Source organism: Muscardinus avellanarius (assembly GCF_963383645.1).
Source record: "Muscardinus avellanarius genome assembly, chromosome: 16".
NCBI classification, from domain to species: Eukaryota; Metazoa; Chordata; class Mammalia; order Rodentia; family Gliridae; genus Muscardinus; species Muscardinus avellanarius.
In genome coordinates, this window is record NC_137802.1 from 1,993,049 (window position 1) to 2,130,115 (window position 137,067).

A 137,067-nucleotide genomic window follows, 5' to 3' on the forward strand; every position below is an offset into this window, starting at 1 on the left:
TGTCGCGGTCTGAAAGTCGGGTTGAGCCGGGTGCCGTAGCGCACACCCGTGGTCCCAGTACTTGGTCAGAGACGGGGTTGTAGGTCTGAGGTCAGCAAAAGAGGGGCCGGGGTACAGTGCAGTGCTAGATGCCCCTGCACGTAATCCCCAGTACCCCGCGCACACACACTGAGGGTGTTACTAGGCATTGGCCCCAGGTGTGCTCTGCCACTGAGCTGCAACCCAGCCCTCTTATTTTGTTTTGAAGTGGACTCGCCAGGTCGCTGAGAGATCGCTGGTCTACGTGTGCTCCTCCGGCCTCGGCCTCCCAAGTACTGGATTGCAAGCACCCACCACCCGGCCAACTGAGGGCTTTTTAAAATCACTAAACTGAAGCCGGGCGTGGTGGCACAGGCTTGTCATCCCCGCGCTTGGGAGGCGGAGACAGGAGGATCGCGTAGGTTCGAAGCCAGCCTCAGCTACTTAGTGAGGCTCTCAGCAACTTAGTGAGACCGTTTCCAAATAAAATAGAAAAAGGTCTGGGAGTATAGCCTGGAGGTAGAAAGCCTCTGGGTTCCACCCCCAGTACCACCAATAAATAAAAAAGCAAAAACACTAAACTGAGGTGTTTTAGAACTCTGTGAAGTGACAGGCCGCGTGCGGCTGTCCTGTTGTCCCGGCCTCTGGAGTGGCGCCACATGGCCGAGCAGGAGGCCCTGTGGGCAGCGCGGTGGGCGGGGCCTGGCCTCCAGGTCTGGTGTCTCCTCTGAGCCCGTCCTGGGCAGCGCCACCGCGGGGACGTCGGGGTTGACAGGCATGCCTGGGTGGCCTGGGGTGGGAGCGCATGGGGACGTGAACGTGGCGGCCGTGACGGGCCTCTGCCTCTCCCGTGCAGAGCAGCAGCATGCCCTTGGACGAGCTGCTCGCGCTGTACGGCTACGAGGCGTCGGACCCCATCTCGGAGCGGGACAGCGAGGGCAGCGACACGGCCCCCCACCTCCCAGACATGACCCTGGACAAGGTGAGCCCGCCCCGGGAGCCAGTGGGGCGCAGAGTGAGGCTGGGCACGGCAACGTGGCGAGCGCTTAGAGCGGATGGGCCAGGCTGGGCACGGCAACGTGGCGAGCGCTTAGAGCGGATGGGCCGGTGGGCCTGGAGTAGGACAGCCCCGGGTTCTGTCGGTCCTCGGCAGCAAAAAAGGGCACCGTGTCCAGGGGCTACCAGGGCTGTCCCCGTGGAGTGGGAACGGGCCCAGCCACCTGCGACCCCTGCCCAGGCCTGGGGCTGTGCCGGTGGATGGAAGGCCCGGCCGGAGGCCATCCATCCTGAGAAAGCGTGGCCGGGAAGGGACGTAGAGCACCCGGAGATGAGCGGGGTCCTTACTGGGGAAGCTTAGAACCTCCCCGGTGGTGCCCGGGATCGCAGCACCTGGGCGGCTGAGGCAGGAGGCTCACAGCTTCCAGGCCAGCTCCAACAGCTTAGCAAGACCCTGTCTCCAAATGAAAACATTAAGGGCTGGGGTGTAGCTCGGAGGTAGAGTCCCCCAGTCCACTCCTCAGCATGAACCAGCGGCCCTCGGGAGCGGGCGCCGGCGTCTCCTCCGCGCCTGCCTGGCCCGGGCCGCTCGCTGCCCTCCCAGGGACCCGGGGCGGCGGTGGATTCGGAGGCGGCTGGGACGAAGCCAACTTCCTCCTTTTCTTTGCTTTCTTGTTAAAAGGAACAAATAGCGAAGGATTTGCTTTCAGGGGAAGAAGAGGAAGAGACCCAGTCCTCGGCCGACGACCTCACCCCGTCCGTCACCTCCCACGAGGCCTCCGACCTTTTCCCCGGCCAGAGTGGATGTGGGTGTCTCTGTCCCTACCCGTGGGGTGTGGGTCCCCGCTCTGCTTCCTCGGTGCCCATGTCCTGCTCTGGCGCGCTTACCCGGGGCCCCGGCCGTGTGCGGAATCCCGCTTAGGTGTGGTCTGCCTGGAGGTCGGGAACTACGGCCCAGCCCACTCGTCCCAGCCCGGGAGTTGAGACCACAGTGGTTCTGGTGTGAACAGAGGGTGCGTGCAGGGTCCATGGCAGCCCTGGGGTCCTGGGCCTGCCTGCCTCTGCGCCGGCCCTTCGTGGCAGGGAGAGCGGCCCTGCTTCGTGGGTGCTCTTGGTCCTGTGCTCAGGAAGGGGTCACAGTGTTTGGGGTGGGGCCGCGGGCAGGGAGCGGGAGAGCTGGGGTCAGGGCGCCAGTGCTCATTTGTCTCCCCACAGCCCGTTACCTGGCACGTGAAGACAAAGGGCCGGGTTCCTCCGCCTCCTCCGACACCGAGGAGGACGCCCTTCCCGCCAACAAGTGTAAGAAGGTGCGTGGTGGTGGTCTGGGGCGGCCACACACCCCAGGGGCTTCCCCCTCCACGCCCGCCTCCCCTGTGTCCTCGGAGCCAGGCCCCGCACAGGGCTGGCAGGCGCTTGCTGGGCACCTGAGCCGACCTTGCCTCCGCAGGAGATCATGGTGGGGCCTCAGTTCCAAGCGGACCTCAGCAGCCTGCGCCTGAGCCGGCATGGCGAGAAGAGTGAGTAGCCTGGCGGGGCGCCCCCAGCAGCGCGGCCACGGCTTGCCAGACAGCCGGCGCCATCAGGCAGGCGCCGCCCCAGGCAGCGGGGCATCTAGTGCACATTGGCATCCCAGCCGCGGCGAACACTTGGGTCTGGGACAGTGTGCCGTCCTCTGGCCCAGACCCGGTGGCACCCCACGCCCCCCGCAGACCCCTGCGCTGGCCACCCTTCCCCTCCGCTCCTCCCAGGCAGCACCTGTCAGGGACCCTCCTGGGGTCGAGGGCTGGGGCGTGGGGTGCACAGGAGGGGCCCCCGTGTGCCCTCGCCTGAGCGTGGACCCGGCCTCCAGCATGTCGCCCGCCCCCTCCTGGCCAGCTTCCTATGCAGGGCGGTCCAGGCTCCCACCCCGCGGCCTTGGCTCCTGGCCACCTCCGCGAGGCTCCGCCACACGGCCCTTGCCCCTCCTAGCGCGGTCCTGACCAGCTCGCCTGGGCTGTGGGGGCATGCCTGGTCCCAGCTGTGTCTCGGGCATGCGATGCCCGCGGAGAGCCAGGCCTCGCCCAGGGGCGGCCCCTGCGCGAGGTCCCCACCTGCCGAGGCCCTGCCCACCCCTCTGGCAGGCGGGGGCTTTTTCTTTTTTTGTCCCTGTGCATGGCGCTCACCAGCCGCTTGGACGCATTCCTGTCCAGCTGCTCAGGGCCTCCCCATGTCTAGCCCGGCTTCTGTCTGGTTTGTAGGGCGCTTGGGGTTTGGGGCGGGTGGTTCTGTCTGGTTGGGTTGGGTCTGTTTGTGTTTGGTGCCGCGGAGTGAATAGGGGCATTCTCTTTCTGAGCTCCAAGCCAGCCCTAATTTTTTTCTTTTCATTTTGAGGTAAGGTTTCAGTAAGTTACAGAGGGCTTCGCTAAGTGGCTGAGGCCGGCCACAAACCTGTGATCCTCCTGTCTCAGCCTCCTGAGCAGTAAGATCACAGGCATCCGTCACCACGCGTGGCTCCTTACTTTATATTTCGAAGCAGCCTGCCTAGGGTCACAGGTTCAAGACCAGCCTCAGCAACGTGGCGTGCCCTAAGAAATAAAAACTGGGCTGGGGGGTGTATCTCAGAGGTAGAATGCTCTGGGTTCAGTCCCCAGTGCCACAGCAGACACACAGCCTCCCTCCGTGCTGAGGCTGGTCTGAGCCTGAGATCCTCCCGCCTCAGTCTCCCAGGTGCTGGGGTCGCAGGTGTGCATCAGTGTGCCAGCTTGTTGGCATGTTTTGGGCTTTTTGTGTACTCGGGGCGCTCTACCTCCAGCCCGGGCCTCGCTCCGTTGCCCAGGCGGCCTGCAGCTTGCTGTCATTCTCTCGGCCTGCACCACCACGCCGGCTCATTTAGTAAACTTAGCAGGCCTTGCACATCGTGACTTTGCTAGACTATGGCTAGCAATACTTCGTAGGTTCTTTGTGGGGTTTGGGTTTTTGCATGGGAGGGTTAATTTCTAGAGGATTCTACTACCTCTGAGCTATATAACCCCAGCCCTTTTTTTTTATACTGGAGATTGAACCCAAAGGCATTCTACCTTTGAGCTACACCTCCAGCCCAACTTTTATTTTTACTTGGAAACAGTTTTGCTGAGTTGCTTGAGGCTGGCTTTGAACCGATGATCCTCCTGTCTCAGCCTCCCAAGTACTGGGGTGCCGGGGGCGCGCCCCTGCGCCCGCTCCCAGTCTGTCTTGTGTTCCTTTGGGATCGGCCGTGTTTCGAGGCGCTGCCGGCTCCGGCGTCCCCCGGCCCCTGAGCCCACGTGTCGGGCTCCCGCGGCGACTGACGCCCTTGATTGCTGGCGTGGCGTCTGCGCTCTCTCCCCTCTGTCCCTTGATCACACCTGCTGGGATTCGCAGGACCTTCCCACTCTCAATGGAGAACTCACTTTAGGCCTACTACTTCTCTACTGTCCAATTTCCATTTAATTGACTTTGACTTCCAGTTGCGTTTCAGTTAAATTCGTGGTTCTCCGGTTTCTCTTTTGACCCAGGGGTTAAGTAGGAGTGTTCCTTTAAATTCCAAACGTTGGGGTTTCTGGTTAGCCTTCTTAGCCAACGTCTACCGCGTCCCCGAGACCGGAGAGCGGATGCCTCGCGCCTGTGATGTGGGCGGCCCCGCGCCGTTCTCACCCGATGCTCCGGGCCGCGCGCTCCGGTGCTGCCAGCTGGGTGTCAGTTTCCCCTTTTGAGTTCCATCCTATCTCACCGTGCGTTGAAGCTTGTCCTGGGTGTGTGCACCAAGGTGGCTTTGCTCCCGGTGGACCGTGAGTGTCCCCGTCTCTAGGGACGCCCGCCGTCCACCATTAACACGGCCCGCCCCTCCACGTGGGCTCGCCTCCCCCTCTGCCCCTGGGTTCTGGCGTGAACGGTGCATACCTGGATGTGACTTTATTCAGCGTGGTGGTCTTTGTCTGGGTTTTGGCGTGCGCTGTGAACGGCGTGTACCTGGACGTGACTTTACTCGGCGTGGTGGTCTTTGTCTTCTAATAGGGTTTCTGGTCCATTTATATTTTTTGGTCACTCTTGATGAGCACAGTGAGTTGGCTCTGCCATCTTGCCAGTTGATTTTGTTTGTGTACTTTTCATGTCTTTTCCTCTTTTTTCTGTCTTTATTTTCTCACTTGGGGCTAGGGATTCACTCGGGCATTCCACCTCTGAGCCACACCCCTAGCTCTTTTTATTTATTTTATTTATTATTATTATTATTATTATTATTATTATTATTATTATTATTATTATTACTTATTGGTGGTACTGGGGTTCCTGGAAGTCCTTCTACCTCAGGGCTACATTCCCAGACCTATTATTATTATTTTTTAAACAGGGTCTCTTATGCCAACGCGGCTGGCTTCGAACCTGCGCGATCCTCCTGTCTCCGCCTCCCAAGCGCGGGGATGACAAGTGTGCGCCACCACGCCCGGCCTCTTTACTTTGTATTTCAAAGTAAGTCTCGCTGGGCTGGCGCACGCTTGTCATCCCTGCGCTTGGGAGGCGGAGACAGGAGGATCGCGCAGGTTCGAAGCCAGCCGTACTGGCTTAAGAGACCCTGTTTCCAAATAAAATATAAAATAGGTCTGGGAGTGTAGCCAGAGATAAAAGGGTTTCCAGGAACCCCAGTACCACCAAAAATTAATAATAATAATAATAATACAGCCTCTCTAAGTTGCTGAAGGTCTCACTGGTTTCTGAGGCTGGCCTGGAGCTGCTCCTCTGTTTCAGCCCGGGCCGCCGTGCCCACCTCCGTGTTCAGCCCTCCCGCCCCCTGGAGTGCTGCCGCGGTGTCACCTCCAGGCCGCGTTGTTAATACTAAATGTCAGGCCGGCGTCTTCCCGGTTCCTTTGAACTTGTACACCCCCCCCATCTCGCGTTTGTAAGAGCCCGCCCTTTTCTCTCCCTGGCGTTTTTGGGGGGGTCTGGAGATGGAACCCAGGGGCATTCGATCTCCGAGCTCCACCCCCAGCCCTATATTTTATTCTTTATTTTGAAACCGGGTCTCACTGAGTTGGGAGGGCCTCACTAAGCAGCCGAGGCTGGCCGCGAGCCGCGATCCTCCGGTCTCAGCCTCCCGAGTGCTGGGGTGCCGAGCATGCACCGCCTCGCCGGGCTTCCTCTGTGCCTTCTTACCTGTGCTGGTGCTTTGCGCTGGCCGCCTGCCAGGCCAGGCTGCCTGAAGCTGTCTCCTCCACAGACGGCCCTGCTCTCCCCGGTAGACCCTTGCCGGCGCAGACTGGAGTGTGGCGCGCAGGAGGCAGGTGGCTGCGCTCCCCAGCGTGTCCCTGGGCTGCTGGCGCTGGGCGGGGCCTCGCCGGGCCTGATGGCGCTGGCGGTGCTGGTCCGGAGCACTCCCTCCATGTGCCAGCGGTTTCGTTTTGTCAGCTTCTTTGGGCCCCATGGCCCTCCTGGAGCGTGGGGTGCTGGCCGAGCTCTCCCTCCCGGCTGGAGGCCACCTTCCCCTCCCCAGCCCGGAGCTGCTTCTCCCCACTCGGCTGTGCCTTGGCAGGACGGCTCCCGGGCAGGCGCCCCGGGATCCCCTCACGGCGGCCGGGTTCCCTCTGGCCGGGCCTGCCCCAGGCCGCAGCCTTAAGCCAGCGCCAGCTCACACACCCCAGCCTGGGCTCCCGCCGCCTCCTCCAGGAAGCCCCCAACACTGGGCCGGGTCACACCCCACTGGCCACCGGCCACCACCCCGGGTGCCCAGAGCCGCCCTGGGCCCAGACCACTTGGTGCCTTAAATTGCACAAGGCTCAGCGGCAGAGCCACTGGGGTCCACCCTGAGGCGCCGTGATGGCCGCCCGGCTCTCCCGTGCTTGACCGGGCCCTTCTCCCGCAGTCTATGAGAACGAGGACCAGCTGCTCTGGGCCCCCAGTGTCCTCCCGGAGCGGGAGGTGGAGGAGTTCCTGTACAGGGCGGCCAAGCGGAGGTGGCACGAGACGGCCGGCTCCCAGCTCCCGCAGGGGGAGGTGGTGACGGACAGCGAGCAGGTGGGCCGGCGCGCTGGAGGGCGAGGGGCGCGGCGGGGCCCGGCGCGGGACTGAGCGCGCGTGTCCGCAGGCGCTGTACGAGCTGGTGAAGTGCAATTTCAACGTGGAGGAGGCGCTGCGCAGGCTGAGGTTCAACGTGAAGGTGGTCCGAGGTGAGCGCCGCCCCGCACGCCCGCCCCGCGCCCCGCCCCGCGCGCAGCCGTGTGCCCTGCCACCCGCCCTGTGCCTTGCAGATGGGCTCTGCGCCTGGAGCGAGGAGGAGCGCAGGAACTTCGAGCACGGCTTCCGCGTGCACGGGAAGAACTTCCACCTGATCCAGGCCAACAAGGTGACCGCGCAGCCACGGCCCCGCCTCCCATGGGCGGGCTCAGCACCGCGCCCTGCGTGCCCACCCCCACCACGCGGGACTCGGCTCCGGTCCGGGGCACCAGTCCCTCTGCCTGGCAGCTGGCCTCGCTGCCTCGTGGTGGGCCCGCGAGCCCGGCCACCCCGGGACAGCCTGGGCCTGCTCCCCCGCACTGCACCTGGGTGTGACTCTGCCGTGGGCTCCCAGAACCCGCCGTGTCGGGCCCACTGGTGGCCATTCTGGAGCGGCGCTCGCACCAGTGTCCCTCTGCTGGGGGTGTCCTCTGCCCAGGGCTCTGTCCGTGGTGACAGGGGCTTGAGCCTGGCCGGTGTAGCAGCCCTGCCTAGGAGCGGGTCTGCGGCGTGGGTGGGGGCTTTCGTCATGCGTGCGGGTGCCCGGCCCTGGCCCGCTGTCCTGGGAGCCGAGGTGGACAGGGGCCGAGCGGCGTGCGTCCGTCCTGCAGGTGCGCACACGGTCGGTGGGCGAGTGCGTGGAGTACTACTACCTGTGGAAGAAGTCGGAGCGTTATGACTACTTCGCCCAGCAGACGCGGCTGGGCCGGAGGAAGTACGTCCCGTCTGGAACCACGTGCGTGCAGTACAGCCCTACAGTACCGTTGCCGGGCACCGCCTGCGGCCTGGGGTGGGCGCAGTAGGCTCTGGGCAGCTCCTCCGGGCAGGGCTGCCCCTCACAGTCCCCACTCTCCACAGGGACGCTGACCAGGACCTGGACAGCAGCGACCCCGACGGCCCTGCCCGCCCCCGCCCTGAGCGGGACACCCTGGCGGGGCTGCGCACAGGTGACTGGCCGGGGCTATGGGCGAGGGCGGGACGTCGGGGGCTGGCCGGCCCTGACCTGGCGGTGTGGCTGTGGGCGGGCCTGCAGGCTGGAGCCCCATGGCCTGGTGCCCCCGAGGGCCTGCTTGCCCCTGCTCTCCAGGCCCGGGGGGCACAGGGGCTTCCACAGCCCGCAGCATCCTGGGCCGTGACTGCCAGAGACCCAGCGAGGCCTCGGTGTGTCCTCCAGGCTCCTGGAGGTGCCAGCCTGAGCGCCCTGGGCTGGCCCTTCGCTCACGGATCTGCGCGTCTAGATGGGGGTCTTCGGCTCCAGCCCTGGGCTGTACGTGTGCCCAGGAGGTGCCCTGCTGCCTGGTCCCCTGGCCACCCTGGCGAAGGCCGCAGGGTCTAGGCTGCTGACTCCTGGCGCAGCGCGGCCGCTGACTCCTGGCACAGCGCCTCCGCTGCCTTCAGCCTGCGTGGCGGCCCGGGCGGCCTGGGGCGCGGCGGCTCTGACCCGCCCGCCGCCGGCGCTGCCGCTCCCTTTGGCCCGCAGTCTTAAGCATTGCTGCAGAGGTGTTTCCAAGCTGGCGGGCAGGGGCCCTGCACAGCTGCAGCCCGGAGCAGCTTGAGATGGAAGGAGTGCTGGGCCCCGCGCCGCCAGCCAGCCCCAGCAGCGACCTCTCCCCACAGAGCCACCCACCGCAGACTGCACAGCCAGCAGCCTCTGCGAGCCCGCAGCAGGCGCCGACCACCTCCCGTCCACAGAGCCGGGGCCCTGCCCCGCGCAGCAGCTGGAGAAGGCTCCCGCCGCGCCCCTGCCCACCGCCCCCACCGCCCCGGCCGTGTGCCCCCCGGTGCCGGGTGCCCTGGAGCCTGGCGCCAGCCCGAGGCTGGCCGTGGACTTGAGCCCGCCGGAGCAGCCGCCCCTCATCTCCAGCCACGTGGGCCTGGGCGAGGCCCCCGAGGCACCTGTGGCCCCCGCGCAGGTGGCCTTGTCGGTCGCCGAGTTCGGGCTCATTGGCATCGGGGACGTGAATCCCTTCCTGCCCAGCCACCCAGCGTGCCCGGCCCCCGGGCTGCACCCGGAACCCCTGTCACAGTGAGTGCCCCGCCTCCCACGCACTCCCAGGGCAGTGCCCTCGCCTGGTCCACAGCCGCTCCCGGCCCGATGCCCACCCTCTGACTTACCTTTGACTCAGTGCTACCTTCCTGTGGCTTAAAACCCACAAAGGACCTGATGTGGCGGCGTACACCTAGAGTCAGGTGCTTGGGAGGTCGAGGCAGGAGGATTGCAGGTCTGGGGCTAGCCTCAGTAACTTAATGAGACTCTCCGCAACCTAACAAGACCCATTTCAAAATAAAAACGGGCTGGGGGGTATGACCTGAAGGTAGAAAGCATATCTTGAGTTCAGTCTCAGGTACCACACACAAAAAAAGCTGGCGCGGTGGGTGGCGCACGCCAGTCATCCCAGGACGTGAGAGGCTGAGACAGGAGGATCGCGGTTCGAGGACAGCCTCAGCTACTTACTGAGGTCCCTTGCAACTCAGTGAGACCCGGTTTCAACATAAAAAATAGGGCTGGGGGTGTGTCTCGGAGGTAGGATGCCCTGGCCTCACCAAAAGAAGAGGGCCAGGCAGAAGCTGCTGGGGCCGCTGACCAGCCCCCTCTCTCCTGCAGATGCAACCTGATGACCTGCTGATCGCCGGCCACGGTGGGCGGAGGCCCGAGGGACTGGGCTGCCGGCCCGCCGTCAGTCTTCCTGGCCCTCCCGCTCGGCCCGGTGCCGCCGGCTCTGCCTGGTATCGGGAAGGGCACTACAGAGTGGCGGGCCGGCCCTCGCCCGTCACAGGGACTGCGCCGGGGCGCCAGCCCTCGGGACAGGGCAGACCAGCAGAGACCAGAGCAGACCAGTCCTTCATGGCCCCGCGGGGACACGGGCCTGGACGCCGCCCGCACCAGCAGCCCGCCGCCTCTGCCGTGACCAGCCCAGGGCTGGCGGGAGCTGCTGTTCGGTGCCAGCTCCCTGGGCGCAGGGCCATATACCTCGCTGTCCGGCCCGCCCGCCCGCGTCTCCACTTCAGGAAAAGCCGCACTTTATGCCCACCTGCCTCCGCCCGCCTGGCCCTGAGCATCGGGACCGCGCAGGCCCGGGCGGGCGTCAGAGGAGGGTGGCCTCCGCCCTTCGCTGGGCACCCCGAGGGCCGGCTCCAGCCCCACCACAGGCCTCGGGTCTCCTGGAGGTGGCCCAAGGACCTCGTTTATTTATGTTGGTGTTTACAGTCGGAGCGGGGTCCTCCGGCGGGCGGCGGGCAGCTCACCGCCCTGGCCTCGGCCCTCCCCGCCCCAAGGACCACACTGTGACGTGAAACTGCCTTCGCCCCTTTGCTGTTTTATTTATTAAACTTGATTTGAAGCCCAGGTGCTTCGTGGTGGATGTGGCAGGGACCACGGCCACCCTGGGGCCTCACACATCAGAGGGTCTGGGCCTGCGTCCTCCGCGCCCAGCGGGGGCATGGTGGGCGCGAGGCCGGGCTCCTGGAGGAGGGACGCCGGGCCCAGCAGGAAGGGCTGGGGCCAGGAGGCCTGCGTTTTCCATGGCTCCCTGCGGGCACTGGACAGATGACAGGGTCGGGAGCGTCCGCTGGGAGTCCACAGCCTGGACACGGAAGCTACGGCAGAGGAGGAGGATGGCGTGGGGCGCAGGAACCTGGAGTTCGGGCCGGCCCAGGAGTCCTGAGGCCAGCTTGTCCTGCGCCTGAGCCCAGTGTGCCCGCCTCCGCGGGGTGGTAGCCTCTGCGGGGTCGCCAGCCTCCGCAGGAGTTGACCGGCCGCGGCCTCCGCTGGCCCATGGAGAAGGCTGCTCCAAACACCCGCACCCCACTGCCGGGCACCTGCAGGAGCGCGTGCGGCTCCTCCGCGTCATCACAGCCTCGGGGCTCGCTCCGGCACTGAGACATCTTGTCGGGGTGGCCGCTGTCCACCTGCTCCCTACTAAAGGACGTCTTGTCCACACACTTTAGCTTTGAGAATAAGGCAGCAGGCCAACCATGGTGGGCACACTTGGAATCCCAGCATCTGGGAGGCTGAGACAAGCCGATCGCGGTTAGAGACCAGTCTCAGCTCCTTAGCGAGGCCCTCGGCAACTCAGTGAGACCCTGCTTCAAAATAAAGAATGAAAAACCGGGCTGGAGGTGTAGCTCAGAGGTAGAAGGCCCCTGGGTTCTATCCCCAGTACCAACCGGAGGGGGGGGGGGCAATATAAAGAGTCCATGTGTAGGCTTCTCTTTGGGTTTTTGTTTATTGGTACTGAAAAACTGAACACAGAGTTTCTACCTGAGAGCTACATACCACCCTTTTTATTTAAAGCAGTCTTCTTAAGTTACCAGGGTCTCTGAGGTGCCAAGGCTGACCTCAAACCTGTGATCCTCCTGTTTCAGCCTCCCAAGTGCTGGGATGGCAGACCACGCCCTGCTTAGGTTTTTTAGGTCGCGGTAAGGGTCACTAATTGCAGTTTCTTTGTGGTGCTAGGGATCAAAACCAGGCCTTACGTGAGCTGGGCAGGCGCTCTACCACAGGGCCACGTGCCCAGGTTCAGTTTTGTTTTGTTTGCAGGTCTGGGGGTGGAACCCCAGGGCATTCTACCTGCGAGCTCCACCCCCAGCCCTATTTTTTGTTCTTTATTTTGAAACAGGGTCTCACTGGGTTGCAGAGGGCCTCACTAAGTAGCTGAGGCTGGCTGCGAACCGCGATCCTCCTGACTCAGCCTCCCGAGTGCTGGGATGACAAGCGTGCGCCCCACGCCCGGCTTTAGCTGGGTTTTCTTATTTCTGCTTTCACGTGTCTTGGTACTAGGAACTGAACTCAGGCACGTTCTACCTCTGAGCTACCCTGAGACCTTTTTCTTTGAAACAGGGTCTTGCTATAGCTGAGGCTTCAAATCTGCCTCAGCCTCCCAAATACTGGAATTATAGGCGTGTACCACCACACTGAGAAAGATTCTGTTTCAAAACAAGACAGTGAGCCGGGCGTGGTGGCGCACGCTTGTAATCCCCGCGCTTGGGAGGCGGAGACAGGAGGATCGCGCGGGTTCGAAGCCAGCCGCGCGCGCTAGCTTAGGAGACCCTGTTTCCAAATAAAAATGTAAAAATAGGTCTGGGAGTGTAGCCCGGAGATAGAAGGGCTTCCAGGAACCCCAGTACCACCAAAAAAAAAAAAAAAAAACAAGACAGTGAAAGGGCTGGGCATGTAGCTCAGAGGCAGCACGCCCCTGGGATCCATTCTCTGTATTTCTGTATTAAAACGAAAATGGCCGGGCGTAGTGTGGTGCACGCTTGTCATCCCAGCGTTCAGGAGGCTGAGACGGGAGGATCGCCGTTCGCAGACAGCCTCAGCTACTTAGTGAAGCCTTCTGCAATTTAGTGAGGCTGAGTCTGAAAATATAGAATTAAAAAATAGGGCAGGGGGTGTAGCTCAGAGGTCAAATGCCCCTGAGTTCCATCCCCAGGCCCGCAAAAACTATAAATAAAATGGGGCTAGGTATGTAATTCAGAGGCCAAACCCCTGGGTTCAATCCCCAGCGCCCCAAAAAAAGAGCATGGAGCCCTGAGCCCCCTCGCTCTGGGAACAGCAGCCCGGAGTTGGTCTTGTCGCCGGGGGATGCGGGCAAGACCCCAGGCCCCGCATGTCTGCTATGGCGGGTGCGGGAGGCCTGGGTCCCAGCCTGTCTCTCCCCGGGGCTCCTGGCAGGCGCGTGTGGGAACTCCAAGGAGGAGACCCCCCAGGCGCACATGACCTCGGGTAAGGCTGTGGGAACCTTGACCCCGGTCCCAATTCTCATCCTAATCCTAATTTCTGCTGTCCCTACCAGGTTTTAATCCCGACTCTGCCCAGGGATTATAAGGACTGGCCCAAATCCCGGCCCCAGAGGAAGGAGAGGAGGGGGCACTCTCCGGCCTCCCTGCAGTAGCCTCCTGGGCCCCCAGCCCATGCTGCCTCCCTCGCAGCCCCCACCAGCAGGTCCCTCTGAGCAGCCCCCCGCCTGGCACACAGCCAACACTCAAAAGAGCCCCCCAAAGCCAGGCCTGGTGGCACATGGTTCCATCTCCAGCACCACACACAAACACACACCAAAAAAAAAAGAATAAAAAATAGGGCAAGGGGTATAGCTCAGAGGTCAGATGCCCCTGGGTTCCATTCCCAGAACCGCAAAAAAAGAGAGCCCCCATCTCCTCGACTTGGAGACAGTGCCTGCCTTCTCCCTGGCAGGAGGTGTGTGTGGGCATCTCGACTTCCCCGACGGCCCTGTCCTAAGGGCGCGGTAGCGAGGGCGTCCGACATTCAAGTCTCACTATGCCGGGCACTGGGGGGCTTTTCGCGTGCGTTGCAGGTCACCCTCATAGCCCTAATTCCACAAATCCTGCAAACATGAAGGAATCCATGAAGTAGGAGCCACCTGCCCATCCTGTGACAAGAACAGCCAGATCCGGGAATTCCTCAACTAAAGGGCTCTCAGTCAAGTGGGCCTGGTGGTGCACACTGCAATCCCAGCACTCGGGAGGGTGAGACGGGAGGATCGCGGTCCACGGACAGCCTCGGCTACTTAGGCCCTCTGCAACTCAGTGAGACCCTGTTTCAAAAATAAAGAATAAAAAATAGGGCAAAGGGTGTAGCTCGGAGGTCAAATGCCCTTGGGTTCCATCCCAGATCCCGCAAAAAAAAAAAAAAAAAAAGCCGGGCGTGGTGGCGCACGCTTGTAATCCCCGCGCTTGGGAGGCGGAGACAGGAGGATCGCGCAGGTTCGAGGCCAGCTGTGCTGGCTTAAGAGACCCTGTTTCCAAATAAAAATATAAAAAATAGATCTGGGAGTGTAGCCCAGAGGTAGAAGGGCTTCCAGGAACCCCAGTACCACCAAAAAAAAAAAAAGTGATCTAGAGTCAATCCACCATACCAAGACAGAAACAAAGATCAGACTCATAGAGGGTATTTGGAGTGAGTGAGTGTGTGTGTGTGTGTGTGTGTGTGTGTGTGTGTGTGTGTGTGTGTGTGTGGGGCCTCTCTGACCACGCAAGGACAGTTCTTCCTGGACTGCAAATCACGGGGTGCAGCCCTTGAGCGGCCGTGGAGCAGGACGTCCCTGGCCCTGATCTCTGGGACCTTCCCTCGCCCCCACGGGGCGGCCATGCTGCGCTCCCCCACACACTGCGCCTTCGCCTGGCACCGGCCTCACTCCCGGGAGCCCTCCGGGTGACCGCTGCCCGGCCCGGGAGTCTGTCCAGGCAGGAAGCAGAGCCAGGCGGCGCCCTCCTCCCCTGCAGACCCTCACCACGGTGGAGCCCGCTTGTAGCCTCTGCATTCGGGAGGCTGGGACAGGAGGATCGGTTCGTGGACAGCCTCAGCTTCTTAGGCCCTCTGCAACTCAGTGAGACCGTTTCCAAATAAAGAATAAAAAAATAAAAAATAGGGCTGGGGGTGCAGCTCAGGGGTAGAATGCCCCTGGGTTCCATCCCCAGTACCGCAAAACAAAACAAAAAAGCCCTGAGCCCACCCACCATCGTGGGGCTCCCGAGGTAGGGTTGCTGAGCTCGGCTTTGCAGTGAGGGGCAGCAGGACCGAGCACTTGTCGCATAAGGTCAAGGCGGGCATCGCTGGAGGCAGCACCCGACGCCTCCCTGATAGCCCCGGCCCGAAGGACCCCGCGTGGGTGCCGGGACACTGAACACGGGCCACCAGCCCCTCGGGACCCTGGCATGGGAGCCGCCCTCACGTCCCGACCTGCCGGTGCCCCCGCGATCTCAGGGTGCTTAGGGCAGCCTCGGCCCCACACTCAGGAGAGCGGGAGCGGAGGAACTGGACCCTGCTCCTGCCCGGGCGGGGCTCCAGCGTCCCCACACCTCTGGACTGGGCGCCCGGGGGCCCCGGCAGGCGCTTCCTGGCTCCGCAGGTGTGGGGTGTCCCAGACCAGCGCCCGGCCCGGGCGGCGGGAGGGCGCGTCCTGCGCGGGGGGCGCCCGGCCGCCCGGACCCCAGCTCGCGAACCCCGCCGCCGCCGCGCGGGGCCAGCGCCGCGGCCACGCCCGCCTCATTTACATACGCGCCACGCCCCGCGACGCCACGCCCACCCATAGCCGCGCCCCTTTCGTGCACGTCACGCCCTCCTGCTGTCACCACGCCCTTTCCTTCCTCGCCACGCCCCTTTCGGTGCAGCCACGCCCCTCCCCGTCGTGGCCACTCTTCTCATCCTTCCACGCCCTCCCATCGTGGCCACGCCTCCCGTCCTTCCACGCCCCGCCCCGTCCTGGCCACGCCTCCCACCCTCCCACGCCCCGCCCGTCCTGGCCACGCCTCCCGTCCTCCCACGCCCCGCCCCGTCGTAACCACGCCTCCCGTCCTCCCACGCCCCGCCCGTCCTGGCCACGCCTCCCGTCCTCCCACGCCCCGCCCCGTCGTGGCCCCGCCCCTGTCCCGCCCTCCCGCGCCGGGCGGCTCCGCGGCCATGTGACCCCCGGCCCGGGACGCGACGGGACGCGCAGGGACGCGCGGGGGTCGCGGGCGCCGCCCGGCGGGCGCCATGGAGCGGAGGTGGGTCTTCGTGCTGCTCGACGTGCTGTGCGTGCTGGTCGGTAAGAGCCGGGACGCGGTGGGCTCGGGGACACGCCCCCGGCCCGCGGCGGGCGGCGGGGAGGGCGGGCGGGGGTCCGCGGACTCGGCGTGGGGCCGCCCCGCCGCCGGCGCCCGCCCGAGGGGAGAACCGCGGCCGCGGGCTACGGCGCCCCGGGGGGGGGCGGGGGGGAACCTGCCCGGCCGGTTTGCGCGGGTGGGGGAAGGGCGCGGCCCGGGACGGGTGGGGAGGGGCGGGTCTGCAGCCAGCCCCGCCGGGCGGCTCGGGTCACCGGGGAGGCCAGCTCGCCCTCCAGGGCCTGGGGAGCCCCTCAGGGGCGCCCCGGTATCTCCACCGGACTCGGGTACCATTTCAGAGGCCTGAGATGTTTACTCTAAGATTTCTGTGGCCCGGACTGTACTGGGCCCCAATCGACTTGCAAAGGAGACACCCCCTCCCAGAGACTCCCCGCCTGCAGGCTGAGCCCCCACATCGTCCACCCCCTCCACTCAATGTGGAGGGAAGGCCTCTGGGGTTCAGCCCTTGGGGATGTGCAGGGAAGCCCTGACCCCTGCCCCGGCTCAGAGCCCGCGGGAGCCGCACCCCTCGCTCCAGGCTGCCTTCCTGCCTTCCCTGGGGCAAAGGGCGCCGTCCCTCCAGGGCACGGTAGGCCCGGCCCCTGGGGCAGCGCACCGCCATCCCCTGTGACTCACCCAGCATCCTGGCACCCTGAGCCCACAGGGCCCTAGACGGGAGAGAGGCAGAGCCAGGTGTGGTGGCGCAGGCTTGTAATCCCCGCACTTGGGAGGCTGAGACCAAGGATTGGAGGATCGCAGCTCAGCAAGCAGTGAGACTCTGCAACTTAACGAGATACTGTTTCAGAAATAAAAATAAAATAGGGCTGGGGGTGTAGCTCAGAGGTAGAATGCTCCTAAATTCAATCCCTAGTACCAAGAAAAATGTAAAGAAAGAAGGAGAAAGGCTTGAATACAGACATCTCAGAGCCAGGCGGGCATGGTGGCACTTGAGACTGAGACAGGAGGGTCACGAGTTCAAGGGCAGCCTCTACAGTTTAGCTAAGCCCTCAGCAACTTAGTGAAGCACTGCTTCAAATTAAAACAATAAGCTGTGTGTGGAGGTGCACATTTGTAATCCCAGCGCTTGGGAGGCTGAGACGGGAGAATCGCTGGTTTGAGGACAGTCTTAGCAACTTAGGGAGTTTATCTGTAACTTAGACCTTGTTTCAAAATACGTAGGGCTGGGGGTGTAACCCAGGGATAGAATGTTCCTTGGCTCAATCCCTAGCACCAAAAAAAATAATAATAATAATTTTTGCCGTGTACCCAGCAATTAAATAAAAAATAAAAAGAGCTGGCATGGTGGCACAGGCTTGTAATCCCAGTACTGGGGAGCCTGAGACAGGAGGATCGCAGGTTCGAAGCCAGCCTCAGCAACTTAGCAAGGCTTTCAGCAACCTAGTGAGACCCTGTTTCTAGATAAAATATAAAAATTGGCAGCTGGGCGTGGTGGTGCACGCTTGTAATCCCAGCATTGGGGAGGCTGAGACTGGAGGATCGCGGTTCACAGACAGCCTCAGTTACTTTAGTGAGGCCCTTTGCAACTTAGTGAGACCCTGTTTCAAAATAAAAATAGGGCTGGGGGTGTAGCCCAGAGATAGAATGCCCCTGAGTTCAATCTCCAGCACCAAAAAATAAATAAGATATATATGGCTGGGAAGCCCGGCGTGGTGGTACACCCTTGTAATCCCAGCCCTTGACAGGCTGAGACGGTAGGATCACAGGTTCGCCGCCAGTGTCAGCTACTTGGTGAGGCTCTCAGCAACTTAGACCCATTTTTAAGTAATAAATAGGAGCCGGGCGTGGTTGTCCTCCCAGCATTCGGGAGGCTGAGACAGGGGAGGCTGAGACAGGAGGATCGCGGTTCGCGGACAGCCTCAGTTCCGTAGTGAGACCCTCTGCAACTCAGTGAGACTCTGTTTCAAAATAAAGAATCAAAAATATCCTGGGGGTGTTTCTTGGAGGTCAAATGGTCAAATGCCCCTGGGTTCCATTCCTAGTACCACACCACACACACACACACACACACACACACACACACCCCGCTCCCGTGTGGCTCAGAGCTCCAGCTTCTCAGGGACGGGGACACGCGGCGTGGACATTCCCCCGGTGGCGGTGGCGGGTAGTCAGGAGGAAGCGGAGGAGAGGTGGGAAGAGGTCGGTGCGGGCTCTGGGTGGGGCAGCCGGAGGCCGTGAGGGAGGCCGAGCACGGAGGCTGGCGGAGAGGCCCGCGGCAGACGGCGCCTGGGTCCCGGGCACGTCTGCGGAGAAGAGCCACGCAGGGCGCCTGCCCCGGCTTTTGCAGCCGCTCTGCCCTTCGCCATCCTGACCGTGGTGAACGCCCCGTACAAGCGCGGCTTCTACTGTAACGACGACTCTATCCGGTATCCCTACCGCCCGGACACCATCACGCACGGGCTCATGGCCGGCGTCATCATCACGGCCACCGTCATCCTGGTAAGGCTGGGGGCGGGGGCTGCCCCGGAGGGGATGCAGGGAGGGAGGCGGGCGGCCAGGAAGTCCCCGCGCCGTCCAGGGGAGCCCCCGGTCAGCTCCCCCGGCGGCCCGCGCAGGTGTCCGCGGGAGAAGCCTACCTGGTGTACACAGACCGCCTCTACTCCCGCTCCGACTTCAACAACTACGTGGCGGCCGTCTACAAGGTGCTGGGCACCTTCCTGTTCGGGGCAGCCGTGAGCCAGTCTCTGACGGACCTGGCCAAGTACATGATCGGCCGCCTGCGTCCCAACTTCCTGGCCGTCTGCGACCCGGACTGGAGCCGGGTCAACTGCTCGGCGTACGTGCAGGTGGAGAGGGTGTGCCGGGGCAGCCCCGCCAACGTCACGGAGGCCAGGTGGGTGCCGTGTGCCTCCCTGGGCGGGGAGGGGCCCAGGAGGGGCCTGGGCCCCGCAGACCCCTGGAGGGGAGGGCTTCCCTCCCCCAGACACCCTCCCGCCGCTCCCGAGGTGTGGGCAGCAATTTCACGGGTTTTGTTTATCCGGGAGCGGACAGAGGACAGTGTGGCCCATGGGCTCGGGGCTTTTGGCCGGCTGGCAGCTTCTCTTCCGCTCAGCGCCCCCCCTTGCCGTCCCGGTGAGCTCCCGGTGAGGAATCGGCCCGCCGAGATCCCGCTCCTGCTCCCCGCAAGGGTCATCCACCCCAGCCAGGAGGGCTCCCACACCAGCACTGGGAGGCTGAGGCAGGGGGGGGGTCACAGGTTCAAGGCCAAGCTCAGCAACTTAGCCAGACCCTGTTTCAAAATTAAAAACAAAAGCCAGGCGAGGTGGCGCAGTTCCAGTGCTTGGGAGGCTGAGACCGGAGGATCGTGGCTCGCGGACAGCCTCAGCTACTTAGGCCCTCTGCAACTCAGCGAGACCCTGTTTCAAAAATAAAGAATAAAAAATAGGGCTGGGGCTGTAGCTCCAGTAGAATGCCCCTGGGTTCCATCCCCAGGGCGATGATAAATTAATTAGTTAATTAAAAGCCGGGAGGGATAAAAATAAAGGCCTTTGTGGTGGCGTACACTTGTAATCCCCGTCCTTAGGAGGCTGAGACAGGAGTATCGTGGGGTTGAGACGTGCCTCAGCAATCTAAGTTCCTGTTTCAAAATAAAAAGAAATCAATAAAATGAGCTGAGGGTGTAGCCTGGAATTAGAACACCCCTGGGTTCAATCGCCACTACCACCAAAAAAAAAAAAGGGGCGAGCCGGGGGTGTAGGTCGGTGGTAGAGCCTCCCTTGGTTTAATTCCCAGGACCGCAAGAAAAAAGAGAAAGAAGGGGAGGTTCTCGATGCCTAATCCCGGTCTGGGTATTACATGTCTGTGGCTCCCTTTGAGTTTACCAAAGTGCTTGGAGTTCTCTGGATTCCTGGCCGTGTGAATGAACGCCTTCTGTAAGCTTGGGGCGCTGCTTCTCTGCGGCTCCCTCTCCTGGACGCCCCCTGCAAGCGCCGGGCGGCTCACGGTGTCGGGCTTGTCGGGCTCTCCCTGTTCCTCTGTGGACGCAGTTGAAGCCATCCCTGGTCTTTCAACAATCCTCTGCCCCCTCCAGCCCTTTTCTTTTTTGTAGTGAGGATTAAACTTTCTACCTTTGAGCTACGCCCACAACTCTTTATATCTATTTACTTATTTACTTATTGTGGTCCTGGGGATTGAACTCAGGGGCATTCTACCTCCAAGCTACACTCCCAGCCCTATTTTATTCTTTATTTGGAAGCAGGGTCTCACTGAGTTGCAGAGGGTCTCACTAAGTAGCTGAGGCTGGCCGCGAACCCGGATCCTCCTGTCTCAGCCTCCCGAGTGCTGGGATGACAAGTGTGTGCCGCCACGCCCGGCTCTTATTTTTTATTCTTCATTTGGAAACAGGGTCTCACTGGGTTGAGGAGAGTCTCGCTACTTGCTGAGGCTGTCCTTGAACCTGCGATCCTCCTGTCTCAGCCTCCCCAGTGCTGGGATGACAGTCTCTGGCTTGTGAGCCCGGCCAGATTTCCTTAAATTACTGGAGCCAGAGAGCGCCTTGCCCTGTGGGCAGCCAGTGTCCCCTCAGGGACTGCGCCGGGCCTTCCTGCTCTCCTGGGCCCCAGGCAGCAGCTGCCGGGGGCCTGGTGTCAGGCGAGATGGAGGCCGGCCCCGCCTGGAGCGGGCGTGGCTCCCTGTGGGCTGGGCTGTCGGGCATGGCGGGGCCTGGACGGGTTAGAGGGCAGCCTGCTCAGCCTCCGCTCCCTCCTAGGTTGTCCTTCTACTCGGGACACTCCTCCTTCGGGATGTACACCATGATGTTCTTGGCGGTGAGCTCCTCTCCCTCCTCTCCCTGGCCAGGCCTGCCCCCCTCCCTGGGCCTCAGTTTCCCCAGTTGTGCCGTGAGCTGGGGTGGAGGCGGCCCCCTCCAGAGGGGCTGGCTGGTTTGATCGTATAAGCCCAGGCCCCAGGTCCCCTGAGCTGCGCTCCTGGCCTTAAAGCCCTGTCCAAGCCAGGTGCCAGTGGGGCACACCGGTCACCCCAGCACTTCGGAGGCCGAGACTGGAAGATCGCAGGTTAGATTACAATTTAATAAGACCCTGTTTCAGAATTTAAAAACCAGAGCCGGGCGTGGTGGCGCACGCTTGTCATCCCAGCATTCGGGAGGCTGAGACCTGGAAGATCGCGGTTCGCGGCCAGCCTCAGCTGCTTAGTGAGGCCCTCCGCAACTTAGTGAGACCCTGACTCAAAGAATAAGAAATAGGGCAGGAGGTGTAGCTCAGAGGTCAAATGCCCCTGGGTTCCATCCCAGACCCGCAAAAAAAAAAAAGAGAGAGAGAGAATTTAAAAATCAATAAAAAGGGGGGGGTGTAGCTTAGAGGTAGAATGCCCCGGGTTAAATCCCCAGCCACCCCCTCCAAAAAAACCCCAGGTCGTGGGCGGGTCCCTGCCCTGGGCTGACGGGCCGCCCCCTCCACCCCCAGCTGTACGTGCAGGCCCGGCTCTGCTGGAAGTGGGCCCGGCTGCTGCGCCCCACAGTCCAGTTCTTCCTGGTGGCCTTTGCCCTGTACGTGGGCTACACCCGCGTGTCTGACCACAAGCACCACTGGAGCGACGTCCTGACCGGCCTCCTGCAGGGGGCGCTGGTGGCCGGCCTCACGGTGAGTCCTGGGCCCCCAGGCCTGCCTCCGGGAGTCCAGGCCTTGCGGCCACCCCCCGACCTCCGACCTCGTCCCTCGCCCCCAGGTCCGCTATGTCTCCGACTTCTTCAAATCCCGGCCCCCGCCGCCCTGCCTGGAGGAGGAGGAGCTGGAGCGCAAACCCAGCCTGTCTCTGACCCTGACCCTTGGAGAGACCCAGGCCAACCACTACAACTACCCGGCCTCCTCCTCCTGACCGGGGACCCGCCCAGAGCAGAGCCCATGGCACCCGTGGGCCAGCCCGCCCGGCCCATCGTCCCCAGGACCCCTCGTTTCTTGGGGTTCTGCGGGGAGGGCCAAGCGCAGGGTGCAGGCCGCACCTGCTCGGCCTGGTGTCTCGGGGCTGGGGGCGGGTTCCTAGTAAAGCGGGGCCCGGAGCCCCTGTTCTGCTGCCTGGGGCAACTCGGGTGGTGCCCCCCATTCTCCCTGGGTCGTGGGGTCACCTGAACCCCGGCTCTGGCCTGCAGAGCCCTGGGCAGCTCCCCAGCCGCCCTCTGGCCGAGGCCTGCGGGCGGTCGTTCTCTGGGGCTGGAATCCCTGAGCGACCCCACGACATTCTGAGCGTCCCGTAAATCTCTTTTTAACCAACAATCCCTTTGCAGCAGTGACGCCTTCCCGCATCCGCAGATGTGTGGGGAGCGCCCGGCTCCTGGCCCCGGGTGGGGGGCGGCCCCGGCTGGACCCGCAGGTCCGGGAGCCCCGCGCCGGCCAGGGAGGAGCCCCGGTGCTGGGTGCCGTGGTCTCGGGCCGGGCAGGGGGCCGCAGAGGCGCCCCAGGCCCAGGGAGCTGGGTCTCCGCGACGCAGCAGAGGGGGCCGCCCGAGCCCGAGGAAGACACTGATGGGAACGGGTGTTAAGGGGAGTACTGAATAAACACTCGTGGCCAAAGAGCAGGTCGGCCAGGCGTTGTCCGTCCGCGCAGAAGGGTGCACAAAGCTGGGCCGGACGCGCGGCCTTTCTCCTTGGCCCCAGCCGGCCGCCCGTCCTCTCCCCTGGCCAGGGCCAGCCTCGGGCCAATCCACTGGATGCTTCTCCCAGGCCAGTCCTGTGGGGAGCCAAGCGCGAAGCCCGGCATGGCGCACGCTTGTCATCCCCGCGCTGGGGAGGCGGGGACGGGAGGATCGCATAGGGTAGAAGCCAGCCTCAGCTACGCAGTGAGGCTCTCGGCAACTCAGTGGGACGCTGCTTCCAAATAAAGTATAAAATAGGTCTGGGAGTGTAGCCTGGAGGTAGAAAAGCCCCTGGTTCCACCCCAGGACCACGAAAAAAAATAGTGAATCGCCAGCTGGGCATGGTGGCACATGCTTGGAATCCCAGTACTTGGGAGACAGGAGGACTAAGGTTTGCGGGCAACCCCAGCTACTTAGGCTCTCAGCAACCATTTTCTTTTCTTTCCTTTTTTTTTTGGCAGTACTGGGGATGGAACCCAGTGGCATTCTACTTCTGATCTGAGCTACAGTCCCAGTCCTATTTTTATTTTATTTATATATTTATTTGCAGATCTAGGGGTGGAACCCAGGGACATTTGACCTCCGAGCTATACCCCTGCCTTATTTTTTTTTTAATTTTTATTCTTTATTTGGAAACAGGGTCTCACTGAGTCGCAGAGGGCCTCACTAAGTCGCTGAGGCTGGCCGCGAACCGCGATCCTCCTGTCCCAGGCTCCCGAATGCTGGGATTCCAAGCATGTGCCCCCGCGCCAGGCTCCCGGCTCCTTTCTCTGGGAGACGGTCCTGGCTGCAGGGGGACCCGTGTGAAGATGACCTCAGTGCAGCGGTCTCGGGCTGACTCAGACCTTTGTCATCTCCGGGCCCAGAGGACACTGGGCTCTTGTTTCCATCGTAACAGGGCCTGTGGCAGGGCCGTCCTTGGTCCTCAGGGCTGTGACACCGCAGGGGGCTGTCAAACTTGAGCAAGGCACCACATGACCCCAGGTGGGGCTTTCTGTTTATTTCGTTTTGCTTATTTCTCAAGAACCATAATTTCGGCCAAGCCTGGTGGCACACACCTGTCATCCCAGTACACGGGAGGCCGAGACAGAAGGATCCTGGTTTGCACACAGCCTCAGCTACTTAGTGAGGCCCTCTGCAACTCAGGACCCGGTTTCAAAATAAAGAATAAAAGATCGGACTGGGGGTGTAGCTCGGAGGTCAAATGTCCCTGGGTTCCATCCCCAGACCCTTAAAAAAAAATAGGGCTGGGGGTGTAGCTCAAAGGTAGGATGTCCCTGGGGTTCCACCCCCAGTACCCCCACCAAAAAATAAAAGAGAATTGTGCGTAGGTCTTCCCTGGGAAACGGCAGTGAGCTTAAGCTGATCAGAGCAGATACCTCCTGCCTGCTGCACAGCCAAGAATAAGCATTTGGCTTGTGCTAATCTAATTAGGTGTCAGGAAAGGATTTTCATGCCACACATGGGCCAAGGGCTCCCTGCCCCCTTCCTTCTGTTAGAAATGATCAAAGCTAGCCGGGCGCGGTGGGCACGCATGTCATCCCAGCGCTTGGGAGGCTGAGGCAGGAGGATCGCGGCTGGCAGACGGCCTCAGCTCCTTAGGCCCTTTGCAACTCAGTGAGACCCTGTTTCAAAATAATTAAAAATAGGGCTGGGGGTGTAGCTCGGAGGTAGAATGCCCCTGAGTTCCATCCTCAGTACCGCAAAAAATAATAATAATAAAAGGAAGCTGAGCATATTGGCGCACGCTTATAATCCCCGCGCTTGGGAGGCCGAGACAGGAGGATCACGCGGGTTCGAAGCCAGCCTCAGCTACTGAGTGAGGCTCTCAGCAACTTAGTGAGACCCTGTTTCCAAATAAAATATAAAATAGGTCTGGGAGTGTAGTCCAGAGGTAGAAAGCCCCTGCGTTCCACCCCCAGTCCAACACACACACACACACACACACACACACACAATAATAATAAATGAACTAAAAAAAATAGGGCTGGGTTGTAGCTTGGAGATAGAATACCCCTGGGTTCCATCCTCAGTACCACAAAAATACACAACAGCTGGGCGTGGTAGCCCAGGCTTAATCCCAGTATTTTGGAGGCTGAGTTAAGAGGACAGCCTCGGCTACTTAGGCCCTCTGCAACTCAGTGAGACCCTGTTACAAAATAAAGAATAAAAAGCCGGGCGTGGTGGCGCACGCTTGCAATCCCCGCTTAGGCGCCTGAGACAGGAGGGTCACACAGGTTTGAAGCCAATCTCAGCTACTTAGTGAGGCTCTCAGCAACTTAGCGAGACCCTGTTTCCAAATAGAATAAAATATAAAATAGGTCTGGGAGTGTAGTCCAGAGGTAGAAGTCCCCTGGGTTCCAACCCCAGTACCACCAAAATAAATAAATTAAAAAATAGGGGTTGGGGTGAGGCTTGGAGGTAGAATGCCCCTGGGTTCCACCCCCAGTACTGAAAAAAAAAAAAAAAAAGAAAGAAATAGAAAAGAAAGGCCTCATGGCAAACACCTGTAATCCCAGTACTTGGGAGGCTGAGAAAGGGGAATCACAGTTTTGCGGCCAGCCTCAGTTACTTAGTGAGGCCCTTTACAACTCATTTCAAAATAAAGAGTAAAAAAAAATAGAGCCGGGTGTGGCGGCGCACGCTTGTTATCCCAGCATTTGGAAGGCTGAGACCATAGGATCACGGTTCGAGGACAGCCTCGGCTACTTAGGCCCTCTGCAACTCAGTGAGACCCTGTTTCAAAATAAAGAATAAAGCCGGGCGTGGTGGCGCACGCTTGCAATCCCCGCGCTTGGGAGGCAGAGACAGGAGGATCGCGCAGGTTCGAAGCCAGCCGCGCGCTGGTTTAGGAGACCCTGTTTCCAAATTAAAAAAAAAAAGTAAAAATAGGTCTGGGAGTGTAGCCCGGAGGTAGAAGGGCTTCCAGGAACCCCAGTACCACTAAAGAAAGAATAAAAAATTGGGCAGGGGGTGTAGGTCGGAGGTCAAATGCCCCTGGGTTCCATCCTCAGTACCAAAAAAAAAAGAAAAATAGTGCTGGGGCCAGGTGATAGGATGCACACTTGTAATCCCAGTACTTGGGAGGCCGAGACAGGAAGGATCCCAAGTTCCCCGCTACCCTCAGCTTAGACGCTTTCAAAATGAATGATAAATAGGGCTGGGGGTATAGCTGGGAGGTTGAATGCCCCTGGGTTCCATCCTCAGTACCACCAAAAAAAAAAACATTTATTTTGGTGCGTCTCAACCTGGGGGGCGGGGGCTTTGAAGCCTTTAGGTCGAGGAGTTCACGGAAGCCGCCGGCCCTGCGGAGGCTGGCTTGTGCACGTCGGTGCTGGGGTGCAGGGCGAAGTCTGCAGGCAGAGGGTGAGCTCGCCTGGGGGCCCCAGTGGGTGGCGCTGGTACATCTTGGCCAGCTCGTGGCGATTCGGTCCGGGGATGGAGCCCAGGGGCATTCGACCTCCAAGCTACAGCCCCTGCCCTATTTTTTATTCTTTATTTTGAAACCGGGTCTCACTGAGTTGCAGAGGGCCTCGCTAAGTAGCTGAGGCTGGCCTCGAACCGTGATCCTACGGTCTCAGCCTCCCGAGTGCTGGGGTGCCAGGCGTGCGCCCCACGCCCAGTTTACAGATTTTTTGCTGACGTGTATGCCAGGGGCCTGCTTTCCTGACCTTATTTTGTGGCCAGAAGCATACAGATACCGGGCGGATACTGGCTTATTTTCAAAAGGGCCTTCACGGATCGCAACCTTAGTAGTTGCGAGCCCCGAACACTAGGGGGCACGCGGCTACCCTGGACGTGGCGAACGCGGATATGTTGTTTCGCCTTGTGGGCGGGGCCTGGGGCTGGAGGCGGAGCCAGAGGAGCAGGACGAAGTGTGGGCGCGGCTGGAGTGGGGGTCTTCTGGGTGGCTTTGAGGCAGAAGGGAGTCTTGGAGCCCCGTAGGTGGCGGGCAGAGGGCCACTCCGCTCTCCTGCGCGGGTGGGTGGAGCTTACTGGTGGGCGGGGCCAGAGGAAGGGCGGGGCGGAGTCAGGTGTCTGGGGCGGGCGTGTGCAGGGGCCTGGCTCTCGGGAACCCGGCTGGAAGAGCGCTGAGCGCGCTGTGGGCGGGGCTGTGGGCGTGTCCTGTGGCGGCCCCGCCCACTCCAGGTTTGGGGGTGGAGCCGTCCGCTGACCTTCGGCGGGAGCCCGGGCTACGTGGGGCCGCCGGCGCTTCCAGCCGCCACCAAGAGGGCGCTGCGACGGGCAGGGGCTTTTGGAGAGCCGCGCAGGCTGTGGCCACGACGTGACGACAGTGGCTGGCTGAGACCAGGCCCCTGGACCGACAGACCCTCCGTCCCTTCGTGTCCCCTCGAGGCCACCCGCCCACCCCGTATTTCTCCAGGGACCAGGGAAAGATGAGGAGGAGGCGGGATAGGGAGCACTCCGCAGCGGACCCCGAGCCTCCCACAGGCCAGGCCCTGGCGCCCCCAAACGTGGCGGAGACGGTGCTCCGAGCCCCCGGCCCTGGGCTGGGCGGGAGGTCCTGAGAGCCCGGAGCTAGGTTCCGGCCTCGGCCCCCAAGAGGAGAAGCCTGGCGTGGCGGCGCACACTCGTCATCCCAGCATTTGGGAGGCTGAGTCAGGAGGGTCATAGTTCGAAGCCAGCCTCAGCTACTTAGTGAGACCCTTTGCAACTCAGTGAGACCCTGTTTCCAAATAGAGAATAAAAAATAAAAAATAGGACTGGGGGTGTGGCTCAGAGGTAGAATGCCCCTGGGTCTCATCCCCAGTACCGCAAAATAAATAAATAATAAACAAATAAAGAAAGGGTGGGTGGATGTCGTGGCGAGCCCTTGTGCACACGGGTCTGGAGAGGGCCCGGAGCGTGCGGAGTCGTGCCTGCGCCTTTGTGAGCAGAGGGGGACACATGACAGCGTCTGCACCCCCCGGGCGCGGTCAGGGTCTCTGCTGAGAGCCCGGGCACGGACCGGACCCCGGTCACCTGCGCCAAGGCCCCCCGTGTGCCCGCCTGGCTCCGGCACCTCAGGGCGGGACCTGCGAGCGCCTGACCATGAAGTGGGCATGAGGTCAGAGCTGGGGAATGTCCCAGCAGCTCAGAGGACCTGGGGTGTGGGCCCCGGGGCCGGGCAGGAGCGGACCCCCGGGAGGCCCACCCGGCCCCAGCCAGCCAGCCAGCCATGAGCGGTGGGCAGAGAGCCCTCAAGGGGCTGCTGGGCTGGGTCTGCAGCTGGACCAGGGCCTGGAGAGCCGGCTGCGGCCCCGGCCTGTGCGGTGGGGCGCCGTCGCCCCTGCCCGCCGAGGTCAGTAAAGGGGCAGGGGGCTGGGGAGGGCGGAGGGCGGGAAGGCGCGCACCCGGGGATGCTCTCAGGGCCGAAGGACTTCGGGCTGATGAGCCTCGGGGCCAAGCCGGGGTCACCTGCGCCGCCGGGGCCGCGCGCACCTGGGCCGGCAGGTGGTCTGGGGGGGCGGGGTCCGGCCGAGCCGCCGGGTCCCCGCCCGGGGAGCGGAAGCCGGGGCGGGGCCGGCTCGCCCCACTCCGCGGAGCGGCAGCCTGAGGCCGGCGGGCGGCGCCTTTCCTGCGGGGAGGGCCGGGCTGGTCACGTGCGCCCGACAGCTGGGGAGGGGGCGGCCGCCCGAGGGAGTGGGCCCGAGCCGGCGGCGCCCGAGGCAGCTGCAGCGCCGAGCCCCCGCCGCCCCTCGGGCCGCGGACGGCCCCACCATGTTCTCCAGGAAGAAGCGCGAGCTTATGAAAACGCCGTCCATCTCCAAAAAGAACCGCGCGGGCAGCCCCAGCCCGCAGCCCTCGGGGGTGAGTGCCCGCACGCGGGGTCGCCCAGGAGGCCCCCGGGCTGCGGCGCCGGGCAGGGGGTCTCGGGCTGGCCACCAGGGAGTGGGCAGGAGGCGCCCGGCCGGGGTCACGGGTAACTGTGACGCTGGGCCGGGGACCCCTAGGATGGTGGCGCCCGCCATTTGGGGTTCTGGGGGCCATTGGGGCCGGGGACCCCTAGGATGGTGGCGCCCGCCATTTGGGGTTCTGGGGGCCATTGGGGCCGGGGACCCCTAGGATGGTGGCGCCCGCCACTTGGGGTTCTGGGGGCCATAGGCGGATGGAAGGGAGGGCGGTGGCGGGCTTGGCTTTAAGGGCCCTGGGGTGGCAGGTCATGTAATGGGAGCCGGGGTCTGGGGGTGCGGCTGGCTCCAGGCCCTGGGGGTGCCTGCGAAGTTTGGGGACATCTGTCTACATGGCGTGGGGGTGTCCGCGAGACGCAGAAATGCCCCAGACCCTTCCGGTACAGGAGTCATCAGGGGTAGCCCTCCCAGAAAGCTCCCCCCCCCCAACCTGCAGGAGCGTGAGGGGCTACACGGGGGGCTGGGGACCCTTGGAGAGCTCCCCACCCCCACCAGGAAGTGGGGTTCCCCTCCCCCGCGGCGCGCCCCGGGCTGCGGTTTGGGCTGGGACCGTTGTTTCTGAAGGCTTCAGGAAAGAGGATGTTGGGTAACAGGTGGGAGGGGGGCACGGCCCCAAATCTCGCCCCCCCCCCGACCTCTGGCCTTTGACCTTTGTGGAGTCAGGCTCAAGAGTTTCCTGAGCCCCACTTCATTTCATTTCAGGGGGGAAACTGAGGCAGCATTGGGTGGGGGTGGGTCATCTTTTTTTTTTTTTTTCGCTACTGGAAGTGGAGCCCAGGGGCATTCTACCCCCGAGCTAGCCCTCGGCCCTATTTTTTATGCTTTATTTGGAAACAGGGTCTCAATGAGTTGCAGAGGGCCTCACTAAGTAGCTGAGGCTGGCCTCGAACCGGGATCCTCCGGCCTCAGCTTCCCGAACGCTGGGATGACGAGTGTGCGCCCATCTCTTTTACGTTTCCGCCCTCCCACACCCTCCAGGAACCTCCCAGGAGAGATGGGGTCGATGTGTCCCCTGGACCTGGCCTGGAGGCCCAGGCCATGTCGCCGAGCGCCAAGGCCAGCGGCACGCTCAAGCGACCCACCAGCCTGAGCCGCCATGCCAGCGCCGCCGGCTTCCCGCTCCCCGGCGGGGCCTCCTGGACACTGGGCCGGAGCTACCGCAGCCCCCTGTCGGCCAGTCCCGCTGAGGGGCCCAGCGAGGGGCCGGGGCCCGATGCCGTGGAGGACATCTCTAACCTGCTGGCCGATGTGGCCCGCTTTGCGGAGGGCCTCGAAAAACTCAAGGAGTGCGTGCTGCGGGAAGGTGAGCGCTGAGCGCCGCGGGGCGGGAGGGCGGAGCTGGACACAGGTACTGACCAGAGAGGGAAGAGGCCCGGTTAGCGGGGCAGGACTGTCTTCCAGTACTAGGGAAGCTGAGACCGGAGGATCGCAGGTCTGAGGCTAGCCTCAGAAAGTTAGCTGAGACTCTGTTTCTAAGTAAAACTAAACTGGGCGTGGTGGTGCAGGCTTATGATCCCAGCATTCGGGAGGCTGAGACAGGAGGATCGTGGTTCACAGACGGCCTCAGCTACTTGGTGAGGCCCTCTGCAACTCAGTGAGACGCTGCTTCAAAATAATCAAAAATAGGGCTGGGGGTGGAGCTCGGAGGTAGAATGCCCCTGGGTTCCATCCTCAGTATTGCAATAAACAGAAAAATAAATAAAAATAAACCAGGGCGGGGGCTGTGGCTCAGCAGTAGAACACCCCTGCGTTCAATCCTCAGTACCTAAAAATAAACCCAACTAAGGAAAAGAGCCCGGCTTGGTGGCGCACCTTGTAAACCCAATACTGGGGGGGCTGAGGTGGGGGATGGCAGGTTCAGAACCAGCCTCAGCTACCACTCAGGCCCTCTGCAACTCAGCGGGATCCTGTTTCCGAATAAGAAATAAAAGTGGGCCGGGCGTGGTGGCTCACATTTATAATCCCAGCATCTGGGAGGCTGAGACAGGAGGATCGCGGTTCGCGGCCAGCCTCAGCTACTTAGTGAGGCCCTCTGCAACTCAGTGAGACCCTGTTTCCAAATAAAGAATAAAAAATAGGGCTGGAGGTGGAGCTCGGAGGTAGAAGGCCCTGGGTTCCATCCCCAGTACCACAAAAAAAGGAAAATAAAAAAAGGGAAAGTGGGATGGGGGTATAACTTGGAGGAAGAAAGAAAGAAAGAAAGAAAGAAAGAAAGAAGAAAGAAAGAAAGAAAGAAAGAAAGAAAGAAAGAAAGAAAGAAAGAAAGAGCGTGACAACTTCAGGTTGGAGCATGGTGCGGGAGTCTGGTAAGCAGCAGGACGGAATGGCCGGGCGCAGGGACATGGCAATGGAGGGCACCTTCGAACGTGGGGCACGCGCTGTGCGGTCCTGGACCTTATCCCGAAGGCAGTGGGAGCCATAGAAGGTGTTAGAGGCGGGGACGATGGGGTCCGCGTGCACCGCGGAGGCGCGTGGCCTGGGGTGGCCTGGGGTGGCCGAGGCCCGGTGGGAGCCCACGCGGGCTGGGGCTGGGCGGTGGCGCGGGTTCCGTTTTCTCCCCCGCCGGCCCGGCTTCCTGCCCAGTTATTTCCATCTGCTTCCTCTGTGTCCCTGGCAGCCCTGGGCACCTCGAGCTGGCGGGCACAGCGCCGTCTTGGGGCCCCCCGTGGGAGCCGGGGTGCCAGGGCAGGCCTGGGCGCGGGGCGGGAGCGCAGCCCGGGTTATCTGGTCCCAGGGCGGAGGCCGGAGCTGGCTTCCTGGGGAAACCCTAATCTCAGTTCCTTTCCACCCTGCTGCTTCCTGGGAGGCCGGGCCGGGCGGGGCGCAGCCTCCAGGCCGGAGCCCCCTCTCTGCGGGGCGCCCGCCGGGGGCCGGGGGGGTCCGGGGGGCCTGGGCCGCCCCGCCCGCCGGCGCCCTGCCAGGCCTCAGGTGCCCGGTCTGCAAAATGGGGCTGCGGTCAGCGGATGGCCTCCGCGGGCACCTAGCAGTGTCACGGTGTCTGGCGTGGGGCTGGGGCGGGGAGGAGGGCTCAGGACCCCCCCCAACCATCGGGCAGCGGAGGTCAGGACTCCAGGGCTCAGCCGGGCGGGGAGAGCCCAGGACGCCCCCCAGCAAAGGCCCCGGGGGATGCGGGGCGGGGTTGCCCTTGGGGGCGGGGCCTCGGACAGAGGGGTTTTCCTGGGGGCGGGGCTGCCCTCCAGGCAGAGCCTGGGACCCCGGGGTTGCCCTAGGGGCGTGGCCGGGAGCGTGGGGCGTGGCCTCGGTGCGGGTGTGGCTCTTCTGAGGGCGGGGCTTGGAGTGCAGGGCTTTGTTGGGGGCGGGGCCGTCGTGTGGGCGTGGCTCCAGACCGGCCCCAGCCGGTTCGGCCACTAGCCGGCCACTGGAGACCCCGCTGCACGCCGGGTCCGCGCTCCTCCGTGTCCCGGCCGCCCGCGCCATGTGTATCTGCGGGACTGTGCACCCCGCGCTGGACGACGGCCCGGTGCGCTGCAGGGCCGGGCCCCGAGGTGAGGGGGCTGCGCGGACGCGGGGTCCCCGGCCTGGAGCACGTGGGCTCGGGAGCCGCCTCTGGCCGGCTGGGGACGCGCCGCCGCCGGGCTGGCCGCCGCAATGGCCGCTGCGAGCCCCTCGGCCCGGCCCTGCAGCCCCGAGGGCCGGAGCGAGCTGAGGGACTGTCCCGGGGAGGGGCGTGCCCTCCCGCTGACTCCCGCGTTCCTGAGCCCCTTCCCCCTTCCCCTTCGTGGAGGAGGGCCTGGGGTCTCCCCTGAGGTGGCGTGGGGTGGGGTCTTGGCGCAGGAAAGCGATGGGCCAGCTGGGCGTGGTGGCACACTGCTGTAATCCCCAGTATTTAGGAGGCTGAGACAGGAGGATCGCAGGTTCGCGGGCAGCCTCGGCTACTTAGGCCTTAGGCCCTCTGCAACTTAGTGAGGTCCTGTTTCAAAATAAATAAAAAATAGGGCAGGGGTGTTGAATGCCCCTGGGTTCCATCCCCAGACCCGAAAAAAAAAAAAGAAAAAAGAAAAAAAGGGCTGGGGGTGTAGCTTGGAGGCGGAATCCCCCTGCGTTTAATTCCTCCCCAAAAGAAAATTATTTCCCCTCCCGATTCTCCGTGCCTCGGTCTCACGGGGGTGCTGGGAGCGCCCGCCTCTGGCCCGGAGAGGGAGAAAGGGGGTTTCGTGGGGCGCCGCAGGGCAGGGAGCCGGCAGGGGAGGGCCAGGCGGGGTAAGCGGAGTGGTTTTCTGGAGGATTAGGACCCGGCTTCCGAGCGAAGGGATGGTCTCAGCCCAGGCTTAGCTTTTGCTGGCCTGGCCGGGAGCCCAGAGGTGGGCGGTGCGCACCCTCGGGCCGCCTCAGTTTCCCCCTCTGCGGCCCCCCCTTTCCCGGGGTCCGGCCCTCCCCGGCTCACGCCCCCTGCCCCTCAGAGCTCCTGGAGGCCCGCCGGCCGCTGGCCCACGAGTGCCTGGGGGAGGCCCTTCGCGTCATGCGCCAGGTCATCTCCAAGTACCCGCTGCTGAACACGGTGGAGACGCTCACGGCCGCCGGCACCCTCATTGCCAAGGTCAAAGGTCAGCCGGCCGGAGGGCCTGGGGGAGGGGCTGCACGGGAGTCTGACCAGCACAGCTGCCCCCCTGACGCCCCCCTCTCCGTCCCTCTCCCCAGCCTTCCACTATGAGTGTAAGAATGACTCAGACAAGATGGAGTTTGAGAAGGCCCTGGAGACCATCGCCGTGTCCTTCAGCAGCACGTGAGCCGGGGGCCCTGGGGGGCAGGGGCCAGGGGGGTGCGGCCCGGGCCTCCCGATGCTGACCGCCCGCCCCGCAGCGTGTCCGAGCTCCTCATGGGCGAAGTGGACAGCAGTACTCTCCTGGCGGTGCCCCCTGGAGACCCCAGCCAGGTGAGCGGAGGTGGGCGGAGGCCTGTGTCCAGGGGGTGCTGCGGGGCGCACCCGTGCCCCCTGGTCTCACTGCCGCCCCTCCCGCGCGCAGCCCATGGAGAACCTGTACGTGCCGGGGAGCGAGGGCCCTGCGCCGGAGGACTGCGAGGAGGGTGAGCGTCCCGGAGGGGGCGCACGGGGGGCGGGGGGGCTGGGGACGGGGCGGTGCAGGTGTGGTGTCCCCCGCAGGCGACCTGCCCCCCGAGGAGGTGGACGTCCTGCTGCAGCGCTGCGAAGGCGGGGTGGACGCGGCGCTGCAGTACGCCAAGAGCATGGCCAAGTACATGAAGGACCTCATCGGCTACCTGGAGAAGCGGAGCGCGCTGGGTGAGCGCTGGCCGGAGGGGCCTGGTCCTCACCTAGAGGGAGCCAGCGGGAGGGACGGCCGGGAGGGGAGCAGGATGCCGGCCTGGGGGCGGAGCCAGCCAGTGGAGGGCCACGCCCAGTTGAGTGTGATTGGCGTGGGCAGATCTCAGTGGGCGTGGCCAGGACAGGTGCAGATCTAAGGCTTGCTGGGGGCGGGGTCAGATGCAACTTGTGGGGCCCTAGCGATTGGGCGTGGCCAGAGCTTGGTGGGCGTGGTCAAGAAGGCAAATCCAAGTATTGCTGGGGGCGGGGTCAGATTCTGCAGTGTGTGTGGGGCCCTAGTGATTGGGCGTGGCCAGAGCACGGTGGGCGTGGTCCAGAAGGCAGATCTAAAGCATGCTGGGGGCGGGGTCAGATGCTGTAGTGTGTGGGGGGCCCTAGTGATTGGGCGTGGCCAGAGCACGGTGGGCGTGGTCCAGAAGGCAGATCTAAAGCATGCTGGGGGCGGAGTCAGATGCTGTAGTGTGTGGGGCCCTAGTGTGGTTGGGCGTGGCCAGAGTTTGGTGGGCGTGGCTGAGCAGGCGCAGATCTAAGGCTTGCTGGGGGCGGAGTCAGATGCTGCAGTGTGGGGCCCTAGTTGGTTGGGCGTGGCCAGAGCTTGGTGGGCACGTGACTATAGCAGCAAAGGCGGAGCTGAAACTTGCTGGGGCGGAGTCTAATGCTGCAGTGGGTGGGCCCCAGTATGATGGGCATGGCCAGAGCTTGCAGGGGCATGGTCATGCCAGTATAGGTCTGAGTCTGGACTGGGGGCGGAGTGAGATGTTGCAGTGGGTGGGACCTAATGTGATTGGGCACGGCCACGCAGGCGGGTGGGACCCTCGGGTGATTGAGCGTGGTCAGAGGTTGGCAGGGGGTATCCATGGCGGGTGCAGGTCTGATGGTTGCCGGGGATGGAGTAAGAGGTTGCAGTGGGCGAGGCCCGCGTGACTGGGTGTGTGTGGGGGGATCCTAGGTGGGCTGGGCGCGCCTTGCCCCCTGCCTTACCTACCCGGGACCTCATACCCTGCAGAAATGGAGTTTGCCAAAGGCCTTCAGAAGATCGTGCACAACTGCAGGCAGAGCATCATGCATGAGGTGCGGTCCCTGGTGCCGGGGGGGGGGGCCTCTAGGAGACCCCACGAGCCGGGGCTAAGGGTGGCTGAGGGACTGAGGGAGGCGGCGGCCCCTGTCCTCGGCACCCGGTGACAGCCCCCACCCACAGCCCCACATGCCGCTCCTGTCCATCTACTCGCTGGCCCTGGAGCAGGACCTGGAGTTCAGCCACGGCTTGGTGCAGGCGGTAGGCACGCTGCAGAGTCAGACCTTCGTGCAGGTGGGCTGCGACCCTCCAGGGCCGGCTGGGTAGGGGGGCGTCCCTGGGGCTCCCCACTGATGGTCCCTCTCGCCCCAGCCTCTGAACCTGCGGCGTCTGGAACACGAGAGGCGCCGGAAGGAGATCAAAGAGTCCTGGCATCGTGCACAGCGGAAGCTGGTAGGGACGTTGGCAGGGTGGATTCGGGCTGGGGCAACGGGGTGCAGTCGCGCAGGCGCAGAGCTACCGGGGCTGTCGCGCATGCGCCCTTGCCACTTACCCGGGCTGTCGCGCATGCGCCCTCATCACGCTCCCACATACACGTTCAGCCCGCTCAAGCTGGAAGAGGCTCTGGCCCTGTAACCCCAGCTGTGCACCCAGGACTCAGGTTCCTGGTGTGCGCTACTGACTTTTTAGGAAATGTAGAGAAAAGCCAGGCGTGGTGGCTCAAGCCTGTAATCTCAGGATTTGGAACACTGAGACAGGAGGATCGGAGGTTCGAGGCCGGTCTTAACTTTTTTTTGGGGGGGGGGTCTGGGGATGGAATCCAGGGGCATTTGACCTCCAAGCTACACCCCGTGCCCTATGTTTTATTCTTTATTGCGGAGGGCCTCACTAAGTAGCTGAGGCAATATGGGAACTGTGATCCTCCGGTCTCAGTCTCCCGAATGCTGGCAGTCTTAACATCTTAGCAAGACTGTTAGAAACCTAGCAAGACCCTGTTTCCAAATAAAAAATAAAGCCGGAGCTGGGCGTGGTGGCGCCCGCTTGTAATCCCAGCATTCGGGAGGCTGAGACAGGAAGATCATGGTTCCTGGACAGCCTCAGCTACTTAGTGAGGCCCTTTGCAATTCATTGAGACCCAGTTTCAAAATAAAGAATAGAAAATAGAGGTGGGAGGGTAGAATGCGCCTGGGTTCAATCCCCAGTACTGCAAAATAAGTAAGTAAATAAATAAAATTCAAACATAGGGCTGAGGATGTAGTTCAGAGGTACAATGTCCCTGGGTTCAATCTCAGTAATAAAAATAAAGTAGGGGGCTAAGCTGGGTGTGCTAGCGCATACATATAATCCCAGTACTTGAGGCTGAGACAGGAGGATCATAGGTTCAAGGACAGCCTCAGCAATTCAGTAAGGCTTACACACACACACACACACACACACACACACACACACACACACACACAGCAGGTCCCTGGGCTGAAGGGAAACAGGCTCAGATGAATGTTCCACATTCTTTTTCTTTTTTTTCCTTTTTGGTGGCGGTGCTGGGGTTCCTGGGAACCCTTCTACCTCTGGGCTACACACTCTCCCAGACCCATTTTTATTTTATTTTATTTTATTTTACTTTATTTTATTTTATTTTTTGGTGGCCCTGGGGATGAAGCCCAGGGGCCTTCTACCTCCGGGCTACACTCCCAGATGTATTTTATATTTTATTTGGAAACAGGGTCTCTTGAGCCAGCGAGGCTGGCTTCGAACCTGCGTGATGACAAGTGTGCGCCACCACGCCTGGCAAGGTTCCACATTCTTGAACCTTATTCTCTTCTCTTCTAGCTTTTTTGTTTTTTGTTGTTTTGCTTTTGCACAAATTGTATTTTATTTTATTTTTTTGGTGGTACCGGGGATGGAACCCAGGGCATTCTACCATCAAGCTGCACCCCAGGCCCTATTTTTTATTCTTTACTTTGAAACAGGGTCTCCCTGAGTCGCAAAGGGTCTGAGTAGCTGAGGCTGTCTGCACACCTGATCCTCCTGTCTCAGCCTCCCAAATGCTGAGATTACAAGTGTATGCTCACGCCCGGCCCTATTTTGTTTCTTATTTGAAAACAGGGTCCCACTAAGTTGCTGAGGGCCTTGCTAAGTTGCTGAGGTTGGCCTCAAACCTGTGATCCTCCTGTCTCAGCCTCCCAAGGGCTGGGATTGCAGGCCTGGGCCCCCGCGCCCGGCTCCCTGGTTCTTTTCTGTACATTCAGGCCGCTGGTGGCCTAGGCTGTGGGTGCTCCACCCCAGGCCCTCGGGGTTTGGAGCACTTCCTGACAACCTCAAGGTGTCTGGCTTCCTGTCTGGGTCCACTCCGCTTTCATCTTCAAGAGGGGAAGTAGCCGGGCGTGGTGGGGCCCCTCGCCATCCCAGCATTCGGGAGGCTAAGACAGGAGGATCATGGTTCACCAACAGCCTCAGCTACTTAGGCCCTCCGCAACTTAGTGAGACCTGTTTCAAAAATAAAGAATAAAGAATAGGGTAAGGGTTGTAGCTCAGAGGTCGAATGCCCCTGCTTTCCATCCCCAGACCCGCCAGAAAGCAAATAAATAAAATTGGGCCGAGAGTATAGCTCGGAGGTAGAATGTACCTGGGCTCAATCGCCAGTATCAAAATAAAGGGATAAATAAATAAATGGAAGGAAGCTTCGAAGGAAGGAAGAGAAAAAGAGAAAAAGAAAAAGGAGTGTCCATTCCTCAAAGGCTCCCCCTGCAGATGTCACCTGCGGGCTGCACTGTGGGCACCGCGGGGCAGAGGCGGGGAGGGTCCGCAGCCCCTCTGGGGGTCGAGGTCGGAGGGTCCCCTGCTTGTTCACCTGCAGCAAGAGGCGGAGTCCAACCTGCGCAAGGCCAAGCAGGGCTACGTCCAGCGCTGCGAGGACCACGACAAAGCCCGCTTCCTGGTGGCCAAGGCTGAGGAGGAGCAGGCGGGCGCCAGCCCCGGGGCAGGCAGCGCAGCCTCTAAGACCCTGGACAAGCGGCGGCGGCTGGAGGAGGAAGCCAAGAACAAGGTACGTGCCAGATGACGTCTCGTCATCCCAGGCCTTGGGAGGCCGAGACAGGAGGATCGCAGGTGCAAGGCCAGCCGGCAGCTTAACAAGACTGTTTGAAAACAAAGAGAAAAATGGAGCCAGAAGCTGGGGGCGGTGGCACACGCTTGTCATCCCAGCATTCGGGAGGCTGAGATGGGAGGACTGTGGTTCACGGACAGACTCAGCTACTTAGTGAGGCCCTCCGAAACCCAGTGAGACCCTGTTTCACAATAAAGAACGAAAAATAGGAGCCGGACGTGGTGGTGCACGCTCGTCATCCCCGCGCTTGGGAGGCTGAGACGGGAGGATCGCAGGTTCGAAGCCAGCCTCAGCTACTTAGTGAGGCTCTCGGCAACTTAGTGAGACCCTGTTTCCAAATAAAATATAAAAAAGGTCTGGGAGTACAGCCCGGAGGCAGAAAGCCCCTGGGTTCCATCCCCAGTACCACCAAAAAAAAAAAAAAGAAAAGAAAAGAAAAATAGGGTTGGGTATAGCTCGGAGGCAGAATTGCCCCTGGGTTCCATCCTCCTCCCCCTCAAAAAAAGAAAAAAAGCAAAGGACACCCCGGGGGCAGCCACTGCCCACGTGCCGAGTTCCCCACCCGGCCCGCGCCCAGCCCTGGCCGGCTCACCCCTCCCTGCTGCCCGCCCGCCGCAGGCCGAGGAAGCCATGGCCACCTACCGCACCTGCGTGGCGGACGCGAAGACGCAGAAGCAGGAGCTGGAGGACACCAAGGTGACGGCGCTGCGGCAGATCCAGGAGGTGATCCGGCAGAGCGACCAGACCATCAAGTCGGTGCGCGCCCCGCCGGGGCTCGGCGGGCTGGGCAGAGCCGGGCCGGCCGCCGCCCGTGACGCCGGCCGCGCCGTCCCTCCCGCAGGCCACCATCTCCTACTACCAGATGATGCACACGCAGACGGCGCCGCTGCCCGTGCACTTCCAGATGCTGTGTGAGAGCAGCAAGCTCTACGACCCGGGCCAGCAGTACGCCTGCCACGTGCGCCGGCTGCAGCGCGGCGAGGAGCCCGACGTGCGCTACGACTTCGAGCCCCACGTCTCCACCAGCGCCTGGTACCCAGCCGCCCGGCCGGCCCGGCCTGCAGCGCCCAGCCCGCGGCCGCGTCCCAACCCTCCCTCCTCTCCCTCCTCTCCCCAGGTCTCTGGTCACACGAGCCCGCAAAGGGAGCTTCAACGTGGGGGACGCGGCGGGGGCCGAGGAGGGCGGGCCCAGCGAGGGGACCCCGGCCAAGGAGCACAGAGGTGAGTTGCTGGCCGGCCGAGCCGGGCGCGGCCCGCTGCGGCCTCGCTCCAGACGCCCTCTCCCTCCGCAGGTGGCCGGGGGCACCAGGTGCACAAGTCGTGGCCCAGCTCCATCGCCGATCCAGACCCCGGCGCCGGCGCAGGTGAAGTCTGGGGTCCCCGGCTGCCGGGCTGGGGCCGCTGTCCCCTCGCTTGGGGGGCGTCTGACGGCCCTGTTTCCCGCTCAGGGGACTTTAAGAAGTTCGAGCGGACGTCGTCCAGCGGCACCATGTCGTCCAGCGAGGAGCTGGTGGACCAGGAGGGCAGTGCGGGGGGCTCCGCCTTCGAGCAGGGTGAGACCCCGGACCTGGGAGCTTGAGGGGCACAGGGGGCTGGGGTGGGGTCCGTGCACACAGCCCGTTCCCGGGACGCTGACCGCCGTCCCGTCTGCAGCCGACCTCGACAGCATGGCCCCCCCGCTGCCGGTGGCCGTGCCCAGCGGCCCCTTCCGCCACGTGGGGCTGTCCAAGGCGGCCCGTACCCACCGGCTCCGCAAGCTCCGCACGCCGGCCAAGTGCCGAGAGTGTAACACCTACGTGTACTTCCTAGGAGCGGAGTGTGAGGAGGTGTGTGGCCCGAGGCGGGGAAGCGAGGGCTCGCGGGATCTTCGGGGTTGAGGACAGGCCGTGCAAGGGCCTGGGGCTGGGACAGCAGAATCGAGGGGTGGGTAGAAGAGATTGGAGGGGCGGGCGCCAGCTCTGCCTCCCTCCCAGGAGGACAGCCGGCGGGGTCCTCAGACCCAGGGCGCTGGGGCAGCGGAGGGGGTGGCAGGGCCGGCCCGGGGCTGGACTCACTCCCCGCGGCCCCCAGTGCTGCCTGGCCTGCCACAAGAAGTGCCTGGAGACCCTGGCCATCCAGTGCGGCCACAAGAAGCTGCAGGGCCGGCTGCAGCTCTTCGGCCAGGACTTCGTTCGCGCCGCCCAGGGCAGCCCCGACGGCGTGCCCTTCATCGTCAAGAAGTGCGTGTGCGAGATCGAGAGGCGCGCCCTGCGGACCAAGGTGGGGCCCGCGGGGTTGGCGGGTTCGGGGATTGGCGGGGCTCCGGCGGGCCCAGGCTGACCGAGGCCCTGCAGGGCATCTACCGGGTCAACGGGGTCAAGACCCGCGTGGAGAAGCTGTGCCAGGCCTTCGAGACGGGCCAGGAGCTGGTGGAGCTGTCACAGGCCTCCCCGCACGACGTCAGCAACGTCCTCAAGCTCTACCTGCGCCAGGTGAGTGGGGCGGAGGTGGGGAAGGGCGGAGGCTGAGCCGGGGGCGTGGCCGGGCCGGGGTAGGCGGGGCTAGCGCGGAGGGGCGTGGCCGTCGGTTGTGGGAGGAGCTGCGAGCCGGGGGCGTGGGTGGAAGTACTTGCTGTTTGGTTGGGCGTGGCCAGACCTTGGAGGGGCGTGGCTATGTGGGTGCAGGGCTGGGCTGTGGGCGGGGTCATGCTGTGGTGGGTGGGGCCATAGTGCGCGTGGGCTGGTCAGAGGTTGGTGGGCGGGGCCTTAACCGGAAGGGCGGGACTATGCAGGTGCAGCTTAATGCTGAGCTGGGGTGGGGTCATATGCAGAGGTCGGGGGCGTGGCTATGCAGACACAGCCCTGGCTTGGGGGCGGAGTCAGATGCTGTAGCGGGTGTGGCCAGACGGGGCGTGGCTATGCAGACAGTCCTGTTTGGGGCGGGCTAAGAGTGGCGGGTGTGGCCAGAGGCTGGGGCGTGGCTATGGATTTAAGTCCTAGTGCTGGGCTGGGGGCGGAGTCAGATGCCTCTCCGCGTGTGGGCGTGGTCAGAGGCCGGTGGGCGTGGCTGGCAGGAGCAGGCTCCTGCAAGCTGGTGCCCCTAACCCTAACCCTAACCCTAACCCTGCAGCTGCCCGAGCCTCTCATCTCCTTCCGCCTGTACCACGAGCTCGTGGGGCTGGCCAAGGACAGTCTGAAGGCCGAGGCCGAGGCCCAGGCGGGGTCCCGGGCGCGGCCCGATGGGTCCGAGAGCGAGGCGGCCCTGGCGGCCATGGCAGGCCGCTTGCGGGAGCTGCTGCGGGACCTGGCGGCGGAGAACCGGGGCACCCTGCAGTACCTGCTGCGGCACCTGCGCAGGTAGGGCGCCGGCGGGCCGGGCGGGGCCGGGCCAGGCGGGGGTGCCCGCGAGGCCGCCGCCCACCGCGCCCCTCTGCCCCAGGATCGTGGAGGCGGAGCAGGAGAACAAGATGACGCCCGGCAACCTGGGCATCGTGTTCGGGCCCACGCTGCTGCGGCCGCGGCCCACCGACGCCACCGTCTCCCTGTCCTCGCTGGTGGACTACCCGCACCAGGCCCGCGTGGTGGAGGCGCTCATCGTCCACTACGGCCTGGTCTTTGGGGAGGATGAGGCTGAGGAGGTGAGGGTGTGGGCCGCCCGGGAAGCACACCCCCGGGGCGGGCCTTTGGTTTGGTGTACACGGCCCCAGAGGAGGTGCACGTTAGTGTTCAAGCCCTGGCGCGGAGCACCAGCAGGTGCAAAGGCCCTGTGGCCCCCTGCTCGGCTGTGGAAGCCCCATCCGGCCGACCTGCCCGCCACCGGGTCCACGTTACCTGAACGCTTGGTCTTACTGTCGTGCTCCAGTTGAACCTTCTAGAAGATGTAGTTGTCCTGTTTCTTAACCGCATCCCGCTTGTCAAACAGAGCTGGGGCGGCGTGCGCCCCGGCCCTCCCCAACTCCCTGTCTCCGCTGCAGGACGGGCCCCCCAGCCAGCGGGCCGAGGCGGTGGTCCAGATGCCCTTCCTGGAGGCAGGCCAGGGGGCTGCCTACGCCCTGCAGGAGGAGGCGGAGGATGGAGGCCAGGGTGAGTGGCCTCGGGGAGTCGGGCTTGTCCGGCAGACATCTTGGGCTGCTCGGATGCCGTGGTTACCCGTGGTTACCTACTCGCTGCCCGCGCGCTCGCCCCGATGTGTTGGTACGAGGGTTGGAGCCCAGGTGCATGTCCCCTCGGAGGCTAGCCCACCCGGAGTGTGACTTTTTGCAGGAGTTTTGTGTTTACCAGGGGTTGAGCCCAGGGGCGTTCTACCTCTGAGCTACATCTCCAGCCCTATCTTTTTAATTTTTAGTTTGAAACTGGGGCTCATTAGGTTGATGAAAGTCTCACCCCTTGCTGAGGCTGTCCTCAAACCTGCGATCCTCCGGTCTCAGCCTCCCAAGTACTAGGATTACAGGTGTGCACACCATGCTGGCAGGTATTTTAGTTTTAGTTTTTTTTTTTTTTTTTAAATACTAGGGCATTCTACCTCTGAGCCCTATGTTTTAGTCTTTTATTTATTTTTTATTTATATTTTTTGGTGGTGCTGGGGTTTCTGGAAGCCCTTCTACCTCTGGGCTACACTCCCAGACCTATTTTACAGTTTTATTTGGAAACAGGGTCTCCTAAGCCAGCGCACTGGCCTGGCTTTGAACCTGCGCGATCCTCCTTTCTCCCTCCCAAGTGCGGGGATTACGAGTGTGCGCCACCATGCCTGGCTAGTTTTTAATTTTGAAAGAGGGCCTCATTAAGTTTCTGAAGCTGGCCTCAAACTTGCAGTCCTCCTGTCTCCGCCTCCCAAAGGTGGACATGTAGCCGGGCGTGGTGGCTCATGCTTGTAATCCCAGTACTGGGAGGCTGAGACAGGAGGATCGCAGGTTCAAGGACAGCCTCAGCAACACATAGACCCTGTTTCAAAATAAAGAATAAAAATAGGGCTGAGGGTAGCTGGGAGGTAGAGTGTCCCTGGGTTCAATTCCCAGGAGCACCTACACACACACAAGCAAAAAGGTGGCCACCTCTGCAGGTGTGGAGGCCCGTGCGTGTAATCCCAGTACTTAGGAGGCCAGTCTTAGTACCTTAGGGCAGTTTAGCAAGATCCTATTTCAGATTTTAAAATGTATAAAGGGTAGCCGGGTGTGGTGGCACACACTTGTAATCCCAGTACTTGAGAGGCTGAGACAGGAGGATCCGGGTTCACAGCCAGCTTCAGCTACTTAGCAAGGCCCTCGCAACTCAGTGGGATCCTGTTTCAAAAATAAAAAAGCCGGCGTGGCGGGGCACGCTTGTCATCCCAGCATTCAGGAGGCTGAGACGGGAGGATCGCGGTTCGCGGCCAGCCTCGGCTACTCAGTGAGGCCCTCTGCAACTCAGTGAGACCCTGTTCCAAAATAAAGAATAAAAAATAAGGCAGAGGGTGTAGCTCGGAGGTTGAATGCGCCTGGGTTCCATCCCCAGACCCACGAAAGAAAAATAAAAAAATAAAAAAGTGTGTTGGAGGGGTAGCTCGGAGGTAAAACACCCTGGGGTCGATCTCCAGCACCACAGAAAATAGAATGGTCACCTGCAGAGGAGCCCGGGAGGAGCCAGGTGGGGACGCCCTCCCGTCCACGTGGGGCAGCCGGCCGGCCCTGGCCGTGGCCGCCCTCTTCGCTCACCGCCCGCCTGGCCTCCCCAGAATCCCGAGTGGCCTCCAACGACTCGGACTCGGAGCTGGAGGAGGCGTCCGACCCGCTGTCGTCGTCGGATGCCAGCGTCCTGCACCGCCTCAGCTTCCCGGGCGCGGACGAGGACCCCCGGAGCCGCAGCGGCAGCGAGGAGCAGCTGGGCGGCGACGAGGAGCCGGAGGACGGCCCGGCCTCCACCAGCCCGGCCTCCACCAGCCCGGCCTCCACCAGCCCGGCCAGCGGCGCGGCGCAGCGGCTGCCCGCCATGAGGCTGCAGGGCGGGCGCATCGCCGCGGGCTCCGGCCCGGAGAGGCAGCCCGAGTTCGTCTGAGCCGGGCCGGGGCCCCGGCCGGCCGGCCCGAGGCTTGGCCAAGGACCGGACTTGGAGGACCACGCTGGCTGCTCCCGCCCGGCCCCCGGGCCCTGCACGGCGGGTCCCAGGTGGAGCTGCCGACCTCGGCCCGGTGGGGTGCTGGTGCTGGAGCCAGAGCCGGGTGCTGAGGCGCCGCAGGGCCCCGGCCGGCTCCCGGCTTCCCCGGAGCTGGGTGAGGACGCCCGGAGTGTAGGTACGCGGGTGGCTCGCGGGCTTTATGTCAGTTCTTTGATACGCACTGTTTTGCTTAAAATAAAGGTTTTTGTTTTTATTTTTCTTATTTTTTTATTTTTTCGGGACTGGGGATGGAACCCAGGGGCATTCTACCTCCAAGCTACTCCCCCCAACCCTATTTTTCCTTCTTTTGAAACAAGGTCTCACTGAGTAGCTCAGGCTGGCCGCGAAGAGCGGTCCTCCCGTCTCAGCCCCCCGGTACTGGGGATGGAACCCGGGGCATTCTACCTCTGAGCTCCACCCTCGGCCCTATCTTTCTTTCCTTCTTTCTTTCCTTCTTTCTTTCTTTCTTTATTTATTTATTGGTGGTACTGGGGTTCCTGGAAACCCTTCTACTTCCGGGCTACACTCCCAGGCCTATTTTATACTTTTTTATTTGGAAACAGGGTCTCTCAAGCCAGCGCGGCTGGCTCCGAACCTGCGCGACCCTCCCGTCTGCGCCCCCCGAGCGCGGGGATGACGAGCGCGCCCACCGCGCCCGGCCGCCCCTTATATTCTGAAGAGAGCCTTGCGTAAGGCTGCTAAGTGACCCGCCAAATAGCAGAGTCTGGCCTCAAACCTGCACTCCTCCTGTCTCAGCCTTCTAAGCGCTGGGATCACAGACAAGCACCGCCGTGCCCCACTAAACAGTGTTAACCTAGCTCCGTGGTGTGGCCCTAAGGAAGGGGATTCGGTGAGTCCCAAGAGGCCTGCACGTCGCCCTCCCAGGTGAGGTAGTGAGCCCAGCAATCCTGGAGACAGACGCTCAGCCATCAGGTGAGCATTATGGGTAACTCAGGGCTCCGCTCTGCAGACTGTCCACGTGATGGACAGCTAGCCACGAGGTTCCCGTGCCAGCCCCACCGGAGAGTCAATACCTCAGCCAGGCACAGCGGCACACGCCTGCAATCCCAGCGACTCGCCAGGCTGAGGCAGGAAGATTGAGAATTTGCGGCCAGCATAGGCAACCTAACGAGTCGCTGTCTCAAAATAAAAGGGGCGGAGCATTTATCTCCAGAACAGAGTGAGCCGGGCGTGGTGGTGCACATCTGTAATCCCAGTACTTGGGAGGCCGAGACAGGAGGATCGCAGGGGTGAGGCCAGCCTTAGCAACTGTTTTTTTTTTTTTGGTACTGGGGATGGAACCCAGGGGCATTCTGTCTCCGAGCAGCCAGCCTCAGCCCTATTTTTTATTCTTTATTTTGCAACAGGGTCTCACTGAGTTGCGGATGTCCTCACTAAGTAGCTGAGGCTGGCCGCAAACCGAGATCCTCCTGTCTCAGCCTCCCGAATGCTGGGATGACAAGTGTGCGCCACCTCGTCAGGCTAGCAGCCGTAGCAACTTCGATCCTTAAGAATTTAGCAAGAACTTTTCAAATTAAAAAAAAAATAAAAGGGAGGTTGGGAGTGTAGCCCAGAGGTAGAATACTCCTGGGTTCAATCCAAAATACTGCAAAAGGAAAAAGAGTGCCTGTTGACCCAGTATTACAAATAAATTTAGAGGTTTGGTGGCACATGCCTGGAATCCCGGCGCTTGGGAACTGACATATACGGATTGCAGGTTTGAGGCCAGACTCGGCAATTTAGATCCAATACCCCTGGGTTCAATCCCCAGTACCAAAAAGAAAATAAATTTAGTATGTGTGTGTGTGTGTGGGGGGGGGTCTGGGGATGGAACCGAGGGGCCTCCTAGCTCTGGACTCCAACCACGGCCCTATTTTATTTTTCATTTGGAAATAGGGTCTCACTAAGCGACTGAGAGGGTCACGAAAGGCTGGCCTCGAACCTGCGATCCTCCTGTCTTCGCCTCCCAAGTAATAAAGTTACAGGTGTGCACCAGGCCAAGCTTAAATTTGTAATTTGGCTGGGCGGGGTGGCGCACGCTTGTAATCCCCGCGCTTGGGAGGCTGAGACAGGAGGATTGTGCAGGTTCAAAGCCAGCCTCAGCTACTTAGTGAGGCTCTCAGCAACTTAGTGAGACCCTGTTTCCAAATAAAATATAAAATAGGTCTGGGCCGGGCGTGGTGGCGCACACTTGTCATCCCAGCATTCGGGAGGCTGAGACAGGAGAATCGCGGTTCGCGGCCAGCCTCAGCTACTTAGTGAGGCCCTCTGCAACTCAGTGAGACCCGGTTTCAAAATAAAGAATAAAAAATAGGGCAGGGTGGTGTAGCTCGGAGGTCAAGTGCCCCTGGGTTCCATCTCCATACAGACCCTCAAAAAAATAAAATAGGTCTGGGAGTATAGCTTGGAGGTAGAAAGCCTCTGGGTTCCACCCCCCAGTACCACACACACACATTTTTTTGGAGGGGGTGGAGATTAAATCCAGAGCCCTTACACCCCAAGCCTGTGCTCTTCCTGCACACGCCCCCCTTTCCTAAGGTGTTGAGCCACAGGGGGAGTGGTCAGCCTCCCTGGGGGAGGCCACCCCCCTGTGGGCTTGCCCCTTAACTGAGGGGTGGGCGGCTCCTGGGCAATCCTAACCCAGGGCAGAGATCCTGGGCGGGAAGGAGGCGCTCTTCCTCATGGCAGGGGGATGGGTACGATTTCTGTTCCTTGGTGGTAACAGCTGGGGGGGCATCCCCTCCTGTAGAATAGCAGCCCCCAGCCCCCTACAGCCTGCCACGCACGGAGGAGCCGCAGGAACCAGGAGTCGCCCGGCGAGGCACCGTCTTTGGTAAGTGGACGCCTGGGCCCAGGGCCAGGCCTGGCATCGCGGGTCGCCTGTGGTGGGCTTGTGCCAGCGGTGAGCAGGAACAGGGGCCAAAACTCCACTGCCCGCCTGTTACTGAATCTGCGTGTGGGTCTGAGGATGGAGTCCAGGGGCATTCTACCTCTAAACTACACACCCTGCCCTTTTTTTGGGGGGTACTGGGGTGGAACCCATGGGCCTTCTACCTCCAGGTTATACTCCCAGACCTATTTTCTATTTTATTTGGAAACAGGGTCTAAGTTGCTGAGAGCCTCACTAAGTAGCCGAGGCTGGCCTCGAAGCTGCGCAATCCTCCTGTCTCAGCCTCCCGAGTGCAGGGATGACCAGCGTGCCCACCACGCCTGCCAGAAAGCATGTTTTGAATACCAGATTTAAGGATATCGGGGCTCTGACCCGGGTTGGAGTGGTACTACAAGCCTGCGCCACCACGCCGAGCTCCCTGCCCTACTTTTTATTCTTGATTTTGAAACCGGGTCTCACTGAGTTGCAGACGGCCTCACTAAGCAGCTGAGGCTGCCCACAAACCGTGCTCCTCCAGTCTCGGCCTCCCAAATGCTGGGATGACGAGCGTGCGCCACCACGCAGCTTCCAGAACTTTCTCATCCTCCTAACCCAAACCTGCCCCCAGCACTCAGCGTGGCCCGCGCCATCGTCCTGGGCTGTCTGGGTCCGACGCGGCCGCCGTGAGGGGACGACGTGCTGTCCCGGGTCTGCCTCGCCGCAGTGCGCCGCAGTGGTCTCGTTAGCCAGGTGGGTGGTGCAGGCCCGCCATCCCGGGACTTGGGAGGCTGAGACACGAGGAGCGCAGGTTTGAGACCAGCTTCAATAATTTAGTGAGCCCACTTAAGAAAAACAAATTTGGGGGTGTAGTTTAGAGAAAGACTTGGTGGCGTATACCTGTAATCCCAGCGCGGGAGGATCGCACAGGTTCAAAGCCAGCCTCAGCTACTTAGGCTCTCAGCAACTAAGGGCCCATTTCCGAATAAAATATAAAATAGGGCTGGAAGTGTAGCTCGGAGGTAGAAAAGTCCCTGGGTTCCACCCAGTACCACACACACACACACACAAGTGTAGCTCAGAGGTAGAATGCCCCTGGGTTCCATCCCCAGTACCACACAAAAAAATATTTAAATTTAATTAAATTAAAAAAAAAAGAAGAGGGTGGGACGGGAAGCAGAGGAGCAGGGCAGGCACACACACGTGGCGTGGCGCCTGCACGTGGACTCAGCCCACACGGGCCGAGCCGCCCCAGCTCAGAGTACAGCTGCCCCCAAGCCCCTTGTGACTCCACGGTTTTGAAAGAAGTAACTCCATTTACTCAAAATACCTTTAATTTTAGAACACAGCATTCTGCAAGAACTGAACACGCCCTCGCCTCTGCTCCTGGCTGCGTCGGGCGGCGGAGCCCAGGCCAGCAGCGGCCCCACCTTGGAGCCGGGGCTGTCACCTGCATCGGGCGGCGGCGCTGCCCCGGCCCCACCCCGGGACGAAGGAAGACAGCTGCTGCTCTCAGGACGCGGGCGGAGCAGGTGCGGCAGCCCCTGCGCGTCCCTCCGTCCATCTCCAGGGGCTGCGCAGGAGGAAGGAGGGATCCGTGAGCCGGGGGCAGCAGGTGTATGCACACCCGCGGGGCCGGCACCTCAGTGGCTCTGACCTCAAAGGCTGCCGCCCAACAGCCGCCAGGGCACAGGCCGGGGACCTGGATTGTGCTGGCCCAGCGCGGGGCACCTGCCAGGATGATGGAGCGCGAAGGGGAAGCCCTCCCGGCCCCCACGGGCCCCAGAAACCGGGCTCCTCTGGGCGTCCTGGTAGGCTCTGCTTTTGCCCACCAAGTGGGTGAGAGACCTAAGGGGGTGGGTGCGTGGCATGGCCGTGCTGTGGGTCAGGACCCTGGACTCCTGGGCTCGGCCTGGAGTGTGCAGGGCGGTGGCGGCGTGTGGGAATGTTGGAGGACTGCGGGCGGCCCGGGGGCTGGGCAGCAGAAAGCTTGTCTCAGGCCGAGACCCTCGGAATGTGTACCCAGAGCAGCCTGGGCCTCACCTGGGGGCGGCGGCTACTGCACCAGCCGGTAGGTGATGTACCTGCCCGCGGTCTCGCTGGGCCGGATGATCTTCACCACCTGCGGAGCGGAGCAGGCCGTCAGCGGGCTCAGCCGGAGGGTCTGGCTCTGAGGGGAGGGCTCAGCCCGCCCCAGCCTCAGGTCTGAGCAGCCGCCAGCAGGGGAATCCCACCTGCCCTCGCTTTATCCCAAAGTAGCGTGCCACGGGGTCTCCGGCCTGGATCCGGGGCAGCTGGTTCTCTCGGAGTTTGCTGGGAAGTGCGGTCAAGAAAAACCCAGGCTGGGCTGTCTGAGGGGGGCCTCAAGGAGCCGAGGGAGGGGCCCCCGGAGGAGCCCGGAAGGATACTACCGCGCCAGCAGCTCGGTCACCTCCTCCTTGGTCATGACCACGTGCTCGGGGACGAGCTGCGGGGAGGGACCAGCGGTCACCGCGGGCTCCGGGCGGGGAGGACCGCGCACGGGTGCTGGGCCCCGCCCGCCCGCCCGCGCCGGCCCACCTCGTGCTCCGTGATGTTGATGAGAAGCTCCTGCTGCAGGAACTGCTCCAGGATGTACTTGGGCGCCATGTCCACCAGAGACTGCAAGACACGCGACCTCAGGCTGGCAGGAACCTGCAGAGGCCCTGGTGCCAGGGCCACCACCCTGCTCCCCCCCAACACGGAGCCTCCCCGGCTCTCGGGGCTGGCGGGCCAACTGCCCCAAAAAGAGGCACCACCACACTCGGCTGCAAGCACCCGGCAGCCTGGCTCACGGCCTCCGCCGCCAGGAAGCCGCCTGGCCCAGTACATGGCAGGGCGAACCCCAGGGCCCCAGGCCGTGCTCCTCCCAAGAAAGGGCAGGACAGCCGCCATGGGCCGCACGCACCCACCCGGGTGGGCAACTCAGAGCCATGTCCCCAGCGGGCGGGACGTGGCAGGAAGGGAAAGCGAGGTGCGGGGAGACAGGCCCACCTGCTTGGCGGAGGGCGTCATGCCCTGCTGCACCACGATGAGGGCCCGCGTGATGTTCTCCTCCTGCATGCGCTGGCAGTACACCTTGATGGTCTTGATGCCCACCTTGGGCTCCTCTGCGGACACAGGAGGGTGATGCAGCCCCGTCCCCGCCCCGGGGCACCTGGGCTCTAGGCTGCAGACACCAGCTGCCCCCCACCCCGTCTCCCGCATGCGAGGCGAGGCCCGAGCACAGGATGCCGGGTGGGAAGGCTGCCTCAACCCACCGGGAGCCCAAGGGAGCCCTGCCCCGCCGGGTCCGTCCCCGCAGCCTGCGCCAGGTGCCAGGCAGTTCTGAGGTTTGTGAGACCCGGAATTGTTTTCATGCGGGTAGTACTGGGGATTGAAGCCGGGGCATTCTACCTCAGAGCTACAGCCCTCGCCCTGACTTTTTTATTCTGAAACAGGATCTTGCTGGGTTGTTGAGGGCCTGAGTTACTGAGGATGGTCTCGAACCTGCGATCCTCCTGCCTCAGCCTCCCTAGTACTGGGATAACAGGCGTGTACCAACACGGCCGGCTGGAGACCCAGGAAGGGGGACAGTGTGGGTGGCACTGCCCCTCACATGAATCATATGCTGACGTCCTGCCCACAGGACCTCAGAATGTGGCTGTAGAGAAAAGTCTTTCTTGGGCTTTTTGGGTTGGTTTTTTTGTTTGTTTGGTACTAGGGACTGAAACCAGGGGCATTCTAACTAAGCTGCTTCCCTATCCCTTGTTTATTTTTATTTTGAAACAACCAGTTCAACTAAGGGGAAAAAAAGGAAAGAAAGAAGAAAACAAGGTCTCATGAAGTTGCAAGCTGGCAGCCGGGTGCAGGCCGCACGCTTGTCATCCCAGCATTTGGAGGCTGAGACAGGAGGATTGTGCTTCACGGACAGCCTCAGCTACTTAGGCCCTCTGCCACTCAGTGAGACCCTGTTTCAAAATAAATAAAAAACAGAGCAGGGTGGGTAGCTCAGAGGTCGAATGCCCCTGGGTTCCATTCCAAACCCACAAAAATAAATAAAAAATAAAAAATAAATCGCAAGCTGGCCTTGAACCTAGTCTCAGCCTCCCAGGTGCGGGGGTTACAGGCGTGCGCCACCTTGCCTTGTGCGCCGAGGTCATTAAAGAGGTGACTACGATACAATAACATCACCCGGCACGGGGGAAGTGCGCGCCACCCCGGGAGGGCGGGAGAAGCACCCGCCCTGCCAGCCCTCTGCACCTTGGTGTGACCAGTGTCCGCTGTGCAGGCCACCTGCCTGAGGCTCTGTGATGGCAGCCCCAGCTGGCGAGCACAGGCTGGACCCTTAACCAGGTCCTGTCATGTCGCGGAGGGACAATGGCGGCCCACGGTCCCCCCGGGACCTGGAACTGAAGTCCGGACCTCGAACTCTGGGGAGCCCCGCGCCCCAGCCAGGTTCCGGAGCCGGGGCCGCGCCCTGGGGAGCAGGCGGTTCAGCACCAGGCTCTCCACAGACGCAGTGGCTACTTTCGCCAAACTGCCACCCCGAGGCCAGGCGTGGAGGCGCCTGCCCGCACCCAGAGTGTGGAAGGTCGAGACAGGACCACAGGCTCAAGGGCCTCAGCGACTCCTGAGGCCCTCTACAACTCAGCACCATCCCGTTTCAAAATAAAATAATGAAAGGACTAAAAACTAGGGCTGGGTGTGTAGCAGGAGGTACAATGCCCTGGGTTCCATCCCCAGTACTGCAAAAATAAATAAATAAATAAATAAATGGGGCCGGGTGCAAACTCGGTGGTGGAATGCCCCTGGGCTCAATCCTCAGTACTGCGAACATAAAAACCCAGCAGAGGAAGAGCTGAGAGCCGTGCGCGGAGCTTGGGGGCCGGTGGGGCGCCGAGCAGGTCCCGCGGCTCCCCCCGCCCTCCTCACCTGGGAAGAAAACAAACATCTGGTCGGTGGGGTCGTCGTTGTGGGCCACCAGCACCGTGAGGTCGGTGCGCCTCGGCCGCCCTTCACTTGGCTTGTCCCCGAACTGGGCCTTGAACTCCTCCAGCGTCTGGTCCAGCTCGTCCTGGGTCACCAGGTAGCCACGGTCGTGGCACAGCTGCGGGGAGGAAGAGGCCGGTGACCAGGGAGGAAGGCCCTCGATGAGCCACGGGCTGGCGGCGGCGGAGGCCCGGAGGCTGCAGCAGGCGGCCGAGCGTGCAGCGTGGCCCACACACCCGTGTGCGGCCAGATGCGCCCAGATGTGCAGAGGCTGCTCGGCCTGAACAAGGTCCCCAGCCTTGAGGATCTGGCTGGGAGGAAACGCAGCAGCTCGTGCCTTCAAGCACTCGCCCAGGACAGAAGCAGCTGCAACAGCACGTCACAGGCTGGGCCGCCGCCGCCGCGAGGGACTCCTCCCAGGGATGAAGCCCGACAAAGCCACAAGACACGGGCCGGCCTGGCGGGCGCGCTCGTCATCACCCCAGCATTCAGGAGGCCGAGACCGGAGGATCACGGTGCGCGGCCAACCTCAGCTACTTAGGCCCTCTGCAACTCAGTGAGACCCTGTTTCCAAATAAAGAATAAAAAAATAGGGCTGGGGGTGTCGCTTGGAGGTAGAATGCCCCTGGGTTCCATCCCCAGTACCACCAAAAAAAAAAAAAAAAAAAAAAAAAAAAAAAAATAGCGAGGAGGGGGAGTTGGAGTGGGCATGGTTATACAGGCTTGTAATCCCAGTACTTGGGAGGCCGAGACAGGCAGATCGCAGGTTCAAAGCCAGTCTGAGCAACTTAGCAAAGCTCTCAGCGACTTTTTAAGATCCTGTCCGAAGGTCTGAGGCCGGCCCTGGTAACATAGCAAGGCCATTTCAAAGAGAAAGGGGCGGGGCACAGCTCAGGTTGAATGCCCCTGGGATCAAGCTCCAGTTCGAACAACAACAAAAACCCCGTACATTCTTTTTCCCTTCTTTTTTGTGGCACAGAGGGTTGAACCCAGGGGCATCCTATCTCTAAGCTACACTCCCACCCTTTTTACCATTTTGAACATGGTCTAAACTGCCGAGGCTGTCCTCAAACCTGGCACCCACCTGCCTCAGACTCTCAAACAGAATTAGAGGCATGAACCACAATGCCAAGCTTCTTTTACTTTATTTTTGTGATACTGGGGGTTGAACCCAGGAACATTCTAACTTTGAGCAAACCCCAAGCCATATAATAGAATATATATAATTTTTTTTTGTTGTTGTTGTTGTACTGGGGGTGGAACCCAGAGGCTTTTCTACCTCCGGGCTATACTCCCAGATCAATTTTATATTTTATTTGGAAACAGGGTCTCACTAAGTTGCTGAGAGCCTCGCTAAGTAGCTGAGGCTGGCTTCGAACCTGTGCGATCCTCCTGTCTCCGCCTCCCAAGCGCGGGGATTACAAGCTTGACCCACCACACCCGGCAGCCCTTTATATATTTTGCTGTCTTTTTTTTTTTTAGTAATAGGAGTTGAACTCAGGGGCATTCTAACTCTGAGATACACTCCCAGCTCTATCTTACTTTTTTTGTTTTGTTTTTTGCGGTACTGGGACTGGAATCCAGGGTCATTCTAGCTCCGACCTACACCCTATCCCTATTTTTTAATGCTTTATTTTGAAACAGGGTCTCACTGAGTCCCAAAGGGCCTAAGTAGCTGACGCTCTCCGCGAACCACAATCTTCCTGTCTCAGCCTCCCAAATGCTGGGATAACGAGTGTGCGCCACCACACCTGGCTTCCATTTTACTTTTTATTTAGAAATGGGGGTCTCACTAAGTTACAGGGGGCCTCACAAACTGAGACTTGCCATGAACCTGTGACACCCCGGTCTCAGCCTCCCAAGGACTAAGACCACAAGGGTGCCACCATGCCGGGCCTATTTTTAATTTTTATTTTTTGGTTCTGAAACAAGGTCTCACTAGGTTGCTGAGAGTCCCAACTTCCGGAGGCTGTCCTCAAACCTGTGATCCTCCTGTCTCAGTCTTCCAAATACTGGGATTACAAGCCATGTGCTACCCTGCATTTTTGCAGTGTTAGCCTGATTCTTGTACCACTGGGCCACAACCCAGCCCCAAAACACTGGCTTCTGAGGCAGGAACCGGGATGCCTGACGACCATGTTTCCCGATGGAGGTCCCTCCAGGAAAACAGACCAATGGCCAGCCTCCCCCCCAACTGCCTCCATCTGCCCTCATACCCGGGACACCACCTCACGCCCCAACTTGGCCGCTGCTTCCCAAACATGACCCCAGCCTCAAGGGGTGACAACACTCCCTCCCCTCTGGGTGCAGAACGTGGCAGGCGGGGCTCGGGTGAGGCTCTGTCTGTGGTAAAGCATTTGCCTAGCAAGCAGGAGACTCGGTCCCATCGCTAGCACCGCGAACAAAATAAAGAGCCAGGCGTGGTGGTGGTGCCCGCTCGTAAGCCCAGCGTTTGGGAGGCTGAGACCGGAGGACCTGGGCTCGCAGCCCTCTGCCACTCAGTGAGACCCCATTTCAAAATGAAGAATGAAAAATCGGGCTGAGGGTGTAGCTCGGAGGTAGAATGCCCCTGGGTTCCATCTCCAGTATCGCAAAATTAAAATAATTTTTTGGTGCTACTGGGGGTGGAACCCAGCGGCTTTCCTACCTCCGGGCTCTACTCCCAGACCTTTTTTGTATTTTATTTGGAAACAGCGTCTCACTGAGTTGCTGAGAGCCTCGCTAAGTAGCTGAGGCTGGCTTCGAACCCGCGCGATCCTCCTGTCTCAGCCTCCCAAGCGCGCGGGGATGACAAGCGTGCTAAAAAATAAAAAGAATCTTTAAAAGGGCTAGGGGTGTAGCTCGGAGGCAGAACGCCCCTGGGTTCCACCCTCAATACCGCAAAAATAAAATAAAATAAAAACGGAAGGGCGAAGCGCGCAGGGGGACGCGCCCCGCCCCGGGTCACCGCTCCTCCTTCCTCTCCCGCGCCGGCCCTGCGGCTCTGCAAAGCACGGACGCCTGCGACCACCGGGCAGAGGCGGGGAGGGTGGCAGGGGCGGCGGTGGGAACGACGGCAGGAGAATAGGCGACGAGGCTGGGCGCCACGGGCCTCGTCCCCGCAGCAATGTCGGCGGCCCGAAAGCCCCCCGCCCGCCGCCGCCACCGCGCGCCCCGCTTACCTGCATGATAGTCTTGCGGATCTTCCAGAGCCGGTACGTCTCCTCCTCGTCGTCCATGGCGCCGCCACTGGTGCCCAACGCGCATGCGCGCCCAGCAGCCCCTGCGCGGAGCACGCCCGGAAGGACCCCCTAAGCCCCGCCCCGCGTGGGGCTGTCGGCGGCGATCGCCTGAACGCAGCGACGTCCGCAACCGGCACCGCCGAGGGCAGCCGTGCCTCCAGGGCCGGAGGTGATTGCGCGAGATCTGGAAGTTCTCGCGTGGCTTGGGCCGCAAGGCTTCTCGGGAGTGGTAGTTGATTGATACGATACCCCTTTCCCGCCTCGATCCAAGGAGCTTGCTGGGAAGCAGAGGCTGGCTCCTGGAGGCGGTCAGGAAGCCTAGTGGGCCTTCTTTTAATATTTATACATCGGAGCCGATGAATATTGAGTATTTTTGTATCAATATTTATGCATCAAAGAAACAAAAGTTTTATGCATTGAGCTATAGGAGGGGGGCCTCAGTTGGCCTCAAAGTCCATGTGCCCAGCCTCAATTTCCCTTTTTTTTCTTTCTTTTTTTTTTTGCGGTACAAGGGATGGAACCCAGGGGCATTCTATCTCCGAGCTACAGCCCCGGCCCTATTTTTTATTCTTTATTTTGAAACAGGGTCTCACTGAGTTGCAAAGGCCCTCACTAAGTAGCTGAGTCTGGCTGCGAACCCGTCCTTTGTCTCAGACCCCCAAATGCTGGGATTACAAGTATGCACCACCACGCCCGGCTTCCCATTTTGTGCAATATTAATAATGAGGTGTGCCTGATGTATAAGAAATAAATAGGTCTAGGTCAAGAGCTGAGCATGGTGGTTCACACTTTTAATCTTAGTACTTGGGAGGCTGAGACAGAAAGATCAGAAATAAAATCAGTCTGGGGGTGTAGCTCGGAGGTAGAATGCCTCAGGGTTCAATTGTCAGTACTACAAAAAAAAAGTAAAGAAATAGCTGGGCGTGGTGGCTACACTGGTAACACCATTCCTCGCGAGGCTGAGACTCGAAGACCTTGAGTTCAAGGACAGCTTGAGCAATAGTGAGACAAATCTCATCAACCTACCCTGTTTCAAAATAAAAATAAGATAGGTTTGGGAGTGTGGCTCGACCGTAGAATGCCCCTGGGTTCAGTCTTCAGTAACCAGAAAAGTAAAAATAAAAGGAAACAGGAAAAGAAAGGAAAAGTAAAATATAACTTTAATATAAAAAACCTGGCGCTAAGTACCTAAATCTTTACCGCCCAAACCAGTTCTCTTTCCCAGGCCCTGTCTCTCTCAAATTTCTGAGAAATCTGTAGATCCTAGAGTTAACTGAAAGACACCATAATCGCCCCATGCATTAACAAGACAGATATTTTATCTTGAGAAGCCTATAATTTATTACGCTCTCCACCTATCTATTAATCAGATAATAAAGACCTCGATCAGCCTGAGGACCCTAAGTGTGATCAAGCCACCAGGAACTACTGGATTGAGCCATCTTCCCTAGAGCCCACCAGGTCACCAGAAACTGCCTGGGGACCACCCGGCTGAGGTCAGCCTCACCCACCTCCTCTACCCACTTCTCCCGCAACGCCCCCATTAGAAAAGCGTCCTGCACGCTTCGAGAGGTCGCTGCCCTCTTGAGATGGCCGCCGGCTCTCCTGAATGTGCATCTCCGAAGGCTGCACCTGTCTGGGGCTCTGACTGCCACGTGCTAGAACTGTTTTCTGTTTTCGGTCACCTTAGCCAAACACCCGCTGATCCTGAGTTGATCCCGAGCTGTGAACCCATAATCGCCAAAATCCCTATTTTAGGGCCTGAACTGAGCATCTTGGGAAGAGTCTGGCTTCTGGCCCAGCCCCAGGGGCCTAGAACGTTCTCCCGCCTCTGCCGCCAGCCGGAGGATTCCCAGCCCCGTGCTGGGAGTAGGAGCACCACTCCAGATCCTCCATGTTACCCAGCCGAGACTTGCCTGGCCTCCGCTGCAGCCAGCCTGTCACTGAACACAGAAGTGTCGAAAGTTTATTCAGGAAGAAATAAACAGGAAGCAGGAGCCCCAGGTCTGAAATCAATCTCCCCAAAGATAAGGTTTAGGGGTACTTATGGGACAAAGACACAGGGTGGCTGGGGGTATGTGGACTGTGACCGGAGGGAGGGAAAAAGAGGTAGAGGGTAGTATCGCAGAGGACTCAACCTTTTTGCCACAGGCTGGGGTGAACCCCGGCGGCCCAGCACTTGCCTAGCACGTGCCAGTGAGACCCCGGGGTTCCTTCCCCAGTATTGCAGAAATCTCCAGGGTTCCATCTCCAGTGCCTCCAAAAAAAAATAAAATAAAAAGTAGGGATGGATGGGAGTGTAGCTAGGAGATAGACTGCCTCCAGGCCTCTCTAAGAAAAAGGCTGGGGTGTAGCAGAGGGAGACTGCCCCTAGGTGTGATCCCTCAATATCAGTAAATAGGCCTGACTGGTGACCCAGGTTTTAATCCCAGCATTGGGAGGCTGAGACCGGAGGATCACAATTTGCGGCCAGCCTCAGCTACTTAGTGAGGCCCTTTGCAACTCAGTGAGACTCTGTTTCAAAATAAAGAATAAAACATAGGGGTGGGGGTGTAGCTCGGAGGTAGAATGCCCCTGGGCTCCATCTCCAGTACCGCAAATAAATAATAAATAAATACCTCAAATTTAGCTGGGTATGGTGGGGCATGGGTGCAATCCCAGCACCTGAGAGTCTGAAACAGAAGGACTGCGGGTAAGCCAGGCGTGGTGGTGCACGCTTATAATCTCAGCATCTGGGAGGCTGAGACAGGAGGACCGAGGTTCGCGGCCAGCCTCAGCTACTTATTGAGGCCTTTTGCAATTCAGTGAGACCCTGTTTCAAAGTAAAGACTAAAAAATAGGGCAGGGGCTGTAGCTTGGAGGTAGAATGCCCTGGGTTCCATCCCCAGTACCACACACACACAAAAAAAAGGACTGGCAGGTTCAGAGCCACACTAGTGAGACCCTGTTTCAAAATAAAATATAAAATAGGCCTGAAGATGTACCCCAGAGGCAGAATACTCCTAGGATCAATCCCCAATACCAAAAAGAGGGCAGCCGGGCGTGGTGGCGCTCGCTCGTAATCCCCGCGCTTGGGAGGTGGAGACAGGAGGATCGAAGCCAGCCGTGCTGGCTTAGGAGACCCTGTTTCCAAATAAAAATATAAAATGGGTCTGGGAGCGTAGCCCGGAGGTAGAAGGGTTTCCAGGAACCCCAGTACCACCAAAAAAAAAAAAAAAAAAAAAGAGGGGAAAGGCGATGGAGGTCAAATTCCTCTGGGTTCAATCCAAGAAAGAAAGACAGGACACTCATGTGGTCTGAAGGTGGGATTTTGGCTCCGGAATGTCAAAGGTCACAGGTGGGGTACCGCACAGACCCATGGGAAGGGTCCCCGTGGTTTGAACTACTACTTTTTTAGTGTGTGTAGTATTGGGGATGGAACCCAGGGGCATTCTACCTGCGAGCTACACCCCCAGCCCTATTTTTTATTCTTTATTTTGAACCAGGGTCTCACTGAGTTGCAGAGGGCCTCACTAAGCAGCTGAGGCTGGCCGCGAACCGCGATCCTCCCTCTCAGCCTCCCGAATGCTGGGATGACAAGCGTGAGCCACCACGCCCTGCTGAACTACTTCTAAATTCCTAAAAAACAACCTAGTCATTCCCCAGCATCACGCCCTTTAACCCAGATATGATGTAATCAGTGACAAGGGAAAGGAGAGCCCATTGCTCAGCTGGGTGAACTTTAGAATTGATGATAAAAGCCGGGCTTGGTGGTGCAAACCTGTAATCCCTGCACTTGGGAGGCTGAGACGAAAGGATCCCAGGTTTGCAGCCAGCCTTAGCACTTAGCAAGACTGTGTTTCTAAACAAAGAAAAAAAAGGCTGGTGTTGTAGCTCAGAGGTAGACTGCCCCTAGGTTCAATCCCTCACCAAAAAATAAATAAATCGGGCGTGGTGGCACACCCTTGTAATCCCAGTACTTGGGAGGCTGAGACTGAAGGATCACAGGTTTGCAGCCAGCCTCAGCAACTTAGTGAGGGAGGCCTTGATTCCAAATGAAAAAATAAAAGCGGGGCTGGGGGTGTAACTTGGAGCTAGAACGACTATGGGGGGTTGGGGGTAAAGCCGGGCTCGGTGGGCACACTTGTCATCCCAGCATTCGGGAGGCTGAGACCGTAGGATTGCGGTTCACGGCCAGCCTCAGCTACATAGTGAGGTCTTCTGCAACTCAGTGAGATCCTGTTTCAAAAATAAAGAATAAAATATAGACCGGGCATGGTGGCGCACGCTTGTAATCCCCACGCTTGGGAGGCTGAGACAGGAGGATCGCACGGGTTCGAAGCCAGCCTCAGCTACTCAGCGAGGCTTCCAGCAACTTAGTGAGTCCCTGTTTCCAAACAAAATATATTAAATATATATATATGGCTGGAGGTGTAGTTTGGAGGTAGAATGCCCTTGGGTTCCAGCCCCAGCACCACACAAAATAAAGAACAACAGGTTTACCACACCCAGTGCCTGCAAGGTGTGGTGGTACATGCCTAGAATTCCAGTATTTGGAAGGCCAGGAGAGGAGGATTACAGGTTTGAGGCGAGATCCTGGTAGTTTAGCAAGAAAGACTCAGTTTCAAAGTTTAAATAAATGAGTTAGGCACGGTATTGTACATGTGTGTTATTCTAGTACTTGGGAAGCTTAGACAGGAGGACCGTAGGTTTGAGGACAGCCTCTGCTACTTAGTGAGGCCCTTTGCAATTCAGTAAGCCCCTGTTTCAAAATAAAGAATGAAAAACGGGGCTGGGGGTGTAACTCGGAGGTAGAGTGCCCCTGGGTTGAAACCATACACACATAAAGAAAAAAAGTGGGGGCTCAGAGTGTAGTTTGGAGGCCTGGAGGTAGAATATCTCTGGTTCAGTCACCAGTAACACATACACACACACACAAACAAAAGAAAATAAAACAGTGCTGGTATTTTGTAAGCATTCCTGAGATAAAGCCCGGGCTGCCAGATGTCCAGGAGGAGGTGTCTGGGCGGGGGAGAGGGAGCCAGGGCCAAAGGCCACTGGGCGGCCAAGTTGGACAAGTCCTGAGGCTTGAGCTGGGGATTAGCCAAGTGGACATCACTTGTGACCCAGAAAAAAAGGAGAAGCAGGGAGCCACGCCAAAACCTAACCAGGGCAGGATTATGGGGCGAAAGGAATGGTAGATGGGGCTGATCCTCAGAAGAACAGTGGCGGAGGGTTTGTTTTTGTAGCACTGGGGATTGAACCAGAGGCACTCGACCTCCGAGCCACACACCCAGCCCTATTTTTTTATTCTTTATTTTGAAACGAGGTGTCACTGAGTTGCACAGGGCCTCACTAAGTAGCTGAGGCTGAGGCTGTCCTGGAACAGCGATCCTCCTGTCTCAGCCTACAGAATGCTGGGATTACAAGTGTGCGCCACCATGCCCAGCAGCAGAGGGGTTTTATTTCTGTGTGTGTGTGTGTGTGTGTGTGTGTGTGTGTGTGTGTGTGTGAATGAGGATTGAACCCAGGAGCATTCTACCTCTGAGCTACAACTCCCACACCTATTTTCTTACTTACTTTGAGAAAGGGTCTCGGTAAATCCTTGAGGCTGGCCTTGACCCTGTGACCCTCTCGTCTCAGCTTCCCAAGTACTGAGATTACAGGCCTGTGTCTTCATGCCTGGCCAGATGGGGTTTTAAAATGGGAGAAAATGCCGGGCGTGGTGGCGCAGGCTTGTCATCCTGGCATTCAGGAGGCTGAGACAGGAGGATCCTGGTTTGAGGACACTCTCAGCTACTTAGTGAGGCCCTTTGAAACTCAGTGAGACCCTGTTTCAAAATAAAGAGTAAAAAATGGGCTGGGGTTGGGGCTCGGAGGTAGAATGCCCTGGGTCCATTCCCTAGTACCAAAAAAAAAAAAATAAATAAATAAATAAAACCTACTTTTATCCCCATAGTCAAAACTTTATTTAAAAATTTGAGCTGGGTGTGGTGGCGCACACCTGTAACCCCAGCATTCCGGAGGCAGAGACAGGAAGATCTCAGTTCATGGACAGCCTCAGCTACTTAGTGAGGCCCTCTGCAACTCAGTGAGACCCTGTTTCAAAATAAAGAATAAAAATTAAGGCTGGAGGTGTAGCTCGGAGGTAGAATGTCCCTGGGTTCCATCCTAAAAAAAAAAAAAAAAAAAAAAGTAGGTGAGGCTGACAGAAACCTGCAGTCCTCCTTTCTCAGCCTCCCAAGCGCTGGGATTACAAGCATGTGCCAACAGGCCTGGCTTATCAACAACCTTTACCCGGACATGTTTACTACAAAGTCAGATAAACAGCTCAAGCAGCTTGGGGGAGACTGCTGAGTCTCCCCCAAGGCTCTGATACCTCCTGGCCACACTGCTGCGTCACCCACGCAGCCCGCAGAGGGAAGGGGGCCACTTCCTGAGAAGGGAGGTGACCAGAGAGAGAACAGGCTCACCCTGCCAAGAGGCCTCCGAGAACCCTCCACTGCCCTGGAGGAAAACCTCAGACCTCGGGAACAGCCTTATGCAAGACAGGGATGGTGGCGCCCGGCCAGGAATGTCCTAGGTCATCTCTGGCAGGGTTGGGTCAGGGGCGGGAGGAGCCTCCTGGGGTCCCCTAAAGGACCCAGCCTCATCCTCACCTCCAACCCCCCTCTGCGGAAGTGGAAGGTCAGAGAAAGGGCCAGACTTAGGGTAACACACAGAGGTCCCCAGGTCAGCGGCCAGTCCCAGAGGGTGGACAGGCAGGCTGAGGAATTGTTTGACTGTGTTCCAGGACTGAGTAATCTTTCTGCATAGCTCGGGCCAAATGCCAAGTGCTGGAGACAGAGGAAAATAGCCAGGTGCAGTGTCCTGCACCTCCCCCTTCCAGCAGCCATTTTCCCTTCATTTATTCAGGTCCCAGAGGTGGGACTTCCGGGGTCAAATCTCACCTTCGGAACCATGGGCACTCACGGCACATGATGCTTGTGCAAACAGTAAAGGGACAAAGGATGCCTTAGAAGGCAGCCACCGCGCTCCCCAGCCCCGACTGACTTTGTTTACACCAAAGAGTTCGTGTGTGTGTGTGTGTGTGTGTGTATATGTGTGTGTGTGTGTGTGTGTGTGTGTTACTGGGGATTGAACCCAGGGACATTCTACCTCTGAGCTACACCCCCGGCCCGTTTTATTGTTTGAAAACAGGGTTTTGCTAGCCTCGGATCTCAGCCTCCTAAATACTCTGGGATTCCAGGCGTGTGCTGTTACATGATGCCCGCCCGGTTTCCAAACAGCCTTTTGGGAGGCGACCTTTTTGAGATTTCTTTTCGTACTAGGGACTGAACGACCAGGCATTCTACCTCCAAGCCACACCTCCAGCCCGGTTTAATTTACTCGGAAACAGGATCTCACTGGGTTGCTGGGGTCCTCCCTAAATCGCCGAGGCTGGCTTCGAACCTGCGAGCCTCCTGTCTCAGCCCCCCAAGTACCGGGGTTATTAACGTATGCCACCACGCCCGGCTCAATTTCCTGAGACTTCGGGCCCCCACCTCCAGCCGGGGGGTGGGGTAACTCCAGCGTCCTGGCAACCCGTCGCGCCACGGGCGACCGCGCGGGTAACTGTCCGCAACTCTAGCGGACTCCGGTTCCGCTCCGCCCCGCCCCGCCCTCGACGAGCATGCGCAGTTTCTGACACCAACAAACCCGCCCGCTCGGCCCCACCCCCGCCCGCCATTGGCTGACGCCGGCGCGCGTCTGCCGCCTCCGGGCGACCGACCAATGGGAGCGCGGCGGGGCGGGGCCGAGGGCGGGCAGGCGCGGCCCGCCAGCGCGTGTCCATTGGCCGGCTGGGCGAGGGGAGGAGCCGCCGGCTCTGGCCGCCGAGATGTTCCTGGGTCGCCTGAGTCGGCTGCTGAAGCCGGCGCTGCTGTGCGGGGCTCTGGCCGTGCCCGGCTTGGCGGGCACCATGGTGAGCGCCGCGCCGCCGCCCGTCCGCCGGGGCCGTTGGGGTGCGCGGGGTGGCCGCTGGGCGTCGGGTGGGGTCCGCGCCCCCACTGGCCCGCGCGGACGGGGGTCGCCCCGACTTGGCGGGCCGGGGTCCGGAGCCGGGATGGCGGCCGGGCCCGGCCGCGGCGTTGAGGACGGCGGGCGGGGCCGGCGTCGGGGCTCGGGCGAGCGGGCCGGGCCGGGCGGGCCGAGCCGGGCGGGGGCCCCGCCGCCCCCCGCGCTGCGTCACAGTCGGCGGCGCCGCCCCTGGGGCCTCCCGGCCTCGCGGGGCCCAGACGGGCGGCCATGGGCGGCTCGGCCGCGGGCGCCCCCTCTCGCTGCCGGCAGCGGGGCTGCTCCCCGGGCGGGCCGCGGCGCCCCGTGCCCCGGCGCCAGGCCCGCCGGGCCCACCGGGCCCACCGGCGCAGGGCATCCCGGCGGCGCCCGGCCAGCCCCCGCGGCCGCAGGACGGCGCGCCCTCCAGCCAGGGACTGCAGCCCCCGCTGCCCCGGGCAGGCGGCGCCGAGGATCGAGGACTGCGACAGCTGCGCGGACCTCCTGGACCTGGTGTGCGCCGCCGGAGACCCCGCCAGTGACCCCGCCAGTGACCCCGCCAGTGACCCCGCCAGTGTGCCACCTTCTGGGGGTCCCAGCCCCAAACATTTTTTTTTTTCCTTGGGTGTTTGGTAACTAGGAGTTGAATTTTAGGAGCATTCTACCCCCGAGCTACACCATCTAGACTCTTTTTTTTTTCCCCGGTACTGGGGATGGAACGCAGGGGCATTCTACCTCGGAGTTACACCCCTCCAGCCCTATTTTCGATCCTTTGTTTTATTTATTTATTTTACTTTATTTTTGTGGGTTCTGGGGGTGGAAGCCAGGGGCATTCAACCTCCAGGCTACACCCCCTGCCCTATTTTCTATTTATTTTGAAACCAGGTCTCACTGAGTTGCAGAGCCTCACTAAGTAGCTGAGGCTGTCTGCCAACTGCCATCCTCCGGTCTCAGCCTCCAGAATGCTGGGATTACAAGTGTGTGCCACCACGCCCAGCTTTATTTCTTGTTCTTTTTCTTTTGTGTGTGTGTGGTACTGGGGTTCCTGGAAGCCCTTCTACTTCCGGGCTACACTCCCAGACCTATTTTATATTTTTATTTGGAAACAGGGTCTCTTACGCCAGCGCGGCTGGCTTCGAACCCGCGCGATCCTCCTGTCTCAGCCTCCTTAATGCTGTGATTCTTTATTTTAAAACAGTGTCTCACTGGGCTGCAAACACTACTCAGGGCCTCACTGAGTAGTAGCTGAGGCTGTCCCTGAACCGCAATCCTCCCGTCTCAACCTCCCAAATGCTGGGATTACGAGCCTGCGCCACCGCACCCTGCGCCACCGCACCCGGCTCTAAAAACCTTTTCTGTGTTTTGTTTTGAAACAGGGTCTCGCTAGGTTTCTGAGAGTCTCACTACTTGCTGAGGCTGTTCTCAAACCTGCCGTCCTCCCGTCTCAGCCTCCCAAGCACTGGGATTACAATCTCGTGTCTTCAGGCCGGGCTCCAGCCTCTCTTCCGACCTCAGGGTTTCCTGTAGGCCTCCGCCGGCTCGCAGGAGGAGGAGCCGACCTTTTCCAAACCCCAGGGCCCAGGTTTCCTCTGAACCCGTTTGCCCGGGGTCCCTGCCGGCCCCGCGGCCGCTCAGCCCCCCTTACCTTGCAGTGTGCCTCCCGGGATGACTGGCGCTGCGCCCGCTCCATGCACGAGTTCTCAGCCAAGGACATCGATGGGCACATGGTGTGCCTGGATAAGTACAAGTGGGTGCCCGCCATGGAGGGGGCGTGTGTGCAGGGCACCTGGGAGGGGAGCCCTGACCTGGCCTGACCCCCCACCCCCAGGGGCTTCGTGTGCATCGTCACCAACGTCGCCTCCCAGTGAGGCAAAACCGAGGTGAACTATACTCAGCTTGTCGACCTGCACGCCCGATACGCTGAGTGCGGTTTACGCATCCTGGCCTTCCCCTGCAACCAGTTCGGGAGGCAGGTGGGTGTTGGCTGCCCCGGCGCCGGCGCGGGGCCGGGAAGGGGGAGCCGAGGCGCGGGAGCCAGGCGGGGCTGGGGTGCGCGCCCCCAACGCCCCCCGTTGCTGCTGCAGGAGCCAGGCAGTAACGAGGAGATCAAGCAGTTTGCTGCCGGCTACGACGTCAAGTTCGATATGTTCAGCAAGGTCTGTGTGAACGGGGACGACGCCCACCCGCTGTGGAAGTGGATGAAAGTCCAGCCCAAGGGGAAGGGCATGCTGGGAAAGTGAGTGGGGCCCTGGGGGGGAGGCGAAGGGCATGTTGGGAAAGTGGGGGGGGGGGTGGGAGGCCCCAGGGCCCCCGGCCGTGACTGATCCCTCTCCGCTCTGTTTTAGTGCCATCAAGTGGAATTTCACCAAGGTAAGGGCTGGTTGGGGTGGGAGAGGGGGCCCCGCCCGCCCTGGGCGCCCCTGGATGCTGACGCCTCTCCCGCCCGCCCGCAGTTCCTCATCGACAAGAACGGCTGCGTGGTGAAGCGGTACGGCCCCATGGAGGAGCCCCTGGTAGGTGCCTCTTGGGGAGCCCGCGCGTGGGGTGCCGGAGAGGCTGCGCCCTGACCCGCCTCTCCCCACAGGTCATAGAGAAGGACCTGCCCTGCTATCTCTAGCTCCACAAGCATGTGCCCCCACTGAGCCCCTGCCCACGTTCCTGGAGCCTTCTACCCGGCACCCATGACGGCCTGTCTGCAAACCAGCCCGCTGGTGGGACAGGCCCGAGAACCTGGCGTGCACCCGCCGGAGGAAGGTCCCGCGGCCCGTGGGCTCAGCTCAGTTCCTTGTGGAAATAAAACACAGAAATTCGGCAGCCTCGTGTCCTCCTGCCTGGGGTTCAGAGGGCCGGCGCCGGCCTGGGGGGGGGGGCAGCCTGCACTTCCCGGCAGATCTGGGTCGGCTGGTCACGGGCCTCGCTCATCCCTGAAGCCCAGAAGCCCAGCCCGCCGGGCGCGGGGGACGCTCCGGGAGGAGATGGTCCTCGTAAGTGGCTGCCCGTCCTGGCAAGGGTTTAGCCTGTGAGAAGCAGCTCTCCCTGGCCTGCGGGGCCTCTGTTTTCTCCAGTTCCTGGAAGTAGAGGTCCGAGTTGGGAGGTCAGGGCTGGGGGCACTGACTTGGGGTGCCCACACCTGCCCTTTGGGCCTCAACTGCCCCTTGGTGTGCTGGTGCTGTCTAGATGGTGTAGGTGGTCTTTTTTTTTTTTTTGGCGGTACTGGGGATGGAACCCAGGAGCTTTATACCTCAGAGCGACATCCCCAGCCCTTTTTTATTCTTTATTTTGAAACAGGGTCTGAGTTGTAAGGGCCTAAGTAGCTGAGGCTGGCTGCGAACCTGTGATCCTCCTGTCTCAGCCTCCCGAATGCTGGGATTCCAAGCGTGCGCCTCCATGCCCGGCCTTAGGTGGTCTATTATGAGCACTGGGCATGGGCCCTGGCCAGGAGGAAACAGTCAGTGCTAGGTGCCCTTGATAAGAAACTGACAGGACAGCTGAGCCCAGCTGCAGCCACTGCCCACCGGGTTGGGGATGGAACCCAGGAGCTTTCAACCTCCGAGCTACACCCCCTGCCCTATTTTGTATTCTTATTTTGAAACAAGGTCTCACTTAGTTGCACAGGGCCTCACTAAGTAGCTGAGGCTGTCCGCGAACTGGGATCCTCTGGTCTCAGCCTCCCTAGTGCTGGGATTATAAGCGTGCCCACCACGCCCGGCCTCCCACCCTCGTTGTGTACTGGGGGCTGAACCTGGGGGCATTTTACTCCCGGCTTCACCCCCAGTCAGGTTGTGGAGGGACCTCACTAAACGGCTGAGGCTGGCCTCCAACCTGCGGTCCGTGTCTGCCTCCTAAGTCCTGGGTTACACGCGTGTCACGATGCTGGATGCGTGGCCACGCCCCCTGCAATGCCCCAGGGAAGTTCAGCAGTGGTGGCTGGGGTCTGGAGGCCGAGCCCACCCTCGTTCCTCAGTTTCACGGGCTCCCATCCCGGGCAGCTGTGAGCCATGCTGTGGGGCGGGGGCCAGGCGCTGCCCAGGTCAGCACACACCGGCCCCAGGGCCACCGCGTGGGGCCAGGTGCCCGGAGGCGTAAGGGTGCGCGTCTTCTCCAGCCGAGCCCCACCTGTGCGCCAGGGCCAGTGGCTGGCCAGGCCTGGGGGAGCAGGGGCCTCTGCCCATCTGGCTCGTCGGTGCCACGCTGCCCCTGCACGCCAGCGTGGACTCGGGCCCACCCCCGAAGGTGGACGGATCAAGCAGCGATGGAAGTCGGCAAAAAGCACATGTATTTAAAAAAATCTCTTTACATATATACATTAGAATTCATTATAAATACACGTAGAAACCAGAAGGCCCACTGCCCGGATCCCAGGGCCTGGGAGGAGGGTGGGCAATAATTTAGGGGGGTTGCATATATTAACGGGGGTCTGCCCCGCGGAGCCCCCGAAGTCCTGGGGCCTGAGCACCGGGGTTTCCTGAGTTTCGGCTCTGGGGCCGGGCCGGCGGCCCTGGGAGAAGGCGGGCAGCCCGGGAGAGGGCCAGGGCGGCCTAGGAGTTGGGGAAGGGCGGGCTGAAGCGGATCACGCTCTGGCGCTCGCGGGCGGGCTCGGGCGCGGCGTGCAGGGAACGCAGCATGTCCTCCAACACCTCCTTGAAGTTGATGCCGCAGCCCTGGTGCGCCAGGTCGGCCGCGGGGTCCCGCGGGCCCAGCAGCGGCGCCAGGCCGAGGCCGGGGCCGGGCGGCGGCGCGGGGAGGCCGAGGCACGGGCCAGGTGGCGGGCTGCGGGTGAGGTCCATCACCGCGGGCGGCGGGCTGCGGGTGAGGTCCAGCAGCGCGGGCGGCGGGCGGCCCCTGCGCCTCACGTCGGCGTCCATGAGCCGCAGCTCCTGCAGCACGCGGCGCACGCAGGCCTCGGGGATCTTGACGCCTGCGGGCGGGCGGGAGGGTCAGCCCGCGCCGTGCCGCGCCCGGCGCCCGGCGCCCTGACCCGACTCACCCACTTGCTTCTTCTTGTCCTTTGTCTTGAGCCGCACGATCTGCAGGTAGCTGCTGCTGCTGACGTCGGCCATGACGGCGGCGATGCGGCCCCACACGCGCAGCAGCGCCCCGCACAGCATGTAGTGGTGGCGCAGCCGCAGGCCCTGGCCGCAGTCCTTGCCCTCCTGCACCAGGCGGCAGCGCTGGTTCCTGGGGCGGTGGGCGGTGGTGAGGGGGACCGGCCGCCATGCCTGCCCGCCCTCCCACCCTGGCCCAGCCCGCCCGCTCACCAGGCTGTGTGGCTGCAGTGGGTCAGTGAGAAGTCGTAGCTGCTCTCCCAGGCCTCCCGCGCCTCCTCAGCGCTCACCTGTGGACAGGGCGGTCAGCCTGGCCCGCGCTGTCCCCGCCCGCGCCCGCTGTCGCTACCCACCCGGTGGAACTTGCGGCGCAGGCCGTCCAGGGTCTCCAGCTGGCTCTGCCGGCCGATGTTGGGCTTGTACACGGTGAACTGCTTGCCGCGGCTCTGCTCCGCCAGGAGGCAGCTCGGCTTGTTGCCGCGGGCCTGCGAGGCGGGCAGTGAGCCGGTGCCCTGTGGTCCCCGGCCACAGCCTCCCGCCGCCCGCCGCCCGCCGCCCGCGAGCCCACCTTGTAGGAGAGGTAGAAGCCGTCGTGGGGGCCCGTCAGCTCCAGAGACTTGGCCAGCGCCTCCTCCCACCGCAGGCCGCGGTCCACGCTGATCTGCCAGGCAGGCGGGCGTTAGCGGGCGCGCAGGGGGCAGAGCCCGGGGCGGGCAGCTCCCCGCTCACCTTATAGAAGACCACCTGCCCGTCCTGCGGGTGCCCGGGGGCCAGAAACACCTGCTGGCTTTCCTCGTAGATCTCGTCGACGCCAGGGGCCAGGTCTGCGGAGACGACAGGGCAGGGTGGCAAGGGGCACCCGGGTGTGCCAGCCCTGTGCGCGCTCTGACACGGGGACCTCGCTGGACTGGTACTTGAGGCTGCCCAGCCCACGGGCGGGTTTTGCCCGGGTGAGCACAGTGGAGAAGACAGACGTGGGCGCCCACGTCACCTTGGGCCCAGCCAGCGTGCGCCGGGGCGCCCTGCTTGACAGCTGCCGCGCTTCTGAGCTAGGGTCAGCTAATCAAGTTCTCCTTCTGCGGGTCTGGGGCTGGAACCCAGGGCATCCGACCTCCGAGCTGCACCCCCCAGCCCTAGTTTTTCTTTATTTTGAAATGGTCTCACTGAGTTGCAAAGAGTCTCACTAAGCAGCTAAGGCTGTCCCCAAACCACGAACCTCCGGTCTCAGCCTCCCGAATGCTGGGATTACAAACGTGCACCCCCACGTGGGGCTTTTTTTTTTTTTTTGGTACTAGAGATTGAACTCAGGAGCATTCTACTTCTGAGTTACAACCTTAGCCCTTTTTATGTATTTCTAAGTTGTTGAGGCTAGCCTTGAACCTGCAATCTCAGCCTCCCAGGTACTGGAATTACAGGTATATATGCACCACAGTGCCCAGCTTCGGGGTTTTCATAAATAAAGTTTTATTGGCACATGGACCGACTGTTAGTAGCCATTGCTAAGAATGGTAGTGAATGTTAATTACAGAGACCACTAGCTCAGCAAAGCCGACACCCCCTGCTGGCTCTCTGGCTCTCATCAGAAAGGGTGTACGCCCCCGGGCTCGCAGCCCCCTCCTGTGGACTTGAGGAAGTCCAGGTGGCCGGGAGCGCGGGTGACCGGAAGCCACAGGCCATCAGGAGGGCCGCCCGCCGCGCTCACCCAGGATGCCCATGTCGTATCTGCCCTCCTTCTTGTCCATCTCGATGAGGTGGTCGAAGGTGTCGGAGAAGTACTGGAACAGCGCGTTCTGCTTGTGGACCTCCAGCCCCAGGATGCGGTTGAGGAACTTGGTGATGGAGCAGTCTGGGCGCAGTGGGGGCGTCTCAGGCTGGGCCGCCCCTCCTGCCCCTGCCTCCCCCCGCGCCTGGGGCTGGGGGCGCTCACCCTTCTCCATATCCAGGGAGCCGGACCGAGACTCCCGCCCTCCGATGCCGACAGACAGCAGGCCTTGCTTCATGTCTGCGGGGGGGGGGGGGGGCGGCGTGGCTGTGCTCAGACCCCAGGAGGCCCCAGCCCGCAGGCCCTGGCTCCCTCCCCACTGCCCTGGCCCACTTGGGGGGCTGGGGGCCCTCCCTGATGCTGGAACTGGGGGCTGGAGGCTTCTTGGGGGGTTTGGTTCCTTTCTTTCTTTTTTTTTTTTTTGGTATTTGGGAATGCCCCAGCCCTTTTCTATTATTTTTATTTATTTATTAGAAATAGGGATGGAACCCAGAAGCGTTCTACCTTAATGTTACGGTCCCAGCCCGAGGTTTTATTTTTATTTATTTTTAATTAATTTTTTTTGCGGTACTGGGGATTGAACCCAGGGGCATTCTACCTCCAAGCTATATACCCAGCCCTAAATATATATATTTATTTTTTGGGGGTACTGGGGATGGAACTATGGAACTCAGGGGCATTCTTCCTCTGAGCTATACCCCCAGCCCTATTTTTCATTCTTTATTTTGAAATGGAGTCTCACTGAGTTGCAGAGGACATCACTAAGTAGCTGAGGCTGTCCTTGAACCAAGCTCTTCCTGTCTCAGACTCCCAAATGCTGGGATGACAAGCGTGCGCCATCAAGCCCGGCTCTCATTCTTTGTTTTGAAACAGGGTCTCCCTAAGTTGTGGAGGGCCTCATTAAGTAGCTGAGGCTGGCCTCCTGTCTCAGCCTCCCAAGCACTGGATTACAAGTGTGCGCCACCACACCCGGCTTTATTTTTTATTTTGAAACAGGTCTTGCTAATGGCTGAGGCTGGCCTCACACCTCGTTTCAGCCTCCCACGCCCTGGGATTTCAGGCCTGCACCACTGCGCCCTGCTCTGGCCCTTTCATTCCTAGAGGAGTTCTGGGGAATAAGCCCAAACTCCACGCCCCGCCATCTGAGACGCTCTGGAGGCTGCTGGGGCGCACGGCTTCTTCGCCGTCCGCATTTCCCCCGGGCAGACACCTGTCCATAAAGCCAGCGCCTCGCCTGCGAGACCTGCCCTCCGCGGCCCGCCCTCCGCGCCCGCTCACCCCGAAAGAAGGCGGCGTCCCCCCCGGGGTAGCCGCGGGGCACCGGCACCTTGTCGTCGGTCTGGTTCAGGATGGCGGTGAGGACGCGGCCGAGGGCCCGGGCTCCGTACTGCGGGGGGAGCGTGAGTTGGGGGAGAGCCAGGTGGAGGCCGGCCTCCCGACCGGTGCTCCCCGGTACCTTGTTCTCGAAATTGTACTTGCTCAGGTCGCGGGACTCGGTGGCTCGGCGGTCTCCGTGGGTCAGGGCGCCCTGCGGTGGGCGGGCGGGGTCAGCAGGCCAGGCCCGCCCAGGCCCCGCCCACCGGGCCCCAGCCCCTAGACCCCGCCCACCCAGGTCATAGGCACGCCCCGCCCCGCCCACCCAGGTCCCAGCCCCTCGGGCTCCGCCCCTAGACCCCGCCCACCCAGGTCATAGCCCCACCCAAGCCCCAGCCCCTCGGCCCCGCCCCTCCAGGTCCTAGCCCCGCCCACCCAAGCCCCAGACCCTCGGCCCCGCCCCTCCAGGTCCTAGCCCCGCCCACCCAAGCCCCAGACCCTCGGCCCCGCCCCTCCAGGTCCCAGCCCCTCGGCCCCGCCCAGCCAATCTCGGCCCGCCCCGCCCCGCTCACCAGGCTCTCCAGCCGCTTGGCCACGATGGAGGCGAAGCGCCGCTCGCCGGCCAGCTCGGAGATGAGGAAGACGTACTCGGGCGCCGACACCTGGTTGGACCTGTGCGTGCGGCCTGCGGGCAGAGGGGCGCTCAGCGCGGCCCTGGGGGGGCTGCGGGGCCGGCACCTGGCTGGACCTGTGCGGCCTGCGGGCAGAGGGGCGCTCAGCGCGGCCCTGGGGGGGCTGCGGGGCCGACACCTGGCTGGACCTGTGCGGCCTGCGGGCAGAGGGGCGCTCAGCGCGGCCCTGGGGGGGCTGCGGGGCCGACACCTGGCTGGACCTGTGCGGCCTGCGGGCAGAGGGGCGCTCAGCGCGGCCCTGGGGGGGCTGCGGGGCCGACACCTGGCTGGACCTGTGCGGCCTGCGGGCAGAGGGGCGCTCAGCGCGGCCCTGGGGGGGCTGCGGGGCCGGCACCTGGCTGGACCTGTGCGGCCTGCGGGCAGAGGGGCGCTCAGCGCGGCCCTGGGGGGGCTGCGGGGCCGACACCTGGCTGGACCTGTGCGGCCTGCGGGCAGAGGGGCGCTCAGCGCGGCCCTGGGGGGGCTGCGGGGCCGACACCTGGCTGGACCTGTGCGGCCTGCGGGCAGAGGGGCGCTCAGCGCGGCCCTGGGGGGGCTGCGGGGCCGACACCTGGCTGGACCTGTGCGGCCTGCGGGCAGAGGGGCGCTCAGCGCGGCCCTGGGGGGGCTGCGGGGCCGGCACCTGGCTGGACCTGTGCGGCCTGCGGGCAGAGGGGCGCTCAGCGCGGCCCTGGGGGGGCTGCGGGGCCGGCACCTGGCTGGACCTGTGCGGCCTGCGGGCAGAGGGGCGCTCAGCGCGGCCCTGGGGGGGCTGCGGGGCCGGCACCTGGCTGGACCTGTGCGGCCTGCGGGCAGAGGGGCGCTCAGCGCGGCCCTGGGGGGGCTGCGGGGCCGACACCTGGCTGGACCTGTGCGGCCTGCGGGCAGAGGGGCGCTCAGCGCGGCCCTGGGGGGGCTGCGGGGCCGGCACCTGGCTGGACCTGTGCGGCCTGCGGGCAGAGGGGCGCTCAGCGCGGCCCTGGGGGGGCTGCGGGGCCGACACCTGGCTGGACCTGTGCGGCCTGCGGGCAGAGGGGCGCTCAGCGCGGCCCTGGGGGGCGGCGGGGCCGCGGGCTCACCGAACTGCTGGATGGCGCGGTCGGCGCTCCAGGGCAGCTCCAGGGTCATGTGCACGCGGCGCCGCTGGTTCTGGACGCGGCGGTCGGCCTGGAGGGACACGCCGGAGCTGGACGCTTCGGAGATGATGGCCACGAGCTGCGGGGCGGGCGGCGGTCAGCGGTCAGCGGTCAGCGCCGGTCGCGGGAGCAGGGCCCGCCCCGCGCGCAGCCCACCTTCTCGCCGCTCATGAAGCGCTGCTTCTCCTTGAGGTTCACGTGGTCGATGGACAGGCCCTGCTCGGCCCGCGACTCGAAGGCCACCGTCCCGTCGGGCCTGGACACGACGCGGCCTTTCCTGCCGGTCATCTGGGGCGGGACAGGCCCGAGGTCGGTGTCAGTGGCCCGGCCCGTCGGGTCCGTGGACACCGGCCGGGCAGGTGTCAGGGTGTTGGGGCTGGGGGCCCCCAGGGCAGCCTGCACCCAGGCTGCGTCCTGGGCTGGCCGGGCACGGAGTGGCCAGCAGGGGCCCAGAGCTCACCTCCGCCACGCGCTCGGGGCCCCCGAGCTGGTGGATGAGCTCGTCCAGGGTGTTGACGGGCAGCTCTCGGCCCAACGCCCGCACCTTGGCCAGCAGGTCCTGCTTCAGCCGGTCCACCCGCTCCAGGAGGGCGGGTCCCTGCAGGTCCCTCTGCGGGGGGCACAGGGCACCTGTGGAGCAGAGGGTCAGGGTGGGCCTGGCCAGCGGCAGGGGCAGCCGGAGGCGAGGCCCGCCGCACCGGGGCATTGCTCTCCCATGCCTACAAGACCTCACCGGGTCTAGGCTCAAACTGCCACCCTGAAGCCGAGAGGGTCTGCCTCTGATGGGCCATGTGGCCCTGAACTCACCCGGGCCTCAGTTTCCCTATCTGTAAAGTGGGCATACCAATCCAGGAGGCTGAGGCAGGAGGATTCAGAGTTCAAGGTCAGCCTTGGGGTTTAGGGGGGCCTTGGCAACTGGGAGTGTATCTCAGATGTACAACACCCCTGGGTTCAATCCCCAGTACCAGAGAAAGGAGCCGGGCGTGGTGGCGCACGCTTGTAATCCCAGTACTTGGGAGGCTAAGACAGGAGGATCGCAGGTTCAAAGCCAGCCTCAGCAGCTTAGTGAGACCGTTTCCAAATGAAATATAAAATAGGTTTGGAGTTTCCATCCCCAGTGCCCCCCCTACACACAAAATCCTGGTATTTGAGAGGCTTACATAGGAGGATTGTAGGTTCAAGGCCAGCCTCAGCAATTTAGGCCCACAGAGGTAGAAAGCCTCTGGGTTCAATTCTCAGTACAAAAAAAAAAAAAAAAAAAGCTGGGGTATATCTCAGTGGCAGCTCACTGCACTCCTGGGGTTCTAGCCCCAATATCACAAATTATAAACAGATAAAGTTGCCGGGCGTGGTGGCGCACACTTATAATCACAGTATTCGGGAGTCTGAGACCGGAGGATCGCGGTTCGCGGCCAGCCTCAGTGACTTAGTGCGGCCCTCTGCAACTCAGTGAAACTGTTTTAAAAAAAAAGAGTAAAAAATGGGCCTGGGGGTGTAGCTCGGAGGTCGAATGCCCCTGGGTTTCATCGCCAGTACTGAAAAAACAAAAACCAAAACCAGAGCGGGCACAACTGCAGTGCTACCCGAGGGGGCGGCAGGGCAGGCTGGCTGGCGCGGTGGCCGTGCCCAGCACCGGGAGCCCAGCCTCGGCGGGGTCCTAACCCTCACCTCGGTCATCCACGGGGGCTTCCACGATGACCACGTCGTCGTCCAGCAGGGACTCGGGCGAGGAGTTGAAGTCGCTGTCCAGGCCGGCGTCCGACTCGGTGCTGCTGTCGTCACTGATGCGGATCACGCCGGCCCCCTCGAGCGCCAGCCTGGGGGCCTTGGCACCCCGGCCCCGCGGCCGCCCTGCAGGGAGGGGCTGGGTCACGGAGGCGGGACGGAGGCGGCCAGAGAGATGCGGGGCGCCAAGCAGAGAAGGGGCGTCCTGGGGAGCCCTCCGTGGGCCGCGGCTCCGCCAGGGCTCTGCTGTCCAGTGCGGGCGGCCTGGGGACCTGTGCGAGCCCGGTCGCCTGGGTCCTCCTTCCTCGACGCCCGGGTAACCAAACTCGTCAGGGTGAGGTGGAACGGGGCGACATTGTTTTTACTACTACTACTACTACTACTACTACTACTACTACTACTATTATTATTATTATTATTTTGGTAGCAGGGATTGAACCCAGGGGCATTCTTTTCTTTTCTTTTTTCCTTCGCGACACTGGGGTGGAAGCTCCAAGTCCTTGGAGGCACTGTACCTCTGAGCTGCACCCCCAGCCATATTTTTATCTTTGTTTTATTTTTTTGGGGTGGTACTGGGGTTGAAACCCAGAGGCTTTCTACCTCCGGGCTATACTTCCAGACCTATTTTATATTTTATTTGGAAACAGGGTGTAAGTAGCTGAGGCTGGCTTTCAACCTGTGATTCTCCTGTCTCAGCCTCCCCAGCGGCATGCGCCACCACCCCTGGCTTTATTTTTATTTTTGAAACAGTATCTCACTAAGTTACTGAGACTCTCACTACTTGCTGAGGCTGTCCTTGAATCTGCGATCCTCCTGTCTCAGCCTCCAGAGTGCTGGGATTACAAGTGTGTGGCCCCATGCCTGGCTAAGGGGCACCTTTATTTTATTTTTTTATTTTTTGGTGGTACTGGGGTGGAACCCAGAGGCCTCCTACCTCCGGGCTATACTCCCAGAGCTATTTTCTATTTTATTTGGAAACAGGGTCTCACTAAGTTGCTGAGAGCCTCACTAAGCAGCGGAGGCTGGCTTCGAACCTGCGCGATCCTCCTGTCTCAGCCTCCCAAGCGCGGGGATTACAAGCGTGCGCCACCACGCCCGGCTAAGGGGCACCTTTAAAACCCACGGCCTCATCTTCCCACCCAGAGAAGCCTGGTGAGGCCCCTCAGGCACAGGAGTGCTCACAGGCACCCTGAAGGCTCCCCTCGAGGGACTGCGGGAAGGGGCCTGGGGACCCCCTGCCCTTCGGGCCCCCTGCAGGCCTGGCCGTGGGGGGCCAGGTCCTATGTCCAGGGTGGAACTCGCGGAGTCCCCTTGGCTTTAGCCGGGCTTCCTGCCATGAGCGGGGAGCGCACGCCTCCTCTGGCTGCGATGGCCACTTGGGGTCTGGGGGCGCTTTCTGGGGCCCAGCCCTGTCTGCCCAGCGGGCGTGGGGAGCTCTTCCACCTGAGGAGTGCGGGCTAGGAGGTGGCGCGGCGGCTGTACTTTTGCCAGTGGGCAGCCCTGGGCGGCTCCAGGTCAAGACCTCTTGCAGCCTGTGCCGGGCCCAGCGGGGAGGGGGCTGCCTGTCCCCTGAGCTTCCCTACGGGGGCAGCCCTGCGGAGCCACTGGACCAGCTCTGGCGAGGGCGGGGAGCGGGAAGGCCCTGCATCCTGGGCAGCCCGGCAGAAAGCAGAGGCAGTGGGCAGCGGCAGCAGAGGCAGAGGCGGGGCGCTTACGTCTCCTCTTACTGCCGGCTCCTCTGTCCCGCCTCCTTCTGGTTGAAGGAAAGTGCTTCTGAATTAGCGACAGGAAGACACCTCTGCAAGGAGAAGGAGGTCGTGCTTGGCCCTGCAGCTGTGGGGGACCGGGGCTGAGGATGGGCAGGGCCGGGCCCACTGCAGAAGACTGGCAGGCGTGGTGGCAGCCCGGGACGGGAGCCGGGTGAGGGAGGTGCTGGGGGAGCCCTGGGTGGGCGCAAAGCTAGGAGAGTGGCAGGGAGCCTGCCCGGGCGGGCTGAGGCCAGTCCTGACCCGGGCGGGCAGGCTGGAGGTTGTGGGGCCGTCCAGGAGGACCCCGCAGAGTTCTACAGAGGTGGCACGGCTACTTGGGGTCAGGCCTCTTCACACCTGAAGAGGGCTGGGGCCACCCAGGCTAGGTTTTTCTGGCATGAAATTAAAAAAAAACAAACCCAAATGCCGAGCTGGGCTTCTAGCTCTGGGGCTGGCGCCTGAGCACAGCCCCTGGCCCGGTCCTGCCCTGGGCTGCCGTGAGGGGAGCTACCCCCACCTGCTCCCCGAGTGTGCCCCGGGGGCGCTGTGCTACCCGCCTGTCCCCCTCACTCACTCGGCGGCCGACACGAAGCAGTCCAGGCGCCCCTCGTTCTCGTCCAGCACCTCCCGGGTCCGCGCCTCGCCCGTGGACTGCAGCCCGATGACCACGCACTGCGGCACAGGGGCCCTGAGCTGGCTCTGGGGGGCTGGCTCCTACCCGCACTCCGTCTCCTCCTGTGGGGCCCTGGCTGTCCCCCACCCCCGGCTTCGAGCTCAGCCTGCTGCCCCGTGGTCGTGGTCTCCATATATACCCCTTCTGCCCACCCTGCCTGACCCATCTGGCTGGGTGCCCGACGCAGACCTGGGTACCATGCCCTCACAGGGAGCACCCTAAGGTCCAGCCCTGTGGCCTGCTGCCTCTCCAGAGGACCAGGAGGAGGTGGCCTAGCTCGAGGCTCTGCGGGAGGAGAGACTGCGGGGATGGGGTGGCCCCTGGCCAGGCCACCGCCTGCCGGCGGACGCCGCCTGGCGTACCTTGTCTCGGGCCAGCTCCTCGCGGGCCAGCTCCACGAGCCGGCGCACCTTGGCCGCAATGCAAAGGTATTTGAAGAAGCGCTGGTGGGCCGACCAGAACTGGCCCCAAAGGGCCTTGCGTGACTCCAGGCCGATCCAGTCCGCTGCCTGCTGGAACACGTTCAGGGCCTCGGCCCACTGCAAGGACAAGAGGGCCGGCTGAGCACCCAGCTGCCCCCGCCAGCGAGCCCCAGCGAGGCCTCCCAGGCCAGACTCAGCAGCTTAGCAAGACCTTAGCGACGGGGCTGATGGCGCGCGCTGGGAATCCTAGGACTCGGGAGGCTGAGACAGGAGGATCGCAGGTTCGTGGCCAGCCTCAGCTACTTAGGCCCTGATTCAAAATAAAAAAACAGGGCTGGGGTGTAACTCAGAGGTAGAATGCCCCTGGGTTTAATACACAGTGCCAGAGGGAAAGAAAAAAAAAAAAAAAGAAATAGGGCCTCGTAAGTTGCTGAGGTTGAATTTGAACCTGCAATCCTTCTTTCTCAGTCCCCCCAAGTACTGAGATGAGAAGCGTGTGCCACCACGTTCAGTTCTCCACATTATTATTATTATTCCAGTACTGGGCATGGAACCCAGGGGATTTCTGCCTCCAAGCTACACCCCCAGCCCTAATTTTTATTCTTTATTTTGAAACAGGGTCTCACTGAGTGACAGAGGGCCTCACTAAGTAGCTGAGGCTGGCCGCGAACCCTGATCCTCCGGTCTCGGCCTCCCGAGTGCTGGGATGACAAGTGTGCACCACCACGCCCGGCTTCATCCACCTTTTTAAATTGTACATTTCAGTGGCATTCAATACACAGTCAGAGTTGGGCAACCACCATCTCCGTCTAGTATCAGGACGCTGCACCACCTCAAAAGAAACCCAGGAGCCGGGTATGGGGGTGCAGGCCTGTAACCCCAGCCTTTGGGAGGCTGAGACAGGAAGCTCAGAGGTTCATGGCCAGCCTCCGCAATTTAGGGAGGCCTTCAGAAACATAGTGAGACCTGTTTCTAAATAAAAAATAAGCCAGGCGTGGTGGCGCACACTTGTAATCCCAGTGCTTGGGAGGCTGAGACCGGAGGATCACGGTTCATGGCCAGCGTCGGCTACTTAGGCCCTTTGCAACTCAGTGAGACCCTGTTTCAAAAGAAAGAACAAAAAATAGGGCAGGGGGTGGAGCTCGGAGGTCGAATGCCCCTGGTTCAATCCGCAGTACACAAAATAAATAGATAAAAGCTGGGCGTGGTGGTGTGCGCCTGTAATCCCAGAATTTGAGACACCGAGACGGGAGGGGACAAGTTTAAGAGCAGCCTCGGCAACTTGCTGAGACCCTGTGGCCAAAAGATCAAAATGAAATAAGATAGTGCTGGGGGAGTAGCTTGGAGGTAGAGCGCCCCTGGGTTCCACCCCAGTGCCACAAAAATAAATAAATAAATAAATAAATAAATAAATAAATAAATTTAATTGGTCTGGGAGTGCAGCCTGGAGGAAGAAAGTCCTTGGGTTCCATTCCCAGTACCACACACACACACACAAAAGGAATAAAGAATAGGTTTGGGGGTGTAGCTCAGAAGTAGAATGCCCCTGTGTTCAATCCCTGGTACTGTAAAATGGAGGGAAAAAGAAAGTAAGTAAGTAAGAAAGGAAGGAAGGAAGGAACCAGGAACTCAAAGTTGGAAAGAAAAGAAAGAGGGGGGAATGCAGGCCTCCCAGGAGGGGTCTGGCACCTCCATGCCCACGGTGCCTTGGTCGCAGACGCCCCTCGACTCGGGGCAGGCTCCCCCGCGCAGCGAGGTCCCTGCGGCCGCCCCCCCCCGCCGACACCGGCTCACCAGCAGGGCCGCTCGGTTGTAGACGTGCTCGAAGGCGGGGGGCAGCGGGATCTCCTCGATACGGAAGGTGACCCCGGAGAAGCTGAGCTGGCGCGCGATGTACATGCCGCTGACCTTCATGTCCATGGCCACGATCTCCATGGCGCCCACGCCCCTGTGGACAGGTGCAGGTAAGCTCCCCCACTGCACAGCCACGGGGCGCTCGGACAGGATTCAGAGCCTATCTCTTTAGGTGTATGAGGAGATCGAACTCAGGGCCATTTTACCACCGAGCTACACTCCCAGCCTTTTTTTTTTTTTTTTTTTTAGTACTGGGGGTGGAACCCAGGGGCTTTCCTACCTCCAGGCTACACTCCCAGACCTTTTTTTATATTTTATTTGGAAACGGGGTCTCACTGAGTTGCTGAGAGCCTCACTAAGTAGCTGAGGCTTGCTTTGAACCTGTGCGGTCCTCCTGTCTCAGCCTCCCAAGCGCTGGGATTCCAAGTGTGCACCGCCATGCCTGGCACTCCCAACCCTTTTTATTTTTAATTTTGAAACAGGGTCTGAGTGGCTGGCAATCTCACTATGGTCTCACTGAGGGTGGCCTTGAACCTATGATCCTCCTGTGTCAGCCTCCCAAGTACTAGGCTTATAGGCATGTGCCACCACGCCCAGCTGTGAGTCATAGCTTAACTTTTTTGGGGCACTGGGGACTGAATCCAGGGGCATTCTACTTCTGAACTACATCCCCAGCCCTATTTTTATTTATTTACTTACTTATTTATTTATTTATTTTTGTGGGTCTGGGGATGGAGCCCAGGGTCATTCTACCTCTGAGCTACACCTCCTGCCCTGTTTTTTATTCTTTATTTTGAAAAAGGGCCTCACTAAGTAGCTGAGGCTGTCCAGGAACCGCGATCCTCCTGTCTCAGCCTCCCGAATGCTGGGATGACCAGCATGCACCCCCACGCCCAGCTATTTTGCAGGTGGACTGGGGTGCCCGCCAAGAGGCCTGGAGCGGCAGGCTGGACCCTTGCCCCCCACAGGCAGGGCCGGAGCCTCACCTCTTTTCGATGGTGTGCAGAAACTCCTCGAAGGTCCGGAAGGGCGTGCCCTCGCCCCAGATGCCCAGGCGGCTCATGTAGATCATATTGCGGGGCTCGGAGGCACCTGCGCGGGGTGTGGGCAGCAGGGCAGTCAGCGCCTTCGGACCCGGTCGGCCGGCGGCTGCTGCGTCTGCGCCCCTTGGAGGCCGGGTGGGGTTCTGGGGCCCAGGACATGACCCTAGGGTATCTGGGGTGGGGAGGAGGTGAAGGGGCCTGAGGCTCTTGGCAACTCCCTCAGGCCAGGGGGCAGCCACTGGGGCTGGCCAGAGTGACGGGCAAAGGAGAGGCCCTGCCGGGGAAGGTACGGCTGGTGGAGCCCGTCTTTGCCCGACGCGGCAGGGGTGGGCCGGGCGTGAGCAAGGGCTGTGAGCGCGTGCGGCGAGCCCACCTGTGGCGCTGGCGTAGACCACCCTGGCCAGGGGCAGCTTGTTCTGCAGGTCCAGGACGGCCTTGCCCATCTTGGTGGAGCTGGCGTTCTTGGCCTTGTGGCACTCGTCAAACACGATCTGGGGTGGCATGGGTTAAGGACTGTTCTGGAAGGATGGTGGGCAGCCCCAGCGTCAGATGCTCAAAAGCCACAGGAAGGGTGGTCTGACCAGGAGGGGGCTTTGGGTGTGAGGCCCGCCGCGCAGCTGCTGGGCAGCGTGTCCTGAAGGCTTTGGTAGGTTAAAAATGGCGTTGAGAGCCGGGCGTGGTGGCGCACGCTTGTCATCCCAGCATTTGGGAGGCTGAGACAGGAGGATCGCGGTTCGCGGCCAGCCTCAGCTAGTTAGCGAGGCCCTCTGCAACTCAGTGAGACCCGGTTTCAAAACAAAGAATAAAAAATAAGGTTGGGGGTGTAGTTCAGAGGTGGACTGGTCCTCAGGATGACCGCAAAATAAATAAATAAATAGAAAAGATAACAATGGCATGGTCATGGGCTCGGCAGCAAGCGGACAGGAGAGCTACTGGCCAGCTTCAGACCGTGTGGAGACACCGCAGCCCTGCAGGAGGTGGGAGGTGTCCAATCTGGGTTTCAGAGTGTGTGTGTGTGTGTGTGTGTGTGTGTGTGTGTGTGTGTAAGCGCGTGTGTACTGGGGATTAAGCTCAAAGACGTTTTGTTTGGACACAGAGTCTCGCTGGGCTATTGAGAGTCTCGCTGAGTTGCTGAAGCTGTCCTCGAACCTGCAATCCTCCTGTCTCGGCTCCCAAATACTGAGATTACAGGCCTGTGCGCCACCACGCCCAGCTTGGGTTTCCCTTTTTTTTTATTTTTTTTGGCACTGGGGGTGGAACTCAGGGGATTTCTATCTCCAGGCTATACTCCCAGACCTATTTTATACTTTATTTGGAAACAGGGTCTCACTGAGTTACTGAGAGCCTCACTAAGTAGCTGAGGCTGGCTTTGAACCTGCGCCATCCTCCTGTCTCGGCCTCCCAAGCGCGGGGATTTCAAGCGTGCGCCACCACGCCCGGCCTGGGTTTCACTTCTTGTACCTACTGGGAACCAAATGTGACCCCATGTTGGCTAGGCGTGGTGGCCATACCTATGGTCCCAGTGACTTAGGAGGTCAAGACAGGAGGTCACAAGTTTCAAGGCCAGCCTGGGCAACTCAGCAAAACCCTGCCTCAAAGAGAGTCGGGCTAGTGTGGCCCTGTTCCAACAAAAAGTAACAAGGGTTGGGGTACAGTCTAGAGGTAGAATGCCCCTGGGTTCAATCCCCAGTAACACACACACACACACACACACACACACACACACACACACACACACGCCAATGTGGTGGTATACATCTATAATCCTAGTGCTTGACAGGCTGAGACAGGAGGATCACAAGTTCAAGGATGGCCTCAGGAACTTAGGGAGACTTTCAACAACCTAGTAAGATCCTATTTCAAATCAAAAACATAAGGGCTGGGGCCTAGCATGGTGGCGCACGCCTGTAATCCCTGCGCTTGGGAGGCTGAGACAGGAGGATCGCACAAGTTCAAAGCCAGCCTCAGCTACTTAGTGAGGCTCTCAGCAACTTTGTGAGACCCCGTTTCCAAATAAAATATTTTTTAAAAGGGCTGAAGTATAGCCCAGAGGTAGAAAAGCCCCTGGGTTCCACCCCCAGTGCCACCAAAAAAAAAAGGGGGGGGCTGGGGTAAACCTGGGTGTGGTGGCACACACTTGTAATCCTAGTACTTGGGAAGCGGAGACAGGAGGATCCCAAGTTCCCCGGCCAGCCTCAGCTACTTAGTGAGGCCCTCTGCAACTTAGTGAGAGACTGTTTCAAAATAAAGAATAAAAAAATCAGTCTGGGGGTGTAGCTCAGAGGTAGAATGCCTCTGGGTCCCATCCCTAGTACCAAGTAAATATATAAATAGAAATAAAAAAGGGCTGGCAGTGTAGCTCGGGGTAGAGTGCTCGAGTGCTCCAGGTTCCTTCCTAGCACCATTAGAAAAAGAAGAAAGAGAGACACTCTAGGAGAACACGTGAAGAGGCTCTAGATCATTTTTTTTTTGGCAGTAGTGGGGATTGAACCCAGGAAAACTCTATACCCAAGCTACACCCCCAGCCATACACACACACACACACACACACACACACGAATTATTTATTTTACTTGAAACAGGGCCTCACTAAGTTGCATTGGGCCTCCCTTAGTGGCCGAGGCTGGCCGTGAACCTGCGACCCTCCTGTCTCAGCCTCCTGCGTACTGGGGTGACGCACGCGCCACCGCGCCCACCCGCTCTTGATATTCCAAGGAAAGGGTGAGTCATGGGCACTGTGCACATGCAGGCCGAGGAGAGGAAAGCCGGGCGTGGTGGGCACACTTGTCATCCCCGCACTTGGGAGGCTGAGACAGGGGATCACACAGGTTCGAAGCCAGCCTCAGCTACTTAGTGAGGTTCTTGGCAACTCGGTGAGACCCTGTTTCCAAATAAAGTATAAAATAGGTCTGGGAGTATAGCCTGGAGGTAGAAAGCCCCTGGGTTCCAACCCCAGTACCACCAAAAAAAAAAAAAAAAAAAAAAAAAAAATGAAAAGGCCGAGGAGAAGAAAACAGGAAAATCCAGCGAGTGAGCGGGACGAGCCACCGGCCGCGAGCCTGGCGCGGGCCCTTCTGCTGGCCCTGGCTGCAGAGCGGCCTCCGGCCACCGCACACTCTCCAGTGGCTCCCGGGCCCGCCTGGAAGCCCTGCACTGCTCTGTGCTTCCATGTGGAAGGGAAGGAGGGGCGCCCCGAGCGCCAGCCTCGGAGACAGTCACCCACTTCTGGGAACTTCCGAAGAGCCAAAGCCCCAAAGCCAAAAATCGGGGCTATTTATAACCCGGGCTGGAAGCCACAGGAAGGCCCCGGGAGGGCAGGCTGCGGAGCCGGTCACCACGGGGCGGGGGCGGAACCCAGAAAGCCGGCCTGGAGGTGGAAGCCTGGCGAGGGCAGCCAGTGGCAGCTGCTTGGGCCGGGGAGTCGGGGACCACGGGGCCACTGGGATGCGGTGAGAAGAGCCAGAGAAGCCTGGGGGTGTCGGGTCTGACCTGGTGGAAGACAAGGTCATGTAAAACCTCAAGGGAGCTGGTGGAGAGGAAAGCAAGGGACAAAAGGAAGGAGAGAAGGAAGAAGGAGCGGGTGGACACCTGTCATCCCAGTGACGTGGGAGGCTGAGGCACGAGGATCTAGGAATCTTGGCAAGACCCTGTCTCAAAATTAAAATAAAATAGGCCGGGCGTGGGGGCGCACGCCTGTCATCCCAGCATTCGGGAGGCTGAGACAGGAGGATCCCGGTTCAAGGTCAGCCTCAGCTACTACTTAGTGAGGCCCTGTGCAACCAGAGACCCTGTTTCCAAATAAAAAATAAAAACGAGGGCTGGGGGTGTAGCTCAGAGCAGAATGCCTCTGGTTCCATCCCTAGTACTGCAAAAATAAATAAATTAAATAAAATAGAATCCACAGTGGACACTGCCCACGGGCTCTCCCAGGACAGGTGGCATCCTGCCCGCACCAAGGAGCCTGGGACGGGGACGCTGCCCCCCACGCTGCCTCGTGGCAGCCCTGCCTGTGGGGTACGCAGTGGCCACAGCCCCAGTTGTGCGGTCACCCACCGCCCAGCTTGTCGGGGAGACCGGCTGTGGGGACAGGGTGAGGAGCCGCTCCGCAGGGTCCCCGCGGCCTCAGGATACCACGCCGTCGAAGGCCTCCCCGCACCACTGCAGGATCTGCCGCAGCCGTGTGCGGTGCTGCCCGCCTGCCTGGCTCTCCCCGATCAGGGCCGAGTAGGTGGCGAAGAGGACGCCCTCTGAGGTAGAGTTGTCGCCGTACTTGATCTGTGGGCACACGGGAGCAGGCGCTAGCACGCGGCAGGCCCCAGTGCGGCCCGGGGTGGGGACGCGGCCGGCTCACCTTGCTGAGCGCGTGCACGGCGATGCCAGGGGCCTCGATGTCCCGCAGGTCGCGCTCCGCGTCGTACTTGAGGTCGTTGGAGACGCTGAACCTGGAGGCGGGGCGCCGGCGGTCAGCGGTGGCCGGTGTGGCCCCGCACCCCGGCCGCCCGCCCGCCCGGCAGTGCTCACCACAGGGCCTTCTTCCGGCCGCGCAGGTAGTTCTCCACGATGATGCCCGCCACCGTGCGGCCCTTGCCCACGCCCGCCCCGTCGCCGATGAGGAAGCCTGCGCGCTGTCCGCTGGGCAGCAGGACCTCGTGTTGCTGCGGCCAGAGGGGGCGGTCAGGCCTGGGTGCCTGCCAGCCCCCCGGGCAGGGCAGGGCGGGGGTAGGGCATCACCTGGCAGGCGTAGGTGATGGCTTCCAGCTGCAGGGCAGACAGGGCCCCGCTGTCCGAGGTGGGCAGCGCCAGGGTATAGGTGATGTCTGGCGGGGGGACACTGGACAGGGTGCTGGTCTCCACCACACGGTCAGGGTGCTGCTTCCCGATCCTGGCTGCAGGGTCAGGGCCAGGTCAGGGAAGCTGTGGTCAACAGTGCAGGGCGGGGCCGGGAGGTCGCACCAACCCCGCAGGCAAGGCCCCACAAGACCCCCACGAGACCCCTATACAATCCCTCCAAGCCCCCACAAGACCCATATAGGCCGGTTCCGGTCCTTCCCCTGCACCGAACCTGGACTTTTTTTTTTTTTGGTATTGGGGATTGAACCCAGGGGCATTCTACCTCTGAACTACACTCCCAGCCCAATTTTATTTTTATTTGGAAATGGGGTCTTGCTAGGTTAATGAAAGTCTCACTACTTGCTGAGACTGCCCTCAAATCAGTGATCCTCCTGTCTCAGCCTCCCAAGTACTGAAATTACAGGTCTGTGACATCAGGCCTGGCTGGACTTTTTTTTGTGGTACTAGGGATGGAACCCAGGGCATTCTACTTCCAGGATACCCCTGCCCTATTTTTGTGTGTGTGTGTGGTACTGGGGATGGAACCCAGGGGCATCCTACCTCCGAGCTACACCCCCAGCCATATATATATATATATATATATATATATATATATATATACACACACATATATATATATATGTGTGTGTATATATATATATATATATATATATATTTTATTCTTTATTTTGAAACAGGGTCTCACTGAGTTGCTGAGGTCCTCACCAGTAGCTGAGGCTGTCCTTGAACCGCAATCCTCCTGTCTCAGCCTCCCAAATGCTGGGATTACAAGCGTACACCACTATGCCCGGCTCCTTATTTTATTTATTCATTTATTTTTGCGGGTCTGGGGATGGAATCCAGGGGCATTCGACCTCCGAGCTACACCCCAGCCCTATTTTTATTCTGTATTTTGAAACAGGGTCTCACTAAGTTGCAGAGGGCCTCACTAAGTAGCTGAGGCTGTCCGCGAGCTGCAACCCTCTGGCCTCAGCCTCCCTAATGCTGGGATTTCAAGCCTGGCTCCCGACTCCTCATTTTGAAACAGGGTCTCAGTAAATTGCCGAGGCTGACCTCCAACCTGCATCCTCCTGCCTCAGCCTCCTATGTACTAGGGTTATAGGAGACCGGCCCTGGTCTGAGGTGGTCGGGGGCTGTGCGGGGCGTCCCACGGTGGGAGGGAGGGCGTGTGGTGTCCTGTACCCCGCGGGGTACTCACACTTGGACGGCACGTAGTCGGCGTACGTCTCTGCGTGGCCCAGCTCCTCGGCCTCCTCCTCATCCTCGTCCTCGTCCTCGGGCTGGCTCTGCGACTGTGGAGTGGGAAGGGGGTCCTGGGCTGCCCTCTGGACCGGCCTCCCCGGGGTCCCACCCACTGCCAGCTCTTCCTCGACCTCCCCCAGGTGCTAGCTCTCCCAGCCTCCCTCACACACGCTCTTAGCGGCCTGAGCTTTCTCTGCGAGCGTAGGTGGTGGGGATTGAATCCAGGGGCACGCTGCCTCCGAGCCTTAATCCCAGCCTTTTCCCCCTGCAGTACTGGGGAAGGAACCCAGGGGCATTCTAGAGCCCCTGTGAGCTACACCCCCAGCCCTATTTTTTACTTCACTACTTTTTATTTTTTTATACAGGAGATGGAACCTGGGAGCTTTCTACCTCTGGGATATACTCCCAGATCTATTTTATATTTTTATTTGGAAACAGGGTCTCACTAAAGTGCTGAGAGCCTCACTAGGTCAAAATAAGAATCTGCCAAGATTTTAGGCTTGTGCCAGGGCCAATGGATGGCATAGGAGCCTGCCATGAAACAAGGCCACTACTGGGATCTCCGAGGCTGGGATAGGGGCCTGACAAGTGTTTAGGCTGAGGCTGGGGCCAGTGTCCAGCCTCAGAATCTGCCATAAGGCAAGGCCGGGGCTGTGTATTCTGAGGCTATGATTAGAGTGTGCCGTGGGGTGAGGCCAGTGCCAGGCCAATGGCCAGAATCGGAGCCTGCCATAAGGCAAGACGGGCTGGGACCCCGAAGCCAAGATAAGAGTGTGCCGAGGGGTTAGGCCAGTGCTGGGGCCAATGGCCGGCATCGGAGTATGCCATTAGTCAAGGCCGCTACTGTGATCTCCGAGCCTCACTAGGTAGCTGAGGCTGGCTTCGAACCCCTGCGATCCTCCTGTCTCCCAAATACTGGGATTATAAACGTGCCCCACTACGCCCGACCTTATTCTTTATTTTGAAACAGGGTCTCACTGAGTTGCAGAGGGCCTCGCTAAGTAGCTGAGGCTGGCCAAGAACCATGATCCTCCCGTCTCAGCCTCCCAAATGCTGGGATTACAAGCGTGCGCCACCACGCCCGGCTTTACTCTTTATTTTGAAACAGGGTCTCACTAAGTTGCAAAGGGCCTCGCTAAGTATTGGAGGCTGGCTGTGAACCTGTGATCCTCCTGTCTCAGCCTCCTGAATGCTGGGATGACAAGCGTGTGCCACCACGCCCAGCTATTTTTATTTATTTGGAAATAGGGTCTCGTTGAGTAGCTGAGGCTAGCCTCGAACCTGCAATTCTCTTGTCTCAGCCTCCCAAGCACTGGGACTACAGGTGTGCCCACCACGCCCTGCCCTACCTGAGCATCTGAAATCCCTTCCCTGGTCCCTGGGGAAGGGATGGGGCCCCCTGCCAGGCTCACCTGGTAGCTGAGGAGAAGCGGAGTGCTGGGGAGGGAGGTCACAGGGTCCTCGAGGCCCAAAAATGGCCCGGTGGGCAGGTACGGCTGGAGGGGAGAGCCAGACATGAGCTGAGGTTTCTGGGGTGGCCGGGCCTCTGCCACTCTGACCCTGGCGGGCGCTAGGGCCAATACACCGCCTCCTCCTGCTGCTGCTGCTGCTGCCTGGGGAAGGCACTCTGGTTTTTTTTTCTTTTTTGGTGGTAGGTACTGGGGTTGGAACCCAGGGGCATTCTACCCTTAAGCTATACTTATAGCTTGATTTATTTATTTACTTACTTATTTATTTGTAGTGCTGGGGATTGAACCCTGGGGCATTCTACCTCCGAGCTATACGCCCAGCCCTAGTTTTTATTATTTATTTTTTGAAGCAGGGTCTGAGTTGCAGAGGGCCTCACTAAGTAGCTGAGCCATTCGTGAACTGCGCTCCTCCTGTCTCAGCCTCCCAAATGCTGGGCTCACAAGCGTGCGCCACCACGCCCGGCTTTTATCATTGATTTTGAAAGAAGGTCTTGCTAAATTGCTGAAGGTCTCACTAAGTTGCTAAGGGGGGTGCGGTCTTGCTAAGTAACTGAGGCTGGCTTTGAACCTACGATCCTCCTATCTCAGCCTCCCAAGTACCGGGACAACAGGCTTGTGTCTCTGCACCCAGCAAGATGGTCCTAGTTTCTTTTTCTTTTTCTTTTGCGGTACTGAGGATGGAACCCAGGGGCATTCCACCTCCTACGCCCAGCCCTATTTTTTATTTTTATTTATTTATTTATTTATTTATTTATTTATTTATTTATTTATTTATTTTGGTGGTACTGGGGTTCCTGGAAGCCCTTCTGCCTCCGGGCTACACTCCCAGACCTATTTTTACATTTTTATTTGGAAACAGGGTCTCCTAAGCCAGCGCGCGCGGCTGGCTTCGAACATGCGCGATCCTCCTGTTTCCGCCTCCCAAGCGCGGGGATTACAAGTGTGCGCCACCACGCCCGGCTTATTTTTTATTTTGAAACAGGGTCTCACTGAGTTGCAGAGGTCCTCACTACGTAGCTGAGGCTGGCTGCAAACTGTGATCCTCCTGTCTCAGCCTCCCGAATGCTGGGATTATAAGCGTGCGCCACCATGCCTGGCAAAGATGTTCCTAGTTCTGATTAGCAATCCTCCAGGCCCTGGGCCCAGGAGGAGTGGCAGAACAGGACCCAGATAAGCCCTTCTGGGCTGGGGCCCAGAGCGTGACAGGCCCCGGCGGTGCACAGGAGAGCGGGGACGGGGGTGGAGCAGGACTGTCTCAACACGTTGGGCCGGGCCCTGTAGGCCGGGCTGCAGCACTCTCATTCCGGAGCAGCCTGGCCCCAGCCCTTGCGGCCAGTTAATATGCCATCTGGCGGCTGAGGGTCTGTCTGCACTCCCTGGACTTTGCCCTGGGGATGGGAGTCCCAAGCTTTCTCCAGGGGAGCAGGCTAGAACACTCTCACCCCGCGACCAGAGGAACAAACTGTCCCCAACCACACGAAAAAACATCATTGGGGCCCTGTATGGTGTGTGTGTGTGTGTGTGTGTGTGTTACCAGGGATTGGACCTGGAACATTCTACCTATGAGCTCCACCCCTCAGCCCTGTTTTATTTTTAAATTTTGAAACAGGGTCTCACTAAGTTGCTGAAGCTGGCCTTGAACCTGCGATCCTCCCGTGTTAGCTTCCCAAGTAAAGGGATTACAGGCATATGCCACCATGCCCAACTCCGGTGATTTTTTTTTTTTTTGGTATGTGTGTATGTGGTGCTGGGTAGTGAACCTAGGGGCATGTTATCTCTGAGCTAACCCTGAATCCTATTTTATTTTTTGTTTGGGAAAAGGGTCTAATTAAATTGCTAGGGATGGCCTCAAAACTGAAACCGTCCTCTCAGCCTCCTAAGTACTCTGACTATAAAGCGTGTACCATCACATCTGGCTCCAAAGATTTTTTTTGGGTGCTGAACCCAGTATTGAAGCCAGAAGCACTGTACCTCTGAACAACATACCCAGCGTGCACGCGCGCTCTCTCTCCCCCATAATGTGTATGTGTGTGTATATACATATATGTATATATATATATATATATATATATATATATATGTGTAATATATGTGTATATACATATGTTATTTTTTTTGCGGGTCTGGAAATGGAACCCAGAGGCATCTGACCTCCGAGCTACACCCCCTGCCCTATTTTTTATTCTTTTTTTTTGGTGGTCCTGGGGTGGAACCCAGAGGTTTTCTACCTCCGGGTTATACTCCCAGACCTATTTTCTATTTTATTTGGAAACAGGGTCTCACTAAGTTGCTGAGAGCCTCACTAAGTAGCTGAGGCTGGCTTCGAACCTGTGCGATCCTCCTGTCTCAGCCTCCCAAGCACAGGGATTACAAGCGTATGCCACCACGCCCGGCCTATTCTTTATTTTTGAAACAGGGTCTCACTGAGTTGCAGAGGGCCTCACTAAGTAGCTGAGGCCGTCTGCAAACCACAATCCTCTGGTCTCAGCCTCCAGAATGCTGGGATTATAAGCATGTGCCACCATGCCCAGCTATATATATTATTATTTTTTTGGCGGAGGTAGTACTGGTGTTCCTGGAAACCCTTCTACCTCTGGGCTACACCCCCAGACACCCATTTTTTATATTTTTATTTGGAAACAGGGTCTCTTAAGCCAGCGCGGCTGGCTTTGCACCTGCGGGATCCTCCTATCTCCGCCTCCCAAGCGCGGGGATTACAAGCGTGCGCCACCACGCCCGGCTATACATATATTATTTTTTTAACAATCTTACTAAGTTGCAGAGGCCCTCATGAAGTAGCTGAGACTGGCCGAGAATTTGCATCCTCTTGTCTCAGCCTCCCAAGTACTGTGATTCCAAGCATGTACCACCACACCCTACCCTAAATAATTTTTTGTGTGTGGTACTGAGGATTGAACCCAGGGGCATTCTACCTCTGAGCTCCAACCCCAGCCCTAATTTTTTATTCTTCATTTTGAAACAGGGTCTCACTAAGTTGCGGAGGGCCTCACTAAGTAGCTGAGGCTGGTCAAGAACCTGTGATTCTCTGGACTCAGCCTCCCAAGTACTGGGATTACAAGCATGAGTCACCACACCCGACTTTCCAAAGACTTCTGAAAGAGAGACCAGGCTGGGCGTGGCGGTGTGCATGCCTGTAATCCCATTTCTTGGAAAAGTGATTCAGGAGGATCCCAGGTTTGAGGTCAGTCTCGGAAACTTAGTGAGACCCTGTTCATCGAAATTAAAATAGGGTTGGGGAAGCCAGGCGTGGTGGCGCACGCTTGTCATCCCAGCATTGGGGAGGCTGAGTCAGGAGGATCGCGGTTCGTGGCCAGCCTCAGCTACTTAGTGAGGCCCTTTGCAACTCAGTGAGACCCTGATTCAAATTAAAGAATAAAAAATAGGGCTGGGGGTGGAGCTTGGAGGTCCAATGCCCCTGGGTTCCATCTCCAGTACTGCAAAAAATAAAATAAAATAGCTTTGGGGGGTACACTTGGAGGTAGACTGTCCCTGGGTTCGATTCCTAGTACTAAAAAAAAAAAAGAAAAAGAAAAAAATGAAAGAAAACTAGAAAGGAGAAAGGAAAATTGAGAGCCAGCTAGAGTCACGTCCAGGGAGGCTGTGCGTCCGTAAGCAATCCTCCTGCTGTTTTCTTTCTTTCTTTCTTTCTTTTTTTTAATTAACAGAAAGCCAAACAGTGGCGGCCTGGGTTCCTGGAAGGCTGAGTCACGTTCCGGGACAGACAGTGGGGCAACCGAGTGCTGGGTTTCGGCTGCCCTCACGCTCCCACTGCCGCCCAGCGGGCCCGGGGCGGGGTGGGCAGTGCCTGCTGGGCCCGAGAAGGGGCTTCCTGTCCCCTGGGCCCTGTGCCCGCCGGCGCCAGCTCTGCTGTGCGGCCAGACCCTGCGGGAGGTGTGGGCCGGGCCACCAGCCGCGGGCCTCCCCTGCGCTCATAACTTACAACCCCGAGTCTAGAAGGTTTGTTCTGGCAGAAGTCCCTGGAAAGAAAGGCCTGGCTGCGGTCCCCTCGGGAGCGCTGAACTTAGGGGCCAGCGGTTCTCTGGGGCGGCGCCCTGGGCACGGCAGGGTGTGAGCAGTGGAGGCCTGTGCCCACTGCCTGCCAGCGGCTCTCCCGGTTGTGATGGCCAGACATGACCTCAGACACTGCCCGGGGCTCCCTGGGGGGCTCCCTGGGGGAAGGATTAGTTCCCCAAACCACTTCTGGACCTGGTGAAGCTGTCTTTGGGGACGGGGCGGCTGTGACGCAGCACAGAACAGGGCGAGAAGGCGCCACAGATACTCAGGAGGAGGACGTGGCCGGGCTGGCGAGGCCTGGGCTGTGGGGAAGTGTCCCCGGCCCTTGGCCATGCGGGACCCTTGGCTGACGGCCTTCTCCGCGCCCCACTTGCGAGAGCAGACGCCCCGCGGGGACGCCGGGGGCACTGACCTTATCATGGGTAGACGGGGTGGTGCTCACGTCCCAGATGGTGGGCACCTGGCTGAGGCTGTCTGCTGGGAGGAAATCTGGCGTATCTGCAATGTCCGACAGGGAATCGATGGACGAGGAGAAGATGGAGGCGTTAGACAGGTCCTCGAGGTATGGAGAGTCCTGGAAGACAGGCTCAGGTGAGGCAGAGGCCAGGTGTGCACCGACGGGCAGACAATAAACCACACAGTCTATCACACGGTGGAATATTACTCAGCCATGGAAAGGAATGAGGCTTCGACACAGTACAACGTGGATGGACCTTGAGAACATGCTTGGTGAGAAGCCAGACACAAAGGCCACACAGCGTGTGATTCTGTGACATGGAGCGTCCAGAACAGGGGAATTCAGGGATGGGAATGGCGGTTAGGTGCTGGGGCGGAACAGGTGTGCGGCGACCGCTCATGGGGATGGAGTTTCCTACCGGGGGATGAAAATGCTCTAAAACCAACAGGGAGCCGGGCGTGGGGGCGCACGCTTGTAACCCCAGTACTTGGGAGGCTGAGACAGGAGGATCACGGTTCGAGGACAGCCTCGGCTACTTAGTGAGGCCCTCTGCAACTCACTGAGACCCTGTTTCAAAATAAAGAATGAAGCCGGGCGCGGTGGCCCATGCTTGTAATCCCAGCACTTGGGAGGCTGAGACGGGAGGATCACGCAGGTTCGAAGCCAGCCTCAGCTACTGAGTGAGGCTCTCAGCAACTTAGTGAGACCCTGTTTCCAAAAGAAATATAAAAAAGGTCTGGGAGTATAGCCCGGAGGTAGAAAGCCCCTGGGTTCCACCCCCAGTACCACACACACACACACAAAAATAAATAAATAAATAAATAAATAAATAAATAAATAAATAAATAAAATAAAATAAAAATAAAACCAACAGTGAGCCAGGCGTGGTGGCGCATGCTTGTAACCCCAGTACGTGGGAGGCTGAGACAGGAGGATCGCACAGGTTCGAAGCCAGCCTCAGCTACTTAGTGAGGCTCTCAGCAACTTAGTGAGACCCTGTTTCCAAATAAAATACAAAATAGGTCTGGAGTGTAGCCCGGAGGTAGAAAAAAAAAAAAAGAATGAAAAATAAGGCTGGGGTGGGTAGCTCAGAGGTAGCATGCCCCTGGGTTCCATCCCAGTACCACGTCTATGAATATGCCAATGCCACTGAGGAGCATTCTTTATTCTTTTGGTACCGGGGATCTTGAGCCCAGGGGTGTCGTACCTTCAAGCTAAGTCCTCGAGCCCTCCATTTTATTTGTGGTAGCAGGGACTGACTCAGGGGCGTTTCTACCTTCAACCTACACCCCCGGCCTGACTTTATTTCTTATTTGGAAATAGGGTCTCACTAGGTTGCTGAGAGCCTCGCTGAGTGGTTGAGGCCGGCTTCGCACGAGATCCTCCTGTCTCAGCCTCACAAGTGCTTTGATTACAAGAGTGTGCCAACCACACCTAGCTCAATGTACTCATTCAAAGCATGCAATTCAGCCCGGCGTGGCGGGCACGCTTGCGGTCCCCGCGCTGGGAGGCGGAGACGGGAGGATCGCGCAGGCTCGAAGCCAGCCTCAGCTACTGAGTGAGGCTCTCGGCAGCTTAGTGAGACCCTGTTTCCAAATAAAATAGAAGACAGGTCTGGGAGCATAGCCCAGAGGTAGAAAGCCTCTGGGTTCCACCCTACCACAACCAACCAACCAACAAATAAATAAATAAATAAATAAATAAATAAATAAATAAATAAATACAAACTAGAGCAGGGGGTGTAGCTTGGAGGTCAAATGGCCCTGGGTTCCATCCCCAGACCCACAACCACTAAATAAATAAATAAATAAATAACCTAAGTTCTAGCCGGGTATGGTGGGGCATGCCTGTCATCCCAGTACACAGGAGGCTGAGAAAGGAGGCGCGGAGGTCTGAGACCAACCTCAGCAACTTAGCCAGACTTTCCGCAAACTAAAAAGACCCTATTTCGAAACAAAAAATAAAAAAGGCTGGAGGTGTAGCTTGGAGGTAGAATGCCCCAGAATGTAACCCCGAGTACCCCAACCCCTCCAAACCCTAAGTCCTAGAAGATGGGGCCGGCAGTGGTGGTGGCGGGGCTGCTGCCGCCCCTCACTGGACCTGGCCGCCCAGCCCTGCCCAGGCAGCCAGCACCGCGGCCCACGTGGGACCTGCCCCCCCAGAGGCCCCTGGGTGCGCCCCCTGGGTCTGGCTGCCCTGCGGATCCTCCTCAGTTTGCAGGCAAGGAATCTGCTGGACCCCCCCATCTTCCCAACCCCTCCCGGGACAGAGCTGTGGGCGCAGGAGCCCTGCTGCACTCTTCCTGGGGCTCTGGGCGGCTGGCCGAGGGAGCGCGACCTGCGAGCCCCACGCACAGACCCCCGCTGCATCCTGAGGATGGAGGGGCCAGAGGCCCTGGGCCGTGGGCACGGGCTCCTTGGCGGGGCCGGTGTCCCTGCATGCCAAGGGCACGGGGGGATGGGGGACCCAGCCCCTGGGCACACCCGCTCTGCTGACAGCCTGCTGGAGACTGCTCCCTGCTCTGGGGTGGGGAGGGGCGAGTCCTGCTGGCTGTGCCCTGCTGAGCTGCCTGGGACCTCTGCTGGCCGCCTGGACCCATGGCTATCTGGCCCTCGGAGGCCTGTGTGAGGCTTGGGGAGGTTTGTGTAAAGCTCCAAGGCCTCGAGACGGTGGGGAGGAGTGGGAAGAGGTGCCCTCACTGTACTCTCACACCGGCCCAACAACTCGGTGGGCCATGAGGGTCCTGTCTGGGGAAACCGAGGCTCCCACGGATCACGGGACCCAGACCTTCTCTGGGACGATCCCCTCCCTGGGGGCTGAGGCCCTGGCCAGCATGGCGGCCTTAGCCCACGGGAGGAGCTGGTGCCCGGGAAGGCTGGCATGGCACAGGGGGCTGGCCCTGGTCCTCGGCTCTGCAGCACAGCGGGTGTGCCCAGGAGGTGGCGGAGCAAAGACGCCTTGCAGCAGGGGCCCAAGCAGCATCTGCTGGCTACATGGGCCTGTGTCCAGGCAGAAGGGGCCTCAATTACGCTGCCGCCCCTCCGACTGCGTGGAGAGTGGAGAGCAGGTCTGCGTCTGGCGCTGGGGGGGGGGGGGGTTCCTGGCTGAGCCTCTGTGACAGGCTGGAGCCGGGCAGGGCGCACACTTGTCATCCCAGTACTCGGGAGGCTGAGATAGGAGGACCCCAGTGAAGCCCTCTGCAACTTAGTGAGACTGTTTAAAAATGAAAAATAAAATTGGGCTGGGGGTGTGGCTGGGAGGTAGAATGCCACTAGGTTCAATCCCTAGTACTGCCAAAAAAACCAAAACAAAAACAAAAACAAAAAAAGAAAAAGGCGGTACAGACGGGCGTGGGGACAGTAGCTCCCAGGGAGCCCCCGCTTCGGGCCCGGGGTGGCGCGGCTCTACCAGGCCTGTGGGTCGCAGGGCGGAGCCCCCACGCCCCGATGTGGGCTGCATCGGGGACCCCCCCCCCCGGCCATGAGCATGGGGTGTAAAGGAGACCCGGCCCCCTCATCGGCAAGGGATGCCGCCAGGCAGCGGTGAGGGTCTGCTGAGAGCTCAGACCTGGCCTGGGACAGCAGAGGGGTCTCCTGCACCGCTCCGCCCGACCCTCCCGCCTGGCCCTGAGGAGCAGCCCCGGCGGCCCCAGTGAGGGGCCCTGACCAGACCCTCAGCACATCCAGGGACCCACGGACAAGAACATCTGTGTCCTGGCCGGAAGGAGTTGGGAGGGGGTGTGACAGCTGTTGTCACGAGGGTCCTGATGGGACGTGGGAGCGTGGAGGGGCCCGGGCGAGTGCGGGCTCCAGCAGTCAGTGACCTGGGAGCCGGTGGGGTGGGTGTGACCAGGACACTGGCAGGTCACCCTGGGCGCGAGGCAACACTCAGGCCTCGGATCTGAGGCTGTTCTAAAGACGAGTCCCCTGGAGGCCCTCACCCTCACCATCCATCCCCACCTGGAGCGGGGAGCATGAGATGGGGGCCCAGGGCACCCCAGGGCCGCTCACCACTGGCACCCGGCCCCGCATGTCAGGACCGACCGAGGCCAGCCCCAGGCGACCTCCACTCTGACCCACCGCAGCCTGGTCCACCTTTGCTGCCCCTCAGCCCTTCACCAACGCCCACCCACCCACCCAAGAGCGCAGCCCAGCCCCCGCCCAGCTCGCCTGGGGCCTCATCCCCAGCGTCTGCTCCCCTCCCCCAGACCCCCAAGCGGGCTGGCCACATCCAGCAGTGTGGGGGACCCTGACGGCCAGGTGTTTACACGCTATGGTCATGGCCTCAGGGGAGCCCCAGGCAGGGAGAGGGAGCCGGGCAGGTCCTGGCTCTGGGTCCCCAGGCCACAGCGGAAGATATCCAGGACAGTGGACACACCCCCTCTTGGCCCAGGGAGTGGAGCTCAGAAACAACCCCCCAAACAGGTGCTGCCCAACCCTCCAGGCTCCCGGGAAGCACCCAGGAAAGACAGGGACCCAGTGTTACCCATCCAGTCGGTCTCACCCAGGCCCACCCAGGGCCGGGGAGTCAACAGACACCCCACCAGGCCCCCCAGCCTTCTGCAGCTGGCCCCCGGGGCCAGGGGCCGGGGGGACACTCCCTCCTGTCCTGGACTCCCAGGGCAGGTCCTGCCCCGCCACAGCCCGGGGCTCAGCTCCCAGCCCCAGGAATCCCGGCAGATCCGCACCGGCTGCCAGAAAGGCAGAGGGGAGCCGGCAGCCGCCCAAGCCGCTGGTCTGGCACTCGGGAGCCTGCCGGCGGATCCTGCCCCGGGGCGGAGCGTTACCTTGTTGAGAGCCGCGAACTGCAGGCAGAAGCTCAGCTGGGACATGGCTGGGGAGAGCCGCGGGTCCTCGCGCATGACCGCGCGCGAGGGGCTGGCCCTGCAGCGCTCAGGCCGGCCGCATTTGCATGTTGGTTCAGTCCCCAGCCTCGCGCCTACTTCCTCTAAGGCCGGGGCTGACTTTCAGGAAATGATGCGGGCCTGGTAAGTCAGGGCAATTACTGGCAGAGCGAGGAGAATTACTGTACAGGGCGTACTCCAGCCACAGACGGGCTGTCAACATGCGGCCGGGCCGGGCACACCCTGCCAGCGCCAGCCTCTGGGGCCCAGGTGTGGGGCAAGCCAGGCGGGCACAGCCTCAGTTTCCCCGTGGCTGAGGCGCTGGGCTCTGCTCTGCCTACCCTCTGGCCTGGCAGGAGCCAGCTGCTACCCTGGGAGCGACGGAGAGGCTGGGCCCCAGGAGAAACAGACCCAGGCTGAGCCCCGCAGCCTCCAGGGAACAGCCCATCCCCCCTGGAGGTCTCGTCCCTGCCTCCGCTGGCACTGCCCCCCCCCCGCAGCCCTCCCCCTACAGGGGACTCCACAGGCCGTGGCCAGGTGCGGGCCCCTCCGAGGGGTCTCGCAGGCCGCTTGGCCCCTGCCCAGTTCTCCCTCCAGTGATGCCAGGGGGTCTGGAGCTCGCCCACAGGCTCCCACCCAGGGCAGAGCAGAGCCTGGGTGACCTGAGCCTGCAGGAGCCAGGGCGACCTGAGGGAGGGCGTCTGCTAGGGCAGACAGCGAGCTTTCAGGAGGTGGGCACTGTGCTGTGACCCTGGCCTATGGCCCAGGAGGTCACAGGGCTCCGGGCTGACTGGAGGGGGAGCGGACCAGGAGAGAGGCAGGCGGCACAAACGGGGTGGGATTAGTAGTGCCTGGACTCCTGGGGTGCTTGGACTGGCAGGACCGCCCCCAGGGCTCTGAAGGGGGACCAGGAAGCCCCGCCATCTTGTTGAAGCCCCAGGGGCGACTGGCTACACGGAGCCCCCTCCAACGCCCTGCCCCACCCCACCGGGCCCCCGAGAGCGGGCTGCACAGACCCACGTCCCCACCCCTCAGAAACTGGCAGCTCCTGCTCCTGCCCGCCCGCAAGCCAAAGGGGGCGACAGGAGCCCCAGCCCGCAGGCGGGGAGGGGGATGAGTGAATGAGGAGACACTCACCACCTCACACCGACCAGGCGGCCAGGCGGCCAGACTTGGCGAAGCCAAGTGCGGGTGAGGACGGGGGGCACGGGGCCGTACTCGGGCTCGGAGGGAGCGTGAACGGCGCGCTGGGCAGCTCTTCACGTGGTTTAACACAGAGCCAACGTTCACCCCGCAGCTGGACTCCCAGGGGTGGGCCCCAGACAGACAACGCGCCCGCCCACGCCAGCACGCGAGCGAGTGCGTGCCGCTGCGTGGCTCGTGGACATGCACGACGCAGCCTGGGCCGTGCTGGAATATTACTCAGCCATGAAAAGGGGCGAGGCTCGGACACACACTGCAGCACACGCGGGCAGACCCTGAGCACAGCGTGCTCAGCCCGAGAGCTGGACACAGCAGGCCTCACCGTGTGTAGCCCCCTGGGAGGAAACGCCCAGTGCAGGTGAGTCCAGAGACAGGAGGTGGACTCGCGGGGTCAGGGGCTGGGGAGTGGTGGGACGTGACCACTACTGAGAAGGGGGTGCTCTGGAGATGACGGAATGTTCTGGAACTAGAGGTGGGCACTGGGTAACTTTGTGCGTATACTATAAAAGTATACATTTATAATATGGTAAGCTGAGTGTGTGTGTGTGTGTGTGTGTGTGTGTGTGTGTGTGTGTGTGTGAGTGTTACTGGGATGGAACCCAGGGGCATTCTACCTCTGAGCTACTCCCCAACCCTATTTTTAGTCTTTATTTTGAAACAGGCCCTCGCTAAGCGCTGAGGCTGCCGTGGGCTGGGCCCGGGCCCAGGCCGAGGGCAGAGTCCGGCAGTCATTGGCACCCGGTGAGACCCGGGAGTGAGAAGGGCGAGCCAGGCCCGAGCAGAGTCCAGCCGGCAGGTGGGCGGGGGGCTCCGCCCCTGAGCCGGGGCCCTCAGCAGCCCCAGCCCGGTCCTGGGGTCCCAGTCACTGGGTCGCGTGGAATCAGCTGCAGCTCGCGCTGGGGGGCAGCACGAGTCTGGCCTGCGGCCCCCGACCCACCCGCCCTGGCTTCCTCCTCCCCTGACCCGTCCCTAGCAGCCTCTGCTGCGCTCGGCCTGCCCTGGGCCACAGTGGAGGAGGCAGGGCAGGGGTGGGCTGCCCCCCAGGGGTCTCGGGAGCTGAGGGTCAGAAGTGGCTCTGGTGGGCGGGCAGAAGGCAGGGGGGGGGCACCGCACGCCCCGGGGGCTGGAGGGAGGCGTCCCCGGGCCTCCTGGCCACGGCAGTGCCCCCCGGTTCCAAACCCTGCGCCTGGGGTCCTTATTTGGACCCGGAGTCGGTGCAGAAGCCACAGGGGGCTGGAGTGGGCCTCTGTCCAATGACAGGTGCCCTTAGGAGACGCAAGGACACAGACCCTCAGAGGAGACGGCCGTGTGACCTGGAGCTCCTGGACGCTGGGGGGGCGGGGAGGAGCCTCCGGACCCTCCAGAGGGGCGGGCCCTGGCACACCTGGACCTCAGGCCAGGGGATTTGGGGGGGTAGCACTAAGGATCCAGGGGGGCGTTCTACCTCTGAGCTATACCCTTGGCACTATTTCTTTCTTAATTTCTTTTTTTTTTTTTTTGGTGGTACTGGGGTTCCTGGAAGCCCTTCTACCTCCGGGCTACACTCCCAGACCTATTTTTACATTTTTATTTGGAAACAGGGTCTCCTAAGCCAGCGCGCGCGGCTGGCTTCGAACCTGCGCGATCCTCCTGTCTCTGCCTCCCGAGTGCGGGGATGACAAGCGTGCGCCACCACGCCCGGCCTACTATTTCATTTTTCATTTTTATTTTTTGCAGTCCTGGGGATGGAATCCAGGGGCTTTCTACCTCTAAGCTACACCCCAGCCCTATTTTTAAGTCTTTATTTTGAAACAGGGTGTCACTGAATTGCAAAGGGCCTCACTAAGTAGCTGAGGCTGTCTTCAAACTGAGATCCTCCGGTCTCAGTCTCCCCAATCCTTTTTTATTTTGAAACAGAACCTCACTGAGTTGCCCAGGGGTCTTGCTAAATTGCTGAGGCTGGCCTTGAACCTGCGCTCCTCCTGTCTCAACCTCCCAAGGGCTGGGATTCCAGGCGTGCACCACCACACTGGGTTCATTTGTATTTTAAGTCCCCTCGTCTGTGACGGCAGCCCCGGGACGCTCAGACACCTCCCCAGAAAGCTCTGCTTGGTGCCTTCGTGGCCTGGAGGGGCCCGGGGCCGGGCTGGCCTCTGCCGCAGCCAGGCCCTGGTTTGCTGCGTCCATCCCTGGCCCGCCGCTTTGCCCTGCGGTCTCTCCCTGGGGACCTGCTCGTGGGCCCTCCCGGTCCTCCCCGGCTCCCCAGAGACCCTCTTCCAGCACAGGCGTGGGCAGAGGCGGGTTGGCTCGACCTGTCCGGCCGGGGAACCGAGGGCCTTCCTGTAAGAAGAAATTCCTCTCCTGCGCAGCTCTCTCCGCTGCCGGTAACTGCGGGAGCTGGGCGCGGTGGGCCAGACCTCTGATGCCCCTGAAATACATTTGCAAGTAGTCGATGCCGCGGCGCAGCGGCGCAGGGAGCCCGGCGGCGGCACCTTCCTGAGTGTGAGCTCATCCCGGGCTTCCCAGCAGCCCCCGGCTGGCAGGCAGAGCGCGGTGGTTACCGGACAGGCGCCCTCCCGAGTCCAGCCACACGCGGGGACCTGGGGCCCTGCGGCGAGCTGACAGCTCCCGGGAGGCCGCCTGGCGGGGGGAGGAGGGCCGGGAGGAGTTGGGTCACTGAGGGCAGCGGCCACCTCCACAATGGGACCCACAGGACCTGCTGGGCCCAGGAGAGGCCCGGGAAGGTGCAGGGAGGGAGGGGCAGCCCTGGGCAGGCTCGGCACACTGGAGACAGGAGGGGCTGCGGGGCTGGAGCCTCGGTGCCACCGGTTCTAGACCCGATCTGAACCCGACACGTCCCCAGATGCTCCCACGTCAGATTCAGTCAAGTCCGCAACACGTGGGAACGAAAGACTCTGCCACTGACGGCAAGAATCATGGTGGCGCTGCTACCGAGCCCGCACCCAAGACACGTGAAGACAGGCGGAGCCTCGCACGCATGCTCACAGGATGCTCCTCGCCCTGGTGCTCACAACAGCCAGGACAGAAAGCGGAGTATTACGCAGTCACGAAGAGGAGCGAGGCTCTGACAGGTACTGCCGGGCTCCGTGAGAAAACCAGACACAGGGGTCACTCGGCGTGACTTCACTGTCAGGAAAGGTCCCGCGCGGGCGAATCCCGGGACAGGAAGTGGATTCGTGGGTGTCAGAGGCTGGGGCTGGGGGGTGACCGCTGATGGGGATGAGTTTTTTGTGGGATAATGAGAATGTTCTGGAATTAATGAGATGGTCACACGCTCTGTGAATTCAAGAAGAACCACGGAGCTGGGCACTTTGAAATGGTGGCTTTTCTGTGACATGAAACATATCTTATACAAAAACAAAAACAAAAAAAAGAATGAAAGCCAGGCCACATTCAGCACCCACGCACCTGCAACCCCGGGGGTCGTCCCCACCGGAGCCGACGAGCCGTTCCAGGTCACGGGCCGGGGGACCGGAGCCCGGGGCTTCTGCCAAACCGAGGACGGAAGGTTTAGTGGCCGAGCCAGGCCCTCCCTCCGAGGGGCAGGCAGCGCACGCACAGCGGGCTCGCAGGGCACAGCTGGACCGCCCTGAGCAGCTGGAGAGGAAGGGGGGATCCAGGCGCGACGAGGCACGGACGGAGTCCCTGCTGGCCTGTGGGATCGCTGGGGCAGCCCGGGCCACAGCACCATCTACCGTGACCCACGCGCCAAATGAGCCCCTGTGAGCCCCCGTGGGAGGGAAAGGTGAAACAATCAAACAGCGGGTCGGCCATCCCGCGGGAGGCCCGCGGACCGAGGCGGCAGGAAGGAAGAGGGCCGCCGCCACATCGGGCAACCTCGTGGTAAGATGGCGGCGGGGGCCCCACGGACTCCGTTCTACCTAGGAGGGCAAGGTCCACGTGGTCGGCGCGAGACCCGTCCTGTCAGGAGCCTCCGAAACCGGGACTGGGGATCGGGCCAGGGCCTCTGTCTGACCGTGAGGCGGCCCCAGGCGTGTGCGTGTGATGATCGGCTCTGTGCGGTCCTGGGGACGAGGGGCATTCGACCTCCGACCTCCAAGCTCCACCACCAGCCTTATTTTTTTTATTCTTTATTTTGAAACAGAGTCTTTCACTGAGTTGCAGAGGCCCTCACTAAGTAGCTGAGGCTGGCTATGAACTGCAGTCCTCCTATTTCAGCCTCCCAAATGCTGGGATGACAAGCGTGCGCCACCACGCCCGGATTCCTTATTTTTTTTGAAACAGGGTCTCCCTGGGTCGGTGAGCATCTCACCACTACTAGCTGAGGCTGTCCTTAAACCTGCGATCCTCCTGTCTCAGCCTCTCAAGTACTGGGATTACAAGTGCGAGCCCCCACGCCACGCTTAAAAATATCTTGAAACATGTTTTATCACAAAAACTCTGTGAGAGAGCAAACCTCGGGCTTCCAGATCTCAGCTTTTTAGAGAAGCCCTTCTGGGGACGCGTGCCCTGGTGCCTGGGCTGGGGCGGGCACAGGCAGCCGGTTCCTGCCCTGCCCGCCAGTGCAGGGCCAGGGGAGGGGCGCCGGGGTGTGTGAGTGGGGGGGGGGGTGCCAAGATAAACCATGGGCTTGGGGGCCACATGTCCACAGGACATGGGGAGGCACAGACCCCAGGGAATTGGTCCGTGCCCTGAAGGGAAATTCAGAAGATTCAGCAAATACAAAAATGGCCCCTCTTCCTCAGAGGTGTTAGAGTCCGTGGCTCACCTCCCGTCTCTTTTAGCTTTGGCTGCCAGGAAACTCAAGGTTCAAGTGCCATTAGCCAGCCATGGGGGCTGCAAGCCTGGAATCCCAGTGACTGGAGGCCGGAGCAGGAGGACTGCAAGTTTGAGGCCAGCCTGGGCAACCCAGTGAGATCCTGTTTCAAAATAAAAAAGCACTGGGGGTATGGCTTGGGGGTTGAGCACCCCTGGGGTTGATCCCCAGTGCGGGGGGTGGGGGGTTGCAAAACAAAACACAGAATACAAATACACACACACACAAGTCCTCCCACAGTCGGAGGTCAAGAGCCTGAAACAGATCTCTCTGGGCTCAGTCCTGAGGCCGGCTGGGCCGGGGCCTCGCAGAGGCCCAGGAAGAGCCCGTGCCCGCCTCATCCAGCTCCTGGCAGCCTCGGCCCGCGGCCCCGTGCTCCATCCCAGAGCCAGCAGCGCCCAGCGTCTCCCAGTCTCCTTGCCTTGATCTCGCGAGGACCCTGCGCTGACAGCTCCTCCGTCTCCCTGTCTGCAGTGCTGGGGATGGGCTCGTGTGTGCCGGGCGAGGACTGTACCCCGGGCTATGGCCCCTCCCGCTCCTTCTCCTAGACCCCTCTGCAGCACGTACAGAGCTGGAAGGAGCAGCGGCCTCCGTGTGCGGCCAGGCCAGGCTCAGGTCTGAACTCCCTCCGGCAGCGCAGCGGGGGAGCGCGCGGCCCGGCCCCCAGGGAGGCTGAGAGGCGGCGTGGATCCCTGCCCTGGCCCGCCAAGGCCTCATCTGCAGCAGGTGCGGCTGCTTTGACAGGGACACCTGGGTCCCGCCTGCCCGGCCGAGGCTGGCTGGGGGGACAGGGATGGGAGGAGGACAGGGTGGTCCTGCCTTCCTCCAGGGGTCACGCGGGCACTGCTCAAGCGGCGGCGGATGTGTGCCAGGGAGTGAACCACCCGCTCTGCTCGAGCAGGGGAGCGCCACAGCCGCCAGCGGCCGGGAGACAACCTCGTGAAGGCGGCGAGTGCAGGCGCGCCCTGGCTCTTCCTGCGCGGCCAGGAAGACGCTGCCTCCCAGCGCACCTCCCACGGACCTGGCTGCTCGCGGCTGCTGCCCGCAGCGGTCTGTGCAGACCAGCTGCTGTTCTCCAAGAACGAGCCAGGCCTCCCTGTTCCCGGCTCCCACGGCGAGCCCCAGCTGCCGGGCCAGGCCAAGGTCATGGGGTCCCCAGCGGTTCTTACCTGCAGAAGGTCTCCACTCTTTGGCAGGAAGCTCGGGGTGCTGGCCACGGGGCTGGAGCTGGCGTCCGGGCAGGGGGGGTTGCCAAGGACGGAGGTAATATTAAAGAACTCGCTGGAAAAGAGGCAGAAGGTCGGTGAGCGCTGCCCGCTGGGACGCCGGGTCACGCGGGGCCCCCCTCCTATGGACCGGGGGCTCTGACCCTCCCGGCCCGCTGCCCCACGTGCAGGTGGTGGACTTGGAACCTGGCTCGGCGGCCATGTGGCGCCAAGTGGACCGTCCCGGCCAGCCCCTCCTGCACCAGCCCTTCCAGCACCCCACTCCAGAGCCCCCGGGCCGTCACTGTCGGCCGCCCTGCCCTGTCACCTGGAGCTGGGGACGGGAGGAGAGGGGAGGAGCCAGGCCCAGCCAAGCCGAGGCGAAGCCCCTCACCAGTGCCCGGCCCCTGGGTCCCCAGCCTCTGCTCTCGCCTGGGGGTAGTTTATATATAAGAGCTGACTTCAGAGCGCCCACCCCATGCCGGGTGTGCATGCCCCGATAACCTCCTACTGACACTCCCAAACCCCGCTCGGCCACTGACCTCTGGGCCCTGGCCTGCCCTCCCCAGGCCCCTCGCCCCCTCCACCTCTACCTCTACCTTCCCCGGGGCTGGTTCTCACCAGTATGGACCCCAGCTGGTTACACCCGGGACTCGGGAAAAGCCAGGCCAGCAGCCCCCGAGCACCAAGGCCAGCCCCAGGTACAGAGCTGGTCCAGGCCACGAGCTCAGGCCACGATCCGACAGGACGTTAGGGTCCTCAGGACTGACTGAGACGTGCGTGTGTGTGTGTGTGTGTGTGTGTGTGTGTGTGTGTGTGTGTGTAAGGGCACTAGTGGTTGAGCCTAGGGGCATTCTACTCTGAGCTGTACTGCTAGCCCTCTTTTAATCAATTATCTTATTTGGGGGAACTAGAAATGGAACCCAGGAGCACTCTACCTCCGAGCTGTACCCCCAGCCCTTTTTACTTTTTCTTTTGGTGGTACTGGGATGAAACCCAGGGGCACTATACCTCTGAGCGACACCCCCAGCCCTACTTTTTTGGTCTTTTTATTTTTGAAACAGGGCCTCACTGAGTTGTGAAAGGCCTCGCTAAGTAGCTGAGGCTGTCCGCGAACCGCGATCCTCCTGTGTCAGCCTCCGGAAGGCTAAGATTACAAGTGTGCGCCACACGCCCGGCTTACGTTTTATTTTGAAACAGGTCTAAGTCTCTGAGGGCCTTGCTAAATTGCTGAGGCTGGCCTCAAACCTGTGATCCTCCTGTCTCAGCCTCCCAAGTACTGGGATTATAGGCATGCGCCCCACGCCCGGCTCATCTTTTTATTTTGAATGGTTTCACTAGGTTGCTGAGGGCCCCACTTCGTCGTGGTTGGTCTCAGCCTGGATCCTCCGGGCTCAGCCTCCTAAGCACTGGGATTCCGGGCACAAGCTCTAATTATTTTTGTTTTTTGGTTTTTGTGGGTCTGGGGATGGAACCTAGGGGCATTCGACCTCTGAGCTACACCCCTGCCATGTATATGTATGTGTATATATATATATATATATATATATATATTTTTTTTTTTTTTTTTTTTTTTTTTTTAATTTTGAGACAGGGTCTCACTGAGTTGCAGAGGGCCTCACTAAGTAGCTGAGGCTGTCCACAAACCGCGATCCTCCAGTCTCAGCCTCTCGAGCTGGGATCCAAGCGTGCGCCACCACGCCCGGCTCTAATTCTAATTCTAACCCAGGGTCTGGGAAGCAGTGCTGGCCTGAGGGAGGGCGCAGGGACGGGCGTGGAGAAGACACTTACTGGCTCTCGCTGGAGAAGGGCGGACATGGCGCCTGCGGGCAGCGGCTCCACCAGGCGTAGGGGCAGTGTAGAAGCGAGTTCTGAAACACAGAGAAGGCGCGGTCAGCGCGGGCCGCCACCGTCCCAGCAGGAGGCCGGAGCGTCCAGGCGCTTGGCCTATGCTCCCCTGCTGGGTCATCAGGCGGTGGCTTCGTCTGGCAGTGCCTCAGTTTCCCTATCGACCAGAAAGAACCCACCTGAGTGTGATGACCCACATGGTGAGTGGTGGCCCAGACCCTGGCCGGCCTGGAGCCGAGCGCATGCACACTGGAGCTCTGCCCGCCACGGCCCAGAATCTGCCTGCCTGCCTGCCTTTCTTTCTTTCTTTCTTTCTTTCTTTCTTTCTTTCTTTCTTTCTTTCTTTCTTTCTTTCTTTCTTTTCTTCCTTCCTTCCTTCCCCTCTCTCTCTCCTCCTCCCTCTCTCCCTCCCCCCTCCCTCTCTCTCTCTTTTTCTCTTTCTTCTGTGGTACCTGAAATTGAACCCAGGGGCATCCTACCTTTGAGCTCTATTTATTTATTTGAAACAGTGTCTATTTGTCTACCTCCAACCTACACCCTCAGCCCTATTTTTTATTCTTTATTTGGAAACAGGGTCTCACTGAGTTGCAAAGAGCCTCACTAAGTAGCTGAGGCTGTCCTCGAAACAACAGCCTCCTGTCTTGGCCTCCCAAATGTTGGGATTACAAGTGTGTGCCACCACACCTGGCTTAATTTTTATTTTGAAACAGGGTCTTACTGAGTTGCAAAGGGCCTAAATAGCTGAGGCTGTCCATGAAACATGATCCTCCTGTCTCAGCCTCCCAAATGCTGGGATTACAAGCATGTGCCACCATGCCTGGCTAAGGGGTATTCTACTTCTGATATACACCCCTAACCTAATTTTATATTTATTTATTCATTAATTTATTTTATTAAGGTACCGGAGATGGAACCCAGGGGTACTCTACCTCCAAGCTACACTCCAGCCCTATTTTTTTTTTTTTTTTTTGAGGGTATTACATGGGCATTCGACCTCTGAGCTACACTGCCTGGCTATTTTTTTTTTATTCTTTATTTTGAGACAGGATCTCACTAAGTTGTGGAAGGCCTCACTAAGTAGCTGAGGCTGTCTGCCACAAACTGCAATCCTCTGGTCTCAGCCTCCTAAATGCTGGGATTACAAATGTGCGCCACCATGCCTGGCTCTCAGCCCTACTTTTTATTATTATTACCTTTTTTTTTTTTTTTTTGGCAGTACTGGGGATAGAACCCAGGAGTATTCAACCTTTGATCTAGAGCCCCAGCCCTATTTTTTCTTTATTTTGAAACAGGGTCTTACTGAGTTGCAAAGGGCCTCACTAAGTAGTAGCCGAGGCTGTCTGCAAACTCTGATCCTCCTGTCTCAGCCTCCCAAATGCTGGGGTTACGAGCGTGCACCACCATGCCTGGAGCTATCTTTTATTCTTTATTTAGAAACAGGGTCTCTCTGAGTTACGGAGATCCTTACTAAGTAGCTGAGGCTGGCTGCGAACCACGATCCTCCTGTCTCAGCCTCCCGACTGCTGGGATTACAAGTGTGCGCCGCCATGCCCGGCAGGGGGGCATGGTTTTGTTTATGACTGCGGAGCCTGGCAGTCACGCCAGGTACCAGAAGCCCTTCCTGGGCCGCCTGGTGAGACTCTGGACAGCTTCCCAGGCTTAGCTGCCCCCACCCTTCCAGAGACTCATGACCTGGGAAGGGGCCTGGGGGCAGCAGCACCCCATCTTCAGACTTGTGCAGGAGGGAAGATCGGCCCTGATGTGGGCCTCCAGATCAGGGCTCCTCTATGGCTCTGGCAGCCCAGGTGCGTTCAGCGGCAGGGCCTCCGTCCTGGGCCTCCAGTCTGTCATGGGTTGTAAAGTACATTTAGCTCAATAAAGAGGACGCCAGGCGAGACGGCACATGCCTGTCATCCCAGTACTCGGGAGGCTGAAGCGGGAGGATCACAGGTTCCAGGATAGCTTCAGCAATGTAGTGAGACTCTCATCAACCTAGCCAGATCCTATTTCAAAATAAGAATGAAGCCAGGTGTGATGGTGAGCACTTGGAATCCCAGCATTCGGGAGGCCGAGACAGGAGGATCGCGGTTCGCGGCCAGCCTCAGCTACTACTTAGTGAGGCCTCCGCAACTCAGTGAGACCCTGTTAAAAAAAAAATAGGGCTGAGGGTATACCTTGGAGGTAGAATGCTCCTGGGTTCCATCCCCAGTACCACAATTAGTTAATTAATTAGAGCTGGGGTGTAGCTTAGAGGGGAATCCTCAGTACCATAAAAAATACATAAATAAGCCGGGCACAGTGGCGCACACCTGCAATGCCAGCACTTGGGAGGCTGAGACAGGAGGATCGCGGGGTTTTTTTTTTTTTTTTTTTTTTGGTGGTACTGGGATTCCTGGAAACCCTTCTACCTCCAGGCTATACTCCCAGACCTATTTTATATTTTTATTTGGAAACAGGGTCTCTTAAGCCAGCACGGCTGGCTTCGAACCTGCACGATCCTCCTGTTTCCGCCTCCCAAGCGCGGGGATTACAAGTGTGCGCCACCGCGCCTGGCCTAGGATCGCAGTTTCGTGGCCAGCCCCAGCCACTTATTGCTCCTCTGCAACTAGTGAAACCCTGTTTCAAAATTAAGAATAAAAAATAGGGCTGGGGTATAGCTTAGAGGTAGAATGCCCCTGGGTTCAGCCCCTAGTTCTGTTATATATATACACACACAAATATAATATCATAAAAATTAAAAATGGAGCTGGGGGTTAGCTCACAGGGAAAATGCCTCTGGGTTCGGTTGCCAGTATGACAAAATGAATGAATGAATGAACGAACTAGGGAGGGGGTGGAAAAGCTAGGTGCGTGTCATCTCAGTACTTGGGAGGCTGAGCCAGGATACCAGGATTGAGGCCAACCTCAGCAATTTAGCAAGACTCAGCAACCTAGAGAGACCCTGTTTCCAAAAAAAAAAAAAAATAATAATAATAATAATAATAGAGCTGGAGGTGTCGCTCAGAGGTAGGACGCCCCTGGGTTCCATCATCAGTATCTAACACACACACACACACGCCCCACAACCCCAAAGACCAGGTGGCTCGCAGGCTGCTGGCCCCAGCGCTCTACTGAGGATTCCCCTTTGGAAGCCTCAGGAAGGAAGTGGGCTGCCGCCATGACCCGGGCTGCGTCTCCTTGGCAACCTCACCCTTCCCGGGGCCTGGCAGGCCGCCCTTCCCCAGCCAGACACAGGCTTCGTGACGCAGAACATCCCGGGCCAGGCCACTGGCTGTGCCCCATGGGCTCTGGAGTGAACTAGAGTAAGCGCCTCGGTGCACAGGTGCCCCCGGCGCCCGTGAAGGCAGAGGTGGGAGCCCGAAGCCCCGCACCTCTCACACCTGTGTGGGCAGGGCTCCGGGAGCCCGGGCCGTGCAGCTCTGGGCGGCGGAAGGGTGCCTGGGAGGCACCATGGCTGAGCCGCTAATGGCGGCTGGGCATGGCTAGCCAATCAGGCCTTTCCTTGGGCTTCTCCACTGGGAGCCGGGGTGGCTCTGCCTTTAGAGGACAGGCCCCGGTACACAACCTATCCAGAGAGGCCAGCTCACCCTGGCTGGCCAATCAGAGCTCCGCTGAAAACTTTCCATGGAAGCTGGGCGTGGCAGCACCTGCTTGTAATCCTGACATTTGGGAGGCTGAGATAGGATGCCACTGGGTTCCATCCTCAGTCACACACACACACACACACACACACACACACACACACACTCCATCAGTAGTCTCTGGGGTTCCATGCTTGTTTGTTTGTTTACTGCAGTCCTGGGGATGGCACCCAGGGCATTCTACCTCCGAGCTACGCCCCCAGCCCTAATTTTAATTCTTCATTTTGAAACAGGGTCTCGCTGAGTTGCACAGGGCCTCACTAAGTAGCTGAGGCTGTCTGTGAACCTGCGATCCTCCTGTCAAGCTCCCAAGTGAGTGCCACCACACCCAGCCTTTATTTTTTGTTTTAAGACAGGGTCTTGCTGAGTTGCTCAGGCCAGCCTCAAACTTGTCGTCCTCCTGCGTCGGCCGCCTGGGTCGCTGGGTGACGGGGTGTGCCCTACGCCCTCTGACTCCAGTCCCGCCATCAGCGCTTCCTGGGCCACCTCTGCGCTGCCAGCACTCTGACCCAGGAATCCGATTTCGGAAACACACCCCAGGGACTAATCCAGGAGGAGAAAAAAAACACCCGGCAGGACTATTTATAGTGGAGGAAAATTGGACTCTCCCCAAAGGCCCAACAATAGGGAAATAATTAAGCAAATTATGGGTGTGGGGACAAGGAATCCTTGGAAGCGGAAGTGTCAGAGTGATGGCTGGGCCCCCACCCGGCGCAGGGGTGGGGGCTGCCGCTCTCCCACTGGAAGGAGCAGAGTCGGCGGGACACAGCCACCCTGCGGCCCCGCTGCGGCTGCCAGGGACAGATACTCCACTCGGTGAGAGACTTAGCTGCGTCTGCCCCGCAACCTGTGGCTTGTGCGCAGCTCCAGGCCCCAGGTCCCGCGGGCGGGCGGAGCCGGGTAAACCCTGAGCTCGGGTTGGCAGCCGCGCTTCTGGCCCGCGGTGGACCTGCACCTCCACGCGCCCAGGGCTCATTCCCAGGCCTGTCCCTCCTGCTGCCGCCTGCCTCCTGCGCCCCTGTCCTGCTCGCCGCAGCTGGAGGAAGCAGCGGGTGTTTTGCCCAAGCGCAGGTCCCAAGGCTGCCCGGGTCGGAGGCGCCGTCCTGTCTCTGCTGCAGGCCCCGCCATGGCGTGAGTGTGGCTGGGAGGCCTCAGCAGCACACGGCCACCGTTCCTCCCTGGGCCTCCCAGCGGCTCTGGGCCTGGCTTCCCAAGAGGCCGCAGGTGCCAAGGAGACAGGAGGAGGCGAGGCCAGGGCCCTGGGGGCTTGTTACTTATACAACAGTCCTCAATACTTGGAAGCAAAGGTATCATTTAGAGCCGGGCGTGGTGTGCATGCCTGAAATCCCAGCATTTGGGAGGCTGAGACTGGAGGATGGCAGGCTGGAGGACAGCCTCAGCAAGTAGTGTGAGGCTCATCAATCTAGCCACACCATATTTTAAAATAAAAATAGAGCCGAGTGAGCATGGTGGTACACGCTCACTCTGGGAGGTTGAGACGGGAGGATCATGGTTCACAGACAGCCTCGGCTACTTAGGATGGGGTGTAGCTTGGAGGTAGAATACCTCTGGGTTCCATCCCCAGTACTGCAAAAAAAAAAAGCACCGCAGGTCTGAGGCTCACCTGGGCAAATAAAAAGGGCCAGGGGCGTAGTTCAGCGGGCACACTTGGCTGGCACGAGGCCCTGGGCTCTTTGCCCAGCACGTGGGTGGCAGGGGACACTTGAGGTCAGGGAGCTAAGACCCTGCAGGACGCGGGATCCCTTGAGGACCCTCCTGCTGAGTTGGGGCGGAGGTCACCCTCCCTTCTCCGTCCACACGGGACCCTCCGCAGGCCCCAAGGGGAAGCTGTGCCAGGCTCTGCGCAGCGAAGGTCGAAGTCAAGGCCGCTGCCCGGCTGTCCTGGGCAGCGGCCGAGGCCGAGGGGCGAGGATTCGGAGGACTTCTGTCGGAGTGCTCACCTGCGCTGGGGCCGGGCTGCACAGCACGCTGCCCACCGGTGGGGGCTGGTGCTGAGGGTACTCCCCGTCCATGGCGGGCCCCACTGCGAGCATCGGGCGGCAGGCAGGGGCGCGGGTTCTCGGCTGGGCGGCAGGCGGGGCCGCCTATCTGGGCCTCTGGCTCCTCCGTGGCGGCGGCATCACGTCCTGTGGAGAGAGACAGGGACGTCCTGAGATGGTCCTAAAACGGACTGTGGCGTTCACCAGTGGGGCTGAGGGGACAGAAGGCCCCTCCTCCAGCACACCCACCAGGATGCGGATTCTAGGTACCTCCTCCGGTGTCCCCAGGCCCAGAGCCTACTGACCGGTGACTGACGTGGGCCCCTGGGCTGCCCCCGACACCCACCCAGTTGTGAGTGGGGAGGGCCGCAGGAGACACCTGGCACGGACCCTCAGCTGCCGCCCAAGGCTGGGCCACAGGGTGTTGCGGGCCGAGCAGGCTGGGAGGAGCCCCTGACCTGGTTTTGGGGTCAGGACACACTAGTGCCCTGCACTCGTGTTCCCACACTGTCCACGACAATGCTGCCCCCAACCAGGAGCCTGCTGAGGCCACTGCACCCCCAGCAGGAGACAGCAGGGACCCCAGGCTGGCGCTGCGAGGCAGACGGCCCAGATCTGTGGCCGGCACGGGAGGCAGGAAGGGGAGGCGCGGCCACGCTCCTGGCCAAGCCCTGGAGGAGAAATCCTTGGGACTTCCAGTAATCGCCGTCCAGCCACACGCACGCGGAGGCTTGTGCAATCCCGCGGGGGAGGGGCGAGCTCCAGGGGCAGAGACAGGCAGCAAGGAGCGGGGTCGGGTGAGGCTGTCAGGGACAGACGGCTGCCTAGCTGGGCCACTGGCGGGCCTTTATGAAGACCCGGGCCTGCACCCCACTTCTGGAGGTGACACCCTGAGGGCATGCACTCCACTGGGCCTTGGTCTGACCGTCTGGAAGTGGGATGTTAAGGGGGCACTCCAGGGGCCAGGCTCTGGTTGCTGCCCCGTGGTGCCCCTTCCAGGAAGAGGGGCCGCGTCCACGCTAGTCTAGGGGACAGACGTTCCGGGGAAAGCGGGTCTCAGGGTGCTGGCTGTGCCCTGCCCGGGGGTCACTACCACCCCTCTGCACACCTGGGGGTGGGGTACATACTGGCTCTGAGCCCTTGGTCCTGGCTTAGAGGGCAGGTGGACCTGCTGTGTTGTACCTGGGGGACGCAGGAGCAGGCCAAACCCCGCTCTGCCTGACTCCCTCCTGGTTCCCACGGTCGGCCCAGCAGCTTTTCCTTCTGTGGTCCCTGCACCCTGCCCTACGCTGACCCCCAAGGTCCCATGGACACCAGATCTGGGGTGCCCCAGAAGGATCAGGACCTGGGAGAGCCAGGGGCCAGCAGCACATTTTTTTTTTTTTTTTTTTTTTTTTTTTTGCGGTACTAGGGACGGAACCCAGGGGCATTCTACCTCCAAGCTCCGCCCCCAGCCCTATTTCTTATTCTTTATTTTGAAACTGGGTCTCACTGAGTTACAAAGGGCCTCACTAAGTAGCTGAGACCTGCGATCCTCCCGTCTCAGCCTCCCAAGTACTGAGATTAGAACCGTGCGCCGCCACGCCGGGCTCAGAAGCAGGTTCTTTAGGAGAAAGTGCCCTTGTTGCCTACAGGAAGGACTTCAGACGTGGCTGGGGAGGTCACAACCGGGAGGCACACGACCTGGAGGCCCCGGAAGGCTTCTCTGACCCAACAGGGCCTTCAGAGCTGGACCAGGACCAGGCAGGGGAACAACAGCGCCATACGAGGTGGCAGTCGCTGGGCATCACAAACCAGAGTAGGGCTGAAACAGGAGGAGGAGGACGCCAGACGTTTGCACAACACAGCCAGCCCCCGGGAGACCGCCTGGGGCCTCCTCAAAGCTTAAACTCAGTCGCCAAGGGACCCAGCAATTCTACTCCGAGGCACGGACCCAAGAAAAACAAAAGCAGGTCTCTGGAAATGGGTACGCGAATGCTCGGGGCAGTCCGGCTCACGGCAGCTGAGGCGGAAACGCCTCGCACCTGGAAGATGACCAGGGCGACAAGGCACGGCCCACACGTGTGCTGGAATATCACACAGCGGCGAAAAAGAGCCAGGCTCACGCTGACACACACCGCAATGGGCAGGGCCTCGAGGGCATCGGCGGAGAAAGCCAGACTCCGAGGACACACGGAGAGCGTCTCCGTCGGCAGGGAACGTCCAGCAGAGGTGATCAGAAGCACGAGTGGATTCAGGGGCGCCAGGGAGGGGCCACGCGGCGGGGCCACGCCCACCCACAGCGGTCTCCACCTCAGAGAACGCCGCCCCTCCTCAGGCCCACCAGTGCAGCCCCCACTCCACTGGCCCCTGAACACAGCGCTGCCTCAGTCCCCCGGCCCACTGCCCCCCGGCACCCCGCGGTGTCTCTACCCCACCCAGGCCCTCCCGGGGGCCGAGCGCAAGCCGCTGTTTCTCTCCACAGCTCCTGGCTCGGTGACCCTGCACCCTCTTGTCCTCTTCTCCCCAACCCTTGGCCACCTACTTGGGGGTACTAGGAATTGAATCCAGGGTGTTCTACCTCTAGGATATACCCTCAGTCGTTTTTATTTTTTAATTTTTGCAGTGTGGGGATGGGATCCAAGGATAGTCTACTTCTGAGCCACACTCCCAGCTCTGGTTTTTGGGTTTTTTGGGGATTTTTTTGGTGGTACTGGGGGTAGAAACCAGTGCTTTTCTACCTCTGGGCTATACTCCCAGACCTATGTTATACTTTATTTGGAAACAGGGTCTCACTAAGTTGCCGAGAGCTTCACTCAGTAGCTGAGGCTGGCTTCGAACCTGTGCGATCCTCCTGTCTCAGCCTCCCAAGCGCTGGAATTATGAGCATGTGCTACCACGCCCAGCCCCCAGCCCTAGGTTTTATTCTTTATTTTGAAACAGGGTCTCACTGAGTTGCAGAGGGCCTCGCTAAGTAGTAGCTGAGGCTGGCCGCACACTTCGATCCTCCTGTCTCAGCCTCCCAAGTGCTGGGATTGTAATCCCTCCCGTACCCAGCGCTGGCTACCTCTTTCTGCCGCTCCAGTGACCATGCCTTGTGCCTGGAGTGCCTCTAGGTCCCCAGGATAAACCCCGGCGGGGCACCAGGCAGGGTCTCAGAGCACGCAAGTGTGTTTCAGACCAGCTTGTGTGCAGGCGCGGCCTCCATCACAAAAACCTGCGTCAGCCTCCACACCAGCCCTGGTCCGCGGCCTGGAGGTTATTTTCAGGTGCTCGTCTCATGCCCGGAGGGGTCCAGGCAGCCCCCGGCTCCCACGCGGGGCGAGGCATCACCTCACAATCTCTGGCAGAGCAGGTGAGCGGCCCCATGGGACAGTGGCTGGGGAGGGGGAGGTACCTCCCTCACTCCTGAGCCCTGTGGCCTTCAGCACGGGCCTCCAACACACGACTCGGTAGCTCGGCCTCCCACACCTCCCAGACCTGGGGCCTGGCAGAGGCCCCAAGAGACAGAAGCCACCATACCCACAGCAGTCCCTCATACTTGTGCAAGGCTGTGGCCATCGGGGGCTCGGAGTCCCATTCAAGAGGGGGTGGGGGAGGCAGAGGAAGCAGGAGCCCCAAGCGCCTGCCGCGCGGCCCTGCACCCCACTTCCCTGCACCCCAGCCAGGCCCTTCTGCACATGCAGCACATTCTCACCACCACCACCCCCGTCACCCACCGCACGGCGACGGCACCGCGCTCTGACCAGGACACGGAGGCCCCGGGTGAAAGAGCCGAAGCCGTGCTCAGCGGCATGAGCTCGGCGCAGCCTCGTGACAGGCCTGGCCGTCATCCCTCACCACAGGTCGCCTTCTCTGTGGCCCCCAGTGTGGACGAGGTGGCCAAGCCCCAGATCTGCTGCTTGCGGGGTGCAGCTTGAGCGCGTTCCAGGGCCCAGACCGGGACTGCAAGCGGCTCGGGGAGCGCGTACGCCATGGGTCCTGTGTGCGCGGCCCAGGGCTCACCTCTCGGCCGCGGCCCGCTGGCCTCCGCAGAAGGCTCAGCCACCTCGGGCAGGTCGCCTGCCACTGGAGGCTCCCAGGCTTCCAGAGCCCAAGTGAGCAGCCCCGGGATCCCAGCACCGACAGAGGGAGAGGCCAGAGATTTCACAAGGCTCTGCCGATGTGGGGCAGAGAGCCCGCGGAATCCGGACGCCTGGCCAGGCCCCAACTTGGCCTGCCGGGCCCGTCTGGTGTGGCAGGGCCTCGGGGACCCAGGCCATGGAGACACAGAGGCCGGCCAGGGCCAGGGAGCCCCTCCTCTGCACGGCGGGGGTTCAAGGAAGGCCTCCTGAGCGGCGCATCTGCTCCTGGATTGACGTAGTCCACCAGAGACCGCCTGGAGCCCTGGAGGTGGGGTGGCAGACGCTGAAGGGGGCCCAATGGAGAGATGGGGGGGATGCCGGCGAGGGCCGGGGTGGGACCCTGTCTCAGGATGTGGCACCCACGAGACCTAACTGCAACGGCAAGGCCCTCCCGGCCAGGACGCCCACGAGTCCTCCTAGACCTGAGCAGAGGCCCCGAAACGCTCCCGCGCGACGTGACTTCTCTTACACAGCTGCCCGAGACCAGAGACCCTGGCCTGGCCTGACCTGAGACGGACTGGCTGCGCACCTGGGCCCCGCAAGGCCCACATCAGCTATGCCCAGCTGCTCTGGGTCCCGAGCCCATGGGGGCAGCCCGCTGGCCTCTCTGCCCACAGGAGAGAGAATTCCCAGCATTCCTTGGGACACACTTGGCTTTATTCCCAGACCTCAGGAGGACAACGCCAGTCACCACGTGCCTCTGGGCCTACTCGGAGGCCTGCCCATCTCCCCTGGGCGAAGCCTTGCCTAGGCAGCGGCCTGGGCTGTGGTGGAAACTTAAGAGTTAACAAATGCCCCCTGAAAGGCCCAGGGAGAGGCCCAGAGGCCCCACAGGGAGTAGCCACAGGGTAGGACCCGCCAAGTCCCTGTCCCTAGGCCCAGGGTCTCCTTTCCACCCGGTTGAAAGGTTGAAACCATTTTTCACAACAATAAGTCTTTGGAAAACACTGGAGTGAACCAGAGACCCCAGGGGGCCACTGGCCCTGGACAGCCTCTTCCTGGGTGGGCAGGCCCCAAGGGCAACCCAGGGCCTTATCCACGCCAGGCTGTCCTCTACCACTGAGCTACACTCCAGCCCTTTTTATTTTAATTTTAATTTTTTGCTGGTATTGGGGATGGAAGCCAGGGGCATTCTACCTCTGAGCTACACTCCCAGCCCTAATTTTTATTCTTTATTTTGAAACAGGGTCTTGCTTAGTTGCAAAGGGCCTCACTAAATAGATGAGGTTGTCTACAAACTGCGATCCTCCTGTCTCAGATTCCCACATGCTGGGATTACAAGCATGTGCCACCATGCCCAGCTTCGTGTATGTGTGTGTGTGTGTGTGTGTGTGTGTGTGTGTGTGTGTGTTACTCAGGGTGGAACCCAGGGGCTTCAGGAGCTTTTCTACTTCCCAGTTATACTCTCAGACCTATTTTATATTTTATTTGGAAACAGGCTCTCACTAAGTTGCTGAGAGCCTCACTAAGTAGCTGAGGCTGGCTTCAAACCTGTGTGATCCTCCTGTCTCAGCCTCCCAAGTGCTGGGATTAAAAGTGTGCGCCACCATGCCCGGTTTGCAGACAGCCTCAGCTACTTAGTGAGGCCCTCTGCAACTTAGACTCCGCTTCAAAATAAAGAATAAAGCCAGGTGTGGTGGCGCACGCTTGTAATCCTGTGCTTGGGAGGTGGAGACAGGAGGATCGTGTGGGTTCAAAGCCAGCCTCTCTGGCTTAAGAGACCCTGTTTCCAAATAAAATATAAAATAGGTCTGGGAGTATAGCCCAGAGGTAGAAAGGTTCCATCCCCAGTACCACAAATAAATAAATAAATAAATAAATAAATAAATAAATAGAGCCGGGCGTGGTGGCACACACTTGCAATCCCAGCATTTGAGAGGCTGAGACCGGAGAATCGCGGTTCACAGACAGCCTCAGCTACTTAGTGAGGCCCTCCGCAACTCAGTGAGACCCGGTTTCAAAATAAAAAAAATAAAAAATAGGGCCGGGGGTGTGGCGCAGAGGTCGAATGCCCCAGGGGTTCCATCTCCAGATTGAAAAAAAAAGAATAAAAAATAGGGCTAGGAGTGTAGCTGGGAGGTAGAATGCTCCTGGGTTCCATCCCCAGACCCACAAAATAAATAAATAAATAAATAAATAAATAAATAAAGGGCTCAGGTTGTAGCTCAGAGGTAGAACACCCCAGGGTTCCATCCTCAACATGAATAAATGACTGGCTGGCTGCCCAGAGGCACAGTCCCGTCTACTGAGCCACCTGCACCTTCACATCATGAATACAGCTGTGACTCCCCCTCCTGGGCCACGCTTTAATGTGGCGTCATAGCGTAACCTTCTTTACGTCTTTGCTAGAAAAAACTTTTTTCGGGTGCTCATGTTTGGGCCGGGGTGGGGCTGAGCACGCACAATGCCCTGGATTCCATCACCAGTACCAAAAAAAGAAAAGATAAAAACGCCGGCCTGGGGGAGGGAACGGGCTGGGGATTGGGGAAGGGCTAAATTAGGGATGTGTGTCATCTGCATGCTTCTACCCCGTTATGACTACAATGCACCAATAAAAAAAATTAAAAAACAACAACGCCGGGCTTGGTGGCACACGTCGGTAAGCCCAGTACTTGGGAGGCTAACACAGGAGATGGCAGGCTCAAAGCCAGCCTCAGCAACACAGGCCCTCGGCAACTTAGAGACCTCAATTCCAAATAAAAAATAAAAATAGGGCTGGGGAGGTAGAATGCCCCTGGGTTCAGTCCGTAGCTCCACACACACAAAATGGGCGAGCAGCAAGGCAAGCTGAAAGCCGGGTGTGGTGGCGCACGCTTGTCATTCCCGCGCCTGAGACAGGAGGATCGCGCAGGTTCGAAGCCAGCCTCAGCTACTTAGTGAGGCTCTCAGCAACTCAGTGAGACCCTGTTTCCAAGTAAAATATAAAATAGGTCTGGGAGTATAGCCTGAAGGGAGAAAGCCCCTGGGTTTTGTTCCCAGTACCAAAAAAAAAAAAACCAAAAAAACAAACAAACAAACAAAAAACCAGCAAAGTTTGCTCAAGGTTATTATCAGGGGAATCTTGCAGGGAGTACCTCCGCCTGGCCACACCTGCAGGGCAGAGCCTCCCCATCCTGGGGCTGGGGCTCTCTGCAGGCTCATAAAAGAATCCTCAGGTCACACTGGAATCCACTGTCTCCTGCCCCAGGGTCACAGGAGCCTGCCCCGCAACCCAGGATGAGGTGTGACAGGTCCAAGTTGAGGTTCACAGCCTCACTGGAATGGAGCTCATGGGGTTCAGGCCACACAGGGGTCGCAGAGTGGACAGCTCTGCACCCCTGCAAGGTCAGCTGCTCCGGTACCCCACCCCCGGCAGACTTCTGGGATATCGTGACTGTCTGAATCCCCGAGATGGGAGCAGAGATGGGCCTTTTGAGAACAGTTTTTTATTCTTAAAATACTGTAAGACCTGGTATGGTGGTGCACGCTTGTCATCCCAGCACTTGGGAGGCTGAGACCGGAGGATCACGGTTCGCGGCCAGCCTCAGCTATTTAGTGAGGCCCTCGGCAACTCAGTGAGACCTTGTTTCAAACTTCAAGTGAAAAGGGGTCGTAGTGCGGAGGTAGAGTGTCCCTGGGTTCAATCCCCACTACCAAAAATAAACCATCAACGTTGCCTAGCGTTTTGTGTCTGGACTCCTGTCGGGCACCACGAAACAGAGAAACCTTAATTATAGCACACCTGGTGGCTGAGCTGGGAAAGTCCTGAGCCAAGTACTCCAGATGGCTAGTAATGGTGTCGCCAAGAAGCATCTGACAGCACAAACACACACGTGTGCACACACACGCGTGCACACACACACACATGAAAAACTGGGGAAGTGACCCCGCGCCCTCAGTGCCCGTGTCCTGCTGGCGCCCGGTGGGGAAGCACTATGCCAAGTACCTTTGTGTCATTTCTTTTTTACGATAACACATGAATCTGTGACTATTTCAAAAATAAGGTTAATTTAGCCGGCCATAGTGGTGTACAACAGGAAAGTAGTCAGCCGGGCGTGGCGGCGCACGCTTGTCATCCCAGCATTCGGGAGGCTGAGGCAGGAGGGTCGCGGTTCGCGGCCAGCCTCAGCTACTTAGCGAGGCCCTTCACAACTCGGCGAGACCCTGTTTCAAAAATAGAAAGTCTGAAAACCAGGGCTGGGGGAGGAGCTCGGAGGTACAGTGCCCCTGGGTTCCATCCCCCGTACCACACACAAAAAAAATCGCCAATCGGATTGTACTGTAAAAGTACATCAGAAAATAAAAGGCCGAGCAGACAGCCCGCCGGCGTGCCCGCGCCCTTCTGTGCAGAAGTAAATTTCCTTGCTGCGTTACTTTGGATTTCGAGTTTCTACTTGCAGCTCCCTCAACACCATTTCTGACACCTGGGGGCTCGTCTAGGGTCCCCGCCATCCAGATGGATAACACGGGCTCCCCACTCGGGCCGGACGCGTCCTACTGCCTCTGCCGTAGCCCCGAGTGCTGGGGCAACCCGCCAGGCCCCTAACTGGCCGATATCTGGTGGTAAAGGCCTCTGGGCCGCAGGAAGGGGCCACAGCAAACACCCAGAGACCAGGTGACTGCAGGAACCAAGGTAAGGAACACCGCGGGAGGTGGCGGAGAGTATCCCCATCCTCACTCCGGATGAGGCTGGCTGGGTCATCCGAAGGCTGTGTGAGTGTGACAGAGACACGTCTACGAAAAGCATCTTTTTTTTTTTTATACAGTACTGTGGATGGATCCCTGGGGTACTCTACCTCCGAGCTACACCCCAGCTCTATTTTTTATTCTTTATTTTGAACCAGGGTCTCACTGAGCCGCAGAGGGCCTCGCTGAGTAGCTGAGGCTGGCCGCGAACTTGTGTTCCTCCTGCCTCACTCCCCAAGTACTGGGATGACAGGTCCCAGGCACCACCCGTCTGAGACAAGAATCTTGGGAGTGCTAGGGACTGCTGATAAGGAGGGAGGCCTCAGACACTCAGTCAGCTGTGCAGAAAGGGGAGCAAGCAGAGCAGGGGAAATTCAATCAAAAAAAGAAAAACAGAGATAAGATTCCCTCAGACTAACTGGGCGTGGTGGCGCACGCTTGTCATCCCAGCACTGGGGAGGCGGAGACAGGAGGATCGCGGTTCACGGCCAGCCTCAGCTACTTAGTGAGGCCCTCTGCAACTCAGTGAGACCCTGTTTCAAAATAAAGAATAAAAAAATAGGGCTGAGCCGGGCGTGGTGGTGCACGCTTGTAATCACAGCATTCGCTTGTAATCACAGCATTCGGGAGGCTGAGACAGGAGGATGGCGGTTCGCGCACAGCCTCGGTAACTTAATGAGGCCCTTTGCAACTCAGTGAGACCCTGTTTCAAAGTAAAGAATAAAAAAACGCAGGGGCCGGGAGGAATCTCAGTGTCAAAGCACCTGCTTTGCAGCTCTGGTGCTCTGGGTTAGATCCCCGGTTCCAAACGACAAAAAAAAAAAAAAAAAACCTTTAAAAAAGAAAAAAAAAAGCCGGGCGTGGTGGCACACACTTGTAATCCCCACGCTTGGGAGGCCGAGACAGGAGGATCGCGCAGGTTCGAAGCCAGCCTCAGCTACTGAGTGAGGCTCTCAGCAACTTAGTGAGACCCTGTTTCCAAATAAAATATAAAATAGGTGTGGGAGTGTAGCCCAGAGGTAGAAAGCCCCTGGGTTCCATCTTCAGCACCGCAAAAAATAAATAAATAAATAAATAAATAAATAAATAAAGGGCTGAGGGTATAGCTCAGAGGTAGAATGCCCTTGGGTTCAATTCCCAGTATCACAAAAATAAATGAGGCTGACCTGACAGAATGGGGGTGCCTCGGGAGGTCAGCAGGAGACGCGTGTCGCCAGCCTCGCCCCAGCACGTGGCGCGGGGTTGGGGCCCCTCTGCCCCACCCGGTGAGAGGAAGCCTCCCCTGGTGAGGGAGCCGGCCTGACCAACACCAGGCACGGTGCCTCCAAGCCAGCCACGCCGCCAGCATCTCTGACTGCCGAGCCCCTCGGAGGTCAGGAGCCATGGCGCGGTGCGGCCAAGGAGCCCCTGCCTGCCCCACACAGCCTGCGGGCCAGGCTTCCTTCCTGGCCTCTCTGTGTCCCCGGAGGCCCAGCACGGCCTCGGGAAGGACTCTGTCCTCACGGAAGGGCACGGCCCGGCCCAGACTCGGTGTCTAGGGAACCGGGCACAGGGCCCGGGGCCAGGCCTCCCAAGGGCACCTCGGGGCCCACGCACACCAACCAACAGGAGCCGGGCGCGCTAGCGGTGGGCCTGTCCTCCCCACTCCCTACGCTGCTGCCCCTCGCTCCAAAGTGCCGGGAAGGGGGGGATAAGCCGGGCATGGTGGCGCACGCTCGTCATCCCAGCACTCGGGAGGCTGAGACCGGAGGATCGCGGTTTGTGGCCAGTCTCGGCTACTTAGCGAGGCCCTCTGCAACTTAGGGAGACCCTGTTTCAAAATAAAGAATAAAAAAGAGGGCAGGAGGTGTAGCTCGGTAGGCGAATGCCCCTGGGTTCCATCCCTAAACCGGCAAAAAACAACAACAACAAAAACAACAAAAAAAACAACCAACGAACCCACCAACAGAACACAAAGTGCCGGGGCGGGGTTCTGGGCCTTCTCCCCGCACAGGGAGATCAGGGACATCAAGAGGCCCCTGCTTGCTCCTCCTCCTTTCCCCCCAGATCTGGGGATGTTTCTTTTTTCTTTTTGCAGTACTGGAGTGGCTGAGGCTGGCTGAGAATCTGCCAACCTCTTGTCTCAGCCTCCTGAGTACTGGTATTACAAGCACATGCCACTGCACGCTAGCTAAAGAAATTTCTTCTTCATTTTTTTTTTTTTTTTTTTTTTTGTGTGTGTGTGGTACCAGGGATTGAACCCGGGGGTATTCTACCTCCAAGCTATACCCCCTGCCCTATTTTTTCTTTTCTTTTTTTTTTTTTTTTTGCAGGTCTGGGGATGGAAACCAGGGGCATTCGACCTCTGAACTACACCCCCCAGCCCTATATTTTATTCTTTATTTTGAAACTAAGTCTCACTAAGTTGCAGAGGGCCTCGCTAAGTACCCGAGGTTGGCCTGGAACCTGTGATCCTCCTGTCTCAGCCTCCCAAATCCTGGGATTACAAGTGTGTGCCACCACACCCAGCTCCTTTTTAATTTTATTTATTTATTATTTATTTATTTATTTATTTATTTATTTATTTATTTTTGCGGGTCTGGGGATGGAGCTCAGAGGCATTTGACCTCCAAGCTACACCCCCTGCCCTATTTTCTATTCTTTATTTTGAAACCGGGTCTCACTGAGTTGCAGAGGGCCTCACTAAGTAGCTGAGGTTGTCTGCGAACTGCGATCCTCCGGTCTCAGCCTCCCGAATGCTGGGATTACAAGCGTGTGCCACCACGCCTGGCTCCTTTTTACTTTTTTATTTTGAGACAAGGTGTCCAGGCCGACCTCAAACTTGCAGTTCTCCTGCCTCAGCCTCCTGAGTAGCTGAGATGACAGGGTGTACCACTGTGCTTACGTTCCAACCCCATTTTACATACAAGGATTTACAGGCGGGGTGGCGCGCGCCTGTAATCCCAGTACTTGGGAGGCCGGGACAGGAGGATCGCAGGTTCATGGGAAGCCTCGGCAATTTAGCAAAGCCCTAAACAAATTAGTGAGGCCTGTTTCAAAATAAAATAGGGCCGGGGGCATAGCTCAGAGGTACAACATTCCTGAGTTCAATTCCCAGTACCAACAAAGAAAAAAGAAAAGAAAAGGAAAAACCTGAGGTTCCCATGTGAGCTGGGAACAGAGCCCCATCTCTAATCCTAAGGGCCCCAGGCTCAGCCTGTCTTGAGGGGCCAAACTTCTAACCCCCAAAGCCCGTCCGTCAACTACATGAGGCAGAGCCCTGCGGGTGAAGAATCGAAGAGATAAAACAGACCCTCAACCCCAGGACCCCACACCCAACACACAGGGGAGGGGAGCCCCACTCGACGCTGTCCTCTCTGACCCCAGCCCCCGTGCATCTGGGTCAGGGCCTCGGCTCAGGTGCAGGGAAGAAGGACCCCCGTGGCCTGGGACAGGGGGTAGAGCTGGTGTCCAGGCAACTGCTCTGTGCTGGGGACACACGGCCAGGATCAGACCCACAGCGCACAGGGCTTGGCCACGCAGCGGCAGGAGACTGGTGCGAGATGGTGAGGGTTTGGACGGCTGGTCCTTGTGGAGGGGCGAGGACAGGGAGGGTGAGGGAGGGGCTGGGACGACAAGTGTCCCCACAACTTGTGTCCACCAGCACCTGTGCAACCTCTCCTGGAGGGGGGTCTTTGCAGGTTGCTGGTCAGGGTGAGGCCCTATGGGGGGGGGTCTGTGTCCACTGCACACACCTGGGGGCGGGACTTGCAGTCTAAGGGCCCAGCTAACTTGCCGAAGTTCCACTCTTGAGCCAAGGATCCTCCTGTCTCAGCCTTCCAAGTACTGGGATTAAAAGCGTAGGCCACCAGGCTGTGCTAACCTCAACCTCGTGTTCTGAATGCCCACGGGGTGCTGTGATGGCAGCTCGGGCACTCCCGGGAGAGGAGCGAAGCCCTGACCGTGACCCTGGCTGACGGCCACCTGGGCCCAAATGGGCCCCAGTGCCGTGACCGTGGGCTTCCACAGTCCCCAGGGGGCGCCCAGAGCCCAACAGCTCTGGGGTCCTGATGCCCGCTGGGACGCCCCAGCCCCCACCCCTCCCAGGCAGGGCACAGCAGGTGGGCGGGTGCGTTTAGCACCAGGATGGGGTGGCGCGGTGAGGGTCACGGGGATCCAGGGGTCCGGGGCACCAGTTTGCTTCTTGAATTTCCGGTTCTGCCCTTGGTGCCTGGGGAGGCAGCCCGGGTGTGGCTCACCTCGGCGGGGAGGGGTGCCCGGTGCCCCGTGCCTGCCGCCTGCCCTGGCCACGCCGTGGGTCTCCACTGCCAGAGGTGCTGCGGAACCAGGGCCACACGGTCATCACGGCTGCCACGGCCCTTTCCTGGGGGCACTTGAGGGGCCGCCACGTACCCTGATTTCCAGCGGAATTCCCCACCCATGCCTTGCAGAAGCCTGCCAGGGGAAGAGGGCTGGCACCCACAGACCAGAGGAATGTTCTCAAGAGCAGGGAAGAACCCAGGGGCAGCCGGGCTTCTGGGGAAAACCTCTCCTCCTGCCCAGACATGAGGCCTCTCATCCAGGCCTGGGCTGAGGGACGGCAGGGTGGGGGTCCAAACGGTCCAGGAGGGCGGGAAGGCCCAGTATGGAGACCACCAGTCTTCAGCAGGGCTGCCAGCCCCAAGGCAGCAGGGACACACTGTCCAGAAGGTGCAGAACTCACACCTGTCATCCCAATACCTGGGAGGCGGAGACAGGAGGATCTCAGGTGTGAGGCCAGCCCCACACCTGTTTCAAAAGACTGTTTCAAATAATAATAATAATAATAATAATAATAATAATAATAATAATGCAAGCCAGGCATGGTGGGCACGCTTGTAATCCCTGTGCTTGGGAGGCAGAGACAGGAGGATTGCGCAGGTTCAAAGCCAGCCTTGCTGGCTTAAGAGACCCTGTTTCCAAATAAAAATATAAAAAATAGGTGTCTGGGAGTGTAGCCCGGAGGTAGAAGGGTTTCCAGGAACCCCAGTACCATCAAAAAATAAAAAATAAAAATAAAAAATAGGGCTGGGGGTATAACTCGGAGGTAGAGGCCCCTGGGTTCAATCCCCAGTACTGTCAAATAAATAAATGAAACAGGGCTGGGGGTATAGCTCAGAGGTAGAAGTCCCCTGAGTTCCATCCCCATTACACACACACACACAAAAAAAAACCCAAACAAACTATAAAATAGGGCTGAGGGTATAGCTCAGAGGTAGAATGCTCCTGGGTTCAAACCCCAGCACTTCTTAAATAAATAAATAAATAAATAAATAAAAAATAGAGCTGAGGGTGTAGTTGGAGGTAGAATGCCACTGGGTTTAATCTCTAGTACTAAAAGAGAAAAAAAAAAAAACAAAAAACGGAATAATACAGTGCCCTGACGCTAACCAGGCGCTCGGCAGGCAGGTAGCCAGCGTGCCCCAGGCTGGCCACTCCGATGGGACCCTCAGCCCAGCCTGGTGTGGCCGGCATGAGGCTCGGGGAGCCCCGGGGAGTGGAGAGTGAGCAGGAGGCTGGTAACCTAGGCCCCTTGCCAGGGCCAAGCCAAGGATGGGGTGCGCTCGGCGCCGTACACTGGCAGATACTGACGCCATTAGGAAGAAACCCATAGCTCAGAAACAAGAACCAGATGCCAGCCCCAACGGTACATGGGTTGGGGGTCACCAGTGAATAAACTCGCAGGCAGAAGGGAGGCCCTTGGAAGCCAGGCAGGAGGATCGCAAGTTGTCGACAACCCCGTTGTTGTAACACAGAAAGGACTAGGTGTAGCTTAGTGGTGAAGCGTCCGGGGGTTCAATCCCTTGTACCACAAAAGAAAGCAAGCAGAACAGGGTAGGGAGGCCGCAGGCCGGCATGCCGCAAGCTGTGGGGGCCGGGGCCGGGGCCGCCCTCGCTCGCCCTGGCCTGCGTGGTGAGGAGCAGGCTCAGGAGCCGGTCTGTGTCCCCTTGTCCCCTTGGCACTCTGGACCCGACTTGCTGGTCCTTTGAAAGGCAGGTGCCCTTGTCTGTGAGGTCTGTGCGGAGGGCTGCCTCTGCCGCCTCAAGCTTGCTGCTGGCCACACCCGATGGCAGAGTCCCCCTTGCTGGGGCCGCTCACGGCGGGCGGCCCTGGTGGGCGTCCTGCGGTGGTGACCACGGTGCTCAGGCTGCCGCCGGCCCTGGCACCAAGAACATCACGAGGGCGTTTCTTCCCGTTTGTCACAGCACGAAGGGCATCAGGTGTTCCCAAGGGAGGGGGCTCAGCCATGGCTGCAGGCCGGCGTTACCAAACAGGCGCGGCGGGAGGCGCCCTGGCTCCTCCTGGCAACGCCAACACCAGATGCCAATGGCACCTCTGGGGCCGGTGCCCAGCAGAGGGCCCTGGTGTGTGCCCGCCCACGGAGCCTGGATCTGTTTTCTCGTTCCACCAGGAGGTGCAATCACAAAGCTCACAGTCAGCCCCCAGGGAGCCTGGAAGGTGAACTAAGGTGCGGTGGCCTGCCCCCAACCCCGCAGGGAACCACAGGACGTGGTATTTATGTCACACTGACCCCCACCTTCAGAACCAGCAGGGCGAGCCCTTCCGTGCTTCCGGTCTCTCCCACCTCCAGGTCAACAGAGGTCTCTGCTGCTAAGGAAGGGCCCAAGGGACACAGCCGCCAGGACACTCCAGGGTAACCTAGTGCAGACCCTCGACCCCATCGGCGAGCCCCTTACCCCGGGAGCCTCCATAGCCACAGGGATTCAGACAGGGCCATCTGGAGCCCACGCCAGGACCCATGCACGGCCCGGTGCCGGCTCTGCCCAGGCTGCACCGGCTGGACCACCCGCACCAGGTCAAGCTGTGCAAGTGACCAGCAGGGCTGCGAGGTCCAGCCGCCGCCCGCGCAGTGAGGGGTCCTGAGGGCACCGTCCCACTCCCCCCAGCATCCTCCACCCCCTCCTCTGGGGACAACCCACCCTGCCCTGCCCTCTGGATGGTGCGGAAGGAAGCGAGGCAGACGGGCTGGCACGGCCCCACTGGAGGGGACCGCCAGCGAGCCTTCAGGCACAGGAATGCGGCCCAGGGTTTCCAGATCAGCTGGTTTTTCAAGAGAAACCACAGGTCTGGGTTTGGGGGTGGCAGCCCCTGCTTGCTCAAAGTGGGCAAGCCAGGCAGCCGCTGCTAGCCGCCTCTGGTATGATCCAGGATACCCCCAGTGCCACCCCTCTGACACCCCAAAACACCCTGGCCTACTCACCTGTGCCCCAGCCACTCTAACAGGTCTCTTCGCCCCCATGCTGCCAGCGCTAGGCGAAGCCTCACCCCAGGCCAGGGTGGCCAGGGCGTCAGACACCCACTTCCCTGCTGCTGGGACACGGCCCATCCCTCGTCCAGAGAACACTCGGTCACACGGCGGCAGCCCTGACAAGCACGCTGCCTTCTGCCCACGCCCCTCCCTGGCCCAGCACCCCAAGAGCCAGCCATTCCCATGGACGGGGCCCTGGTCTTCACGCCCTGCTCTGCTCCGCCCGGACCAGTGACTAGGGCCCGGGGTCATCTTGTGGCAGGGGCAGTCACAGCCCGCCTCAGTTTACCTGAGGTGTGTGGGTAGGGAGGAAGAGCAGCGGGGGTGGCCGGCCGCCGGCAGGGACTTTCTCTTTGACCTGTCAGAGTGTGCAGCCGCCCCACCCCAGTGGGGGTGAGTCAGGGTCATAAAAGTTTCCCGCCCACTGCAGACCCTTGCTGGTCGGAGTCCACGCTCGGACCCTGGCAGGGGCGGGGACTCCCAGGAAAGGCGAGTGGCTGGCGACTCTCGCCGCCTTCCTTCCGGAATCGGCCTCACTTTCCGATTCCAGCGGCTCCTGGATCAAAGGCTAAGATGGCCTCTTTCGGTTTCACTTAGGGAACTGTTCTGGCTCAGGAAGGGACCCCCGGTCTTCCCGGCTCCATCCCCAGCCAGGATTCCAAGTCCCCCAGGACTGCTCCCCACAGGACGCCCCCCCAGGCCCCCAAGGCAGGGCAGTGTTGGAGGAGAGGGCTGGGGCCAGGGGCCGGTGGGGGGGGTGACCTCCACCCCTGCCCTCCTCCTGGGGCCCAGAACGAGGCTCCCACCAGCTGTCCGGTTCCTGGTGTGAGCGGGCTGCAGGGCTGGGCCCTGTGGCCACAGCACCTGGGTTTCCGGAGAGCTGGACAGCTGGACGGGACTTGCCTCAGGAGTCCACAGCTCACTGGGTCTTAGGACATTCTGAGTTGTCAAGCCATCCCCTCTGTCTCGTTCCAGGAAATCCCATCACCCCAGCAGGAAGCCTGCCCCTCGGCAGGCTCCCAGCTCCTGGCACACAGGAGGTCAGGGCTGTGGACTCACCTGCTGGGGACATTTCCTGTCTGAGGAGTCACACACCGTCTGTGGCCTTTTGCCGCTGACTTCTCACTGAGCCTGACATCCCCCCCCCCGTCCCTCCACGAGGCAGTAGGTAAACAACCAGTCCCATCTCCCCAAAGCACAGACAGAGGAGCACCCTAGAAACAGGCGCAGGCCCCATCTGGCCCCCCACGACACCGGAGAGGTCACCCAGAGAGTGACAGTCACCACCAACCTAGGGAAGTCTGCCTTCGGCCCAAGCGCCCTCGTTTGCAGGTGCAGGTCCCCAGCGGGTGGGGGCATCCTAGCGCTAGAGCTGGCAGGGCGCCCACACAGCCACAGGGCCAGGCGGGCAGGGCCTGCGACCCCACCCTCAGCCGACACCCAGCTCTGGCCATCCCCAGCCGTCCCCACGCGCCATCTGACCACACGGCCCTCAGCTTTGGAAAAAATGACTGCTACGAGCCTGTCCGCAACGTATCCCACGCCACGCGCCTCGGGCATCACGCATATCTCTCTCTCTCTCTCTCTCTCTCTCTCTCTCTCTGCATGGCTGACCAGGCACAAGTACCTACACACACACTCTCGCGCAAGTCCCCACACGCACAGACCCTGGCGCTGTGCTATGCCATGGGCACCTCCCCCGTGCACCCTGGGCCAACCTCCAGAGTGTTTGCGATTTTAGATCAGGTTACACCCCCAGAAAGGGGGAAGAAGCCGACCCCACCCCTGGGGAGGCTTCCCGGGGACCAAGCCCCATCCACACAGTCACCTCTTTATTCCTTGCCCTCTGGCCCTGCCAGCACTTCCTGTCGCCCTGCACCCTGCGGGAGGGGTGTCTGTGACACTGCTGGAACTCAGCCCAAGACTGGGCGGTCACGTGCGGGGATGGGGAGCCTTGACGCCGGCCAGGCAGTCTCTGTGGGCCTCAGTTTCCCCACCAGGCCTGAGGGCAGGGACTGGTCCGTGATCACGCGACTGGAGAACACACAAGACAGCACCTCCCCCTGACACACCTGGGTGCCCCCAGCCCAGCTTCAGAGCCACGAGACTCCCCATGAAGTACAGCCCCTTGTCTGGCCCGGGGCTCCCCTCCCCACTGTCTGCCGGGACTTCCAGCTCCAGGCAGGTGTAAGCTGAGCCCAGGTCTGCTGGGATCTCCAGAGAAAAACAAAAGTGCCCTCCACAGGTGTCTCAAATCACACCCTAGGGGCTGGTGGGCCTGTCCCCTCCTATAAAAGGGGGCTCTAGGACACCCCCTGCCTTCCTCCCCGCCCCCATCCGCTAGAGCCCAGGGCCAGCCTTCTCTGAAAGGTCTCCCAAAATGCCCGCAGCGACTTCCCACATCTCGGGGGCCTTCCCCACCCCGGAAAATCCAGGGCCTGGATAAGCAGGAAGCCTGTGAGAAGAAAGGGTGGGGACACCAGGGAAGCCTTCTTGGGCCCCAGGCCCCCCAGGCTGAAGCCAGTCCCCAGCAGGTGTCCCCAGCAACACAGCCCCCTGGCCGGAGGCATGGGGCCAGGGAAGAGCGCTTTCACTCCTGGAAGACCCTGCCCCTCGGGAGTCCTCTGCCATCTCCAAGGCTGTGACAGGCAGGCCTCGGGCCCTACCCCGGAGCCCTCAGGAAGCTCCATGGTCCTCGCCATGCCAAGCTCTGGGCACTGAGGGACACCAACGCCCCTTCCCACACTGGAAAACTCTCACGGCCCCCTCAAACTGCCAGCCAGCGTCACGGCGGGCCGGCCGCAAAGCTGAGCACCAGGGCCACACAGTGTACACACTCGGACTCTTCTCCCAGGAAGGACCCTACAGGTCCCTAGGTCCCTGGTGACTGGGTGGCTCTCCGCCACTGGCTCCCTGACCCCAGGCCAGTCTCGGTTGGTCCCCTCCCCCGGCACTGCCAGCCTCAGTCCCAGGACTTAAGCGTGGGAGAAGGGATCTATAAAGTAGGGACCCACCTGGCAGGCCTCCCGTGCCCTGTCCACCCACACACTGCTCCTTGTTTGCCTCACAATCTCTGTCTACCGCCTTTCCAGGGCCAGGAGTTTCTTTTTCTTTTCTTTTCTTTCTTTCTTTTCTTTCTTTTTTTTTTTTTTTTTGCAGTACTGGAGATGGAACCTAGGGGCATTCTACTTCTGAGAAACAACACCCCCAACCCTACTTTTTATTCTCTTATTTTTTGCGGTACTGGGGATGAAACCCAGGGGCATTCGACCTCCGAGCTACACCCCCTGCCCTATTTTTTATTCTTTATTTCGAAATAGGGTCTCACTAAGCTACAGACAGCCTCACTAAGTAGCTGAGGGTGTCTGTGAACCCCTCCTGTCTCAGCCTCCCCAATGCTGGAATTACAAGCGGGCACCACCACGCCCAGCTCCTATTTTATCTTGAAACAGGGTCTCAGTAAGTTGTGGAGGGTCTCATTAAGTAGCTGAGACTGACCTCAACCCTGCGATCCTCCTGTCACTGCCTCCCAAGTACTGGGATTACAAATGTGGGCCACCACACTCAACCCCCAGTTTCAGTGCCACTCAGATCACATCATGACCCCACACACTGAGCCTGTTCTCAGGGCTGGTTAGCCCCCACCCAAACCAGGGGACCCACTCAGGAAAATCCAGGGAACCTGGGTGTCCCTGCCCCTACCGGAGGACAGAGAACTTTAAGGAGAGATGTGGCAGGACCGGGGCCGGAGAGGACCCAAGTCACCGAGGTCAGAGATCGCAGGATGGGAGGGATCAGGACCCACCCCGGGGCGGGTGTCAGGGTCACACGGTGCCCAGGGTTTGGGGAGTCACAAGAAAAGAGGGGTCAGGATGTCAGAGGAAAAGCAGAATCGGGGTCACCGGCGGCTCCATGATCACGGAGGAGTCCGGGTCGAGAAATCACCAAAAAAGGAAAGTCCGGGGAGTGAACGAGGAGTGCGGGACAGGGATTCACAGAGAAACGCGGGGAAATATTAAGGGGCGGCAGTAAAGGTTGGGGTCAAAGTTCGCGGCTGAAGGGGGGGGGGGTCTCGGCGGAGGGCAGGTCAGGGTTCACTCGCAAGAGGGTCCCGGCGAAGGGCGGGCCCAGGGCCCAGGCGGAGGGCGGGGGTCGCGGCGGAGGGCGGGGTCGGAGTTCACGCCGGGGGCGGGGGTCGCGGCGGAGGGCGGGGCCAGAGCGCGCCGAGGGCGGGGGTCGCGGCGGAGGGCGGGGCCAGAGCGTGCGGGAGGCGGGGCCGGGCGGAGGTCGCCGCCGCTCAGGCCCGCGCCCCGCGACCCCGGGGCCGCCGCCCGCGTCCCCGAAACCCCGGCCCGGGGGCGCCGTGCCCGCGAGGAACCGAGGTACGCGCGGCCCGGGCGGGGTCGCGGCGGGCCTGGGGCGGGGGTCGCGGCAGGACGCCTCACCTCGGACCCGGGTGCGGCCGGCCGCGGAGCCTGCGGCGCCTCAGTTTCTCCGAGCCTCTTGGCTGCCGCCGCTCACTTCCGGGTTTGAGGCGCCATCTTGGGGACCCGCGCACTTCCGGTCACGCCGCGGGGCGTGTCTGGGGGCGTGGTCTCTTGTGGGCGGGGCCAGGGCTGCGGGTGCGAATCGCACGCGGCGGCCTCGGAGGCCCCAGCTTGCCGCCCAGCCTCGTCCTGCCTCAGTTTCCTTCCCCGCGACCAGAGGACGAGCTGGATCCTGCCTTGTTCTGTGGCTCCGCCCTCCAGGCGGTGCACAGGCCCTGGCTTCCTGGGGTGCTCGCATCCTGAGAAGTCGTCCGCCTCCCAGACCCTCTCCAAACCATCCAGTACGGACCCTGGCCTGCCAGTCCTGATCGCTAACTTAATCGCCTATGCCCAGCAGTGACATCGCCCCTTCATCATCTCCCTCCCCAGACACAGAGCTGAGTCCATCCCCCGCCCCCCAACACACATAAGGTGACTCACATGAGTGCCCTGTAAGTCCCAGGGAACACCCCAAGGAAGAGAACCCTTCCAGGCAGGGCAGAGGACCTCGGGGTCCCTCCCCACAGAGGTTTCCAGGAAGAGAGTGGGATGGGTCCTAGTCCTGGTGTCCAGACCGCAGGTCTGTGACTGAGCCCATTGCACCCAAAGGGGGAGGGGGAGGCCAAATTCAGGCAGATTCGGTGCGGGAGACGCCCCCCACACCGGGTTTCAGGGCTACCACCTGGCCCCAACTCATCACCAGCCAGAGGCTCCACCACCCAACCCAGCTCCCAAAATAAGAGTTTCCTGGTGTATGAGCTTGTTTATTATATAATGGTCTCTTCCAGATACGGTTCTGTGCCTGGCCTTGAGCTGCTCTACCCGCTAGGCTGAGCGGCTGAGAGCTGGGACCAGGCACTCCCAAGAGGCGGCGTCATGCCTGGGGCCCGGGGAGGGATGGAGTCTCAGCCTAGGGCATCACCGTTGGCTACAAGGTGGAGAGGGTATGGAAGCTGGGGTTTTCAAATTCAAGTAGAAGTTTGCCAGACAGATGAGAGTAGAGAGGAGTCCAAGCTAAGTAAAGAGTGTTCAAAGGCCTGGTCTGGACAGGGGTGGTGGTACACACCTGAAATCCCAGCTGCTTTGAGACCAAGGCAGGAGGATGGAGAGTTGGAAGCCAGCCTAGGCGGTTTAGCAAGACTATGTCTCAAAATTTAAAAACAAGCTGGGCACGGCGGCGAACACTTGTAACCTCGATATTTGGGGAGGCTGAGACAAGAGGATCACAGTTTGCAGACAGCCTAAGGTACTACTTAGGCCCTTTGCAACTCAATGAGACCCTGTTTCGCGGTTCGCGGACAGCCTCAGCTACTTAGGCCCTCTGCGAGTCAGTGAGACCCTGTTTCAAAATAAAGAATAAAAAATTGGGCAGGGGGTGTAGCTCGGAGGTCGAATGCTCCTGGTTCCATTCCCAGACCCGCAAAAAAAAAAAGAAAAAAAATTGGGCTAGGGGTGTAGCTTAGAATACTCTGGGTACCGCAACACACCACAGACACGACCCAGACAGCTGGCGGTTGGGTGGTGATTTGGGGGAAGGACAATGTCCACTTTCTCCCACACAGGACCAGCCGCACAATCTTCAAGGCCACGTGAAACGTGAGAGCACACGACCCCTTCCCTCAACCCTCTGAAGAATGTCGAGGCCAGAGCCTCAAGCCGACAACCGAGCACCGGGCCCCTCTGCGCCTGAGCCGCTAGAGATCGCCCGGGTCCCACGCCCGAGAAGCCAGGTCTGTGCCCCACGGTGACCCTCCTCCCGAGGGGCCGTTCCTACCTGCACTTCACGGGGAAGAGAGACCAAGGCAAGCAACTCTCCCGTGGCCAGCGAGGTCACGCAGCCCGCCAGGGAGGGGCGCAGACACCGCTCGAGAAACCTCAAGGTCTCAATGGGTAATTTGGCCGGCAGTGGGGGCGGCTGGCCCGGGGTGGGTCTAGCCCTCTCAGCAGGCAGGAATCCGCCAAGTGGTGAGATGTCGAGGGAATTAGTCAGATTTGGGGCTTTCCAGGGATTCACAAGAGTGGGCCTGGGAGAGGAGAGGAGGAGGGACCCGGGACGAGAGCTGGGGCCCAGCTCAGCCTACGTCTTGTGGGACCTCAGGAAAGGTTTATTAACCTCCCCGGGCCTCAGTTTCCCCACCCATAAAATGAGGACAGGGGTAATAACCCAAGCTACCTGCTAGGTTGTTCGGATGAAGACACGGACAGTACCTTAGGGTATTTGGGTTTGTTTTTCAGTACTGGAGAGTGAATCCAAGGGCATTCTATCTCCTTTTTTAAAATTTTTTTATTTTTTATTTTTATTTACTTATTTATTTGTTTATTTATTTTTGCGGTACTGGGGATGGAACCCAGGGACATTTTACCTCCTAGTTACACCCCCAGGCCATTTATTTATTTATTTATTGATTGATTGATTGATTGATTGATTGGTACTGGGGATGGAACCCAGGGCCCTTCTACTTCCGAGCTACACCCCCAGCCCTATATTTTTGAGGTACTAGGGATGGAACCCAGGGGCCTTTCTACCTCTGAGCTACATGCCCAGCCCTATTTTTTATTCTTTATTTTGGAACAGGGTCTCACTGAGTTGTGGAGGGCCTCACCAAGAAGCTGAGGCTGTCCGCGAACCACGACCCTCCAGAATTCTCAGCCTCCCGAATTCTAGGATTATAAGCGTGCACCACCACGCCCGGCCTCAACTCATTTTTTATTATTTTGCAGTACTAGGGATGAAACCCAGGGCCTCGTGCACTGAGCAAGCACTTTACCACTGAACCTAGTCCTCTTTTTTTTTTTTTTTTTGGTGGTCCTGGGGTTCCTGGAAGCCCTTCTACCTCCGGGCTACACTCCCAGACCTGTTTTTACATTTTTTTAAATTTGGAAACAGGGTCTCCTAAGCCAGCGCGCGCGGCTGGCTTCGAACCTGCGCGATCCTCCTGTCTCTGCCTCCCAAGCGCGGGGATTACAAGCGTGCGCCACCACGCCCGGCAGCCCTAGTCCTCTTAATTACTTCAAACAGCAGAAAACTCCAGAAAGAAAAAAAAAAAAAAAAAACTGAAGCCAGGCGTGGTGGTGCACGCTTGTAATCCCAGCACTTAGGAGGCTGAGACAGGAGGATTGCACAGGTCCAAAGCCAGTCTCAGCTACTTAGGCTCTCAGCAACTCAGACCCTGTTTCCAAATAAAGAATAACAAATAGGGCTAGGGGTGTAGTTCGGAGGTAGAATGCCCCTGGGTTCCACCCCCAATACCGCAAAAATAAAATAAAAAAGTAAAATTAAAAAAAGCCTGGGGTAAGCCAGGCGTGGCGGCGCACACTTGTCATCCCAGCATTCGGGAGGCTGAGACAGGAGGATCGCAGGTTCAGGGCCAGCCTCAGCCACTTAGTGAGGCTTTCCACAACTTAGTGAGACCCTGTTTCAAAATAAAGAATGAAAAATAGGACTAGGGGTGTGGCTCAGGGGTAGGATGCACCTGGGTTCCATCCCTAGTAACACACACACACACACACACCCTGAAGGTTTCAGAGAAGGAAGTCCTTTTATTGGGGCGCTAGCTTCCTTATGTTAAAGCGTCTTCCTCCTCAGCCTCAGTTTCCCACTTGGGCAGCAGGAGAAGAACTCAGGGCTGCCCCATCTTGAAGTCCAGGGCATGGAGGCGGGAGGGCTCGGGCGCACTCCCAGCCCGGGCAGGTGAGGCTGGGCAGGTGAGCGGCCTGCCCAGCTGGATGGGAGCAGGCGGCCGGGAGGGGCCACTTCCTGTTCCTCCACATTCAGGAAAGTCCCAGCGTTCCCGAGCCGGCCAGCAGCCCCTCCTCTCCGGAGGCCCCCGGCCACTTCTGCTTTTTGCGCCCACTTCCCCTCCAAGCCGGGACCTGCACCGGCCTCCTCCTCCTCCTCTCTGCAATCCCCCCCCCATTCTCTTTTCTTTTGCAGTACTGGGGGTGGAACCCAGGGGCATTCTACCTCCAAGATCCATCCCCTGCCCTAATTTTTATTCTTTCTTTCTTTCTTTTTTATTTTTTTGGTGGTGCTGGGGTTCCTGGAAGCCCTTCTACCTCCGGGCTACACTCCCAGACCTATTTTATATGTTTTTATTTGGAAACAGGGTCTCTTAAGCCAGCGCGGCTGGCTCTGAACCAGCACGATCCTCCTGTCTCCGCCTCCCAAGCGCGGGGATTACAAGCGTGCGCCACCATGCCTAGCTTGATTCTTTATTTTTATTTATTTTTTTGTGGTACTGGGGGCGGAACCCAGAGGCTTTTTACCTCCGGTCTATACTCCCAGACCTATTTTATATTTTATTTGGAAACAGGGTCTCACTAGGTTGCTGAGGGCCTCACTAAGTAGCTGAGGCTGGCTTCGAACCTGCGCGATCCTCCTGTCTCAGCCTCCCAAGCGCGGGGATTACAAGCGTGCGCCACCACGCCCGGCTTTTTATCCTGTATTCTGAAACAGGGTCTCGCTGAGTTGCAGAGGCCCTCACTAAGTAGCTGAGGCTGACCTCGAACCGCGATCCTCCTGTCTCAGTCTTCCGAATGCTGGGATTAGGAGCCTGAGCCACCACGCCCG

At 60.1% G+C, this 137,067-nt stretch overlaps 6 protein-coding genes across 6 annotated transcripts in view; 4 read left to right on the forward strand and 2 right to left on the reverse strand.

Annotated features, from left to right (window-relative positions):
• Positions 1–10,504, forward strand: part of MIER2 (MIER family member 2) — a gene marked incomplete at its 3' end in the record, with an annotated part of 11,355 nt that extends 851 nt beyond the window's left edge. Inside the window, exons 3-14 of the mRNA XM_080713073.1 lie at positions 875–1,000; positions 1,697–1,820; positions 2,230–2,321; positions 2,462–2,531; positions 6,866–7,017; positions 7,088–7,169; positions 7,251–7,345; positions 7,827–7,951; positions 8,074–8,162; positions 8,833–9,241; positions 9,342–9,381; positions 9,821–10,504. Coding sequence (XP_080569199.1) covers positions 875–1,000; positions 1,697–1,820; positions 2,230–2,321; positions 2,462–2,531; positions 6,866–7,017; positions 7,088–7,169; positions 7,251–7,345; positions 7,827–7,951; positions 8,074–8,162; positions 8,833–9,241; positions 9,342–9,381; positions 9,821–10,504 — 2,088 coding nt within the window. The remainder of the gene's footprint in view (positions 1–874; positions 1,001–1,696; positions 1,821–2,229; positions 2,322–2,461; positions 2,532–6,865; positions 7,018–7,087; positions 7,170–7,250; positions 7,346–7,826; positions 7,952–8,073; positions 8,163–8,832; positions 9,242–9,341; positions 9,382–9,820) is intronic.
• Positions 10,505–15,709: 5,205 nt separating this feature from the next.
• Positions 15,710–21,666, forward strand: PLPP2 (phospholipid phosphatase 2; the record flags this gene model as incomplete). The annotated part of the gene is made up of 6 exons (XM_080714187.1): positions 15,710–15,761; positions 18,122–18,273; positions 18,390–18,667; positions 20,543–20,600; positions 21,255–21,431; positions 21,517–21,666. The coding sequence occupies 6 exons, from the start codon at positions 15,710–15,712 to the stop codon at positions 21,664–21,666; spliced, it is 867 nt and encodes a 288-aa protein (XP_080570313.1).
• Positions 21,667–28,140: 6,474 nt separating this feature from the next.
• Positions 28,141–43,762, forward strand: ARHGAP45 (Rho GTPase activating protein 45; the record flags this gene model as incomplete). The annotated part of the gene is made up of 23 exons (XM_080712285.1): positions 28,141–28,230; positions 29,310–29,634; positions 32,753–32,896; positions 32,991–33,075; positions 33,153–33,225; positions 33,317–33,377; positions 33,454–33,591; positions 34,640–34,704; positions 34,832–34,942; positions 35,021–35,101; positions 37,506–37,694; positions 38,373–38,510; positions 38,596–38,786; positions 38,872–38,975; positions 39,047–39,118; positions 39,203–39,307; positions 39,408–39,580; positions 39,825–40,013; positions 40,088–40,225; positions 40,863–41,089; positions 41,172–41,376; positions 41,707–41,815; positions 43,443–43,762. 23 exons carry the CDS (start codon positions 28,141–28,143, stop codon positions 43,760–43,762), a joined length of 3,333 nt encoding a protein of 1,110 aa, XP_080568411.1.
• Positions 43,763–48,275: 4,513 nt separating this feature from the next.
• On the reverse strand, positions 48,276–54,934 carry POLR2E (RNA polymerase II, I and III subunit E; the record flags this gene model as incomplete). Its single annotated transcript, XM_080712462.1, has 8 exons — positions 48,276–48,300; positions 48,771–48,849; positions 48,962–49,040; positions 49,136–49,194; positions 49,287–49,367; positions 49,740–49,855; positions 51,660–51,834; positions 54,878–54,934. The coding sequence occupies 7 exons, from the start codon at positions 54,932–54,934 to the stop codon at positions 48,784–48,786; spliced, it is 633 nt and encodes a 210-aa protein (XP_080568588.1). The 3' UTR covers positions 48,276–48,300; positions 48,771–48,783.
• A 7,861-nt stretch (positions 54,935–62,795) lies between these two features.
• On the forward strand, positions 62,796–65,764 carry GPX4 (glutathione peroxidase 4; the record flags this gene model as incomplete). Its single annotated transcript, XM_080712647.1, has 7 exons — positions 62,796–62,879; positions 64,603–64,697; positions 64,779–64,923; positions 65,035–65,186; positions 65,296–65,320; positions 65,404–65,463; positions 65,535–65,764. 7 exons carry the CDS (start codon positions 62,796–62,798, stop codon positions 65,565–65,567), a joined length of 594 nt encoding a protein of 197 aa, XP_080568773.1. The 3' UTR covers positions 65,568–65,764.
• Positions 65,765–67,488: 1,724 nt separating this feature from the next.
• On the reverse strand, positions 67,489–97,228 carry SBNO2 (strawberry notch homolog 2; the record flags this gene model as incomplete). Its single annotated transcript, XM_080713167.1, has 29 exons — positions 67,489–67,868; positions 67,938–68,128; positions 68,209–68,285; positions 68,349–68,480; positions 68,564–68,656; positions 68,725–68,819; positions 69,698–69,841; positions 69,923–69,997; positions 71,036–71,144; positions 71,214–71,285; positions 71,644–71,756; positions 72,822–72,957; positions 73,035–73,166; positions 73,339–73,508; positions 74,547–74,729; positions 76,319–76,401; positions 76,926–77,023; positions 77,387–77,563; positions 79,241–79,394; positions 80,287–80,392; positions 80,717–80,834; positions 84,475–84,618; positions 84,695–84,785; positions 84,865–84,998; positions 85,075–85,229; positions 86,393–86,486; positions 87,849–87,932; positions 92,353–92,514; positions 97,184–97,228. 29 exons carry the CDS (start codon positions 97,226–97,228, stop codon positions 67,489–67,491), a joined length of 3,747 nt encoding a protein of 1,248 aa, XP_080569293.1.
• Between the last annotated feature and the right edge of the window lie 39,839 nt (positions 97,229–137,067).